This window comes from Triturus cristatus, chromosome 6 (assembly GCF_964204655.1).
Source record: "Triturus cristatus chromosome 6, aTriCri1.1, whole genome shotgun sequence".
Lineage (NCBI taxonomy): Eukaryota > Metazoa > Chordata > Amphibia > Caudata > Salamandridae > Triturus > Triturus cristatus.
The window spans coordinates 1868210350-1868354528 of record NC_140589.1 but is presented as its reverse complement, the minus strand read 5'-3'; the positions used below and the strand labels follow the sequence as shown (position 1 = coordinate 1868354528).

General features: G+C 45.5%; 1 protein-coding gene and 1 long non-coding RNA gene across 2 annotated transcripts; both read right to left on the bottom strand.

The window, feature by feature from the left end:
- Positions 1-23941: 23941 nt before the first annotated feature.
- LOC146822233 (uncharacterized) lies at positions 23942-107467 on the bottom strand. Its single transcript, XR_014963252.1, has 3 exons — positions 107191-107467; positions 83657-83806; positions 23942-24142 (listed from the first exon to the last, which is right to left on the bottom strand). It is a non-coding gene; the product is annotated as an uncharacterized LOC146822233 (long non-coding RNA).
- A 5550-nt stretch (positions 107468-113017) lies between these two features.
- LOC146822232 (uncharacterized) lies at positions 113018-114514 on the bottom strand. Its single transcript, XM_085609439.1, has 2 exons — positions 114307-114514; positions 113018-114005 (listed from the first exon to the last, which is right to left on the bottom strand). The coding sequence occupies exons 1-2, from the start codon at positions 114485-114487 to the stop codon at positions 113497-113499; spliced, it is 690 nt and encodes a 229-aa protein (XP_085465565.1). The 5' UTR covers positions 114488-114514; the 3' UTR covers positions 113018-113496.
- Positions 114515-144179: the final 29665 nt, after the last annotated feature.

Genomic DNA, 144179 nt, shown 5'->3' with positions numbered 1-144179 from the left:
ATACCCTTGTTGAGGGTTTTGATTTGGAATGGTTATTAGTGGTTGGATTGTGAAAGTCTGCATGACATATTGGACTAATTGTCTGTAAATTTTTAATAACTCTTGTAGTTGAATAAGTAATTCTTCATCTGACATTTCTTCGATATCAGGATGAGGTGTGTAGCCTGCTAGAATCGGCCATGTTGTTCCTGGTCTGCCTAGTGGACCAAGCATGGTAATGTTTTTGTGATATTTTAGGGCGCCAATAAACCAGAGATTATGCTCCTGGTATGTGAGTGGAATATTAATATCCTCGAAAGGAATATATTCCTCAGGTGTTTCATCTTCTTTAAAGAAGTGAAATACTATTGTTACTGGATTTTATTCTGGGAATACATTCCATGAATAGAATACCTCTGTCTGAAAGGATTCGTGTGCCTCTATCAAGAAAACTGCTCTACCACTTCTTGGTGTTAGGCCATGTTTTATAAGTTTTAGAGTGATGACTTTCCTTAAGTTTGGAGGGATGTTTATAACACCCTCATCGGTTTCATTTAAACCTGTAAAATAAAAGCTGTTACGACTGGGTCAGCCGTAGCTACACCGTTCTCGGTGTTAGTATCCCTGTTCAGGGACATTCTTTTTGAAAAATGTATAACAGGTTTCAAGAAAACAAAGATAAGGTGCACAATATTTTGGAACACTGTATCCTTCAACGTTGAACAAACCAAACAGCTAATATATAGGATTTGTGTCCTATTCAGCTTTTGCGGATACTTAACCCTACCCACTCCAGAGGTGAGGAGTAGGAGACTTAGTTGTGGCTGCGGGATGCATATGATTTATTGATCCTAAGTCGGTGTGATAAGACCATTGAAATGTATGTCGTAAGTATAGGTGTATAGGTGTATCACAACACATACATTTCAATGGTCTTATCACACCGACTTAGGATCAATAAATCATATGCATCCCGCAGCCACAACTAAGTCTCCTACTCCTCACCTCCATTGACCACTGTATCACTGTACGACTAATTAGTACCAATTATTTTGGTCAGGATACATCGACACTTTTTTGTCACCCTCCTTGTTTATCGTCTTTGTCCCAACGATCATGGTCGATAAGACGCTAACCACTGATCCCCCCGTTCAACACCTGGCCACATGCCTTTTACCACTTGGCCATATGGGACACCGATACTTACATTTTTCCCTAACCCCACTACTTACGATACTAGTCCCTGCCATACATCACTAGAAACGGGCCACCTCCACGATCAGGTTCGGACGTATAACCATTCCAAAATGGTCGCCACCTTTCCGGCCCGTAGCTTAGTCCTTCCTTAATTCCTACTCTGCCCTCCCAACCACTTATCTTTGAGCGTGTATATAAAACGCTACCCCGCCGTACAGCGTCACCGGCGACTCTGGAGGCACCCTAGGTTTCCGCAGCGAACTCCCGGGGCAGATGTAAGTACATTTTACGCTTTCTAGCGACCTTCCTTACAGTATTGGTGCCTTTTCCGTCCCTTTTTGATAGACTACGTGGCTACACTCACCAACCCCGTGTGCGAGCCCTTATACCCCCCTTGACTTATGCAGATTGTTTTTCGTCCGTAACCTTATCCTTCACAGCTGTAGCCCCCGCCCCAGATGGTCAAGACCCGGCACAGCGTGGACCCTGACTTTATGCGGGTAGTAAGTTTTAACCAACTCTTCTATTATGAGCATGTGTCTTTTCTAGCATTTTTTCACGTGTAACTCACACCCGTTATGTTTACTTTCTCTTACCCAGCATCTGACACTTATGGCACGATCCCATCACGCATACGCCATAGTCGTCAGTACTCACCTAACTATGCCTGGGTAATGGCATTAAAACACTGACAGGGAGTCATGTTACCATCCTCAGTACACACCCCCTCACCTGTAGACTAGTCAGCTAACGCTCACGTGTGAGCCAACTCCCGGCACCTCGCACACCGATTTCACTGAGTCTCACAAATTTCTCCATCATATTAAGTCTGATTTTCTCTGCAGGGGCTATATACTGGCAACACGAGACATCTTACTTGCAGTTTGTTACTGTCTTGTTCTGATCCCCATTTTTGGGCACTTCACTCGACTTCACACAGGGCACGAGCACCTATTCCTAGCACGACTACGGCTGGAATATTCTCCTCACTGGTGCATGATTTTCGAGCCCTCTTTCGTAGGAAGCCCCACATTATTATATTATGTTTTATTCTCTCCCTCTCCCCCACAGGTTCGACGTCAAGGACACGAATAATCCGTGATCCTTCTACAACTTTTGTGTTTGTGTCTCTGGGATTACAGAATACTCTCCCCTTTTGTCTGAATCCCTTTCCTTACTTTTTAACCACCACCTTGGTCCTGACGAAGCGCTAGGATCCATTAGGGACCGGCAACAGCGCGAAACATGTTGACCACCACTTGTACCCCCTCTCTCTCACTTTAAACCCTCACTCCTACGGGTCGAGAGCAGCGGGACGTATCTACATCTTTCTTCCCCCACTCAGAATGTTTATGTAACATCATTCCCCGTTACTTTTAGCAGACCTCTTGGACCCACCAATAAATAGTTAGGGCACCATTAGGTCTTTTTAGCTTCACCACCACACCCCCCTTCCCCACACACCCGCACGCACAACTACGGCGACTCCACCAAAAGATCTCCGATAGAGAGCCCTTCCGAGGGCCCGTGAGGGACTGCAGCGCCACCCCCACGAGGAGCACCGCCCGATGATGATGCTTTGCACCCGCAAGGGTGTGTGAGGGCACTTCTAGTACCATCCAGGAGTTTCTGGTCTCCATTACACTACCACTCTCGAACCTCGCCTGACACCCTTCACCATCCCTCTATTTCCTCTCTTCTTGCATAGTAGACCATACTGGCATATATTTTTTTAGGAACTGTTACCTTACTTTGTACGTGAACCGCATAAACATGACAACTTTGTTTCCCTTTAGAATCGGTACACTCTCAGAATCGTGGAAACAACAGATAACATGGTATGCTAAGTCTGGTATGCTATAGTCTGTTATGAGAGAGGTGGGAATCTCTTCCCGGGTCTCGAACTCTAACACCCCACGAAGGGAGTCAGAACACTGGAAGCTGGATTCTCTGCAAGCAGGGATAACAGCGTCTCTTGTCAGTGAGTCAGGCTAGGACACGAGCTCCTCTAAAGTCGAGGTCACCTCCTACTTGCTTGGGCAAGGGAAGGTATATTTATATCCGGTAGGTGCCTTGGAATGTTAGCATTGACGTAAAGTCATGCAGAGGAAGACGTCAGGAAGGAACCCTTAAGGAATAGTGGTTCATGCATAATAAATACGTTCTTGGAGAAATCAATAATCCTGTACTAGTGGAACTCCCAAGAGCTTAAGGGTCTGGTTTCTAAGAACTCGTTGTGATGTTGGGGTGGACGGATGTAGGTGACCATGCCTGTATTTGGATAGCATGGCTAATGCCTAAATAAGGACTGGGATCTTATGCCTATATAAGGGGCAATGCGAAGTGTGCATATATAAGGACATGTTTCTGGAAATCCTATATATGGACACCTAAAGCGGAATACAACACCCTGTCTGGGAAGTGGGTATAAAAGTGGAATCCAAATCACTCTATGTTATTCCAGTTCCATTTTACTCTTGACCAAGGAAAGTAGTGCTCCACAGACTACTCAAAGAGCTGTGCAACAGTTGTAATGAAATGAAGTCCCACCTTCCAGGGTGGCCGAATGATCAAGAGTAGAAATATACAGAGCCCCACCAGGAGCAGCCTTCCGTCTGCTCAGCCCATACACCAACTGACACTCTCACTCATCTAACATTCCACAGCATCACCTCACACCAGCATTCCACACCGCGCTCACATTGACTTAGCAGCAAGTATAACACATCTCCCTTCTTCACAGTGAACAAGAACACAATCCAATGAAATAATCATTGGTAAAGGATACATGCATTAAAATAACATGAGGACCAATTGCACAGAACTGAAGATGACTAAAGGGCATACAAGTGAAGAATAAAAGCAAAGAAAGCACATGTCTAGTGGGCATAAATGTTAACATCAAAATGCAAAGAAAGACCCGAAGAATGTAACAGTTTACTTGAATGTTAACATAGGAATATGATGAGATGGAAAATGACAATGCCCACATTTATGAAAACAACAAACTGGACAAGATAAATATGGTTTTTAAGAAAGCATAAAGACTCCACTTAACCACACCTTTCCCCTTTCAACACAAAACAAACAAACACGCATTCTACTAAACCACACACGACCAACCAAAAACCCCATATGCCACAAACATACCAGTTGGCCAGACTGAAAGGGAAAACACAGGGACCCAAACACCAAAGGTGCAATAGAGATCAACCCACAATAGGAACAATAACACTAACATCAGACTAACCCACCACCACACAAAAGAGGAAGGACTGCGCAAACAAGCACGCAAACAGCTCTGAATTATTACGCCAAAACAAGTGGCCGGTACCTAAAGTCAACCACCAACCACACATAGGTGGTAGATTCAAGCGCCCCCTAGCCAGTCAACTCAAACACCACGCCAATCGGCTGATTTCCCTAGATCAACCTACATCCACTAAAATAGTGGTAGACTAGAGAGCCTTAGCACCTAAAAGCCTTCTCACACACACACATCAACCATGAGGGAATCACACACATCCACCCACAACCACCCCATGGTGGTAACCCAGAGTGACTTAACACCAAAAGTCATCTCACACACTACACCAACAGGGTGACTTACCTAAATCAACTCATACCCACAAAAATAGTGGAAGAGCAGAGTGGCTTAGCACCTAAAAGCCATCTCGCACACACCACCAACCGAGAGGGATTCACATATATCCACCCACTACCACATCTTAGTGGTAACCCGTAGTGACTTAACACCAAAATTCAACTCACACAGTCATTCTCAAGAACAAGCATTCTGACAGCAAATTTCCCAAACACCACCACAAAGTGAGTAAACCAAAAAGTGACTTAATCCATGCACTCATCTGGAAACACACGATAAGAACCTAAAAAACGTCTTACAAGTATTACATGCGCATAAGCATACAGTAAAACACCCCTTCCATGAAGTTAACAAATCTAGTGAAGCACCCCAACGATTAACTTTTTTTTGTTGAAGCACACCATCCGTGAACTTTACAATTTATATTTGCCCAATAAATTAGAGAGCGAAAGTTGTACCAAATTTGGCTAACATAGTTATAGTCAGGGGGGTGCCAGAGTTCCCCGAGTGTGCTTTGACACCTGTAGGCTGCAGCGATTCTCCCCCCAAAAAAACGAGGATGGTGCTCCACCTATACACCACCATCGCAAGACAAATGCTTCAATAAACAATGAGGAAACAAGGAAAATTGAGCCCATCGGTATGACACATGGAAGTGCAGCCCTGACCAGATTTCCATGTGTACGTCGAAACAGCATGCCCGCCTAGTCACATAGTTTGTTCCTCTGCCACAAATGTATATTACTCTAAATCAGAGAAACAGAAATCTCCGTGCGGACCAAGCATCTGGACCATCACGGGTGGAAAGATGGAAACACGTATGCAGGAAGCGTGTCGGGTGGCTCCAGGCATGTACGTGCTGCACAGAGTAAGAGCTTCTCACCACTCCACGAGCTCCCGATGTCTGTGCTCATGCTAGTCCTTGAGAAGACACAGCGCACAAGCTAAATCGGTTGAGATCAGGTGAGTCTTCTAATTCGAAAATATTTCGAATGAGGCTGGCACAACAGTCGATCACGAAAACTGATAACAATTACCGCTGAAGATTGTAATACTAAAAATATCACCAAAGCAAGTGTCGACATTTCATTCCTTATCGGTATCCTCAACACCAACTCGGAGCATGTAACAGACCACAATGCGCATTTGGTCCCACACATTCCCTCAGGACTGCTGATCTGTTTGTTCTGTGCTGCGGACGCTGTCAGCATGTTGGTAGTGCTGGAAACGCGGCAGATCTCCTCACGGTGAATTACTCAGGGACACACAAAGCTGCCTAAGATATGTCGCGACCGATGCAAAGGTCACAGGTGGGACCGCAGGTTCACTCCAAAAGACCAGGCAGACACCTCAGTATCTGGCAATGTTGTAAATTGAAACAGAATGTGATTAAGCATTTACTGAAGACATTAATGCTTTCCCTTTAGATCATGTTTTCTTCGTTATGTTGACCGAAGTCCGGACTCCATTTTGTATTGACATGCTGCCAAGTGTTCACCACGAGGAGAGTCCGACCTCTGTGTTAGTTGCTCTTGTAATCTGCCTAGTAACAGTTTATAAATAGCTCTCTCTTGTCCATCTGGCGCATGCCCAGACTTAACCACATCTGTTATAATTAGCCTTGCTTGACCATGTGTTTTCGCGGGCTCAAGGAGTGTGTTGGCTCCGCCCATGTATTGATTCAGTATTGAGAATGACCATAAATGGTAATGTTCTTCGGCCTCATGTTGTATCCACCCACTTATGAGCCCCTCTGTTGTGTATAAAAGGGGACTGTGTACGAATGTTCTTTGTGCTACTCCATGCAATACTGAAGAGTGTTGTGTGGATTGTAGGACCACCCTTAAGGGTTAATAAATGCTGTGTTTGTACTTTGCAGTTTCCGTGCCAACTTCCTTATAGATTCCGTTACAGGAGAGCGAACCCTTGTGTCTTGCGGGCCTAGCTGGGGCCTATATTCATCAATTGGCGCCCGTCACGTGGGGCTCATCGGTGACTCGGATGCTCGAAGGACTGGTCGCGACGAAGGTGAGGAGTTTGGCCGGGGACGTGATCACTGCCAGCGGCGTCTTAGCCCTGGCATCCCGAGGTTTTTCTTCCTTCCCTTCCGAGCTGACCGTCTGGGTGGCGCCGGTCATCGACTGAGACCTCTTCTGTCGGTCCTGCCGTGAGAGCCGTTTGGGCGATTGTGGAGCTTGGCAGTTGGAACCTGGACTCTTGATTGGTAAGAACCGTTGTACGGTACTTGCTCCGAGTTTTTGAAGCCTGGTTTGGCTATTTGAGTTTGATTGATGATGACTAGTCATATTTTGAATTTGTCTTTGTGAAAATATATGCGTTGCAACACATATAGGCAGGTAATGTGGAGAGATTTCTCCGGAGCTGTGTAAACTTTGAACGGCGCAACAATTAAGTGCCATTTTTCCTTATAATATTGCATATTTTGCATTATTCCTAGCATGCCTGCTTTTAGCGCACTCCGTAAGTGGTGCTGCTGTTTTGGTAACCGGTTGAACCTCGAGGAATCTGCTCCAGCTCCCCCAGAGGGGACTCCTAATAGGGATATGTATGTGAAGCATGGTCTTTCTTCCATAATGTACAGCACACTATGGAGGAAATACACGAAGAAGGATCCTGAGTTGCGATGGCCTTTGTATGGATCGTTTGATATACGTAAGATTGAGTATGTGGAACAGTGTATGTGTAAGCGACGTGCTCGTCAGGATATGTTTGAGTGTGTTCGATTATGGGTGAAGGAAGTGCGTGAGCAAGAGAAACGTGAGAAAGCGCTGTTTGATAAAGAGCAACGGAAGAATGATCATGTGCGAGCGCAGGAAGCGAAGCGTCGGGAGGACAAAGAGCAAACGGACAGACAAGAGAAAGAGCGTAGGCTACAGGTCTCGGGTCAATATGTTGTTCGTCAGCCACTTTATCCTGTCCTTAATAATCCTGATGATGATTTTTATTTACTAGATCGCTCTCCGCCCCCTTATGTTGGCGCATCCGCTCCGCGGCCGCAAGATTCTGGCCCGGCTTCGGGTAAGGTAGACACACGGTCCATGTTATCGGCCGAGCATATGGCTGAGCTTCGGAAACTTTCCCTCCGTGCACTTAAGGGCAAGATGTCTAAGGAGGAGTTGTTCTATACTTGGGGGTCGTGGCAAGATAGAGAGAGGGTGTATTTTCTGTCTCATTTCGCGGATGAAGTAATTGCTGCTTTCCGAAAATATTCCAGTGTCCTTGAGCCTGACGAAGTGTCTTCGGATGCCGGAGCATTACGTAATGGTGTTTTTTCTCCCCCTAAGGCTCCTGAGGCGGCTCGGCGGCTGTTCGCTTTGCGGGACGAGGTGCTGGCCCTTAGAGAGAAAGCACGCCAACAAACGGAGGAGGAGAAGCAGTCGGATTCGTCTGCAGCAGGGGGCCACCCATCCACCTCCCAGTCAGATAAGGATGACATAGTGCATGCTAAACCAATGCGAGAGGCGGCGCCTTTGTATGTTCCTCCTAAGGGAGCGGGGACTAGCTCGGACATTAACTCCGCCGATGCAAGGGGATATTTTGTGTATAATTGGGTTTACACTCCATGGCATAGGGCCGATGTTATGGCATTAAAGAATGCGTTGCCTGACCCCCGCAAGAATCCAGCGGCCTTCTATGAAGAAGTCGAGGGGGCCTTGAATTCTTGCATTATGACCTTAGCGGATATAGACCTGTTCTTTGGCCTTATCCTACCGCCGGATACGTGGCGCTCTGTCCGAAAGGTAGATGATGCGGTTGCCTTCAAGGCCCGGTGGTCTGACCTTGAGGATGAGGATAGGGAACGGAAGCCCGCACAGAAACCACCCCAGAATATTTTAGATCTCCCTGCGGCTATTGTGGCTAAGTTGAAGACGATTATCCCCCCTAAAAAGATTGACTGGAATATGTTAGCTGCATGTAAACAGAAAGTTGACGAGTCAGTTGCGGACTTCTTTACGCGCTTTGAGGAGACGTTTCATGATTTTAGTGGCCAGTCGCTTACTGACGACACGGGCCGCCACCTCTTCGCGGACAAATATGTGGCTAATCTGCTACCGGCAGTTGCGGCCCGGTTAAAAGCGAGCGAGAGTTCCTGGTCCTCCGCGACGCCGACGGCCCTTCTGACTATCGCCCAGTATTATGAGCGTCAGGAGCACGAGGCGAAGGGCCAGGAAGAGAAGAAATCGAAAGACCTCAAGACTAAGGTGATGTTAGCACAAGTATATGGCCCGCCCCGACAGGGTAATAATAGAGGAAGGGGCGGATCTTATGGTCCCCCTTCGGGCCGATCTGATTTGAATAGGAACCAGTGTGCGTATTGTAAGCAATTGGGCCATTGGGCCAGGGATTGCCCAGTGTTGCGTGCTTCACGTCAGGGGCATACTCCGGGTGGCCCGAGAGGTAGAGGGGGTTCCTCGAACTTTAGAGGGAATTCTAATGATCATGCCCGTTTCGATACTGCTGGGCAGCACCGAGATAGCTCAAATGTTTTCGATCGCCAGCACCAGTATCATGTGTCGGACATCGATCGATCGGGATATCACGATTCGCAGCATGCATAGGAATGCGTTGGATGGGGGTCTGAATCAGTTGAGGTGCCGGTCGATCAGACGGGTCCTTATGTATCGGCTGAGGTTTTAGGTTCTACTGATCAGTTCCTAGTAGATACAGGAGCGACACGTAGTGCATTGTCTAGGTACTTGGTTCCGGGGGCTCCCCCATCCGGCTCAGTGGTTACATCGGTAGGGTTTGATGGTACACTCTCCCGAAGCCCTCTTTCACAGCCCCTTATATTTAAGGTTGATTCTTTTTCCGCGCCCTGTCCGTTTCTGCTTGCTCCGTATACACCGGATAACATTATGGGCCTTGATATGTTAAAGTACTTTAGGGCTACAATCCGCTGCTCCCCTGAGGGTGTGAGGGTGATCTTAAATGACAACTACCCCCGGTCTGGGCGGATGTGTACGATATCAGAGGATGCATTGTTGGCTACCCTCCCCCGAGCTTTATGGGCGACTTCGGACACAGATGTGGGACAAATGGTGATTCCTCCGGTCCACATTAGTGTCCAGGAGGGGGCGGTGTTACCACGCCTCCCGCAGTATCGTATTTCCCAGGAGGGCGAGGAGGCTCTCATACAGATTGTGCAAGACTTGATCGCAGTAGGGGTAGTGGAAGAAGTTCCCTATAATATCTGTAACAGTCCGATTCTCCCTATTCTGAAAAAGGACACGGATGCAAAGGTCTATCGGTTCATAATTGATTTGAGGGAGGTGAACAAGATCGTGATACCTCAGTACCCGGTGGTTTCCGATATCACGACGTTGCTTACCTTGGTCCCGCCTACGGCGACCATGTTTTCAGTGATTGATTTGAAGAATGCCTTCTTTTCCATTCCCATTCACCCTGATAGCCGATTTCTTTTTGGGTTCACATTAAACAATAGATCTTATCGTTTTTGTAGAATTCCCCAAGGCTACACAGAAAGCCCTAGTATTTACAGTCAGGCTTTGAAACGACAGTTGGATTCCTTTGTTTTACTCGAGGGGGTCGCCCTCATTCAATATGTCGATGACATCTTGTTGGCGGCTGACACCCTGGAGTTGTGTGAGAAGAGCACGTTATCCCTACTTTCCTTTTTAGCATCCCACAATCATAAAGTATCTAGGAAGAAATTGCAATTCTGTAGACCAAAGGTGACTTATTTAGGTCACCTTTTGTCTAAGGAGGGGCGTGCACTCACACCAGATCGTATCCAAGTAATCCAAGTAATTTTGGACACACCGAGACCATCCACGCAGAAGGATGTGCGTGCATTTTTGGGCCTTGTTTCTTTTTGTAGACAGTGGATATTGGGGTTTTCACACATAGCTAAGCCATTACTAGCTCTTTTGACAAAAGACACGCCTATCCCAATCCCTTGGTCAGATGAGTGTGATGCTGCTTTTCAGCAACTGCGACAGGCCCTTTGTTCAGCACCAGTGTTAGGGACCCCTGATTATGCAAAACCCTTTTCGTTGTATGTGCATGAGAAAGATGGATGTGCATTGTCAGTTTTAGTGCAGATGCACGGCGACAAGCAGCGCCCTTGTGCATACTTTTCGGCTGTGCTTGATCCTGTCGCCCGAGCATTACCAGGGTGTTTTCGCTCGGTTGCGGCGACAGCTGTGTCAATACGCCAAAGTGAAGGAATTGTGTTATCCCATAAGCTGTTGGTATTAGTCCCCCATGCTGTCGATGCCCTGCTTAATCAAACAAAGACGCAGCATTTGACCAGTGCCCGTTTAACGGGATATGAGCTGACGCTTTTGGCTCCTCATATTACGTTGAAAAGGTGCGTGACATTAAACCCGGCCACATTGTTGCCATACCCCGAGACCCAGCCTGAGGCGCAGAAAGCGCATGATTGTATTCTTGTGACTGAGGAACAAACAAAGGGTCGTATTGATCTCCAGGATACGCCCTTTTCAGATGTAGATGGAGAGTTGTGGGTAGACGGATCATGCCTGAAGCTACCAGATGGTACGACTTCAGCAGCGTATGCAATTACCACATTACACACGATTGTGGAGACAGCACGCATACCACAGAAATCAGCTCAAGCAGCGGAACTGATAGCATTAACACGAGCATGTGAGCTCAGTACAGGATTATGTGTGAATGTTTATACAGATAGCCGCTATGCCTTCGGAGTAGCGCATGACTTCGGCCTACTCTGGAAGGAGAGAGGGTTTTTAACGTCACATGGAGTACAGATAATGCATGGAGAGTTAGTTCATAATCTTTTAACTGCATTGACATACCCAAAGAAAATTGCCATTGTTAAGTGTAGCGCCCATAGGAAAGTAGTTGATAAAGTTGGGAAAGGGAATGCGTTAGCAGACCGAGTAGCACGAGAGACTGCGATGCAGCCCGGCGCTACTGCCATGTATGTAGTAAAATCACAGGTGGAGAGATGGCGTGATGCGAAGGAGGAAGTGCGAGAAATGCAAAGGACCGCTTCTGATAAAGAGCGGGAGAAATGGGCTAGCGAGGGAGAGTTGGATGATGAGGGTTGTTGGAGAAATAAACAGATGGATAGATGGAAGTTACCCACGGCTTTCGTACAACCTATGGTTCAGATGGCACATGGGCTAGCACATGTTGGAGCTTCCGCAATTGTGAAATTGCTTACCCAAGTCTGGGAGCATCCAGAGATTGCTAGCACGGCAAAGAGGGTGGTGCAGACCTGTATGATCTGTCTGAAGTATAACCCAGGGAAAGGCACTCGAACTCCAGCAGGAGGATTTGCGACACCCACTGCACCCTTTGAGGTTCTGCAGATGGATTACATCCAGCTTGAGCGCTGCAACAATTTGAAGTATGTTCTAGTAGTGGTTTGCGCTTTCAGTAAATGGGTTGAGGCGTACCCTACGAAAGACAATACTGCAATGACCACGGCGAAGCTACTGCTAAAAGAGTTTTTCCCTCGATACGGCGTCTGTAGACTTCTGTGGAGTGATAATGGCCCTCACTTTGTAGCGGATGTTATAAAGTATGTCTTGAAGGGCCTAGGCATCACTCAGAAGTTTCATGCCGTGTTTCACCCCCAGTCTGCCGGACTAGTCGAGAAGTATAATGGTACACTGAAGCTTAAGATCGCCAAAATCCAAGCTTCAACGTCTTTGACTTGGCCAGACGCCCTGCCACTGGCGTTATTGTCAATTAGGTCAGTGCCACACTCTCGAACCGGCCTTACGCCGTACGAAATAGTATTCGGACGCCCAATGAACATTTGGGGTCCACCAAGGCCTAAGGCTGTGTATGATGTACCTTGTGTAATGATGAGCGATTATCTGGCACAGTTAACGGATAACTTGGTTTCTATTCATCAACAGGTCCGAGAGGCGCTCCCTGATCGGTCTACCGGCGAAGGACATGGTCTCCGGCCTGGAGATCATGTTATGGTGAAAGTCTTCGACAGAACGAACAGTTTGGAGCCGAGATGGGTAGGACCTGAGCAAGTCCTCCTTGCAACGAGGACGGCTGTGCGAGTCTCGAACCGAAAGAATTGGATCCATTCCTTGCACTGTCGAAAGGTACCGCCCGGATTGGTGGAGTCTGCCGTGCTGACCGATCAACGAGAAATCCTGGCAGCAGAGACAGGTCGTGCTGCTGAGCCACGAGACACTGAGGAGCTCTTTCCGGACCACACGACTTCTGGAGGAAGGCGATATCATCTTCGACCAAGGAAGTAAGGTTTCCAGTGCCGGGACATACTGTCAGAACGGCCCTTGGGTTAGTGAAACGGAGAGCCGATGAGGCAAGGGGGGGGGATCAGCCCTGCATTAGTGTAGTGACACCCGTCTTGGCCCGCTGGTGAAGAAAATCAACCGCTGCCCAAGGGGAAGAGTTCTGACAGACCTTTTAGTTTCAGGAAGATACCAGGGTACTGTTTCTTTTGACATGGAGAAGAAGAAAATCCTTTGTGCGTTGGGGTTCATGCTAACAGTAGCTGTTGTTGGGATAACCACATGGTTTGTGGAGGAGGTAACTCCTGCTCGGAAAACACTTGTGTTGACAACTCCGGTGCCTGAGGAGCACTACTTTTATACATTACCGTATCAAGAGTTGAAGCATCGACAATCTTACTTGAACAACACTTTCATCCAGATGCTGCATCATACCCACGTTGCTACGAATGCTACGAACTGTTGGATATGTGGGATGATGCCAGCCCATCAGAAGAAAGGAGGAACGCCATTTATACCACTTCCTTTCTCTCATAATGGCTCTTGTAGAGCATGGTACACTTTGCTTTTTGCCACTCGGAAACCGACAGTGGGACGATTGCTTTTCAGACTTAATAGAGAATGCCATCAAGACAAGAATGGGTATCCACAAGCAAATGGGACAATTTGGGAATGGGAAGAGTACCGACCGGACAATGAATCCATTCCCTATATCTTCACGAACACCAGAGACACTGTGGGGAAGGACAAATTCGTGATCCAAGTGGCACAAGCTCAAGCGGACCTGTGTGTCCAGAGTGTGGGTTTTATCCCTGTCGGTGTCAGTGATTGCATAACTGTACTGAATATTGACGGGTTGAACAACAGTACCTTCCTAGCGTCCCATAATACTTACTTTGTATGTGGAAATAAAGGTTATTACCGTTTGCCGGCTGGGTGGTCTGGGGTATGCTATGTATCATTCCTATTACCTCCTGTATTTCTAGCACCCGCGTCATATCATAAGGATTTGAAATTGTTGAATAATGTGACTGTAAATAGGTATAAACGTACTCTATCAATTGATGATGTGGATCAAACTGATACCAGCTTGCAACAGTATATTGATTTTAACTTAGGACTGTTTTTCTTTGTTGGAGCCGCCTTGAATAGTAGGAAGATCCGAAGATTAACAAGAGTGGTAGAAGCTGTGACAAATCAGACTGCTGCTGCTCTTGGGAATCTTACGGAAGAGTTACAAATAACTAGGATTGTTGCATTACAGAATCGTATGGTATTAGATGTAATGCTAGCTGATCGAGGTGGAGCCTGTAAAATTATTGGAAGTAGCTGCTGTGTGTTCATCCCTGATCATACGCCATCCGTTTATAACGCCATTAACAAGCTGCATAAAATAGCAGCTGAAATCCACACAGAAAACGGCACTTGGTCCTTTTCTGGATGGTTTTGGGCGTTGGTTACTGCCTGGGGATGGAAGGTCTTAACTGGTCTCTGTATTATTATAGCAATTCTGTTCTTTTTCTGTATGTGTGTTCAATGTGGACCATTGTACTGTTCTGTATGCATTTCATTCTGCATCCCGGATAAAAAAGCTATTGCCGATGTTGCTCACCAGAAGCGTCTAGCTAAAGAGGTTAAAGGAATGATGATAATTGACATATATGATGATTTTTGGAAACCGGATGTCTTCAGTAAATGCTGAAAGGGTCGTCTGTTGTAAATTGAAACAGAATGTGATTAAGCATTTACTGAAGACATTAATGCTTTCCCTTTAGATCATGTTTTCTTCGTTATGTTGACCGAAGTCCGGACTCCATTTTGTATTGACATGCTGCCATGTGTTCACCACGAGGAGAGTCCGACCTCTGTGTTAGTTGCTCTTGTAATCTGCCTAGTAACAGTTTATAAATAGCTCTCTCTTGTCCATCTGGCGCATGCCCAGACTTAACCACATCTGTTATAATTAGCCTTGCTTGACCATGTGTTTTCGCGGGCTCAAGGAGTGTGTTGGCTCCGCCCATGTATTGATTCAGTATTGAGAATGACCATAAATGGTAATGTTCTTCGGCCTCATGTTGTATCCACCCACTTATGAGCCCCTCTGTTGTGTATAAAAGGGGACTGTGTACGAATGTTCTTTGTGCTACTCCATGCAATACTGAAGAGTGTTGTGTGGATTGTAGGACCACCCTTAAGGGTTAATAAATGCTGTGTTTGTACTTTGCAGTTTCCGTGCCAACTTCCTTATAGATTCCGTTACAGGAGAGCGAACCCTTGTGTCTTGCGGGCCTAGCTGGGGCCTATATTCATCAGCAAGCCCGCGTTGGGACCGACCAGTTTTGAGGTCACTGGTGGGGTTCAGGGCTGCCAGCTTGCTGTTCTCCATGTTACGCTTAGTTTCAAGAGGAGGTTCTTCAATAAGAAGTTACTTCAGGCTTCAAATTCTGGTAGGTTATGTTTCACCTAGACTTAGTTTCCATCCAGTTCTCACATGCAGGTTCTTTTAGAAATCATCGCCAAAATGTTGTAATGAAATTAGTACAGAGAGCCCCACCAGGAGCAGCCTTCATGCTGCTTAGCCCATACACCAACCTCACACCAACATTCCACACCACACTCACACTGGCTGTGCAGCAAGTAAAATAGCAACCAGGTCCAGTGCCTGCTGGACACCCTGTGTACCAGAGGTGAAGATGCATCATTTTAAGTCTGTTGGAGGATCTGAAGGTCTGCCTCAAGTGCCTAGAAGCCTGTCTGTCTGCTGAGAGAGAAGGAGTGTCTCTTGCCCTGCAGTAGGAGAGATTGTCTATGAGGAGAAGCCCAAAGGATCACCCAGAGCAAGATGACTTTCCCTGAAAATGAAGCCAGGAGTGGCCCATAACATGTAGGGGCCCCACAGTCTCCTACCTCAGTTTCAGTGTGAGCTGCCTTATGTCTTTACCAGATGAATTTCCTGTTTCACCCAGTAGAATAGAATGGGCTCAGTAGACTGTTACTGACACTGCTGATTTTGAGAGAAGAAGCAATGTTCTGGCTAAAGCACGTGGACACAATTTCCCCGGAGGCAGCACCTTGAAGGGCTCAGCTAGAGGCTGCAATTGCTATATCTGTGAACCTGTGTTCAATGTACCAGGAGGGTTGACAAACAGATCTGCCTCACTGAATCCACCCCATGGACATAGTACAGAGCGTGGCTGCTGCTCCAGTACCTGCATGAGAAGATCATCTGCCATACCGTGGGATTGCAAACGTAGGTGTTTGCTGCGCACTGTTAAGACTTTACTTTTAGTGGAAGGGGAAACAAGACATTGAACACCTATCCCTTTTTGATCACTGAATGTATTTAACATTATCTGAATCTGTGCCTAATTGTTGCCTAAACCTGTAATAGATTTGGGACTATACACATAGGATCTCAGTTCTAAGAGTAGAGAGAAAGGATACTGGGGATGGGTGGGTTGTAATGGTATATGCAACTTAGAATGTAACCTTGTTTGATGTGCATAATGAATTGTGCAGTATATAGTCCTTCTGCTTATAGATTGGAAACCACAGACATTGGCTTCGAACACAAACCCATTCAATGTAGATGCATGTGCTTTAGAGCATCTGGGTACCAGTCCTAATGTCTGCTGTGAAAACAGTGAGCGGCATAGCGACATCTCGGTCTCTTCACTCACAAGCAGCACACTGGCTATTATAGGTGTAGCTGGTACTTGATGGTTTCTCTTGTAATGTTCCCCTTTGATATGGATCCATTCTCTTGAACGTTTGCTAAGATGTTGGACTTGGAGGAGATTGAGAGGAGGGGGAGAGTTTTAAACAGGATGACCACTTTGAAGTGCTTGGAAAGGGACAGCTTCAACTAAAGTTTGTACTTTTTTCCAGAAAAAACTTGTGTCAACTGGTTTCAAGGTGTGATATGTGTATTTACTTATCATAGTTCCCTCATTTAGCGGCTCAACAAGTAAACATAAAGCACTTTGGTGTTAAATGGTGGAAAGGAAGAGATGTTCATGATGCAGCTGAACTGCACAGTGTGAAATTGAGAAACAAGAGCTCATTCTTGGCTTACCCCCTTGACCACATCATGTGCTCCTGGGCAAATTCTTTACTTCAGTGTGCCTCGTTGTCCTTTATAAACTTATTTGAAAGGATCGCCAAATAATTCAGGATGTACGATGTTCAAAAACCTGTATTACATTGTAAGAAATTGGGTTTTTAGCTACAAAAGATATGAGTCCTTCTCAAGAAATAAATCCACAATTGTCTGTAATATTTGTCTCACTCAGAGAAGTGAAGCGGAGCAGCCTAGTGCCTATTCAAGGAGTAGGTGACAGCTAGTAACCACTTCTTGCAGAAACGCAACAACACTCAATAACTGTTGTCCAGTCAGGGCTTTTTCTTTTAAAAAGGAAAACAAATGTTATTACACACACACTAATAAATACTATGCAACAAATTGCAAATGTGTACAAAGGTAGAAGGAAATATATTTGGGGGCACCCTCGTATCACTTTGCACCCCTAGTAAATCCTGAACTCCAGACTCACAATAACCCCCACTTATAACAGATGTAATATCACAAGGTAAGGGGGTATCATTAGACATAAGCCCGGCCTGCTGGCTTTGTCAGGATACCACCATGTTGCCAACTACAAACGCCTCTGGTAGCTTGGCACAAAACCAGTCAGGGTTAACTTAGAGGTACTGTCCTAAGTAATTATTTAGCACACAAACATGAATACCATAAAAACAAACACTAGAAAAGTCCCAAACCAATTTAGAAAAATAATGTATTAATAAACTACATGATACCAAAACAAACATAATACAATCAGTAGAACCAGAAATATTGAATTTTAAATATTTAAGTAAATGTAGCACCTACAAGCACAAAGCACTAATTGCAGTTGTATGGTCATATCTGACTTCGTCCAAGTCACAATTTCAGCCCGATCGCAAAGGAGTGTGGGCTTGGTAGAGCACTGAGTTCAGATGGATGTTGAGAGTACTTTGTGTTCTCGAAGTCGAGACCAGAAGTCTGTGTCCACCTGCGCCCTGCTGCATTGAGGAGCTGTTGAGCATGTGTAATGATGCATGGTCCTGCATTAATATGTGTTGCGCTGGGTCGGTGCTGTGGTAGCCGCCTATCAGGAGCTGCGATGCAGGCATAGAGATGCTTCACACTCCATCAGATAGATGAAGCCACCTATCTGGGGATGTGATGCAGAGATTTGTTTTGAGATGCGTCACGCTGCATCATTGCTGAGGAAGCCGCCAATCAGGAGCTGCGATGTGAGGTTTGGTGTTGAGGTGCGGTGTGCTGGATCGGTTCTGCTGAAGCCACTGGTCAGGAGCTGGGGATGCATGGACTTGCATCAAAATACATTGCGCTGCGTTGTTTCGATTAAGCCAACAGTCTGGAGTTGTTGTGTCCCCATAGCTCGGAACAGGAGGTCAACCAAATGACCCTTGGAGATACTCTGGTAGTCTTGGGTTCGAGCAGCTAGGCTGGCCTCAGGCAATTGGGCTGCTCTTTAGCAGAAGGGAAGCCCTCCAACATCAGGTCAATCCTTAAGCAGTTGGTCTTTGCTTCTTCTGTAAAGTACATAGGTCTAGGAGTTGGTTTGAGGATCCAGTATTTATATCTAGGGACAGCCTTTGAGGTGGGAGACACTTCTAGGCTTTTCTGGCCATCTGTCTTTGGAAGATTCCCCTTTCCCTTACCAGCTCCTGAAAGTTTAAGGTACATTTATACCACCATTAAACTCAACAGGACCAGTAACCATAGCCAAATGCATTCATTATAACGGTAAACCCAGTATAGTTCATCACCACCTTAGCAATAAAGCATTTCAAATTCAAAACATGTTTTAGAGTCTTTTGACTATTTTCAGTCGGATACAATTGTCATAGAACCATTCTCAAGAACTTCCTACCCTCCAGAACACAAGAGCAAAAGTGCCAACTCTGGGATCACGTTAATAAGTTGGACCGGATCCACAAAGGTTGTTGTAAGATTACACTTTTTCAGTATTCACAAAACTGCAATTTAATAGTAACTTTACAACGACAGAGACTCCGCAGTCGGGCCGGAGAACCCACACATTAAAAAGATTGCCCTGGCCTATATTCGTCCTTTTGTGCTGCTTCTGGCCTCTCATGTGGATTTTTTAAACACATAGTTGGAGATGCCTGCTGCACCTCTGTAATCTCCTAAATACTCTTTCATAATTGTTGGCGGTAATGCTGCCCCTTGTTGGGAGTACCACAATAGCACATATTTCAAAAGCAGTCCCCTCGCAAGGCATTATGGGGAACTTCAGGCCACAATCCATTCATAAGAAATGAACAGCAGCTCTCAGGACTTTTCCTTAACTGCAGCCTCATATCAAAGGTCTTTTCCTTTTGTTGCTTTATTCTTTTAGGGGTGTCCCAGTCCCAAGAAATGTACCCTCAGCTGCAGTGGTCATTGGGGCCTGCAACAGAACCATTACGGCTGGAACTCAAAACCCTGCTGACTCCCCGTGCACAGCCACCCTACTCGGGGTCCACGCAAGAGCTCATAAATCTCAATCTGTAATCCGGATGGGCAGGAGAAGTCTTCCTTGTCAGCTCCCACTCATGGTGGGAGTAAGGCACACTCCTTTGCCTGAAGGAGTGTGGGCAAAGGCGCATAAGGCAAGCCTGACCCACTCCACAGACATGGGGTGGCAGACAACATGACCAGCCCAGGAATCACTCGCAGACCCATGAGATGGGGTCTCAACGAACGGCAATTAATGCGCCATCAACCTGGTGATGGGGCCCGTAGGGGCATCAAATTAGCAAATGGAGTGTGTTAGACCCATGCCCCCTCCTTTGGGGAATAAAGTTGTTAATACTACACAGACCACTGAGCCCTGTCCCAGTCCAATTTTCAGGAATGCACTGGAGTGCTATTCACCCATTTTCTTTGCAGTTACTTTCTCCATGGGCAGATGTCTCAGGCCTGTTTCTGTGGCCTCGTTGGGCCAATTCTGAAAAACATGGGCAAATGTTTGCTCCTGGCTGCAAGCTATAGCCACCAACAGCATTCTTCTCAGGTCTTCAGGCCTCTAAAGGTACTTTTTGTGGGTAACTGGAATCATATTTCCCAGCACCAGACATGTCCTCTACTTGGGTCTTTGTCTTTTCCCTTGCTGGTGGGGTGATCTTGTGCAGTCCCTTCACAGCTAGCTAGCAAAACACTGCCCTGCCAGACCCCTCAGACCACAAAGCCATCTGCCTTTTTGAAGGGCACCTGTCGGTCAGTGGAGCCCAGGACGAGTCCATAAAAGTCACCAGGTGAATAAAGCAGGGTCCCTCAACAGTTCCATTTCCTCAGGTGTTCCTCAGGGGGCATAAGAGGGCCAGCACCACTGCCCCTGGAGGTCAATTGCAGTCCAAGTTCTTAAGTCTATTCTTGCAGGACATTAGGTACTTCTCCCTCCAGCTGGGATCACTTTGCTGTCTTTGGACCCTGGTCCAGTATCTTCTCCAGTGTTTCGCCCTTGTGCAGGGGCTTTTAAGTCAGAGTGGGAAGTTCCAGGAGCCAGAAATCCCTAGTCAAAACTAGGATGCCACATCAACACTCGACTCCTGCCCAAAACCTTTTGCACAGAATTCTGGTCCAAACCAATGTGGAGACTTCAAGTTGCTGTCGAAAGAGCTCCACTGACAGCCTCTGCTCTGCCTCTTAGAGACAGAGCTGCCTGATTCCTTCCCTCCAAAACTTTAAAGGAGAGCTCGTCCTATGAAGGGTCCCAGCCCAGGTGCAGTGTGACAAGCTAATTATTAGATGCAGAATTCCTCCCAAACTCAGAATGGTACCCCCCTGCACCGTGTAGGCCTGAGTGGAGCAAAACGTACACCTTTAGAGCAGACTTTGGTGTTAGCACCACTTTAAAAGCCTAATCTGGGTCAGCACCAATTCGTGAAGGACTCCTTTGATGACAGTCTACCTGTGCCCAGATACTGGCTATGCTCATTGTAGTATCCTGGTGTTGTAGATTGCCTCTCCCATGTTTCCCTGTCCCTGGCTGCTCAGCCTGTGTGAGTGTTCTGATTGGAATGTTTGGTGTGTGGGCTATGAGTGGAATGCTTGGCTGACTGGATGAGGAGTGACAGTTGGTGAATGGGGCTGAGAAGCTAGCAGGCTGCTCCCGGTGGGGTTGCTGTTGGACTTATTCTACCTGTGTACCTGCTTACCTGATACCTGAATAAACCTACGTTGACATCTTCACTCCAGTGCGGTCTCCTGATTACTACACTTATTTTTGGCGACGAATTGAGGACGTCCCCGCACTCTACAGTGGTCCAAGACGACAAGAAATACTTCAAGATGCTTCCTACATCAAGCTGGGAAGGAGCCACTGCATGGAGAAGCCGACTAACACAAGCGACAGGTACAAGACTGAAAAAACAAGAGTTACAAGAGGACACACAACAGTGTCACTCTAAAGACATTAAGCTACTAAGACAAAATGTGAAAAAGTACAGCAACAGCATGCAGTGCAGCCCCACCGGTGTCCATCACATCGGACAGCCCCCACACAAGCGTGCTGTTCCCCATCTCTTAGAGCCACTACAAGTCATTTCAAGGATTCTGCGCTAACTGAGCCTTCCAGAACAGTAAGCCTCCTATTTTTCTTCATGAAGGCTGCGCAGAGTGTGACATGTAACTTTACATGTGGCTGCCTGATTTCTGGGGAAGTGGTATGTAGTATCCTGGTGTTATAGATTGCCTCTCCCATGTTTCCCTGTCCCCGGCTGCTCAGCCTGTGTGAGTGTTCTGATTGGAATGTTTGGTGTGTGGGCTATGAGTGGAATGCTTGGGTGACTGGATGAGGAGTGACAGTTGGCGAAAGGAGCTGAGCAGCTAGCAGGCTGCTCCCGGTGGGTTTGCTGTTGGACTTATTCTACCTGTGTACCTGCTTACCTGATACCTGAATAAACCTACGTTGACATCTTCACTCCAGTGCGGTCTCCTTATTACTACACTCATGTGTTAGCTCACTCATGGATGACTCTTGACATCTCTATAAGGGCACATGGGCAGTTCATGAGTGTTTTTAAGTTCATAGTTAGAGACCATCACTTCTAATAAATGGCACTCAAAGAAGTGAAATAAATTAGCATTAAAAAATGAAACACTTACATAAGGAATACATTTTAAAGATTATTTATCACATTTGTACAGAAGGTTCATGTTTGATTTAAATGCAAATATTTTCATAGCTTGGCTTGTGGTCTGGCCCCTAGAGTCAAACCTAGAGTCATTAAGACCCTTGGCTTTGCTCTAGGAATTTGCTGTCTTGCCCACCTCTAGCTGAGAATGTGGATCTTGACAGCAATGATGCGTCTATTGATGCACCTGGTACAGCGTTACACGACTTCTGTAATAGAAAAAAAGGAAGGGAAAATGGATAGAGGAAGAATTGATGTGGATCAAGAAGGACGGATGAAATGATAACAAGAATGAAACAAGAGAAAGTAGGATGAAGAGAAGAAACAATGAATAGAAATAAAGAGTGGGGAGAATTATGGACTGGAAAATGAATATGGTTGACAATAAAAAAGATACAGAAAAAAAGGAAAGAAAAAATGACAAAAAACTGAAAGAAGGATGGCGGGAAGGGAGGAATTGTAAGAAATCCAAATTATGTTCGGAGAGCAATCTACCATACTACTGTCAGGTACTGTATCAAACGTCCTGAGCAAAACACTCCAATAATATTCAAATACAATAAAATAATTCAATTCTTCTTGATTTCAGGTTGATTTTATTATTTTGATCCTTGTTCTTCAGTAATCCCCCTTAGCGAACACGTGTTTCGGCAGATTGATGCGTAAACATCACTGACTTCATTAGGGCTCATCGAATATATCATCAAAATAACGTCAAAAAATGGTCATAATTGGTAGTGGCAATCTCAATATATGCAACATGTGGCTCTACTCAGACCACTGCTCGTAAGCTGTTGTGTTAACCTGTAAGTCAGAGAGTGCTCCGCCTTCTATCCATCCCATTGCGCAAGTGGCCCAGCCACACCATAATGCTATAATCACGAGGGAACTCCATAGTGTGTGGAGAAGGGAACAAGAGGCGTGGGGTTCTAGGAGCTAGCAGCCTCCACTACTAAATGTTTACCACAAAAAGATGCTCCTAGTGTGATGACTCTCGGGAGTAGCTATCTAGGACGCATGAGGGAAACTTTCCTGAGACAAATGAACAACAGGAGTTTTCCCTCCCCCTCCCCCCATGGGGCAAGTAGTTTTTGCTATTAGGGCTTGACGCTTGGAAGCCATTTAGGAAGTGTAGAGTGGCCTTTGCCACACCCCCATAGTGGTAGCTTCTTGCCACCAGTTGGTAAGAACGGAGCCCCTCTGTTTACACTTAGGTCCTGTTGAATGCCTTGGACCCACCTGGGCCGACGCGGCAGAAACATGTTGACCACTCACGAGACGGTTAGGGGACACTAAACATCCCACTCACCGTCCAATGTTTTTTAGTTTCATATAGTTATTAGCCACATTAAAATAGATTTCCTGATAACTATAATGATTTTTAACCTCACACACATTTTCACGGGCCCCCACTCAATAGCTTAGAAGTGCATCCCTGTCATTAGGTGTATGCCCGCCCTCTATCAAACGAAGGTTTTAGAGGGCGAGGACTGGCCGATGATGAAGCATGACACCAGGTGGTGTGTGAGACCAGTCCGTCACTTTTTGGGAAGGGAAACATAATTTACTATAACAGGCCCAAGGTTGATATGCATTACTGTGCATACAGTTCATATTAAAATAAGGTTTTACATCGTCAAAGGATGGTGAAATTTACTCTGAATCAAAGTGTAATGGATTTCATGAACTAAAGACAATGAAGTTGCAATCTTTAAAGAGCTTTATTTATGATGCTTTCCAATATTCATCCTTTTACATCGCAGGGAATATCCCAAGAGAGCCATTGCTACAAACTAAGGAAGGAGACTCTTGTTGCAGTGGTGGTGGAGCAGGAGGGAGGGCCCACAATCCTTCTGATGCCAGGAGAAGAGCAGGAGCTTCATGTGAGACTGGACTCAGGCTACTATGAGGAAATAGGGAAACAAACAAGAACACAGTGAGTGAGACACAAATTGCTATATGTGCACTGACAACACAAATCACAGTAGAATCGCAGTGTAAAACTCTTCATGCACAGACACTTGTTACATGTTGGAATGAACAAAACACAAGAGGCAGGCTTCATGAAAAGACACTCAATCTTTGTATAATAGGAACAGCATGCAATAGTTGGGTATTTGTAGGACATTATTTAGGGCTTTGACACAAACCATATAAACTCTTCACATAAGAAAATTAAAATGACATCCATTAAGTAATTTGTTTAATTAAGCAAAAAGAAATGAAGGGTGGCCTCCCAAGTCCTAGATACAAGTTTGGAAACGTCCACAAACATGAACATTTGTGGGCATTCCCAAACTATGATCTGACCTTTTTCCACCCTGAAAGTGGTCAAAAATGTATTCCAGTAAGGTCTACTTTAACTCCCCTTCTATGATGGGAAGGGGAATGGACCATCCTCAAATTTGGTGCAGGTGAAGGGGCAGGGATTTCTCCACAGGCAAAGACAAAGGGGCATATTTACAAAAGAAGTGACAGAGTGTGGAGTTATCCTTCTTGTCTTAATGCTGCGCTGCGCCTCATCTGAAATGCAGGGCTGCACCGTATTTAGAAGAATATGGTACAGCCTTAAGTTTCCCCATGAACTGGCGCAACATTTAGCAGTGTAGCCCCAACACAGGCATCCTTGCACCATAGTGCAAGGGTGCCTGCATGGGGGAGAGTTATTGTTTATGTGCAGGAAGGTGTCCCTTCCTGCACATAAACAATCTTAAATGGTGATTTGTAACTTCTATGGGCCTCATGTAGGTGGCATACACTTTACCGATTCTAAAATACCGAATCATACCGATTCGGTATTTTAGAATCGGTAAAGTGTATGTAGGTAAAAATTTGGTAAATGTTACCGAATCGGAGTGAGTCGGTAATTACCGAATCGGTATTTACCGATTCGGTAATGAGGCATACCTTCCCATTGATGGGAAGGTATGCCTCATTACCGAATCGGTAAATAACGATTCGGTAATGGGGGAGCACATGCAAGGGTGGCAGGGTGTCACATTGACACCCTGTCGCACCCCTGATTCGGACATGTGTGCACATGTGGCACACATACATGCCCTAAGGGCATGTATGTCTGCCACATTGCACACTTCTAAGCGCTATAACATGCGTTTACACATCCATACATTATTTACCACCAACTATTAGTTGGTGGTAAATACCGACTCCAAACAACCCCCACACACTCCCCCTACATATCATTTCTGTATTCGGAATTTAACGAATCGGTAAAATTACCGATTCGGTAATTTTACCGATTCGGTAAATTACCGAATACAGAAATGAGCCCCCTACATGTCACAAGCCTAAATACCGGTCGGTAACGGTAAAATTACCGAAAATCGGCCGTTACCGACCGGTATTCGGCTACGTACATGAGGCCCTATGTGTGGTGCTTTGTGCGCCTTCCTGCACATAACCATCATTCATGGCGTTTTGCTGTTTCTATGTGTGCTGCACATTGCAGCACACATAGAAGCAGCAAAAACGAGGAGAAATAAAGCATTTCCCCTCGTTTTGCCTGTTTAAGACCAGGTTTTCCCTGGTCTTAATTTTGGCCCTGTGCCGTATTTATGGCACACTTGTAAGTATGGGGCAGCTACGAAATCACCCATTTCCCCCCCTTTCAGGCTAAGTATAGTGTGAAAAGGTGCCTCACTTACAGAGCAGCGTTAAGCCACGTTAAGTGGCATAACGCTGCCTTTCAAATAAGGCAAAGCCCATATTGCCACAGGAACGCCACTAAAAGTGACGTTCCTGTGGCAATAGGGGCTTGTACATATGTCCCAAAGTGTGTGATGGCAGAGGGGATGTCTTTCCCCTCTGCAGAAAGCTAGGCTATATCAAATTCCCCACAGAGGATATAGGAGCTCCCAGACAATGTCACATGACATTCCTGGCACAGCTTTCCAGGTAGATTACTGGGAATGTTTGTCAATGGAAAAAGAAAAGTTCTAATATATTCACGCGGAGATGTAACTCTCCATCCATACTTTTACATTGACATTTTTTTCCCTACAGGGCACATTACATACATGTAGGTGTTTGCATAGGAGGGTTTGAGAAAAGCAAAGTAGGATTTTTGGGAACGTTTGCAAATAAAAAAATCTGTTGTGGGATAAGAGCACTGAGGGAAAAAGTAGTGAAAGCAGCAAGTAGCATGGGGTAATACACTGCACCTGGGAGAAGGTGTGAAGGACACTGTATGGGATACAAGGGACTCTAAAGAAAGGTGCTATATAGGATATCAGGCAAGAGGTCGTCCCCACAAGCAGAACTATATGGAGTTCCCGGATGTCTTATTTTGGTCTTGAGATGTGAATTAGAAGAGAGTTGTACCCGGGCACTCCTACGAAGGGTGAAGGTATGAAAGGGTATGGTTATGTAGAAATGGAGGCACATATACAATTAGGAAGATGGATGAAAAATGAAGATGAGAACAAACAAAAGTGAGGTCTGGTTGCTTCTTTGCATGGAAAGTGAGAAAGGAGTAAATGTGTGGATGTCATACATTAGACAGCAATAGCTTTGAGAGAACATTCAAACAGTAATCAATATATTATGCATAGTGGCTGAAGAACAGGAGGACAGTAGAGGAGGGAAGGTGAGTTGGGAGAAGAAACCTATGGAGGAATGTGGTAATGAAGTATATCTAAAAAATGTGAGTATGCAGCATTAGGAGAGTAAAATCAAAATGCATTATGAGACCCAGGTAAAGTCTGAACCATCAGCATAAAGCTGAATTTTATTTGAGAAATTTGAACAAGAACAATCTAGTAAATACATTAAATATAATGAGACAAACGTGGTAACACAGGCGTTGATGACAGTGACTTGTTTCTCTGATAATACATCAGAACGAGTTCTGATAAAGAGCATGCACAGAAAAAAAACTTCACTGACAAACATTTAGCAATATTTTCTTTTGCCTTAATATTTTATTGCATTTAACGTATTACTTAAAGCGGTCTCGAGGAATGTTTCTGACTTATGTTTCACAGTTCAGTTGCCTCATGACCCTACACTACCATCCAAGGGATATCTTCCTGACTCTAGTCACAGTTCAGAAGGACATAAGAAGCTGTAGAGCGTTCAAGGAGTTTTCCAACTTCCTAACAATCGTTGTATTTGAGTAAAGACCCTTCAAAGATGTTTGAGGATTCTTATAAGAAAATGCTGGTTATTGTAAATGTTCACCTCTCGCCCAACAAGAAGCAAGGACAAGATTTAATCAAGCTGATTCATTGAGTTGAGGCAATCATATTAAGATTTCAGCCGGCCCCCATTATACTTTTAGAGGATTGTAATACAAAATTCACGCCATCGGCAAACCGCTACGGGAAGAATCTTGATGTCGAAAGGGTTTTGGGTATCCCTTGTCAGGTATTTTGGAAAGGGAAGACAACCTTTCTGGGAAAGAAATTGGGCAGTGCCTTTAATAGACTTAATCTGTCAGTTATAAATGGGAGGAACTTTAGTGATTGCCCTGCTAAAAGCTTATTTGGCAATGGGACAACAACTTCACTGATAGATTATGTGGTGATATTTTCTGAATAATTTTAGATTATGTGGTGATATTTTCCGAATAATTTTCTATGGTAATAGACATGGTGGTGGGGAATTAGTGTGGCAGTGACCAAAAACCACTTCACTTGCTAATCCATTACAAACTTAGTAACCGGAAAACTTGGGTATACAGCAAAGAGATTCGGAGTAGGAACCGAAGAAGGATTATTTGATTGACTAAGCTGAAAAAAGAGATGGTGGGCAGGATATCTGGGCCTACTTACGAGAATGTCACACAGTGAATCAAGTCACCTTACTGTGCTGCACTGCGAGACAGGGAAAGGGCAGAAATGTGCCATATATGGGGCTGTATGGCACATTCCTGTCTTTTCCCCTGCACTGGAGCCCTTTTGGCAGCCTAGCGCCAATGCAGGCACCCTTGCACATGCACCCTTCCACAGAGAAAGAGGAAGTAACAAGGAGACATAAAGTTATTTCTTCTCGTTTCACCTCAATTGGGAAGGCATATCTTTTTGATGCATTTCCAGATCCACTAGTTCAGGTAAATTTGGGAATGTGTCAAAGACCATGGAAGTTGCATGGGAACTCCCACCCAAAGCCTATAGAATGCCTTGCCAGGGCTGAGTAAGGCAACACAGTAATTTGCGCTGCTTTGCTTTTCTCCAGATTTATTCAGAAAAGGACTCAAGACCTGGCAATTGAACTGATCCCAGCAAAAACCTAGCGCTTGGATATTCTCATGGGTGATTAGGTTCACTTTAAAGGTCCGAGTTGATCGATTGATAAAGCCACTTCGCACTGATAAGATGGGTTTCGCAGGGCCAACTCACAGATCACATCCCGGTCAGCAGGGGAGTCCACCAAGGTTGTGACTTGGCCCCCAAGCTTTTCTCCCTGTATATGAATGACATGGTGAGTGTTCTATCTCAGGAGCCTGCTGACACCCCTTGTCTAGGTGGGGAAAAGGTACTAACCCTTCTATTTGCTAACAATACCCTACTGGTGTCTAAAAGTCCGGTGATGCTTCAGCTACTACTTAACAGGTTCAAACTCTTTTGTGACACCAGCGGTTTGGTAATAAACACCTCAAAAACCAAATATATGGCTTTCAACCCCCACAGGTCCTATAACGGCAAGCAAACCTTAGGAGGGCCCTAGGAGTCAGACTTTCAGATAAAACGTCTTGGAAGCCCAACCTCACAAAGATGATACTGACCCACAAGCGCGCCACTGGGGTATTAGGGAAATAACACCACTCCTCCCACAGCACACCTGTGGCTGCTGCTCTGCAGGTCTATAACCTAAAATTAATTGATTGATTGAACCGCTGTTTGTTTTGATGGCCACATCAAACTATTATCAACAGCGATGCCCCAACCACCTCAACCAACGCCAACCTCTCAGCCAAACAACTCCACAGATGGATCACCAACTGCGCAGATGAGCTCTCACCCCTATGCAACTACGACAGACAGTGCCCCAGGAAGGCCGCCTGGTTCACTGTTGACCTCCAAGTATCCTGACGCACCTGCAGGCACCTCGAGAAGAACTGGAGAAACAGCAACACCTTGGAATACCACCAATGGATCAGATCCATCAAAATGACCTTCATCCAGAACAAGATCCTCGCTAACTGCAGCAACTCCAAGGAACTCTTCAGCATCTTCCAGGAATTCACCAAACTCCCCAGCGAAACGACGCACATCACCCCATCCCAGGACCTCTGCAACAAGTTTGTGCCTACTTCCACCTGAAAATCAAGGGCCTCTACGAAAACGTCAACGACCAGACTTCTGACTGCAAAACCACTGCCTCCTCCAGCAACGCCAGCCAGCCCACCATCTCCTCATGGATCCCAGTCCCCTCCAAAGATACTGCATCGACCATGAAAGGCATCCATTCAGGAGCCCCCACAGACCTCTGCCCCGCACATCTTCCACAGAGCCACCATCGCTCTGTAACTTCGAAGCACCATCAACGCCACCTTCGCAACTGTCATTTTTCCCCAATGACTGGAGACACACAGAAGTCAGACCCCTACTCAAGAAGCCAGCAGCAGATCCCACGGACCTCAAGAACTACCGACCCATCTCACTCTTCTCCTTCGCGGCCAAAGTCACAGAGAAGACCATTAACGTCCATTGAAGAGAACTTCATCCTCAACCCCTTGCAATTCAGATGTCGCAGCAACCACAGCACCGAGACCGCTCTACTCACTGCCACAGAAGACATCTGCACCCTCCTCGACCAAGGACACAACGCAGCCCTGAACCTACTCGACGGCTCTGCAGTGTTCGACAACATCTCCCACCGCACACTCACAGCCAGACTCCACGATGCCATCATACATGGAACCACCCTTAACTGGCTTAGCTCCTTCTTCACCGGCAGAACCCAAAGAATCAGACTGCCTCCCTTCCTCTCCAAACCAACGGAAATCAACTGCAGAGTACCTCAAGGATTGTCACTCAGCCCCATGCTCTTCAACATCTACGGGGCCCCTTCGCCGCCATCATCAGACAGCACAGACTCAGCATAGTATACTACACCAACGACATCCAGCTCATTCTCTCCTTCACCAAGGACCCCATCACCACCAAACTCAGCTTCCAGGAAGGAATGAAGGACGTCGCATCCTGGATGAGCAGCAGCTACCTAAAGCTCAACTCGGAGAAGACAGAGGTCCTTGTCCTCGGACCCTCCCTCTCTGCGTGGGACAAAATTTGGTGGCTCACCACCCTCAGCAGCCCCCCCCCCACAGACCACACCCAAAACCTCAGCATCGTACTCAACTCCTCCCTCTCTATGACCTAACAGGTCAACGCCGTCACCTCCACCCTCCGCATCATCTCAAAGACCTTCAAATGGATACCCCCAAATCAAGGAAGACCATCACCCACAGACTCATAACTAGCAGATTGGACTATGGAAACACCCTCTACACCGGGAACAACAAGTCTCTGCTCCGCAACTCCAGACAATACAGAACACCCCAGCCAGACTCGCCCTCGGCATCCCTCGACACAAACACATCACCCAACACCTGTGTGACCTCCACTGACTCCCCGTTGAGAAGAGTACATTTCAAGATACTCACCCACGCCTACAAATGCCTCCACAACACCAGACCCCAATATCTCAAAGATAGACTCTCCTTCCACGTACCCAAGAGGAACCTCCGATCCACTGACCTTGCTGAACCCCCACGCATCCGCAGAACAAGAGCAGGTGGAAGAACCTTCTCCTACATTGCGGCAAAGACCTGGAATGAGCTCCCGATTGACATCAGACACACCCCCACCCTACACAACTTCAGGAAGACCCTCAAGTCCTTGCTCTTCGACTGACTGGAGTTTCTCCACCAACCCCCAGTGCCTTGAGAACTTCACGGGTGAGTAGCATACTTCAACATACCCTGATTGATTGATTAGACAGTTAGCTCAGCCTTGTATGGGGCAGAACTATGGGGTTTTGATAATACATCCAAGCTCAGTAGATCAGAGCAAAAATTCCTAAGGAATTTAGTAATGCTGCCCCAAAGTACCACACGTTCCCCTCTCTTGCTAGATATGGGACACTGTCCCATAAGCGACATTGTCAAGCTCTGTCCCTTGCTGTTTTGGGCCAGAATTTGGAGGACCCTGTAGCTTTGGCCATATGCCGAAGCCCTGACAGAGGTAGTCCGTTTGGATACCTGTAATAAAGTGGGATGGAAAAAAAATGTAAGGAAACTTGCGTCAGATGTAGGGCTCCGAGATACAGTAAAGCGGTACTATTGGGGGTGGGTAACCCAACAACCACCATCAGCTCTGACCAGGGTAAATTCACCATAGAGTTCCGAATGCACAAACAGGTTAGACTTTTGGAATCATATTTGGACTTAATCTAGGTTCCATTGGATAGGAAGCTCTATATAAAATTTAGGCTGGGAACCCAACCCGTCAATGAAGTAACAGCTAGGTGGCATACAAATTGAATCTTAACAACTGCCCAGGATGCAAGGCACAAGTGGAGTCTGTTGCCCACATGCTGTTCACATGCCCAGCCTGTATGCGCCTAAGATCCATATGGATAAAACCCATTTGTTAGCAAATGGGCACACGGAACTATTAGGATGCCTTGTATATTCTTAAATCTTACACTAGACCTTTTTTGCCTACGCAGTAGACAAGTTCTTGGGGCCCATGTGGGTTATGAGAAAAAAGGCCAAGAGAGAGAACCATAGAATGTAGGGGGTCGGTCGCAAGTATATAACAGGCCCCGGATATCAAGCATTAGTCCCAACTGAAATATTCACAATTGTCGAGGTGATGCACTAGCACTTTACTGTCTTAGCAGTTGAGTCGTCCGATTATGTAGTTATACAATTTAGGGCCCTTAGGGCGGCATGCCTAAGATAAATGCCTGTAGGGTGCCCCATTCTTGCAGCATTTTCCCTTTTAACCATCATAATATCGTTATTCTTTTAATCATTTTGTATTTTGGTATAATCTTGATTTTTTTAATGAATTTAAATCGCATGATGAATTGCTGCTTTTAACTTACCAGGACAGGCGGGTTCCTCTAAGGTACAATTGCTGCTACTAATTTTGTTATTACTTTCTTTAACATGTGCATCGGTTGCTTTCTGTGGACACTGTATGAGGGACTGCTCTCTGACAAACGTCCAAGAGCCCCAAAACTGTGCAGATCAGCTTCCTCCCATCAGCGAACTTGTGTGGGCTCTGTGGCATATGTTGTGAACTGTTCTCTGAATTCAGCTTTATGTTTGAGCTCTCTTTTTACACCTGCATGAGGGGCTGCTGCTTAACAAACTCTAAACAGTCCCTAGGCTTAAAAGCCCATGTTTCTCTTCACAAGGGTATTTGCTGGAATCTTCTTTGGATGTGTTTTTATGTATTGTGCATTCTGTTTGTATATCTTTTATACCTTTTTAAAACCTTATTATATGCCTGTCTGTTGTTTAGCTTGATGGCATGAGTAGTCGAAATAAAGCTTTAACACATAAAGCCACTCGGGGCCATGTAAAGTGGCCTTGCTTGGCTTCATAAATCAAATGTAAACTTTGCGTCACTTGTTCACTACTTTGCGTGGTGCAAAAGCAATGCAACCCTGCTCATAAATAGGTCTCCTGGTTTACCAGTTGAATATGCACCCCACCTTCATTTGCTGGGGTACCCTTTACCAGCATTAGCTGGAAGCAAACAGGCAGACCTCCTTGCTCCATGGCCATTTTATAAGTGATCTGTTTGCTGCACTTAGGGATCATTCCAGCTGTCTCAACTATAATAAGTAGCCATACTGCTTTTCCAAGCATATTTGCTTTGAGATCATGCAAAGTCCAAAAAAGGAAATTCCAAAATATTTGTTGGAACACATATGTATGCACAGCCCTAGAGAGGTTTTCCAAGATTATAGTGGTTTGTTAAAAATACATAAAAAATAGTTCCAATTCAATTCAAGCTCTCAAAATGTTCTCAGCCAGGAAATCTGTGAGTCACAACTCAAAAGGTACCTTGAATAACAAGATATGGGAGGCCTGCATACTTGATCTATTGAAGAGAAAGGTAGCTTTAAAGATAGCCAGTAAGGCATAACGGAAGGAAGTGTGGCAAATAAGGTGGTCTGAAAGGGGAAAGAGACGGTTGGCGCTTATTGGAGCCCAAAGGGAGAAAAAGAATCAAACCTTCTGGAACCTGCTAGGAAAATCTGTAGGTACCACTAAAAACAAAGCAAAACCAAAGGAAATGATGGACGGAGTGTTGAACATTGCAAGCACTCACCGACAGTCAACTGATCTGGGTTTAATCCTTCATCATTCTTTAGCCCACTCTGCCACCCCAGTTCAGATAAAACACTAGAAACATCATCGCTAACCCCATCGAAGAAGAAACGTGGGTCAAATATATATTCACAGTGTATAAATCTAAGGAGCCTGCTATTTGGGTGTGGTTGGCTTGGTGCCCATAGGATCTAGAAAAAGGTCAGGTTTTCATCTCACAAGAAGATCTGATCCCATCCGCTAAGGAGGTTGAAATGTTAATATGAAGTATAAAACATCATGAGCTTGAGATCCTCATGGCCTTTCTACATGGATATTAAAGACAAACCCTACACTGTGGGCCCAGGTTTTTACCCCCTTATATGAGGCAGTCATAAAATAAAATAGAATCCCACAGTCCTGGCGTGGTAGTGGCAGAGTCGCAAACATAAGAAGGGCCCAGGAAATATTCCTCAGAACTATAGAATGAATACACTGCTTGATATTATCAGAAAAATCTATGCAACCTTGCTGTTTGATCACCTGTGCCACAGAAAAAAATATACTACCTGTAACGCAGATTGGTTTAAGGAAGGGGCACTCATCAACTGATGGATGATTTACATTAAAGCTTCTAATATACATTACAGAAGCACTAACTTACATTGATTTGTCATCTACCTTCAATATCATTAATTGGCCAAGGCTGTTGAAAAAAGTGGAAAGCTGGAGTACACCAGTGGGGTTATTGGCTCTGATAGTCCAATTAAAAGAGGGTTTGTGGACGCAAATAGAGTTGGGGAGTAACAGAGCACTGTCTAAAAAAAAAAGTAAAACCCCAAATGGCCTCTGGCCAGGCTTTATACCCGCCCCCTTTTGTTATCTATTTATATAGCAGCCATCACAAGTACTTTGATGAGAGTCAGGTCTTTCCCACCAAAGCTGGGGCAAGCTGAAATACTATTCCCATTCTACGCAGACGATATGATTAGTATTGGTCTTGCAGTCTTTGGCATGTAGAGATTTCTGGATGCTTTCGCAAACTATTGCGATGAGAACAACTTGATAATTATTGTGTCAAAAACTAAAGTCATCACCTTCTTGAGGAAACGGCCCCAAAAATACATAGGCATAAATTACAGTTAAACAGACAACGGATAGAGTTCGTAATGGATTACAAATATTTGGGTATGAGTTTTACGTAGAATCTTAGGGGCTTATTAACAAGGGGATATCGTCATGACAACTTCACTTTTATTGACGTCCTGGTGGTGCTGTCCCCTTCTCCTTATTTGCAAAGCGGCATCAAGCCACTTAACATGGCTTAACGCTGCCTTGTAAATAAGGCCCCTTTTCACACTTCACTTAGCGTGAAAGGGGCATGAAATGGATGTTGCAGTGGGCAAGCTGCACCAACACCCATTGCTTTTTGATGCTGCCCGATATTTACAACAATGGGGCAGCGCCAAAAACTAACGTCAGGTAAAACCTGGTCTTAGGATAGTGATACAAGGAGAAATCAATAATTTCTGCAGCACATATAGAAACAGCAAATCACCTTTAAAGATTGTTTATGTGTAGGAAGGGGTGCCTTTCAGCACATAAACAATCACCCCTGCAGTGCAGGCACCCTTGCAACATGGCGCAAGAGAAATGCAGAGGTACGTCGTATGTTTGTGTATATGGCGCAATCCTGTGTCTAAAAAATATCAGAGTGCTACATTACCAATTTGGGAGTTACACTGCACTCCAACATTTTGTTGTAAATATCCCGTTTAGCTTCAAAAGCCAATTCATTATGCAGGAATAGCAAAGCAACGGCAGGCGCACTGCCCAGACTGGATATTGAATGGAGACACAACCCTGATGGTTCTGCATGAGACATATAACTTGACATTAATAAATCTGCTGCTATATGGCGCCGGGAATTGGTAAGTAAGGACATCCAACATTTGAAAATAATTGAAATGATCATCTCGAAGGCTTGTTTGGGTCTGTCAGGGGGTCAGCTAACTCTGTACTGTGGACTAGACTTAGGTCTTGTAACTATTAAATCTAAAAATTTCATAAGACTCTTGAATTATTGGGAGAGAACCTTAGAAGCAATAAATGGAATGGTCAGGTGCTTTCTCAAATCTTACCTTCAGTCTAAGCCCTGACTGCCATGGATGGCATATCTGGACAAAATCACAGGTTTTGTGGACCTGATGGGGTCCTTAAACCAAGATCTGAATCAAAGAGCAATTCGGAAGAAAATCATTATTATTCTGGTTAAGGAATCATCCATTTTAGAGATTGTGCGGACTGTGGTTGCTGTCCTCGCCTTGCCCACATGCTGGACACCGAAGACCAGGTAAAAAGCAGCAATACCTAAAAGATGTAAAGGCAAGGGTTACTAGACACTGGATGCTGAAGTTCAGAGGGGGTAGGTGGCTCAATTTATATACTGGAGGTTGGTTGAAAGCTGGACTAATCGACCTATTACAAAACCCTAAAAAAGGCCCATTTTGAACCACCTGCCCATAGACATTGAGTCACCTGTTAGTTTTTTGCACAGCCTGTTTTTAAAAGAGAAACGGGGTCTTGTATTACCTGCCTCAAGACCTTTAGTATAAGGACAATTGCTATTTTGTCTCATATCGTTACGAAATGTGAAAATATGACCCATTGTTTGAGATTGGGCCAATTCTTTGATCGGATTAACCTGAGGTTTAAGGCTATTAAATTAGGCCGTTAATTGTGATCATTTGTGATCCTAATATGTACTTAATATAATTGTTGGATGCAGCTAAAACAATAAAGCATTGTTGTTTTTGGAGTTCTGCTAACAAGATGATGTCTGTATTTGAAAAAAAAATTCATGTTATTTATTTGCATGCAAAGGTTTTAAAACAATTGAGTGTTGCTTACTATCATGATGAAATGTGATAATGTATTTTGTTTCTTAAATAGGTCAACCTTCTGACATGTCTAATTTGCAGCAGGTGGCTATAAAGCTGGATATAGGCTGTAGAATAAGACTCTGATATGTACATTAAAGCATGTTGCTGCTAGTCAACAAAGGCATTTTCGCCCTTGGGGTAGTCCTATGATGCACTTACAAAAAAAATGTCATGCTGCTAAATTATAAACGGTAAACCACTATTTTTGGGCCTAATCAACATAGCTAACTTACAATTTTTAGTAATTTACACTTTTGAGTAAGTTTACTACCTTTTGGCCATTCCCAAAATGTGAGTGTAAATGTCCTTACATGGCTTCACCAAACTGAAGGGCCTGCAGGCTATTCACAAACTGAATTTTGCAGTATGTTTTGCAGTACAGCAATAGTACTACAAATGTACTACAAAATGCTATTTACAAACTGCATTTCTAAAGTACTACTGCAAAAAAAGTAGTATTTTAGAAGTGCTGTGTGTGAATAGCATTTATAGTAAATTTGTACTGCTATTGCAGTACAACAATGTACCTCAAAATGCAGTTAGTGAAGAACCCTATGCTCTTCATGTAAAACCTAAATTAGTCAGGTAGACCCGAAATGTAGCATAGATTCTTAATATAGATGAAACAACATTATAGTCTATTAAATCAATCATAAGATGTGTGTGCACATCCTGAACTCAAGTATTTAAAAGTTCTCTAGTATGTGATAATAAAGTAAAAGGAGGCTCTGCCGAGGATTACATAATTTGGCCAAGCATGGAATCCAGTATTTATTCCGGATTATCTGGTTTCACATTTTGAACTTCAGCCACAAGATATACCCCTCTGCCTCTAACTCTCTCTAACCTGCTTTCAAGCAAAGGTCTCAGTTTTTTCCTTTTTTTTTTTTGTTTAATATTTTTAATTGAAGAGTTGAAATCGCAAAAAATGCCAACAATAGAATAAAACTTCTATATTGGACAATACCGGTTTAATTACAAAATAATGAAATTGTTCAAATTGAGAAAAATAGCAGTATAAGACAATAAATACATAACAAATATGTTTTATATAAGGAATAGCAAAAGGAAGAAAGAAAAAGAAAGGAGAGAAAAAAGAAAGAAAAAGATGGTGTTTACGATATAGGTGAGTAAGAAGAAAGACATGTAGTAAAAGGTAACCAGAATAGATCAGATTTGATTATCTGAGATAGAGAGAATGTAGAAATAGTAGCTATTCTATGTTCATCACAAATAAAGTTCCACAAAGTTAATATGGACAATTTAGAAGTGCCTTTCCAACAAGAAAGTATTACCTTTAACAAAATAGCAATAACGAGATCAAATCCCAGAGGTTTAGGAGAAAGACAATTCAAATCTGGTAGAGCAGTTCTATGGAAAGCATTTTAAATTAATAATTGAATACTACAGTGAAAACCATTAGCACATTTTGACAAAAATTGTTTCCAAAAATTTAAACACAGTGGAGCAATAGTATGTATAGTAAATGAATTAAAGTCCCTGTGGAGGAACAACAAGACCAACATTATGAAGAGGAGGGGGGAGAGAATTTCAAAATACATTCAGAAGTAATGATAGCTGTGCTAAAAATAAAAAAATAAAGATTGCGCAAGACAAGCCTCTATAGATGTTTTAAATATTTTAATCCATAATGTATCCTGTTGCGGGGATTCTGCTCATATGCAGAACTATTCACAAGAAAACAGGACCTCAGTAAATAGGGGTGTACCTCCGACCACATAAGTACCCAAAATCCCAACCGAATAGCAATACTGTCTCATTCGGTCTCCTACAAATATCAAGAAGCTACAAATGTTTAGACAAGACAGAACCGGAGCACTCCCAACTCAGAGTAGCGGAACAAGACAATCTTTCGCTCTCTTGTACTTGTCCACAATAAGAATAATTAGACTCACTAAATAAGTTCAAAATGTTTGTTTTGACTATAGTGATTCATAAAACAGTATACGAACCACGACCAGCAGCAAAATGCACCAAAGAATTACCATGAGCATGCGTTCCGACACGCTGGTGGCCAAGAGTGTGAATAACGTGTGAGAGGCAGACATTGTTTAAGATCTGCCACCCGAACCCAAAGCGTTTTATGCTTAATTGTGCTGCCTTTAGAATCGCGGTAATCATTTTGAGACCACAAGAATAAGTTGTCATTGAACGACTGCACACAGTAGTAAGAATTGCACACAATAAGAGTATTCACAAGAGGATCAGGAAACTCGAGAGCAAGAACAAGAGCACGCAGCTCCACTAATTGTGCCGTACAGTCACCTAGTGCCTGAGTGTGCATAATGGAAGACTTAAACTCCCCATCTACATAGGGAGCCAGCTACAATGGCACAAGCCGCTGAATAAGCATGTTTGGAACCCGTGGCTGGTTGCGCCGAGCCATCGGTATAAATAATGCATTTGTATTCGCTCAGAGGAAGAAGCGACAAAGGAGGAGGATGAACAAATTCATACTGTAAAAACTCCTGAATCTGAAGTGATGGATCAAAGACAAACGTGACATCCGAAGATGTCAAGGAAGTAGCCCACTGAATCCAACATGGGGGTAGTGCTTTCGAGTTAGGTACACTTGCTTTATTCACCACTTCCAAAGCAGGGAAGGGGGTGACCATAAGAATGCGTTTGCCATGCGTCAGTGAGCGTTCCTTTAGAATCGCCATCTGCACTGCAGTCAAGATTTGTTCAACAGAGGAAAAACGCATTTCAGCCACAGTGTACTAGTGTGATTTGTATGCAATAGGTATTGTATCTCCTTCATTGAATGTACGTGAAACCCACTGCCCCTGAAACGATATGTATTACCAGATTGGTGGTGTTATCACAAGTCATTAAGAAGTGAGTCAAAAGCACAACCGCCTGCAAAGCCTGCAGAACGGAAGTACGTTCCGGAAGCCAGCTGGTAGATGTAAACTTAGGTTCTATGAACGCATAAAGCGGTTTGATCCGCTGGGCATAATCGGGAATGTATGTTCTTCTGAAATTAAAACAACCTAGCAGGGACTGTAAGTTTTTCAAAGAAGAATGAGGTTGCAAATGTGCACATTTCTCTAGGAAGTGAGGTGTTAAACCTTGTCCCTCGTTATTGAGCTCATAGCCCAAAAAGAGCACTGCCAAATGGGCAATGTGTGACTTTGCAAAATTGAACTTATAACCATAGTTGGCAAAAGACAATAATATGTGGTTGAATCGGTCAACATCCCAACCCACCTGATTGCGGTACACCGCTGGGGCCAATGCCGAAGCCCATTCCTCTGCGAAAGCCAGCACTTGGTCCTCAGGTACACAACATGAAAAACTCGGGAGTATCACATCTTCCCCTCGAGAAGAGGCTAACACAAAGGGTGGAGGCCTATCTCTCTTTGCTAACAAAATGTCATATGAATCGGTAAGCTTCTCCCAGAAAACTATGTTAATGGGACGCTGTATATCACCTTCAATTTGGAAAAGGACTTTGTAGAGTCTATCCAGGGGGGCAACCTGGGTATCTGCAGTCTCAATAGTAACAAAAGTGTCAGTTGCTGTCACATCCAGATGGGCACCCAGAGCCTCCCTGACTATGGAAACTTCTGCCGCGCTGTCGAGCAGAGTCACTGCCCATGTCCAATCCAGGAATTGCGTTCTCACCGTCTGTGGCATATCACTCTGTTAAAGCGGCAACCTTTTTCTTTCTGTTTATGAAGGTGTGACGCAGGTTGACTTCTACCCCGATCCTGACGATCACCTCCACCGGCTTGTGAGCCTGATGTTTCCTGTAAAGAATGAGGAGAACGCTGATCAGGAACCTGAAATCTATCACATGACTTAATTTTAGCGTGGTCGCGCAAGTCATAAGTACATTCAGCAGCATCAGGGGTCGGTGAACTAGCACGCAAACCCTGCTTTTGCTGTTGGGAACCCTGCTTCTTATTTCTTTGCCAATTCTTTTTAGGAAAGATAGGGTGCCCATCCTTATCAGGCTGGGCTTTCTGTTGGTTTAGAGACTGCGCTTGAGTTTGAGTCGTAGGCTTATTTCCCAGACTATTGCGGCCTATGGTTTTATAAGCCTTCACAATAATCGTAGGTAATTCTTGTGGTCTGACAGCCTCTGCAACCGCTTCTAAATGGTTTGCTACTTGAAAGCAAACTGCATCGCCCTTGACATTCGCAAGGATCATATCAGCAACCACGTTGAACATCTCCATCAGTCTCATCCCCAACTCGACAGCCGCTTCGGCTCGGTGTTCATCTTGAACGCGCTTAATCACAGAGGGGAGTACGGTCATGGAGGGAGTGCCGAAACACATAGACTATACCGCTGCAAACACCCTGCTCCAGGTGTTACAATCAGCCAATTCGGGAATTAAGCCTTTATGCAAACTAATAGTTAAGATCCTGTGTATGTCCACAGGAGTGGTATTAGGAAAGACAGCTTCTATCTGTCCAAATTTCTCGGCAAGTCAATTATGAAATTCATTCTTATTCTGTGGTCGCTTGCCTATGACAGAATTAACCACAAGGGGACTGATGGTCACACCACCATGACCCGCAGGTTGTACAGCAGCGCCAGGTGGTCCCACCTGGACGGTGCATGTTAAGTACTGAGTTACAGCTCTATATACACGTATTAATGCAGTGTGGAAGACGCAGAGCTCTGCCAGAGATGCAGATGTAAAAGCACGTGGGTGTGGGGTAAACCCAGCCAAAACGGGTCATGCGGCCCATCTATAGACAAGGGGCCTAAACGGACTGCCGTTATTGGGTGAGGAAGGGTGCCATTAAACCAAATACGGTGTTGCCAAGCTGTAAGCGGAATTTCAAGAGCTCTATAAGGCTGATACTGCTGAGGAACGCCAGCGGGAGTATGTGTATTAAACATATCATCAGTGCCATCCCCCGCCGGAAAGGTGACCCAATAATAAAAAACTTCAAACTGGTGAGCCAAATCGACTTCCACCATGAAAATAAGCACGGCCTCAGCATCAGGGACTGCGTAATAAGCCAAGTACGCTCTCAGCGCAGCTCTGCTATGAACCAGAATATAAACTACAGCCATTATAGAGAAGACAGTAGAACAACTTAAAGAGTGGCAGCGCAAATCGGGTTATAAGAAAAGAAATACCTTTTAAAACTTCAAGCTTGAATAAACATATAAAAACGTCAATATAGGAGGTTTCACCGTCACAGCTGTCTCTGGAAACAGATGTGAGGGGATTGTGGACCAGCAGGAGCACTACTCAAGCGTCTCGCAGATAAGAACCAGACCAAAATTGGCGGCGCCATGTTGCGGGGATTCTGCTCATACACAGAACTATGCACAAGAAAACAGGACCTCGGTAAATAGGGGTGTACCTCCTACCACATTAGGGGCATATCAACAAGGGCTTTATCTCTGCTTTTTTGGCTTTAAAAGCCCAAAAAGCAGAGATAAAACTAGCACCCTATCAACAACAGGGTGCTAACACGCAAATTTGCATGTTAGCACCCTTTTACTCTACGCTTCCCCTTGCATCTCTAATGAGATGCAAAAGGGGCGTTCCAGAGTAAAATAATAGGAGAAATGTCGCTAAGCGACATTTCTCCTATTATCAAGAATGTCGCTAACCCTGTTAGAGACAAAAAAAGCAGCGCTAACCGCGGTTAACGCTGCTTTTTTACGTCTGCTAATTTTCAGACTTAGCCATGATATCCTATGGAAGGAGAATATCATGGCTAAGTTTGCCTGTCCCTATCAACAAGGTAACGTGTGATTATCGCTGGGTTTCCAGCGATAATCTCACGTTAGCCTGTTAGCGTGTAGATTTTTATCGCTATTGAGATAAGCGTTGCTAATAGCACGCTATCTCAGCGATAAAAATTCACGCTAGCCGGCGATAATTATCCTCACGCTAAGAGCGCTGAGCGATAATTATCGCCGGTTGTTGTTGATATGCCCCCTAGTTCCCAAAATCCCAAACAACTAGCAATAGTGTATCATTCGGTCTCCTACAAATATCAAGAAGGTACGAATGTTTAGACAACCCAGAACACGAGCACTCCCGACTCACCTCAGATTCACGGGAACAAGACAATCTTTCGCTCTCCTGTACTTGTCCACAATAAGCATAATCAGTCACCAAATAAGTTCAAAATGTTTATTTTGACTATAGTGATTCATAAAACAGTATGCGAACCACAAGCAGCAGCAAAGTGCACAAAGCTAGCATCATTAGCTTTGTTACAATACCATAGAATACAAAAGGAGTCGTCATTTTATAAACACTGTGAAAAAGGCAAAATAACCAGGCCTAATCCCCTTCCCCTTGGCAGTAAGAAGTTATTTTATATAACAGAAGATCTCTAGGCGTTGTTTGCAGACTCCCTACCTGAAAGCCTAAGTGCAAAGGTTTACATCATAGGGAACAGCAGAGCCCAGCTCCATGGAACGGCTTTCTTCGAGTGCAACAACGCTATATCAAAGCATGATTCTTCCATATTGCAGCTGTTGGTAACATGTTTTGTCTAGGTAATAGGGACTGACCAGAACAGAATAACAAGAGACATTGTTGATCGACCTTGCACATTATGTTGAGACAGAATTGAAGGGAAAGCTAAGAACGTGAAAAACAATCTGTTATCATATACAGGGCTGAGGCAAAGCGTCACGAAAACAAACTCTAGCAGAGGCGTGCGCAAAAGCAGCAGCACGGGCAAGCAAAACTCATGCTAACTTAGGCTGCTCGGGTGGGAACCCGATGATGAAGCATGTCACCAACTAGGATGGTGAGTGAGGGTTCTTTTTCGAAATCTTTTTTCTGTTTTCATTTTTGCCATTCGTATTCCTTGCTGAACTTTATTTGGATAACTCCCTCTTGTGATTATTTGTAGTACTTTCAGAGGACTGAGAGTATTCCCCTAAAAAACACCTTTCTCTCTTTTGTGTTGATTAATTACCAAATAGTCAAATATTTGTGTTTTTCATGTACACACATGTAGTTCATATACAAAATTCCAATAAATTAATTTAAACAAATCCCCAGGTTTGACAAATCTGGTATTCTAAACAATATTCATGTAAATAAAAAAAAAACATAATTTATTACATCATTACACTACAATACTAGCCTATATCACGTGACACTTCCATACCTCATAACAGGGATTCCACAGCATGCTTCTATATCCCATTTCATTTCTAAGGCACATACATGTCCCACTACGTTGTATTTAACTTCTTGTTTTAATAAAGTTCCTAATTGTGGACCACACTCAGACTATTCCCTCAAAGAGAGAGTGTAAACCATACATACCAACATATATACAAGATATAGGCCATTGGGATACCATCAACACATATATAAAGATACATTTGAAGACCATACAGGCACAGTAGATTAGAGATATCAATCCTGTGGCTGTATTGATTGTTTACACAAATTAGCTGATGAATTTATGACAAAGTGTATTGTCTTGTGTGTTCTCTTTCCCCCACCCCCATTTTTTCAAGGCGGAATTGTTTTTATTGTGGTGTATCAATGTTTATATTAGTTATTGTTAACTGTTTTTGTGTATTCTCAAAATACTGACATTGGTACTTTTTATAAAATCATGCCTGCTTTTATTAAAAATATTTTTGTATATGATTTATGATCTTGTAGCACTATATACTCCTGTTGGTGGGGCCATATGTATGTATATGTGAGCAAGTAGGGACCAGTGAAGTGTGCGGCGAATGTGATATGTGAGTGCTTGTGGTTGAGGAAAAAACAGTAGCTAAAGAGAAGATTTTCAGATTTGTCCAGAGTTATACCTAATGATCTTGTGGATTTACCAACATGTGGAGAGCAGTTGAGTGATGTTAGTTGTGTGAGCCATTCTTCTATGGGGCAGAATGGTTTGGGGGAGATCAAGAGAAATTCTGTCTTGAGCTTGTTTAGCATAAGGTGATTGCTTGTTAGCCAGTGTTGAGTTTCCAGCAGGGCAAGGTTAAGAGTTTTGATGTCTTTGGGTGAGGAAACTTTCATGTAAAATTGATTATCATCAACGTACATGTGATATTGTATGTTTGAGTCATACAGATTACGATGAGAGCTTCCATGAACAGGTTGAAAAGCGTGGGTGAGAGTGCGGTTCCTTGAGGCACTCCAATAGATACTGGCGCACTAGGAAGGGATTGGTTGACTTTGATTCTTTGCGTTCTGTTTTGAAGAAAAGAGACAAACCAGCTTATGACTGGGCCAAATAACACCTCCTTTTCTCAAGAAGATCTATCACGTTGTCATGTTTAACAGTATCAAACGCTGAGGAGAGATCAAGAAGTAGAAGCAGTCAAGGTTTGTTTTGGTCAAGTAGTCTCTGTGACCTGATCTGAAGCCTGATTGATATTGCTCAAGGATTTTAAACTGCTCAATGTGATTACAGAGATGAGTGTGTCTGCATTTCTCAAGTACTTTGGCTAGAGTCATGATGTTCATAATTGGACAGAAGTTGTTGAGGGCCGACAATTCTACATTTTTTTTTTTAGGATGGGGTGACCTGACCTATTTTTAGGCAGTCTGGAATCAAGCCCTGTGAGGGCGCTTCATTGACTATCTTAGACCAGAGCAGGAGAATGGATGATCTAAGCTCTTTGAAGGATTTGGCTGGTAATGGGTCATTGAAGTGGTTAGAGGGTTTACTTAATGTTATTGTTTTGAGTATTTTGGCATCATCTGGCAGTTTAAAGGTATTCCATGACACATTATTTTTTTTAGTATAATCAGCAGAGTCAGAAAGAGGGAAATTCAAAAAGGGAACCCATGGGGCGGGACTGGGCTGGACCTGACAATGAGGATGTGGGGAGGTGACTTTCAATTCTGAATCAATCTTCCTTGTCTTATCAGTGAAGTGAGTGGAAAACCAATCACCACTAGGGAGTGAATCCTTAAATGCAGAGAGTTGGTTAGTTGAGTGGCTAGCTTGTTGATTAATGATTTAAAATAATTTTTGAGTCTGTTTTAGGCATTGTTCAGTTGCGACCTAAAGTGCTATGGATTAGTTTGCTTTGCAAGCTTATTGTTATCCTTAACCGCTTAAGGTGCGCTATGGAAGGAGAGTTTCTCCATGACCTCTCAGCAAGCCTTATCTTATGTCTTTCCTCATTAAAGCGGCCATTGAACCATGTTTTGGAATGTTTGCTGGGAATTCTTTTGAGTTGCTTCAGAGCAATTGAATCAAATATGTCCATCAGGGAAAGGATTTATTGTTCGGTAAGATCATTCAGATTCATCATGTTAGAGTGTGGAGGAAGGGGATTGTTGGTAATGGAAGTTAGATCAGTTATGTTGATATTTCTCAGAACTCTAGACCATTATTTGGTCTTACGAGGGTCACTTATCTAAACAGGACCTTTCATGAGAAAAGAGATGAGGTAGTGATCTGACCAACCGCAGGGTGATATGACTTCTAGTTGTATGACATTATACTCAGTGATGATTAGATCGAGGGTGGAACCTTTATTATAGGTAGGGTCGTTGCATGATTGGGTGAGGTTTATGTCCGAAAGGAAGGCCTTGAAACTGTTCAGTATGGGATCATTTACATTGTTCCAGTGTAGGAATTTTTGGTTAGGGTTTTGGTCAGAGTTAGCGGATATGGTCTCCATAATTTGTTTGATGAAAGGAAGGTTATTTCCCGGGGGTGGTAGATCATGTGAGTTTACACAACATCTTGTTGTTGTTCCAAATTTCGATTCTAGGGTGTTCACAGGAGGACATAGGAACAGTTTGTGCATGTCTCAGAGTGAGCATGGACCGACCGATGTAAGCTATGCCACCTCCAACCTTATCAGGTCTATCCAATCTGATGATGTCATAGTTAGGAGGTACTAGGATGTCCACAATGGTTGAGGAGGTGTCGTTGAGCCAAATTTCAGTTAAGATTAGGAGGTAAGGTTCATGCCTAACTATGAGGTAGGCAATGTGTCTCACCGCTGATCTACAGTTAAGAAGCATACATTTGATATGCAATTTGATGACTACTGTGTCTTGATGTGATGTTGCAACAGGTAATAGATTTTTTTTGTTCACCGATCCAAGATTGAGACTGGGTTCTCTAAAAGAGTTGGACGAAATAGTTTAGATATTGATCGGTGAGGGAGATGGTTCATTATGAGTGGAGCTATTTGATAACATAAGGGAATGAATGTCAGCATCAGATAGATGGCCAGTGATCCTTTAGACTGAGGATTGTGGTGGGGTCACGATCCCCAATTTAGGATCGGTGGGTTCTTGTTCTTCATGGTCAAAGTGTCACAACAGTATTGATTAACCATTGTGGGCATGTTGATCAGTTTTGTCTCAGGGGCTCTTTTGGTCTCAGACATCAGGTTGCGATTCCAAAGCTTCTCCATCTTCATAGTGAAGTGAAGCAGGATCTGTAGGTTGGCTTTGAGTGATTGAAGATCATGCTTTAGAACAGCAAGGTTATCCTCAATGGAGGGAGGGTCTAAAGTATGGCTGGATGGTCTAGGGGTAGATAGCCAATGAGACACCTCAGAGGAGTAAGGGGTGATCAGGTGGGTGGATTGCTCGTATGATGTGAAGGAAGTAGTTAGTTAAGGGACCGGAAGATGTAAGATTGTAGATGATGCACTAGAAGTGGAGAATGGAAGAGAGGTAGAAACAAGTATCAAATTTGCTTCATCGACAGGTCTATAGAGTTGTTGGGCAGTTGCAACCAGTGGCTGGAGGACAGCGGTGGATGAGTAGGGTACCGATTGATGCACAGCTGTTGTCGAAAAAGGGAAATAATTCGACCTGTACCAGGTGTCAGCTTTGACGTAGAAGAAACTTCTGGTGATTTCCTCCCATAGATGGTTCTGGAATTTCCTTCCTCCCTGCCGAGGCATCTGAGAGTCTCGGGTCACAAAAGGCTGGTGTCAATTTATTTGTGTGTATGCTGAGCCAGCCCCTTTGAAATGTACGTGGGGCAGGGAACAGCTCTGCCCCACCCATCCTGGGAGGATGGCCCATCCTACCAATATTTAATCCCCTTTGTTATACTGTCTGGGAGGAATACACAAAGGCCAACTGCCAGCCCCGCACAGTCATGTGACTCAAGGCACAGGATGCAGGCACAAAATCTTTAGGACAAGAAAATGCCAACTTTCTTAAAGTGGAATTTTCGGAATTGTGATTAAAATCCTACTCTATAATTAAGGAGGATTTTAAATTGCATTTCTACCTGTTCCCATTCAAATATTAGCACTTTAAATGTAACATGGCCATAGCTGCCAAGTTTCCAGCTTGCTTATGTGTGACATTTACATAGTTTTAGTTGCGTACGAGTGATACTCTACTATCTAATGCATGACACTTTGAGCGACACTTTCTCACAAGTAAATCAAAGCAATGACAAATATTTGGGACCCTCTCTGTGAGTGCTCTGTTGCAAGTTTTGACTTTTTCCACCTGTGATATTTTCATGCTTCAATTGTGCTTGCAATGGCTTACAGGTGACGATCTGAGAGGCACTTTATCGTGAGTGGAGCAAGGCAGCTATGTCTGTCAGAAATTACAAATTTCTGAAAGGTAATTGTGTATAAAGGGTCTTAAAATAACCCTGACATGAAGTGCTGGAACAAAGTACATAATTATGAAAGATGAGATGGAACACATCCCTTCAGTGCAGCTCACAGCCTTAACTCACAACTGAGTGTGAAGACTTGGAGACTGTGGGCCACAGTCAGGAAGACTTTGCTTAAGCTTTCCACACTCGCTCACACTCCAGCGCACTCTCCGCCCTTCACTGCCTCTCACTCCCATTATTAATCTACCCCTAAACTGCATCTCCATCACTGTCATCCATCTTCTTCCTCTTGTCTTTTACTCACTCCTTCATCTTGCCCTTATATTCTCACCTTGCATCTCCCTCTCCACCAATCTCCCACCTTTCTTTTTGTATCCCTCCTCCCTTTTCACCTCTCACCCTATTCTATTTAGCTCTCCCTCACCCTTTAACTCATCCTGTCCTTCTTGAGTCTTTACTCCTTTTCTCCCTTCATCATTTCCTCTCTTTCCCACTTATCCCCAGGGTCGAACTGGCCTATAGGGAAATCAGACAGTGCCCGATGGGTTAGTTTGACTGGTCGGTGTGTGGGCCATTTTATTTGGTTGTTTATGGGGCTGTTTTATCATGCTCATAGCCTGATTTTACTGTGAAAGTGTCCTTATATTAAAACAAGCATTGTGTGCAGCAAGTTGACATTCACGTAATCTTCATTTCATCCTCCTTTGTTTTCTCTCTCTGTTCTGCTCAAAGTTACTCCAATTCATATTTTGACAGAGCATTAGTTGGAGTGGCACTGACCAGAGGGCATTTTGTGAGCCAAAGTTAAAGCAAGTTTACAAACCCAAGGTGTGGGAAGTGTGAGCAAGTAAACATGCTTGCAGGATCTCAAACAGAAAACCCCAGGGATGGAAGTAACAAAATATTATCACGTTATGACTTTTTTAAAGCTATGAGATTTTAAGAGTGCGGTGTGGGGACTCCAGATAGACGTCAAACAGGCACAGGCGCAGAGACAGCTGTCATGACCAAGCCACATGATACGGGAAAGCCATGTCGTGGACCTCAGCACAATGCTAGTGTAAAGAATGCAGGGGCAAATCATCAAGGAGGCGCTAAGAAATTATCGCCGCTTTTGCGTCCGTTTTCGGGTGAAAAGCGGCGATAATTTCATCGCCTTATCAGCAAAGGCACGCTATAGCATGTTTTGCTGACTTAGCGCCCCTCACAACAACGCCCCGCTTTGCATCTCTAATGAGATGCAAAGTGGGCGTTCACTCCCAAAATAACTGAAGAAATATCGCTAACCGACATTTCTCCAATTATCAATGGGCATGCTAACAAGCATAGCGATAAGAAAAGTAGCGCTAACCGCGGTTATCGCTACTTTCCTAATGCCTGCTTTTAGTTTGACTTAGCCATGATGTCCAATGGAAGGTGGATATCATGGTTAAGTCTGCCCTGCCCTATCAGCAAGATATTGCCAAACAGTGTGCGATTATCGCTGTATTTCCAGTGATAATCGCACATACGGCAGTTTGCGCCAGGAATTTTATCGCTTTTGAGATAAGCGTTGCTGATAGCACGCTATCTCAGTCATAAAATTCAGCAATAGCCGGCGATAATTATCCTAGCGCTAAGTGCGCCTAGCGATAATTATCTCCTGTTGTTGATGATATGCCCCGCAAGAAGCTAAAATAGCTGTGCAATACATCCGACAGCACTAATCAAACTGCATTGTCAGGTAGAGCGAGGCAACTTGACATGCAACCAGGACTTTAGGCGCACCCAGGGTGGGGTGGGGCCAGTCACGCCTGTGGCTTTGAACAGTCACTCAATTGGCTACCTCTGGCATGGAGAGACAGGAATAAAGAAAAACAGCAAGAGGCCAGTGACGACTGGTGCAGGTAAGAGTGATGGGGTAGAGTGGAAGTCGACAGACGACGACAAAGGAAAATCACAATTTTAAAAACCACTTACCTTGCACTCGCCACATCGCCGACTCAGCCCCACCGCTTTTACCTGCACAGGCTGTCACTGCAAGAGACTGCAGCCAGAGAGACTGAAACACCCATTCAACTGAAACAGGTGATTTGCGTGAGCATTCTGGGTCCTCGCAGCAATGCAATGAAATTCACTGAATGCGTTAGTCTTGACAGGCCCGTATGGCAACCCAATGTTTTCGTATGGAAGAAGTAGGCCTCACGGTAATGAAAAACGACTGGGAGTTTTTCACTACCCGGACATGTAAAGCTTAAAGGGATATGCGCAGCTTTTTAAATACACTACAACCTGCCCTATGAGCTGTTTAGGGCTTACCCAAGAAGTGACATATCTATTCAAAGAGAAGTTTTATGTTTAACAAAAGGTTTATTTTGCCAAGTCGAATTGACAGTTTAAAACTGCACACAGGCTGCAATGGCAGACCTGAGGCATGTTTTAAATGGTTCCTTAAGTGTGTGGCACTATAAGTGCTGGAGGCCCACTGGTAGCATTTAATTTAATGGGCCTGGGTACATGGTATACCACTTTATTAGGGACCTATAAGTACATTAGATATACCAATCTGGCGTAATTCTGCCATGCTTTAGGGAGTGCACACAAGCACTTTAGCGCTGGTTAGCAGTGGTAAAAGGGACAGACTCTACAAGGCCAACAAAAACGCGTTGCAGCAAAACAGGAGGAGAGAGGTAAAAAGGTTAGAAGCCAACTCTGAGACTGACAGGTCAAATTGGTGGCACATCCCGCCGTCCATGCATGCCCTCTCAGTGAGAATGCCTTCGGCGGGTCGCAGTGTCTCACAGCAGTGTCTGGGCGGCACTGCTTGGCGCGTGGAGGTTGAGGGTGTGTTGTAGGCAACACCAGCCATGTCAGGCCTGTGAAAATAGCAAAACCGCAAGGTCTGTGGGCAACTACGCTCTCTTCTCATAGCAACCGCTATCAACGCAGCCTTAATCCGCCGCAGCGTGCACCTTCCCCGCATCCAAACGGTAACAAAAATTCAATGTTTATTAAAGTCCGCTATCGACCCTGTGTATGTGTCGGCCGTGTAGTAGGTAACGGGGCATCCTCTGCTCGTGGGTGTTTCAGTAGCACCGTGGCATTCATGTGCCTCCCTGTCGGGCCTACATTGAAGTCATTTTGTTATCCCGCACTCGGGTGTCTCAAATAATTAGTAATTATGGCTGTCATGTAGCTTTCTACAATTAAAATCTCGGGGGCAGATTTATGTTGCACTTGCGCCACTTTTGCGCCGCCGTTGCGTCACTTTTGTGACGCAGCAGCGGCGCAAATCCTGCGCCATGGTGCGGGGTATTTACAACGTGACGCATCTGGGAGATGCGTCACGTTGTAAAGCCCTGCGCCACATGTAGGCGTTCCAGGGCAGGTGGGGGCGTTCCAGCGCAGGAACGCCTCCTAAAAGTGGCTGAGTGAAATCTACAAGATTTCACTCAGTCACTTTTGAGCCCATGCTGCGTCAAAACCCTGCGCCTGCTTGAAGCAGGCGTAAGGATTGACGCAGCATTGTGCAGATAGGGCCCCCCAGAGCATTGCTGGAGCTGCGTCGCGCTTGCGACGCAACTCCAGCAATGCGCCACTTTTACGGCACAGATGCGTGACGCATCTGTGCCGTTTTTGCCCCATGGTGCGCCGCATTATAAATGCAGCGCATTCATGATAGCGTAGCTGGGGCGCAAAATAACTGGCGCATCCCTGCTGATATGCAGAGATGCGTCAGTTATTATAAATCTGCCCCTAGGTTGGGAATGGATGGCGAGTGACGCAGAAGCAGCAGCAGGACGAGCCGCCATCAATCGCCAGTGCCATTCCACACGAGGACGTGAGTGGGGCACATGTTTATCGCTCACAGAGGAGGAAATTATGAACTTATGCTGTGAAGACTAAAGTCCGTGACAGCTCGGTTAGACTTAGCCACAGGCACCCGACTCACCGACCCGTCATAGCGGCCTGTCAGTTAACAATTCTCGTGCGGACATGCGTAAAAATATGTCAGATTGGGGAAAGAAGCATTAGTTTTGAATTGCTGTCTTAATTAAATAAAAGAGGAGGCGCGGCTCCGTGAAAAGGAACTCAAGGGACACATCATATCCCATTTACGCCCAAAGGATGAAACCATTCTTTTTATTTATAAGGTAGATTATGCGTCTGCAATACCAGTTTGGTGAAACTGAGACTGGCTGTAACGAGAGAAGCTAGACCAGTGTGGGTAGTGGACATTGTGTATGTTTACATACCTGGAAACACTTTAGCAGCATATTTCTGTTGTTAGTATGCCATAGTTAGCGAGTACTTGTATTTAGGAGCTGCAGGGAATAGTTACGTACAAGTGTTAGACTCGGCCTCCTCCTCATTGGTGTTTTTGTCCCTTGGCCATTGTATCCACCTTTATTTCGTTGCTAGTCGAGCTTTGAACAGTGGCCCCTCCCCCAAGTATCTCTACACAACCCGTGGTTTCATTGTATATGAACACTAGCCCTTCTGCCTCAGGCTATACCGGTTGTTAAAGTCCCTCTCGCTCGTTATAGGCTCGAGCCGGGGTTCAGGGCCTTTAACAACTGGTTTAGCCCTCGGCAGCAGGCTATAATATATGGTCACACAGCGGGGTTGCGTGAACCAAAAGTAATTGCTAATCATTGAAATCTTTGAAGGGCTAGCACATTGCAGTAGATTTGCCCTCTTGCAAACCTTGGGGGCAGATTTATAATAACTGGCGCATCCCTGCATATCAGCAGGGATGCGCCAGTTATTATGCGCCACAGCTGCGCCACCATGGATGCGCCGCATTTATAATGCGGCGCACCATGGGGCAAAAACGGCACAGATGCGTGACGCATCTGTGCCGTGAAAGTGGCGCATTGCTGGAGCTGCGTCGCAAGCACGACGCAGCTCCAGCAATGCTCTGGGGGGCCCCATCTTTACAATGCTGCGTCAATCCTTACGCCTGCTTCAAGCAGGCGCAGGGTTTTGACGCAGCATGGGCCTAAAAGTGACTGAGTGAAATCTTGTAGATTTCACTCAGCCACTTTTAGGAGGCGTTCCTGCGACGGAACGCCCCCACCTGCCCTGGAACGCCTACATGTGGCGCAGGGCTTTACAACGTGACGCATCTCCCAGATGCGTCATGTTGTAAATACCCCGCACCATGGCGCAGGATTTGCGCCGCTGCTGCGTCACAAAAGTGACGCAACGGCTGCGCAAAAGTGGCGCAAGTGCAACATAAATCTGCCCCCTTGTGTTTCTACACATTGTAAGGGCACTTCTGTTTTGTGTGGATAACCACTTACAGAGCGTTAATAGCAACCTTCCTCAAAACGTTTTTCACACTAGCATTTTTAGCAATGCTTGTTGTTACGTTCCGTGTGATTAATGTACTTTAATGTACAAGCAGGGGTAGAGACTGATTTATAGGAGTGAAGTTTGACCCCTGTAAGAGTGCTTGCCAAATGTTAGGATAGGTTGTACTCGGATATTAACACATGCCAAGTTAACCACCCTGTGTACTAATGATCATGCTAGCCGTATAGTAGGTAACGGTGTGTCCACGGGGTTCGTGGGTGGGTCTGTAATATTGTGGCATGCAGATGCGCTCATGGGGGTCTACAGTGATGTCATTTTGCTTCCCCTCACTCGGGGTCTCTTTTATTTTCCGTAGCGGCCTGCAGCTTTCTACAACTGAAATTTCGGATGGAAGTGAATGGGGGGGAAGGGGGGAGGGGGGGTGACAAGGACGCACCTTCCATGCACTGTCACATGGTCACGTCTTGTGACATTATCACTCGATAACAACCAGTCTGCTGACGACCTGAGTGAGGAAATGAAAGCCAGAGCACACTAATCCATTTGAATGGGCAGTACATCACAAAATTGGCTTCTAATGTGAAAACAGCACATGTTGTTCGACAGCCCCTGGGGCGCATGAGCAAAACGGGCACTTTCACTTCTGCAGGGTGTAGTTGGCACTTTCCTCTTCAAACAAGCATTTGCAATGCAATAGGTCTCACATTTGCTACGGTTTAAGCTATTGGCATTCTAAATGACAATGTCTTTTATTTATTAGTTTTGAAAACCAACACATAAATAAAAGGCATTGTCATTACACTACCAACAGCTCAAAGTCTCGCAAATGCGACACCTATTGCATTGCAAATGCTTGTTCTTGTTGTGCTGGGACCATAGCAGGAAGTGACTCAAGAGGTTTGTTTTGGGACGGAGGAGTGATGGCGAGCAGTGGTTATGCCCCGGTTACTTACCGGTAATCTTCATTACTCCGAGTCCTTGTCTTCCTCGCCACAGTAATCACCAATGAGCCTTCGGCTCCCACAGAAACTCCAAGTATAATTTTTACAGTCTAGTCTCCCTCTCCCTCCAATATGGCCCCCGACCACACAGCCAATCCCATAAAGGGACACATAATGCTCCAGAACGACCTGAGAACCAAGCCGCAGACATGAAGCCAACAAGAGGGCCGGGAGGGAAAGGGAAACTTTACTGTGGCGAGGAAGACAAGGACTCGGAGTAATGAAGATTACCGGTAAGTAACCGGGGCATTACCTCCTCGTCCGTCTTCCTCGCCACAGTAATCACCAATGAGCCGATACCAAAGCATATCAGCTTCATGCTAGAACAGAGTCCACCAACAAAGTTAGCAGCAATGCAAAACTTTATTACAAAAAACAGGAAAGACCCACAAGGAACTTCCAACTCATGGTACCCCGGAACTCAGCACAGAAGAGGCAAAGGCAACCGACGCATCCCCCTCAATATGAAGACGGTAGTGCGACATGAAGGTATGAGGAGAAGACCAAGTGGCAGCACGGCAAATATCCTCCATGGACACCCCCTTGAAAGCGGCCCAGGAGACAGTAACCGAACGAGTGGAACGTCCCTGAACAGGAAGAGAAGGAGCCAAGGAAGAAGAACCGTAAGCCAACAAAATAACGTCCTTAATCCAACGACTGAGGGTGGACAGGGAAGGACGCAAACCCCTACGGGACAAACCAAAATTCACAAATAAATTGTTCACCTTGCAAAAAGAAGAAGTCCTATCCAGATAAATCAGCAAGGCGCGCCGAACATCCAGAAGATGAAGCAAAGACTCATCCACAGACGAAGGATCAGGACAAAGAACCGGAAGGATAACCTCCGCGGAACGATGAAAGAACGAATTCACCTTAGGAACAAAAGTGGGGTGAGGACGCAACACAACACGATCCTCCAGAACACATAAAAAAGGAGCAGACCGGAGGAAAGCCCCCAACTCCCCAATCCGCCTGGCAGAAGCAATAGCCACAAGAAAGACCACCTTAACAGTCAAGAACTTGAGGTCAACCGACTCCAAAGGCTCAAAAGGACCCAACTGCAGCACATGCAGAACCAGGGGAAGATCCCAAAGAGGAGAAGACAGAACAGGGCGGGGACGCTGAAAGGCCAGAGACTTCAACAGCCTGGACACCAACGGTGCCACAGAAAGCAACGGAAGAGCATGAAATGCCCGAATAGCAGCCCACTGCGCACGAAGAGTAGAAATGGCCAACCCCAAATCGAAACCCTCATGCAGAAAGTCAAGAACGCGTGCAGGATCCAAATCAGAAAGAGGTAGATCGTGCCGCACACACCAGGCAGCAAAATGGTCCCAGTGCTTAGCGTAGGAACGCAAAGTAGACGGACGCCGGGATCGCTGAATAACATCAGCAACCACCGCCGAACACCCACCCTGAATCAGGGATTCCCTCTCAAGAGCCAGGCCCGCAGACCCAAGGACCGGAACACCGGAAGAGGAAGAGGCAGCCCCATCAGAGGAAAGGGATCGAATGGCAACAGCCACCAGAGCCCACCGCCAACTCTAACAAGAGAGGAAACCACAGGCGGCGACGCCAACCGGGCACAATCAGAAGAACAAGGGACCCCTCCCTCTTGATCTCCTGCAACACAACTGGGATCAGGGGAACAGGAGGGAATGCATACAATAGGCCCCTCGGCCACAGGAAGGATAGAGCATCCACCCTCCACGCTTCCGGACACGGCATAATTGTGCAAAAGCAACGGATCTTCGCATTGAATTTGGAAGGAAACAGGTCCACAATCGGAGACCCAAACCTCCTCCGCAAAACCCTGAACATCTGGGGTGTCAGGGACAAGGAACCCATGGACGGAAAGACCCTGCTCAGGCAGTCCGCAACCACATTTTCCTGACCCGGAAGATAAACAGCCGACAGAGAGGCCAGGTGCAACTCCCCCCAAGAACAAATCAGGAAACTGAGGGAAGGAACCCGGCAGCCCCCTTGATGGTTGAGATATGCCATGACCACCTGATTGTCCGTCCGGACCTGAACATGATGACCCAAGAGAAGGTCCAAAAAGGCCAACAGACCCAACTGGACAGCCTTCAGCTCTCTGTAATTGGACGAACAAGACTGCACAATCGGATCCCAAAGACCCTGAGCCGAAGAGTCCCCCAGAGTAGCACCCCAACCCAAAAGGCTGGCATCTGTAGTGAGGACCTGAGAAGGAGTCACAAGGAAAGGACAACCCCGGGAGAGATGCACCACGTCCAACCACCACTCCAGGGCTACCCGAACCCCCACCGACACAGGAATCAGGAGATCGAGATCCTGAGAACAGGGGTCCCAATGCCGCAAAATGTGGGAAACCACTGGGTACATGTGAAGGCGAGCCCAAAGAACCACAGACAGGGAAGCTGACATGAGACCCTGAACGCTCAACCAAAGTCTCTCAGGCTGGAAAGGACGTGACATTAGAGATTGAACAGCAGACATTAGGGTTTCCATGCGAGCAGGAGGCAGGAACACAGAGCCCAACAGAGTCATGAAACAAGCCCCTATGAACGTAAGATCCTGCGCAGGAACCAGGGATGACTTCCCCACATTCACCAGGAAGCCGTGCTGCTACAGGACCTGGCAAACCCTCTGGACATGGACCACCGCCTTAGAAAGAGAAGAAGCAGGAATCAATAAATCCTCCAGGTAGGGAAACACCTGAATTCCTTCCCCATGCAAATGACCAATGACAGGGGCCAAAACCTTCGTAAACACCCTGGGAGCAGAGCAGAGACCAAAAGGCAATACCTGAAATTGGAAGTGTCGACCCAGGACACAGAACCGCAGGAAACGCTGACTGGCGGGGTGCACCGGGACATGGAGATAGGCGTCCTGGAGATCGATAGACGCATGAAAGTCCCCACGAGAAATCAGAGGGAGGATCAACTTCAGAGACACCATTTTGAAAGTCTGAGGAGGAACGAGCCCATTCAGCCATTTGAGGTCCAGGACAGGCCGCAGATCCCCCGTGCGCTTGGACACAAGGAACAGGATGGAGTACACCCCTAACCCCAGCTGAGCCTCTGGAACCGGAATCACAGCACCTTTTGCCAGAAGAGCCTCGATACCGTCCAAAAGCGCCGCATTCTTGTGAACCAACCTGGGGCAGGGAGTGGACCTGAAATAGTCTGGAGGAACCTGGCTGAACCCAAGGCGAAAACCCTCGGAAACCACCTGAAGGACCCACCGATCTGACACAGTCATTCTCCAGTAATCTAGGAAGAACCGCAGCCGTCCCCCAACCGGACCCTTCCCCAGGGACACAGAGTCATGACTTCGAGGGAGCAGAAGCGGAGGAGTGAACATTGGTGAACCGGGACTTATCAGTGGAAGGGGCACCCCGGCCACGCCCCCTACCACGAAAGGGCTGGTGAACACGGCCCCTACGAGAAGGCCCAAATGCACGGGTAGCACCAAAAGAACGGAAACGACCAGCCCGATCCGGAACCAGCAGTTTCCTATCCTCCGCAGTCTTTTTGACCATATCCTCCAAAGGAGGACCAAAAAGCTTGACACCAGTAAAAGGAATCTTCATAAGTAAAGACTTCTGGGCAGCATCAGCCTTCCACAAGCGTTACCACAACTGGCGCCTAGCCGCCACTGAAGAACCAGCCGCATGAGCAGCCGCACCCAAGGCATCATAGGAGATGTCCGAAAGGAGACAAACCTGTTGCTCCATCATGGCCAACGTAGAGGAGACATCCTCGCCCTGGTCCAACAGTTCAGCCAAGGACTGAAAATCCTTAAGCAAGGACTGAATGGTATAAGTGGAATAAGTGGCAGCCCTGATGGAAAAATTGGCAGCAGAAAAAGTGCGCTTTACCGCCCCATCCACCTTCCGATCCACAGGATCCGCCGGGGAAGAATCCTCAGATACCACAGACCCTTGAGAGGACATCGCCGCCATCAATGCATCAACCTTCATCGAAGAAGGATATTCGGAAGAAAAGTCCAGCAAATGGTAACGTTTCGCCAAGTAGAGCGGGAAAGCCCCTTTATCAACATCCTTCCACTCATTTTCCAACACCTTCACCACAGAAGAATGCATCGGAAGAGCATCAGGATCCGGACGCTGATACTGCGCAAAAAAATCATCCTCCATCGGGGCCACCGAATCAGGAAACATCAAGTTGGTGCGAATGTGCCCCAGGACGTCTTTAAGATCAGCACCCTGCACAAAGCGACCACGAACCTCCACATCCTCCTCAGTGTCAGAGCCAACACGGGAGTCAGGATCCGACCTGGGCTTTTTCGAAGGAGGCGCAGTCAACTTGCCACGCAATGCAGCAGCCACAGCAGAATCAATCATCTGCTGGAGTACAGATAATGAAGGCAAAGCCTCCTGAGACCCAGAAGCGACAGCCCCAAGGTCAGGAGCAACAGAATCATCAGCAACTTCCATCCCAAAACCAAAACGGAAAGCAGCAAGGCTAGAAGCAACCAGCAGCAAATTTCAGCCTGCCAACAGCCCTTTAAATGTCAACCAGGTGTAACGAATCAAAATGCAATACAGGACACGTCCCCAGGACCGAAAGAAAAGAAAGCCGGAAGCCCGCGCCCTCTAATGCAGGAGTAAAAAAAAAAGAAGAACTCCACCGAGAAAGCCCCAGAACGCCGAGGAAACGCACAAATTAGTGCAAGTAAGGGAAGCAGAAAGTGCGATCTCGAAGAGAGCGCCGACCGCAGAAGTCCACTAAAGCAGAACGCGCGGTCGGCAGACACTCAAAAACGCGCCTCTGAAGTCCGCTAAAGCAGGACATAGAGGCACATCAATATCAGGAGGCGGGACACAAAACGACCCAACCGCCGCCACTCCGGGTCCACTAAAGCTGAAACCGGAGAGGCACGCTGCACAGGGGGACAATCACACATCACAAAAAAGAACAAAGTCCCTCCAGCCAAGCGAACACGGGGCCCCAGAGTCCGCTAAAGCAGGACCGCTGCCCCACACATACCTGATCATCAGGAACACAGCACTCGGAGTAGTGCAGAAACGAAAAAACAGGTAGTTCTGGAGCATTATGTGTCCCTTTATGGGATTGGCTGTGTGGTCGGGGGCCATATTGGAGGGAGAGGGAGACTAGACTGTAAAAATTATACTTGGAGTTTCTGTTGGAGCCGAAGGCTCATTGGTGATTACTGTGGCGAGGAAGACGGACGAGGAGGTTATGTCCTCCCTGACTATATCTCTCTTGCGCTCTGCTTTTTCCCACCAGCTTTAGGGATGGCCATGGTGTAGTGACCACGGTGGCTTGAGGGGAGGTGTAATGACAAGAGAGGACTCATTGGGTCACCTCTAAGGGCGAGCAGAAGAGGAGTAGCTATATCCTGTCGGGGGCCAGCCATTAAGTTAAGAATTGGTAAGACATGGCAGAGATATTTCCAAGCAGTTCATATTATCTGCACAAACAACACATGATTCTGCACGATACATGCCAATGTATCTACAAACTTAATAACTGAACACTTGAATGCTGTAGAATATACTGTGGAGGAATACTGCCATTTCCCACATTTGAGTGCCAGCACCCACCTATGGTACACACAGTAAATTAGTGAATCAGTATTGATTAGAACACAGAACCCAAATGTGAGTTCAAAGGTTTGTTGTTTCTTGTTAATTCACAAACAGTAGTTTATTCACTCGATAGAAAGCAAGTTCTCAGCTATGGCCTGCTAATTGATTCTGATGAATGCCAGTAATCTACACTGCTGGAAAATAGATGTTCTTATCAGCCACTGTGTCCCCAAAGCACTGAAAGCCTGCTCTGATGAACCCATGGAAGGTGGCCAGTTTAAACTCTCCAAAGCTACATGAGGGAGTATGGGATATGATTTACTTTACAGGTTCTATTAAACTTTTGCTGTGTTTAAGTTATAAACCAGCTGCGTCGGAAGTACTGCTCGCACTGTTCTGTCACGCAGTAGTGGTATTTTCACATGTACTAATTCAATTTCACATAGCCACATTCCCAGCATTATCATAACTATAACTGTGTGGCAGACAGAGTAGTGTCTGTCAAGATCGCGGGGGACTTTACCTACCAAATTTAGAGGCAACTGCGGGCACTGCAGTCATTTCTATTCATTGAAAAAAAGTTTGGTATATTGCTGTTGTTGGCTTTCATTGCCATACACCATCCTATTAACATTTTATGTTTTTCCCAAATTAACTCCAAAAGTGGGAGTTTGTTTTTATAAACAAAAATAAATAAAAACTAATGGCCATGGGAGTTTTCTCTCAGGGTGTTGCTGTTATCAATGTTTTCTTCCTGTCCTCCACTGTCAAGTTTTTCCTTGTGGTGTTGTATAGAAAAAAAGGTGTTACACCATCTACCTTAACTAGGGTAGGCTGTGTAATGTCCTTCATTCAGCAGACCCTACTCTGTTGGATTGTTACAGGAAGTATTCCATCAACTGAATACTTACGGTTTTACCATCTGTGGATGAGGTGGGCTCACGGAGGCGTTGGTGGACATTGTACTCTGTCTCCATTGCGAACCTGAGTGTAATCTTTTATAAATGTGTGCGTTGAATTTGCATGTCCAGACAAATTGACCGTCCTTGTGAGCAGACATTCTTCACGTTTATCCAAACGCGAAGAGTGTCTGTCAGGCTGAATAAAGGTCTGCCTGACAGACACTCTTCGCTATATTCTTGGCTGCCTGAGCTGAACTTTGACTGGCTGAAGATGCCATAGCCATTAGGGCGTGAACTCACAAGCCTGGCAAGGCACTTTGTGGTCTTCCCCTCGTGAGGAGGGGGCCTGTCACTTATAGCCTCATACCTTGGCTCTTCAGTTTTAAGTCATCATAGAGTGGAATGGGGTCTGCAACTTTCACAGACCCCATCCCACCCTGTGATAAGTAAAGGAAAGTCACCTTCTCTTACTGACCAAGAATGATTCAATGAGACAAGAAGGCAGTCCTTACCTTCCAGGAACCGCTGAGGCTGTATTTAATTTATATCCCTTTTAGAGTGGTATACCATTTACCCAGGGCCTGTAAATTAAATGCTACCAGTGGGCCTGCAGCATTTATTGTGCCACCCACTTAAGTAGCAATCTAAATCATGTCCCACTCCTGAAATTGGAGTCTGAAAACAAGCAGTGTTATACTACCCTGCCAACTTGGCATTTAAACCCCATTGCCAAGTCTTGAACTTCCCCTTGTATTAGATATAAGTAACCCCTAAGGTAGACTGTAGGTAGCCGATAGGGCAGGTTGCTGTGTAATTAAATGGTTGGACCTGTACTTTTAAGTTTTAAATGTCCTGGTAGTGAAAAACTCCAAAATTAGTTTTTCAACACTGTTAGGCTTACCCCTCTCATAGGATAACATTAAAATTGGTATTCCTTATTGCACTTAATAAGCTGTAATTCCTAATTGGAAGCAGGTAGATAACTCTTTGATACCCATGACATTTTAATGATAAACCCTCTTTAATGGTAAAAACAGATTTTTGATTACAAGTTTAAAATAAAATTTTTAGACATTTGGCATTTTCCTGCCTTTAGCCCTTTGAGCCTGAATCCTGTCTTGGGTCACATGACTGGGTGTAGCTGACAGCTAGACTTTGTGAATTCCTCCCAGTCACACTATATAGGGACGAGGTGTGCCTCAAAGGGCCATCTTCTGACAGGATGGGGAAGAGGAACTAAGCACAGCCCCACTTATACCTAAATAACCTGTGCCCTTCCTTCACATAAAGGGCCCAACGACCCTGTCTTGTCACTGCTGCCAGCTTGGAACCAGGGCAGAGGAGTCAGGAAATTCCATTCACTTCAAGGGACCTTTCCAGAACCTTCTCCCGCCTTCCAGAAGAAGGACATCAGGGTATAAAAACAAGACCTTCAGACCTACTCTTAAGTTTACTATTGGACCTGCGGATGAACTGCCTGCTGCTGAGACCTGCTGTGCACTATGCCAGACTACTGCAGTACCTGGAACGACTGCTTTGCTACCTGTAGCTTGTCTTGAACACACAGAGACCAGCCCTGTTGAGCCCTGAATTTTCATCTCCACCTGCACCCGACACTACCAGAAGTTACTCTAAGGGCTAGTTTGCTGACCTCCTGTTCAGAGCCACAGGGACATAATAGGCTCCAACCATCTTGAACCCAAACCTGAACCCAGCCTGAGTGAGTCCTGAATCCCCAAGAGGAGTACCACCAGTCCTGGACCCTTTGTTGTGATGCTGAAGGTGTGCAGATGGCCAATTTCCAAACATGAGAACTTGGACAAAATTCGGCCAAAAAGTGCTCTATGAACCAGGAGGAGACCAGGAACAACCTGCTCTCTTATCCACCCAAGGTGCATAGCTGATCGGATTGACTGCAGCAGCAAATCCTTTTCAGCGGTCCTTCACCAAAGGGGTGTCTGACCTCCTGGAACTGACTTTGGCTACAGCCCTCTGCTTCGACTCATTAGAGTTTTTCGACTCCAATTTCAGCGACTAAGCCCGAACCTGAAAATCTGTACTGTGATATTACAGACGCGGACGAAGATGCAAAAAAAGCTCTCAGGATAGTGAGCCAAATAAAAGGTGTGCACTGTCAGTGCGCTCCTTGATTGCAGCCCTCAGGTAGAATGGAACAGGGTCCCTTGGACCCCCCCAGAAATCCCTTTAAAAGTACAGGCAGGTTGCCGGCGGCACTGTGAAAACACGGGCGGCTTTAAAGCAGCCGCTCTGTTTTGTACATGAATGCACTGCCACCAGGACCGCGCAAGTTTGCGGCTGCCACGGGGGGGAGGCATTCACCATAATGCGGCACATTGGCCTGGATTGCGCTGGGCACACCTTCCGAAAGGTGCGTTCAGTGCTATCCAGGAAAATGTGCTGCATGTATAATGAATCTACAGATAGGCTGCTTCATCTGCTTTTATCCACCCCATGCCCAAGGCCTTTTATCTATAGATCTCCCCGGTTGTGCGATCTGGATTCGAGGTTGCCATTATCAAAGTCTGTGGCCACTTTGGGCCTTCAATTCCTAGCAAGCTCTGATGTATCAGCACAGGTAGCAGCGTCATCAAGCACGCCATCACCACAGCATTCACACACACACACAAAACAGATTCTCTGGTGACACACATCAGCATTGGGAGGAGAACAGAGATGCGGAACTAGGTGTTGCCATAGGGAGAGACCTTTAATGCAGTAAGTCACTTGCCCAACTATCCATTTGGAGGCAGCTCTAAGTCCCCATTGCTAACTACAACTTCTGATGTATTTTCCCTCCTCTCTAAAAAATGTGTAACTACAAGGCTCCCATCATCTCACCCCTCCAAGAGGTGTGAATTTCTCGTAGTTAGTTAGGCGACAGATTAGGTAGCCTTGCATGCGTGCGAATTCCACAAGGTCACCCTATTTACTAGGGTTCAACACATGTTTTGAGAATGAGATTACACATGCATGCTACTGTGTTGTCTCAAGAGTGGCACAACATGATTCCATAAGGCTAGCAGTCACTGGTTGGTCGTGTGTTTTAATATACATGTCCCAGTCACTATTTTCTATTTACTGTTCTGTCAATTGTAACAGCGTCAGTATGTTTTAATTCTACATACATGCTTTCTGTTTCTTTAGGACCCTATCATTGAAATATGAGTGTTGGACTTGGCCCTTTTTGCAGGGTCATCCCTAAACTTTTTGCCTTCCTCCTGAATTTTTATGACCTGTTGTTGGTGGTTTTATGACTATGGGCACTTTACCACTGCTGATCAGTGCTAAAGTGCATATGATCTCTATTGTAAATTGATGTATGGATTAGTGACTCCATTATTGGCTTATTTGATTTACCTGTCAGACCCTACTACAGTGCACTGTGTGTGCCCGGGGCGTGTAAATCAAATACTGCTGGTGGGTTTGCAGCACTGATTGTGCCACCCACCGGAGCAGCTTGTAAAGTGTGTCTCAGGCCTGCCATTGCAGAGCCTGTGTGCAGTCTGGTAGTGCCATGTTGACTTGGCAAGTGCACCCACTTACCAGTCCCTAAACCGTCCCTTTTCTACATGTTGGCCACCCCTAAGGTAGTCCCAAAGGCAGGGTGCGTTGCATGTAAAAGGTAGGACATGCCCTAATATGTGTGGCATGTCCTGATAGTGAATTACAACCATTTTTTGTTTTTTACTATTGCAAGGCTACCTGCTCCTATAGGCCAGAATAGGCAGTTTGATTATAACACCTTATAATCCTAAATGACCCAGGGAACATGGTAGAAATTCGAGTTTAGTATGCCTGAACACAGAATGATAAAATACATCTTTTAGTGAAGTTGGTTTTAACATTCTGTGTTTGAAAATACCACTTTTAGAAAGTAGGTATTTTCTTACCTAGCCATCCAGTCTGTCTCTGCTAGCTTGTGTATTGTGTGTCTGGTTTTATGAGTGACAGGGGCTGGGGGGATTCCAGGAGGCAGGGTGAGTCAGCACAGGGCTGAATAGACCTATCTGCATGTCCAGTGGTGGAAGGTGTAGCACCTGGGTCTGAATAGGGCTGTGCCTACCTTCCACAATGCTGGCTCCACCTCCTGTGGTGCGTCTGATGACCCTGGCCCACACTGTGAAAGGAAAGAAGGAGTCCTGTAAACAAAGTGATCCAGGACTGCACAGAGCTGGTTTGGACTAGGTACAGACACTCTCTTCCTTCAGAGACAAAGGATTTTGCTGTATAAAAGGGGGGACCCAGACCCCAGAACTTTAGATCACTTCTGGGAATCAAGACGACCCTTTGCTGAGGAGAAGAACCAGGACGCTGAAGGAGGAGACTACTCCTGTGCTGTGTGTTTGAAGGGTTGGCCTGCAGTGGTTGCTTCATTGCCAAAGAAAGGAGAAGAGAACTGAGTGTGCTTTTCATCAACTTGAAGAAGAATCTCCAAGGGCTTGAACTTGAGCTTGCCTCCTGCCTGAAGTCTCAGGGATACAAGACTTCACCAACCAGCTACCCCTGAATTCCCTTGCTGGGAACTGAAGTGCCTGCTGTTGTGCTGGGCCTTCTGAGAGACTGTGTGTCGCTGGGAGCTGGAAGCGCGACTCAACGACGAGAAGCGTGTCGCCGCAGCAGCAGTTGCCTTCGCATCGCCAAGAAAGCGTGCCGCCTCTGTGCCATTGCATCACCGGAGAAGCCCGTTGGAGGGCCTGTCATGGCTCCAAAGATCATTGAGTTGCCGCACGGCCGTCGGACGTGCACGCATCGCCTCAACGTTGTTGCATCGTGAGCAAGACGCCATTTTGTCGATCGCACCGAAGAAGAGTATCGCATCGAGGCGCCATCTTGTCGCATAGTATCGGAGAGCAGTAAGAAACCGACTCATCACCTCCCCACACAGTAAGGAAGCGAGCATCAACTCCCCTGCGCAGCAGTAAGGAACCGACGCATCCACTCCCCTGAGCGTAAGGAACCGACATATCACCTTCCTTGCGACCCTTTTGTTTGCTTTGTGTTATTCATCCGAGGTACTTTGAGAGTAAAGTGTTGCATTTACAATCTTAAAATAACTGAGCTATTTCCTCCCATTTTAAAGTCTATTTTCGAGAACAGTAGTGTGGATTTTTGTCGTTTGGTCTTGTGATAAGTCTATATAAAGAATACTTATTTTCATAATACAACCTGTGTGCAGTCCATCTGTAGTGTTGTCACTGTATTACTGTATGTGTTCACAAATGCTTTACACACTGCCTCTGAGATAAGCCTGCCTGCTCGTGCCAAGGTACCAAGGGGGTGAGCAGGGGTTATTTTAGAAGTGTAGCTACTTACCCTGTCTAGACACAAGGGTCCCTATTTGGTCAAAAGTACCTACCTCTGCCAACTAGAGACCCCCAAATCTGACAATGAGCAACACCATTGTGCCATAAACAGCGATTTGAAACTGGTATTGTAGGTATGCATGTACACTGAGTGTGTGTATAAACGCATAGCCAGGGATTTATATAGGGAAAAATAGGATTCCGGCCATGAGGATACACCCCGGACCCCATTTGGGGCCTTTTCATGGCTGAAGCATGTTGACCAATGTGTACATGAGGTGCATAAAGAAGCCTCATGTGTCCTATTGTTTGTTTTAATCATCCCTTCACCACCCTCTTAATAAAAGCAGAATCTCATTTCGGGTAGGTGTCCAGGATTTTTAATCTGTCTGGATCCCCCAATCCTCTGATCATCCATGAACATCCCCACAGCCTATGACGAGGGCCCGCACGACACTAGAGAATTCTCTGGCAAGCGCTGGATGGCCAATGATGAGATGAAGTATGACACCCAGGGGGTGTATGTGGGCATTTTGTTCTTTTATGCAAAGGTCCAATTTATAGTATCTGAGACAAAGAATCCATCCTGAACTGAGTAATCACTCACTAGTGAGGATGACTGGCTCCCATATTTGAGAGCTGATAACAGGGGCTCATTTGCTTATTGTGTGTTTGGTATGCCATATATCCCGGGATTGTAAATTCTATGCTAACAGTGGGCCTGCAGCACCTATTGTGCTACCCAAGTAAATAGCAATTAAAAACATGTCCCAGGCCTGTCATTGCAACTTGAATACCGTGTTATGCTATGTTGACTTGGCATTTAAACCCCCTTCCCAATCCTCAAACTTCCCTTTTATCACATATGTCACCCCTAAGGTAGGCCCTATGGAGCTCATAGGTCATGGTTCTGTGTAATTACAAGGTTGGACATGTACTTTTTAAGTTAGTTTTTCATCTCTTTGAGGCCTACCCCTCCCATAGGATAACACTGGGGATTCCTTATTACATTTTATAAGCTGTAATTCCTAATTGAGAGCATGTAGATATCTCATGTTTGTTACCTATAAAATTGTAATGATAAACCCTCGTTAATGGTAAAATCGGATTTTTCATTACAGTTTTATAACTGAAAATTCTAGAAAGTTGGTATTTTCCTGTCCTTTGTGATTGCAGTCTGTCATGGTTCACATGAGTGGGTGTCACTGACTGTTAGACTTTGTGAAATGCTTCCAGACAGTCACACAATAGAGGGGTTAGCTGTACCTCAATGGGTCATCTGCTGGCAAGATGGGGAGGTGGAGCTAAGCACAGCTTCACTTACACCTGAATAGCAGGTGCTTTGCCTCTATGCAAAGGGCCTAACAACCCTGTGATGTCACTGTGTTGTCACTGAAGCAAGTTTGAAGCCAGTTTGCAGCCAGGGTAGGCGAGTTCAGAAATTCCATGCACTTGATAAACCTTTCCAAACGCTTCTCCCACCTTCCAGGGAAAGGGCAAAAGGGCATAACAATAGGACCATCAGACCCACTCTTCAATTCACTACTGGAACTGTTGAAGGTCTCTGAGAGGACTGCCTGCTGTGCACTCTGCCAGACTGCTGCTGTACCTGGAATGACTGCTTTGCTGCCTGGAGCATGCCTTGAATACTCGGAGGCTAGCACTGCTGTTGAGCCCTGCATCTTCACCTGCACCCAGCACTAACAGAAATTACTCCAGTGGATAGTTTCTCCTGTTCAGAGCCACAGGTACATAAAAGACTCCCACCATCTTGGCCAGAACCTGGACCCAGTCTGATTGAGTCCTGAAACCCCAAAGAGGTGTCCCACCAGTCCTAGACTCATTGCTGTGGTGCTAAAGGTGCCTAGATGGCCAATTTCCAAAACTGAGGACTTGGCCAAAAAGTGCTCTGAGAATCAGGTGGAGCCCAGGACCAACCTGCTCACCTATCTGCCCGAAGTGCATCACAAATTGCAATGCCTTTGCAGCTTATCCTGCTACATCCTTCCCCACAGATGCAAATCTCTTTTAGCAGTCCTTTGCCAAAGGGGTATCCGACCTTGTGGAACTGTCTTCGGCTATAGCCCTCAGCCGCGTCCCTCCAGAGCTTTTTGACTTTCATTTCGACGGCTAAGTCAGAACATAGAAATTCTAAGGCCATCCGACAACGACGCTCCATCCTCAGACACCTCCTTCAGTCGTGCACCACTGAAGTTAACATTCTCAAAGATTTCTCCTATAGACTTTTTCTAAGTCTGAAGGTAAGCGCTGACTGGGCCCAACCCCTTTATTGTATCTGTACCGCGCTCCATCGTGGTTAGTCTTAATTTTCAACTTTGAACCAGTCTAGTGCGACTAGAGCTACACAGTTGGTGCTTTGATCTTTTATGTGCTAGATTTCACTTTAAAAAAAATGTATAACTCCAGTTCTTCTGATTGGATTTTTGTTATTTTAGTGCTGGATGATTTATAAAGATTACTCTATTTCTCTAAATTTAGATTTTACTTGGGTTATGTTTTCATTTTATTATTGTTTGTGCCCGGGATAAATACATTACAAATTGTCTCTAAGTTAAGCCCAAATACTTTTTGTGCCAAGCTACGCAAGGTTAATTGCAGGTTAATTTAGTGACTTTTGTGGTTCTCCCTGCAAGGGATTGTGGCTGTTGCTTGACCAGGTCTCACATCCCACTACACCAACTACCCAAAATTTCTCACAGTGGCCTTCCTGACACTTATCTGCTCAAATTACCAGCCACCTGTGCTATTCGAGAATGCTCCGGTCCACTTGCTGGGGGACACTATTGCTGACTGAATATGTTATACCTGAATTATTAATTTTGCTTTCACTAATAAACACTTTCAGACTTTACTTGGCATGCAGGTTAATTTTCTTTACCACTTCTATGATGTGGTGAATGTGCTGTCAATTTTTTATCACAACCAACAAACTAGGTGAGCTGCTTCTCTCTTAAACTAAACTTAGCACATTAGAATCCCTCCTCCTCTGCTTGAGAGAACCTCTGCCACCATTTCACATGTCTTGAGCAAGTCTTGTCTTTAAGTATTTACCTACACCCACATTTGCCCCTGCATTGAAATCACTTGGGACCGTCATTGATTAGAAAAAATGTCTTCGACCCCACATATCCAAACTCACTAAAAGCTTATCAACTCTCAGAAAAAACAAGTCTTCTAGCCCACCCTTTGACATCAGAGAACTGATAACAGCCCTAGTTTCATCATTCATGGGCATTACCAATGCGTTTTTTAGAATATGTAAGGAGGTGTGTGAGATATAGTAATTTGAAGGTTGTGCGCAATTATAAATGTAAGCTATAAGTAGTGTTGCGTACATTAAAAATTTAAGTTATAACTGTAACTTTATAATTTCTCAAGTTTGTATAGTTTAAGTTGGGTTTGTATAGAAATAAGAAATAATAAAGTTTTTCTAGCTAAAACAGTTTATAACTTTTAATAAAAATATGTTTTTATTCGTAGTTTTGAGTGTCATTTAATTGAGTAATGATAAGTGAAATGTTGCATGGTATAGTTAAGTATAGTGTTGTATAGAGTAGTGTCATGGTATTTTGTGTTGTAGAGGGGAACAGAGTGGAATGGAGTACAGTGGAGTGGTGTTGGGCATAGTGCAGTAGCACATTATACAGTGCAGTGGTATGATGTGGAGTGCAGTATCGTGGAATGGCATGTTGTACAGCAGAGTGGCGTGTTGTACTGTGCAGTTGAGTGTTGTACAGTGAAGTATCTGTGACTGTACTGTCATGGAGTGGAGTGTTGTGGCGTGAGGAATTGTTGCGTGGTGTAGAGTTGAGTAGAGCATCATAGAATGAAATAGAGTGGAGTAAAGGGTTGTACACTGGATTGTAAGGTCATACAGTGTAGAATGGTGCTATATGGTAGCATAGGGTGTCATACAGTGTTGTAGATTGCACTTTTTTTACACCATAGTGTTGAAGAGTGCAGCGGCGTAGCTTGAGTATTGTACAGTGGCATTGAGTGGGCTAAACTGACGTACAGTGTAGTAGAGTGTATTGGCATAGCATAGCATGGACTAAAGTGTGGCATAGCGTGGTAGCATCTCTTATAGTACGGTTCCATAGAGTACAGCGTAGTGCCATAGCATAGAGTAGAGGAAAGAGCTGTGGCATAGAGTGGAGTAGAGTGTTGTACAGTGGAGTGAGGTAGAGTAGGGTAGAGAGTGTTACAGTGTGTTACAGTGGAGTGGCATATTGTGTTGTGGTGTTTTGTGGCATATAGTGGAATGGAATAGCGTGCAGTAGGGTGGCTTACACTGGAGTAGCGTAGAGTGGAGTAGTGTATAGTGAAGTGCCATATAAAGGAATAGCATAGAGTTGAGTCGAGTTCAGTGTGGTGCCATAGAGGGAAATATCATAGAGTGGAGTAGCGTACAGTGGAGTGGCATGTAGTGTAGTGTTATACACTGGAGTGATGTATAGTACAGTAGGGTAGAGTGAAGTAGCATAGAGTGGAGTGGCATACAGTGGAATAGTGTACAGTGGAGTGGCATAGAGTGGAGTGGCATGCACTGAAATAGCATAGAGTGGAGTGTTGTACGGTGAAGTGGCATAGAGTGGAATATTGTAGAGTGGAGTGGAGTAGCCTAAGGTGGAGTGGCTTGGACTGTTGTGGCATACACAGGAGTGGCGCACAGTGGAGTATGGTACAATGCAATAGTATATAGTGAAGTGGCGCAAAGTGAAGACTGGTATCGCACATAGTGGAATCTCGTAGAGTAGAATAGCACAGAGTGGAGTAGCATACAGTCACGGGCCAATGCAGTAGCTTATAGTGGAGTGATCAATACAGGGGTGGCATAGAGTCGAGAGCCGTACAGTGGAATACCATACACTGGAGTGTCATAGAGTGGAATAGCATACAGTGGATTGGCATACAGTGGAATAGCATAGACTGGAGAACCTTATAGTAGAGTCATATCCATTGGAGTGGCGTACAATGTAGTGGGGTAGAGTGAAATAGCATGGAGTGAAATGGTGTAGAGTTGAGTTTCATACAGTGGAATAGCATAGAGTGGATAGGTGTAAAGTGTATTAGTGTAGAGTGGAGTGATATATAGTGGGGTGGCATACAGTGGAGTGATGTGCACTGAATTGGCATACATTGGAATAGCATAAACTAAAGTGGGGTAAAGTGGAGTGAAGTAGAGTGGAACAGTATACAGTAGAGTGGTGTATAGTATAGTTGCGTACTGTGGAATAGTATAAAATGGAGTGGCATAGAGTGGAGAGGCGTACAGTGCAGTATCGTGTAATGGAGTGGCATAGAGTGGAGTAACATACAGTGGAGCAGTGTAGAGTGGAATGGTGTAGAGTGGAGTGGCTTACAGTGGGATAGGATAGAGTGGAGTGGCGTAGAGTGGAATAGTGTACAGTGGATGGCGTACAGTGGAGTAGTGTAGAGTGGAGCAGCATACACTGGAGTGCCGTACAATGGAATAGTTTAGAGTGTAGAGTGGCATTCAATGGGATAGCCTAGAGTAGAATGGCGTACAGAGGAGTGACGAGAAGGGGACTAATGTAGAGTGGAGTAATGTACAGTGAAGTGGCAGCGTATTGGTATGTGGTAGAGTAGCGTAGTCTGGAGTGGCATACAATGGCATGGGGTAGAGTAAAATAGCATATGGTGGAGTGTCGTAGAGTGGAGTAGCATACAGTGGAGTGTAATACACTGTAGTAGTGTGCATTGGAGTGGGGTAGAATGTAATACCATAGAGTGGAGGTGCATACAGCAGAATAGCATAGAGTAGATTACTGTATACTGGAATAGAGTAGAGTGTAGTGGTGTGCGGTGCAGTGGTGTATAGTGGAAAAGAATAGAGTGGAGTAATGCACTGTGGTGTGGAATACACTGTAGTGGTGTATATTGGAGTGGGTAGAATGTAATACCATAGAGTGGAGTGGCGTAGAGTGGTGTTGCATATAGTTGATTAGCATAGAGTAGAATAGTGTATAGTGGAGTGTGGTAGAGTGGAATAGTATATATTGGAGTACCGTATAGTGTGGTTGCATATCGTTGAATAGCGCAGCGTGGAATGACATTTAATGGAGTGGGATATAGTGGCTTGTTGTAGAGTGGTGTGGTGTGGTGTGAAGTGAAGTGGCGTACAATGAAGTGGCATAGAGTGGAGTGCCATACAGAGGAGTGTCATAAAATGGAATAGCATACACTGGAGTGGCACACAATGGAATAGCATATAGTGAATTGGGTTAGAGTGAGTGTCATACAGTAGAACAGCATAGAGTGGAGTAGTGTGCAATGTAGTGGCGTATAGGTGAGTGCCATGGACTGGAGTGGCATACAGTGTAGTGGCATTGAGTGACATGGTGTAGTGTGGAGTGCCATACAGATGAAGATTAGATTTATCAAGAATGTAGGATACAGTGTGCAGGTTAACGTAAGACAACGATTTCCGCTGGTTTACTTTTCTTCAGACTCACCAAGCAACACAGTGCCCAGCAGAGTGGCTTTCTGTTGCTTTGTAGATGTGACTTAAGGTTGCCCATGTGAGATCGGGAGTGACACAAGGGTCACGCAATACAATAATACGTGTCCCTTAGTTATATATTGTGGCAAGGTATACTGTGGTAAGTTCACAGTGTACTGCCATGAATGCTGATGACATGGTGGTATATAATTGGCTAATGACTGCCTTCTCAAAATTAAAAGGCAGGCTTTAAAAAAAAAAGTTACCTTTGTTCTTGGTAAGGAGCTTAATTATAGGTAACCAATATGTTTTAATTATAAATCCCTACCTATTAACCCTTTATTAAAGTGTAAATAGGTAGATAATTTATATTGTTTTATATATCTTTTTAAAGCATTACCAAGTGCCACAGTAGTACCTGGAAAGTACTCTGTCCATTTTTTTAATATAAAGAATTAAGTATGTCAACAGTTTTAAAAAAACCTTTGTAGATTAGATTTGTGAAATACAGTTTATTACAGTGATTTTAACAATTTAAATTTTCTAAGTATTTTTTTAAGTACTACTCTACCTCATTGGAAGCACCACAGTACTCTGTGACATCTTTAAAAAATATATACAAACTAGATATAATTTTCCCTACCTGGAACAACTTTAATGAAGTGGTAATAGGAAGGGAATAGGTATAAAACCTAATACCTATATATAACCCTCTAATCCAGAACACAGGTAAAGTGGACTTAAAAACAATGTGATTGCCTTTTACTTTTGTAATGGCAGTCATTAGTGAATCATGAATGTAAAGCGACACTCTACCATGCACAGTTTATACCCTTTCATATAACATCACTTACAACGTCTGGAATCATACCATTTATAGCAATACTTATGACAGACCAAATTCCTTCTTTTTTGAGAACATAGTGCATGGTAGAGTGGCGAGTTATAGATAGTTATTGCTGTTTGGTTAATAAGCTGAAAACAGTGTATATCGAGGAGCAACAGTTCTAATAATGTGAATATGGTGCATAAATTATACATTTATGGTAAAACTGTAAATTAAAAAAAAATTGTTTTTGCATGTTAAGTTTGGTTTGTATAGAAAGAAGAAATAAAGTTATAGTCCTTTTAATGTGGTGTGTGCATGAGAAAATTAAGGTATAACTATAGCTTTGGAATTTCTAATGTTTTTGTTGTTTACCTTTGAATTGTATAGAAAAAATAAATAAAGTTTTCCTAACCATCAGTAAGTTCTAACCTTCGGTTCTTGCATTGCAGTTAAATAGTTTTTTGACATAAATTGAATAGTCCGGTGTCATTGAGTGGAGTGCTGTTATATGGAGTGCTGCACAGTACAGTGGAAAACAGTGTTGTAGAGTGTAGTTCCATACAGTGTATTGTCATAGAGTGGAATAGAGTGGAGTGGAGTGGATTTGAGTGGTAGTTAGTATAGTGGAGTAAAGTGTCATACAGTGGAGTTGGGTCTCCTATAGCACAGTAGCATGGAGTGCAGTAGAGTGGAGGGGCATATTGTAGAGTCAAATAATATGTCATAAATTAGTGTGGGGTCTTGTAGAGTACAGTGGAGTGCTGTCATAACTTGTTAGAGTAGAGTGTTCTACAGTGGAGTGTCCCAGAATAGAGGGGAGTAGAGTCTCATAAAAAGAGTAAAGTCTCATAAAGAGGCTGAGTGTAGTACAATTTTGTAGCGTGGAGTTGCATAGACTGGTGGAGTGTCGAACAGTGGCATAGAGTGGGATAAAGTGTTTTAGAGTGCAGTGAAGTCTAGTGGATGTTCATAGGCTAGAGTGATGTTAATTGTAATGGTTGGAATGCTACATTGCAGAGTAGAGTGGCGTGGAGTGGAGTACAGTGGCTTTGCCTAGTATAGAGTAGATTAAAGTGTCACAGAGTGACGTGGTGTGTCATAGAGTGGAGTGGTCTGGTGTGTCATACATTCTTGTAAAGTGTTGCAGAGTAGAGTACAGTGGAGTGCCACAGAGTGGAGTACCGTGTTATAGAGTGGAGAAGTATGGAGTAGAGTAGAGTACGGTACAGTGTGGGAGATTGGTTTGGCACAGGTTGGAGTTAAGTGGCATAGAGTAGTGTAGAGTGGAGGACTAGTCAGTGGAGTAGTGCAGTACAACAGCGTGGAGTAGTGTGTGACAGAGACAAGTGCAGTAAAGTGGGGTGAAGTGGCATAGAGGAAATTACGTAAAGTTTTATACAGTGCCATACACTAAACTAGAGTGCTCTAGACTGACATTGACAGGAGTACATTACTGTACAATGGAGTGCTATAGAGTGGAGTATGGTGTGGCAGAGTGGAGGGGCATAGACAGTCGTTCAGTGGAGTATAGTGTTGTTGAGAGGAATACAGTGGAGTGGTGGGCAGTAGAATTGGGTTGAGTGGAGTGGTGTACACTGTAATAGCATAGAACGGAGTAACATACAGTAGAGTGGGTACACTGGAGTGGTGCAGAGTGGAATGACAAAGAGTGGAGTGAGCTAGAGTATAGTGGAGGGGAATAGAGGGCAGTGGCATAGAGTGGAGTATCGTACAGGGGAATAGCTTACACTGGAGTGGCATAGAGTGGAGTTGGTGTCCATTTTACCCCTTATGGAAACCATATATTCCTTTCAAACCTTAAATATTGGCTTATCCAACATATCTAAGTTTATTTCCTTTGACAAACTACCAAAGACTCTCGTAAGAGCCACCCTATATTATGTTAAAAGAATGTATTTTGAGAAATAATTTTATTTTAACTTTCCTGTACTGCAGTACGTCCTAGGAACTACCACAGTAGTCCATGATATGTTTTAAAAAAATATGCACATACTAGATGGCATATCCTTCCCACTACTACATTGTGTGGGCTTTCTGAAGCCTACTCACCGTATATTTATAACCTCCCCTGTCTGTTTGCTATAAATATACAGCACACAGTCAAACATATCTTGCTAGTCTAACATTTCCACTGTGGACTGTAAGCAGCCAACCATATTTTGTGATGTAATTGATATATGTCACTCTAGTACTGTGGCATTATTGCGACAACAGATATCACAAAGTTGTTTTGTCTTATAACTTAACAACCACTAAGCCAAATTATTTGCTATGTAAAACAGAATAATATACATGGTATTCTGTATATTCATGTGAAATTTCATTAAAATCCGTACTGTTCTCTTAGCGATACGTCCAATACAAAAGGTCTCTTTAAGAACTATTGGGGTCCAAATCTGTTTTGGGACCCCCTTTTTTCTTTGCACCCATTTGGCCAAACATCGCAAAACTTTATATCATCTGCAAATGTACAAGGAAAAGTTCCGGAAAGTTATGAGGGAATTCGTCAAACGTGTGCAAAGTTAATAATGGGCAAAAATCAAAGGAATTCCTATCTCTGGCAACCCTCACTATAACTACAAAGTAGCTTCCGCCACTCTGTAATATATATGTACACAAAGTGGGGCTTTGGGTGGGTAATCTCATTTAATTGACTTGCCTGTTTAGCTATCATTCACATTTTGCGTCCACTTGCACCATATTGTATGGGGCAATGTGTCAACTCACTTCAGGTCATGCTTGGGGAAGTTTGTATAAGGAATTCTGAGATCTTTCTATAGGCACAACACTGGATGTAGAATTTTGTTGGCTGAGCCTTGTTTTATGTGTCCTTGCTGCTGCCCAAACTGGAGTTGGTGCTTTTTCATGTGTGATTGTTCCACTTGCTTTTACAGGTAGCTGCCAATGCATATGGTCCCAGGGTATTGTGGCACTGATCTGTGATGATGCTTCTCCACAAGTCAATATGCTTGGGATGGTGGTAGCACTACAGAAGGGTGCCACATGACTCAGGCCTTTAGTTGGGATTGCACGTGTGATCCTAAAATGACAGTTAATCTCTTCTGACTGAGAGGAATTGCTCCATGTTGCAGCCTGGATTAGAGCTATCCCTTTTCCCCTGGCTCTGTGAGACCATAGAAGGTAAGATCTGTGGGCAGCTGCATGATTATAAGAAGGGATCATTGCTTTAACCATGGGAAAGAGTGTCATGTGACTCATGTTGTGATATGGGATTGGGCATCTTCTTTTAAGATGGTAGGTCATCTCCTAATTTGGGTAGTAGAGTTGTGAATGACATGAGGATTTCACAAATGATGTGTTTGCAAGTTTCTCTTTACTGGGGGCCAAGTACCCTATTGCAGCAATTGACTATCTTAGGGTAACAAAGCAGAGCAGTCCAAGGTTAACTGACGGGAGGTGGTGTGGGCAGGTATCCCCAACCCATTGGTACGCAACAACAATATTCAATAATCATTGTCGGGTCAGTGATTTTTCTTACATAAAGGAAAAGTACTTATACTACACACACACACTACTAAATAATACTAATTAAATTACAAATCTGTACAATGCGGGAGATAGAAATAACTTTGGTGACATACTGAAAATATGTTACACACACCTAGTGACCCCTGAATCCTAATATTGTAATACTCCCTACCTATAATAGACCAGATGTCATAATATTAGCTGGGTGTCAGTTTCAATAAGGCAGTTTTATTAGCTTTGTCGGGGTATCACCGCAATAGTAATAGCAGGAAACATATTATACTTCACCATTGTAAAATTATTGAGTTGAATACGTAACATTGCCAACATTCAATACTTCCAATGGTAATATACAACTTTACATTGTTAATCATTAATATTGTCAACAAAACTGTGACAAAATTTGATTATTTTATGGTGGTTTTCACGACCTCACTGTAAAATAATGGTACAATTCTGTATCAGGTCCAGTCAAGTTCATTTCAAAATCATAAGCCAAATCCTGGGAAGCTGTGATTTAAGCTTCATCAAAGGAACAACAGTAAAGCGTTTAAGAAGTACCAAAACAGTTGAACAAGAAGAAAATTCAACATAATAAAAATTGGAAAACAATTTATAAAAATAAGTTGTCTTTTTTTTATATAGGCACCTCAACAAAAACGCCCACCAGAGTATCCTGAGATACAAATTTTGAAAGAGACAATAGCTTAGAACTTTTCAATAAATGCAATAAATCTTTGCAATCTACTGCGATTGCCGTTTATGGTTAGCGCAAACAAGCAAGTTGAAAACAGCTATATGGGCACTCTTGGAGCTATCAACTGAGATACTGGGCCAGTAACAGGGACCAGTCTAGTTCATTAGGCCAGTTACCTGTTGGTTTGAGCAGTTTACAGTCCAGATTCTGAATCATATGGACAAACTGCCACTGAAGTCAATGGAGTGGTCCTGATGCAAGGGATATAGGATGCTGAAGATGCTCAAGGACGTTAAGGATGCTGAGCCTGTGTCAGGTTCTTCCTGTGGCCACCCCTTGGTCCTCAAGCTTGGAGGGTGCCAACTTTGGCCTCAGGGGTTTATGCCCCATTAAGTCTGGGTGGAGTCCAGAACAAGACCAATTGTACTGATCTACTGGTCTCTGGTTATAGAAAAAAACAGATGCTTCCTTTGTTTTAGAACTGCTTCTGGGCTGGGAGGCCAAATGGCATTCTGATGACTCTCCTGGGTGCAGGAGACTCAGGTGAGAGTTTTGTGGGTTAGGATTCGGTCTACAAGGGGGCACTGCTCTGTCCAGCAGCGGTCAGGCATCTTGACACTTGGGACTCAAGGGTGTAGGCTTCTCAGCTTTTATGACCCTGTGGTTGTAAGAGGGAGTCAGCCAGCTGACTCTTAATTACACCTCTATGTCTGACACTCGTGGACAACTTTTCAATTGTTTGGGACCTGCAGGCACTGTCCTCGCTTTCTAGTCCACAGGTGTGGCAGGTGCATTCCAATCTTTGGTGCCTACTCCCTTTGAGGGTCCATGGAGCAGCAAGGCATTCCCTCTTCATTTCTTTCTCCAATAAAGATGGGATCTGTGATCTGGGTCTCAGTGTGCCACTGGTATGCCCTCTACAAGCCTAGGAGGATGCGGTGACTAACTAGCCAATGGACTACCAGGTCCTCTCATGCCTGACAATGACTTCATGTAAGTGTGGTATCTATGTAGTGCAGACTCCCAACATGGCAAGACCCTTCTCTCAGTGTGTGGAGCTTCTGAGCTCAACCCAGAGATGTGACTGCCTGGAGGCTACCCTCCACTTGCATAACCACTTTGCTTCTCCCTCTCTGTCCAAGATGCCAGTCTGGCCTTTCTTCCTAAACAATGGAGTAACCCTATCTCAGTGTGACTACCACTTGCCCTTCAAAGTTGGTTTCCCCTTTGAAGCGCACCTTTTAGGCGCACACCCATTCCGGCCATCCTGCCAGGTGGAGTCACAGCTCTTCCTCCAACAGGTCCTTTGTTCCTCTTGCAGAGAGTCTTTCTCACCTCTCCCCAGGAGGACAGAAGACTGTCTCAAGGACAGCAGCTGTGTGCAGCCATAAACGTCAACTGGAAATGTTGGGCAACAAAGTTTTAATGTTCCAAAGTTGCTAATTGTAAAATAGTTACATTAAATTCAACTTACGCATCAAGTTGGGTTTAATGCAACAATGCTTTTGATAACTCATTGTGCTGTATTTAGTATTCATATTTTAAAGATAGCACTGCTGTGTTGTCAGTGTTTAACTCCATACTCGTCAATGGGACTACAAACCTTGCTACAGTAAACACATCAATAAGGGGTTAAATATGTGTCCTTATTTGTAATATAATGCACTCTGCTTTTAGGGCTCAGTAGGCCTGCCTTTAGGGGTGACATAAACATTAAAAGGTGATTTGGGCTATGCTATTGGTTTAAATGGCAAGGTCAAAATAGCAGTTTTGAAACCATTCTATCAGCCTGAAGTGGTAGGCTGGGAATCATGCTTTGCTTTGTCACACTCTTAGTGGCACAATAAGTTCTGCAGTCCAAGAGGGACACTGAAATTACATACTCTGGGTACACCTGGTAGTCCATACTAGGCACTTATAAGGAAGGTAACTTATGGAAATTGTGGGTAAACCAATTAGGCATATACCTTTTAAGGGTGACGGTACTGGCACTAAGGCAAGACTTAGTGCATTTTCAGAGTTGAGAAACCTGCAGCATCAGTTCAAAAGGTTGAGGATTATCATGCAAAAAGAGACATTTCCTTACAAAAACATAATATTAACAAAATATGTGTCATGGAGTCTCTCTTTAGTGTCATTGAACTGTTTCAGCAGCTCTAGGACCCTCCCATAGAAGTTCCCACACTCTAGGGACTATGGCCCAAGCTCCCGCAGAGCTTTGAAAAGTAGCAAAACCTCTCTCTCAGAGTTCAGGTGACTTTTTTATGGGACTCTTCTGGAGGGCTGCTGTACTCCATGCAGTCCTACATAATACCTTTCCAAAATGTGGGTGGTACCCCTGCACTCCATGTGCCTCTACAAGGAAGCACATTTTCTATTGAAAGTGCCCTTGCAAGGGCTTATGGGTGCTCCCAGCACCAATCATCGAATATTTAATGAGCTGCTTCTGTGTCGCTTAGCTTTACATTTTGTGGCCTTGAGCAGTAGTGTTATAGTATTCGCTTTTATCTTGGGGAACCTGTCCTCACCTGGGGTACCCGCAGCTGCTTTTTCCAGTTGCTGGCTATTGGATGCACCCTTCATGCATTGCGAGCCACAACCCTTCCACAGCTCCAGTGGACAGATGGTACAAATTTACTCTCCCTTGTCCAGCTGGTTGCAGTCATGAAAGAAGAAAGCTGGTGCAGCCCATCTCCCCCGACATGGGCATCGGGGAGAGGGGTGGGCTTGTGCAATGCACTTTGCCCTTTCGTTTGCATCCCCAGATATGGGTCCCTGAGATGCTTTCTTGATGAGCAGCTCCCCAGGGAGATGGTGGCACCCAAGGGCATGAATAGGGAGCCCTGTGCATATGTTTCTTCCCCATTTACTTAATGTAAAAGAAAGCGGTGGTGACCTCTTGGGGCCTGACCCTCCCTTGGGTTTTTTATGGTTTTGTAGTAAAGTGTTACATGCTGCATTGCTTGCTTGGTGCTCCAGGGACACTGAGCTTGAACGGTATATATTTCCCATCCATGCGTGATTTTGATTATTTTTTAATCTCCTTTTGATCCTGGTGGCCAGCTCTATCCATCAGTAGCATGTTCTTCAGGCCTTCTGGCCTACAAAGGAGGATTTTCTTTGGGATCTGTATTTCAGTACTCCCTGCCCTAGATCTTTTAAGTGACCTACTCTTGGCACTCTCTCAGGCTTGTGGAAGCATTTTGCATTTCCTGTTCACAGCCAAGAAATATAATACCCTTTCTTTGTTTGTGCCATTGACGGAGACCTGCTACGTGGAGCAGAGGAGGTGATACGTAGTTCTCAATCTTTTGAATGTAGGCGATGCATTGGTTCCGAGCCGTGCAGTTAGGAATGTGTCAGAAAAGTTGGTGATGCGCCGTGGCAATGGAGAAGAGTGTACTCAATCCTGGCAGCTGCTGCTATGCATCATTATCAAAGCAGATGCGCTGGTTTTGAGTGGGAAACAATGGCGATGTGTTAATTGTGGCAATTGCAACACTTTATACCCACTTCCAGGGGCCCAGGACTGGATTGGCCCCACTTGGCAGGGCAAGACTCTAAGATGGCAGAGTCGAGGTGCTGAAGGCAGATGGGTTAGAAATGTTTGATGTCCCTGAGAATTCAGAATAGGAGGCAAGCCGACAAGCCCTTTAAGTCACTTTGGGTCTGGGTTGGAGAGATGCAGGTCCAGTCCTTTTCACTCTCAGGCAAAGGGGCAGCAGGTCGGCACAGCAGAGTAGGGGTCCAGCAGAGTGGAAGCCTTTTCAGCAGCACAGCAGTCGTTCGTCCTGGCAGAGTATCTACAGATTCAGAAGTGTACTGAGTTAGCGGTGCCAGAGTTCCAGTACTTATACCCAGTTGTGGCTTTGAAGTGGAAGAGACCTTTGAAGGGCACACAGTCCCTGCCCTTCCTGCATGGCTCCAGATTCAAAACAGGGGGGTGTGCATCCCTTTGTGTGTGTGCAGGACACAGCTTATTGAGGTATAACTGAGGCGGTGCTCAGTTCTGCCCCCCATCAAGCCAGTTAATGGCCCACTAAAGCCCATCAAGTCACACCTAAGCCCCTATTGTGTGTGGCTGTCTAGAGGCAATGCACAAAGCCTAGGTGTCACCCACCACAGACGTGTATTCAGCGACAGGCAGCAGGCACCAAATGGCTAAAGTAAGAATATGTCAACTTTCTAAAACTGCCATTTTCAAAATTACAATTTAAAATCCGACTTTACCATAAGTTGTGTTTTAAATTGAGATTACAAAGACACCAAACTTAAGATGTAATAAGGTAATACCAATGTTATCCTATGGGAGAGATAGGCCTTGAAGTAGTGAAAATGAATTTAGGAGTTTTTCATTACCAGGACATGTAAAACCTATAAGTAAATGTCCTACGTTTTGAATAAACTACATCCTGCCCTTGGGCTATCCAGGACCTACGGTAGTGGTAACTTATATGTAATCAAAAGGAAGGTTTGGGCCTGGTAAGAGGGTTAACTATGCAACACAAAAAGATGACGGACTGAATGCTGAACATTGTCAAACATTTACCCCCAGTCACAGGCCAAGGCCAAACTGGGGTGGCATAGTGAACAAAAGAACAATAGATTTAACCCAGATCTCTTGACTGGGGTGAGTGTTTGAAACGTTTCAGCACTCCATCCATCATGTGGTTGTGTTTTCTATGTTCACCCTAAGTGACCATGGGTATGGCCAGACGTGGGTCCCTTGCTCACTGTGCCATTAGATTCGAGCTAGCTTGGCTGTTGAGAGGAGATACACTGAAACTGGCCCCAATATGCTTGTTTCAGGTTCAGCGAGGACCTGACCTGGAAGTTCGAGCTGGACTGTTCCCATGAGGAGCGGGGTCAAGAATGATTTGAATATGGCGGGGTCCCATCTGGGGTGGCATGGTGAGCAAAAGAACAATGGATCTGTGACTGGGGTGAGTGTTTGAAAAGATTCAGCACGCCATCAATCATCTTATTATGTTTGCAGAGGGTTAATTTGTCAGGTTAACATGGACGTTTAAAACAGCACACACTGGCCCGGCAATGGCAGACCTGAGACATGTTGAAAGGCTATTTAAGTGGGAGGCACAATCAGTGTTACAGGCCCACTAATAGCATTTCATTTACAGGCCCTGGGCACATATAGTGCACACTACTAGGGACTTATAAGTAAATTAAATATGCCAGTGGTGTATAAGCCAATGTTACCATCTTTTAGCAGTGAGCACATGCACTTTAGCACTGGTTAGCAGTGGTAAAGTGCCCAGACTCCTAAGGCCCACAAAAAACAAGTTAATCAAAAAAAGGGGAGTAGGAAGGAAAAATATTTGGGTGCGACCCTGCAGAAAGGACCATTTCCAACACATACAATAATTGAAATTGCTAACATAGTAACTAAAGAGATTTGTACATCAGAAAAGCAACTCATCGTAGTCCCAGTTAGACACACCCCTGTCTTATGTTGAACAGTACACTAAAATATTTATTCATGGAATGCCCTATGCTTCAACACTTTTTGTTGTCAATGTAATAAATACAATGCTTTATGAGCATTGAAGAGTGTAAAGTTACACATGCTGTGGTGTAGGAATGGGTATCTTCTCTTATGATGGTAGCTTATCTCTTCTTTCTTCCATGGTGCAGCTCTGTGCTCTGGTTCAGATCTTTTCATAGCTAACAGAAAAATCCCACGCAGGATGCAACTCTACCAGGTACACCAAGAAACAACTTGTATTCCATACAACAAGAGCCTCACACCTGAGCTTCTACTGATAACTAATTTGGAATTGCAAAGTCTGCATTTAAGAATGAGCAATACTCTAAGTACAATGTCTAGGTGCTTTATAAAACGTGCATCAGAGACACAATTAGGAATACACTTGGGAATTGTGTTACAACTTTTGTAAATCTAAAGGTTTTAATGCGAACCCCTGGGATTCATTGTATTGCATGGTCTCACAAGCCTTATTGGGGTCTGAGCAATGGATCTGTGCCCTGTTTGTAGACAGGTTTGCACTGGTACTGTACCTGTGCCCACAGGGTCTTGACACTCATAGCTACAGGGCAGCTCGCAGCACTTCTTGATCCCCTTGCACTCTCCGTCAGCGTTGCAAAATCTAGGCTTAGACATCCCGATCAGGCAGGAGATGAGTGCTACAGGGCACACACCAGGCTTCTCTGTAAGCAAACATATCAGATGAGTCAATGATGGCGATGCACAATTATCACCAACAAGATCACCAACTGTGAACTGCACAATGTCCCAGCAAAAGCATCCTTGAAGTCTCAGAAACCCTTAGAAAAGGAGAACAACTGCCTCATTGCCTACCCTGATCCAAATGACTAACAGAGCATTTAAAGAGATGTTTCCCACACTCACCACAGTCTCAGCTGGACACACCCCTGTGGCACGTTCAAACAGTACAATACAATATATATAACACTTTTGTGTTTGTCCTTTTTTTTGTTAATGTAACGAGTACAGTGTAATCAACATTTCACTTCTCACTTCATCTTTACAGTCATGAGAATAGTCACCACTCCTCATTTTTCCATTGTCCTGAGCGATATCGAATGTCTTGTGCAAATATTATCAATATAAAATCAATTAATGTTCTCCGATCTCATCTTATCCTTCCCACCCCTTCTCTTATCTCAATCCTACTTATTGTGATTTCCATGGAGTCCTTTCTCTTTCATCTTTGTGCATGCCGTAGGTGTCAATCAGGCGAAAAAGCCTGAAGCCTGGGTGGGCCTGTTACTTCTCCCCAGTCTTGTCCCATGGTATCGAGTAGTTTCCGTCTCCTTCCTTCACTGCTTCCCTTGTCTTAGGCATAATTCCCAATACAGGCAGCTGTGTCTCTTGGAATGGAGAATCTTATGGCAGCCAGGTCTTATTTTCCCTACATTTGCACATTGGTTCAATTCCACCAGTTGTGTTGTGTATGTGGCTTCACATCCTCTCCAACATGCACTTGGGTTTCCCATGAACATACTGTGTATTTTATGTGCTGCCATGTACTACTCAATCATGATACTGTGTGTGCCGCTGATTCATTGTGTGTTGTTACTTCCCTCCACTTATGTGCCCATGTCTCATTGCGTATTACGGGGAATCCATTGATGAAATTGTAACTACGCTGGCACGGAAATTATTCATTCAATACCGTTTAAAAACGTTACCAACCAGAGTGTTTTGTAAAAAGTGATGTAGCGATTCCTCCACAGATGATGAGTGTCCTGCATGTAATGCTTGCCCAGAGCCAATTGTGCACCTGCTATTCTTCTGCTCCTATTATAAAAATCTGCGGGCAAAGTGGATTGTGCCACTCTGTAGATTGGTAGGACCTGGGCATTACTTGGAGGTCATGGGAATCTTAGCCACTGACACGAGTAGGCTGGTGGTATTTGGTCTGGCCAGGTTCTGGCAAGCATTATGGATCAAACCTTCCAAATGTATTACATAGTTTTCTAAATCCTTGTATAGGGCTATTTTTATTGATTTTAACTCTGCATTGCTTTTATTTATGCTGTATTCTGTTTTTCGTATACTGTTTTTATTGTTCATTTTACATTGTAACGCACTTTGCACTTTATAAGATCCTTGCAATCGAAAATAAAGTATTTTGATGATGATGATGGTATGGAGAACCCAGAGTAAATGAAAAGAAAGAAACAGAGATTCAAATGCAGTATAAACATCATTCATAATATATATATATATATATATATATATATATATATATATATATATATTCACTGAAAAAACCATAGGTTTCACACATGTTATAGTTAGCGGAAATTTTACTGATAAAAAACCAATGAAATTCCCCCGTTATAGTTAGTGCAGGCAACTATAACTCACGCGACCGCAATCCTCTGCTGATGCTAATACTGTATTTAGACACTTATTTGCCCATGTCTTCTTCCATACATTTTTAGCTATACATATATTACAAATATTTTTTTTTCATAAAGACACATATGTCATCAGCAGAAGATTGCGGTCGCATATTTCCGGTGCACAGCGCCCTCTAGTGTAGCACCAGTTCGGTGAACCTGTGTTCAGCAATTTTCCTGACATCCTGTGTCACAGCGCACATGGAGGCGCTGTGCTTTAATGGCTCGACTCTGACTTGTGAGCACAGCTCGTCTTGTAGCATGCGTGACTGCTGCTGGTACCAGCGGCTGAGCCCGAAGGTTTATGCTGCGGGTTGCTGAGAAGGAACTGCAGACAGGATGCCACAGGTCGGCACATTGACTGTCACTGCGGTCGGCAGCAGGTTCAGGCAGAAGGGCGCGGCTCAGAGAAACAGCATTTGATTGCAGATGCAGGTCAGCCGGGCCTCGTCGCCAATCTAGTGACATGTGACGACACATAAGGTCTACTGAAGAGGGGAAGTAAACACACCGGCACAATGGCTATGGTAACGATGGCTCTGAAATGCGTTAAGGCACTGGCTCGGCATTTTGATTCAAAGTGCGATGTCTTCACAAGCTAAATCAAATGTCATGGCCAACTGGAAGGAGGATGAAACCATCTTTTAATGCCACTCATGCGCGACACTAGACCCTTCTTCCCTACCTTTTCTTCTAATTGATTTGTTTTCTCCCGGGTTCTCTTCTTTTGCTCTCCCTTCCCCTTCTTGTCTTCGGTCAGCTTCCATTCTACCAGGCTCTCCACTTCTGTTTTGCAGCTCACCACTTTTTCACTCCTCCCTCCCTCTATGAATTTCTTTTGCGCTTCTCTCAGCAATCCCTCCCTATACTCTTTCTATCTTTTTGTTTTTCAATCTCTAATCTATTTACTTCTCTACTCTCTGAGTTTTTCCACTCAAACTCGCTTCAGTTTTCATCTTTGAAATCTGTCCAAGTTCTTCTCCATTTGGCTTTTCTTGCTGCCTCTATACTGACAGGCACATGTATGTTTTTCTTTCTTTTTAATGTCTATCCTCTTTCTGCCTCTTTTATTTCCTTGTCTATCCTTCCTGGTGTATGTTCTTGTCCCCGTACCTTTCCATTTGCTTTTCCTTCTGTTTGCCTTTAAAATTCTGTCTCTCCTCTCTGCCTTGCTTTTCTTGTACTTTATTCTTTCTCTCCCTTTTCTACCTCTCTCCAGCTTTACTATGTCGCACCGTTTTACCTCTTACCCCCCCGCCCCATTTCCTTCTGCCTCTGTTGGTATTACTCTTCTATCTAGATCCCTTCCCTCTGCCTCCATTTTCTTTTCCTTCCTTCCCTCTTTTTACTAAACCTCTACTAGCCCTCCTCGGTCTCCACAGAGACACAGCAAGGGATCAAACAAAGGGCCAGATGTACAACTTTTCAGTTTAGCGAGTAGCAAATTGTGCAGAATTGCGACTTGCAATTTGTGACTCACTAAACTGAATGTACAACAGTGTCTCAGACACTGTTTGCAATTCCAAATAGGGTCGCAAATTGCATGCCACATCCATATTCATGAGGCAAGCACAATTTGCGACCCCATTGGGAATGGATAGCACTCCCAGGGATGGTGGCCAGCTAGGGTCAGCAGACCATCATGTCTGTAACTGCTTTTTCAACAAAGTAATTTTTAGGTCGAGCCTAGCGCTGCACGCATGCGCTACACTATGGGGAGGCTTCTTGTAAGGACACCAAACTTCCTAGAGACTTCTCCATGTGGGTCGGGCAACTCCCACACATTCCATTGGCCTTTGCGTGTGGCTTTCAATAATGAAAGCACGCAAATGGCCAAGGATGGGTGCATGTCCCGCCTTTTCTTTAAACGTTCACTCCCACGGCGTTTGGGTCTAGGGAGCGAGAAGCAGCACACAGGGTGCTAGCTGCATTCCTGGATCATGTTCCTAATTAACACAGCGCGATCGCCTTTCACTTTCATGGCCACGCTTATTTTCCTTCAGCTCGGTTTCACTTCTATTTCTTCGGTGGGCCATGCGCTTCTGGTTTACTTAGCGGTACAAAAGGGGGTGGTGATGGACGGAGCATCAGAACCGGACCGGAAACAAGCTTCCTAGGACCGGTTTCTGGCATTGATTGGTTCTGATGCTCCGTCCATCACCACCCCCTTTTGTACCACTTTGTTCGCAATAAGTTGGCAGGGTATGCTCAGACGTGAGTCCCTTGCTCACTTTGCCACTGGATTCAAGCAAGCCTGGCTTTTAATTTTAATTCGACCACTAAGCTTGGCGATAGATGCCGCGCGCAAATGTCTTGAGCATTTTGCGCAAAAGGTAATATTTGCATTTCTGGGGTAAAAAACAGGTGGATTCAGTGACTTGGGAAAGTAGTGTCTGCAACGACAAACAAATATCAGGGCTACATCTATAGACTCCCCAACATAGGCAAACAAGCATTGGCATAGCCAATAGGTCTCACCATTGGGACCTTATAAGTGTTTAGCCGTGCAACAGTTAATGTTGTTGCACCAAGGATATTGTGCTGCAAAACTAAATACTTATAAGGTCCCAAAAGCTAGGCCTTTTGGCTATGCCAATTCTTGTTTTTCTGAAAAGGAAAACGGGATGCGTTTAAAAAACAAAAATGAAACTTTAAGGCGGGCAGTGGTCCATAGGACCCTTCATGCTCTCAAAAAATAGTTGCGCACCCGTTCACAAAGGGGAAATGGCCCCTTGGTGACCCCTTCCCGTTTGCAAATGGTTTACCACCTACTTGAAGTAGGTGGTAAACTTCATGTGTTTTGCGACTGCAAATGCGGTGGCAAAACAATAGAACATTTCAGTCAGACTCGCTATTAGGAAGGAACGCCCTTGGCACGCCCCTTCCTAATAGGGAGCCGCAAACCATATTTTACGAGTAGCTAATATGTTAGCGATTTGATGGTTTGTATATGGGGCTGACCAATTTTGCGGTTGCAAACGGACCAAATTCCCGTTTGTGACAGCAAAAAACGGTCGTACATCTGCCCCAAAGCTATTTGTAGCGAGGATCAAAGATATTTTTGGGCACCTTTCGTTCAATGGAAAATTTTGACAAGTTCCTGGTTTCAGGTTGTTCGTCATTGGCGTACATATTTTGAGTTTGTCAATCTACGTTTCATTTATCCTTATTTCACACCAACCAAAGGTTTCTGCATTGCATTTATTTCACATAAAACAGGTTCAACTCCTTTACAATGCTATTATATGCAGAAGCTAAGCAAACTTCCTGAGAATTGAGAACTTTGCACCCAACATATAGTGTTTTCCAGGGGTGCAGGGAGGGTTCTGAGCATGTGCTGGTGTGGGGAGCCTTCAGCACTTTTGGGGCATCTTGTGTGCCAACTAGCCTCTTCTTTGTTAGTGTAGTGCATTTTAGGTATATTAACTAAGTTTTAGAATCTTTAGTGGACATGGAACAAATGTTTGTGAGTTTTTCTAAACATTTAAAAGACATGCCTGTTTAACCTGGGCACTAATAAGTCATCCAATTTACACCCAATAATCTGAGAGGAGAAGGGTTGTTTTTTAAGCTGTATCTCCACTCAGGGTACCATCAGATACTCCTCCACCCAGACTCATGATACATAACTACGTTCTCCACACATCTGGGACTCCGACAATACAAGTGCCTGATATTCAGGATATCAAGTGCGGCTAAGGTTTTTCAGAACATGATGAGGTGCTATCAGGGCTGACAGGAGTGCTCAAAGTCAGTGACGCTAATCCTGTGGACGAATGTCACATGAGGCAGCAGGCCATCCTGTGTAGGTTGCAAGAAAATGCTCTCACCCTGCATAAAGCGAAATGTGAGTTCATGAGGAACTCAATATGCTTCTTTGGGTATCAATTCTCAGTTTTAGGGGCATTATTGGATTCAGCAAAAGTATGTGACGTGAAGAATAGCCCAGAACCACCCTGCATCTCAGAAGTACTCAGCTTTCTAAGCACGGTGAACTACTGTGAGCGTTTTATTGATAACCTCATGGCCCTCACCCAGCCAATGTGGAAGCCAAACCAACCTGGGTGAGGGGGACAAAGCATTTTAGAACACCAAAGTCACACTCTCCGAGAACATGATCCCTGTCTACTTTGTCTTCAAAAAAGTCGAATGGGCCCGTGACCGATGAGCCCTCACTCCCATGGACCAGAGGTACTCCCAGATTGAGAGAGAGGGCATTGCAATACACTGTGGATGTAGTCACTTCCATTAGTATGTATATGGACACCTCTTCATAGTCCGAACTGATCACAAGCCACTCATCCTGCTTTTTCAAGGCGAGGCTTCAAAACTTCCATTGAGAATTGAGAAATGGGGCTTTCAGTTGCAAGGAGGCATTTCTGTCATCAAGAACCAACCAGCATCTCAGAACCCTGACGACTATCTCTCCAGGCACTACGGAGCAGCGTCCCGGCAAGAGGAGAGAAGAAGCCCAAGAGACTGAAGAATATGTGAGGTACGTAGTGAACGGGGCGAGACCTCAACCTCTGTTCCTTGATGATATTGTGATGTTGGCAAGGGATGTTTACTGAGAAACCATCCTCTAGTGATGCATAGCTGCCTAGTATCTCCAATTCTACATGCTGGACACAAAGGCATTGTGAAGACCGAGAAACACCCATGAAGCAAAAGTGGGCTATATGGCCCCACTCACCATATTCAAAACATCGTGGACTGTGTGTGGTTTGAGGTTCAGGTTTGTACGGATGGTTTCTTTTTGTCACATATGAGATTTTTAGAGGTTTCCTTTCACTATGACAGATCCCTTGCGTGGCTGCAGTCTTATGACTCTTTTCAGCTTCTGCTGGTATTACCATGGTTCAACCCATGATAAGGTGGCTGCCATCTCCACAGACTGATCAATGGTAAGTCCTGGGTGCTGGCGTAACCATTTCTGAGTACGTTGTCGTAATGTTTTTAAGAATTGTTTCAGACACATTTTGGCCATAATTGCCTCTTTACTTTTTCTTGTGGGTTTAACCAATTTTCTGCAGCTGTGTTTTGCGTGAAGTAGAGAATTTAAGGCATATCTCCAGGCTTTCTCCTTTCTGTTGAAATGTTAAGCTATATGCCTCTTTATCAAGTCTAGCCCTATCTATCAATTTTTAAATGTCTTTATTTGTGTATTCTCATCTGGGATTTGCCGTCTGGTAGGTGGCCTCGGCTTCACCTGTCAGTAAAGGAGCCAAAGAGAAAGGTCTAAATAAAATGAGCTCTGGTCATTTGTTCAAACTTTATTAAAAACAAATCAAGATCTTGGCCTGGTAATAATTTCTGTAGGATTATCATAGGACCGGTTGTTATGGGTCACCTGCTGTTCACCAGGCTTGTCATGACTTGTAACTTGTTCTTGGGCAAGTTTATTGAGATGTTCAGTTTGGGTCTTTAATGCATCTTGAAATATTTCTCTATCAGCCTTTGCTGAAGGCTGAAGACATTTGGCATTCTAGGGCCTGTTCCAATTTTCGCTGTCTTTGCACTAAGTGTTGAATTAAGGCATCCATTTTGTATCAATGGAAGACAATTGCCCGCATCTTCCACCAATTGTTGCTTGGCAATGGAATAGAGAATCTGAATCAAGTTCCTAATCTGAAATATATTTTATTAGTGTAATATAATTTGCCTCAGTTTTTGTTAAACGTCTTTTTATTGAATTTCTTCCCCAGGACTTGCAACACAGGTCCCAGGATGCTTGTTTCTGGTCCAGGGATGACATGGCTTGGCAGTTTGGGCTGGACTGTCCCATGAGGCACAGGACCAAGACTGATTTGCATATAGCTGTGTCTGAACTGGGTGACGAAGTGAGCTAAAGAATGATGATAGATTCAACCCAGATCTGTGACTGGGGGTGAGTATCTGAAAAGTTTCGGCGCTCCGTCCATCATCTCCTTGTATTTGCTATGTTTGCCTAAGATGGCAGGGTATGCCCAGACGTGGGTCCCTTGCTCACTTTGCCACTGGATTCAAACTAGCCTGGCTGAAGAGGGGTGTTACCCCCAAAAAAGCAGTTCAAGTAGCGGAAGCTAAAACCTCATATGCAGGGGCACTAGCAGACTTCCGCAGGTACATTTTGGGGCGCACACAGCTAGGGCACACAAAGATGGAGACAGAGCAGGTGCACTACTGGCATGGCTACTGAAACAGAACACAACCCTTCCACCGATCAGAGCGATATGAAGCACAGTGGGCACCCTAGTTCATTCACAAACCTCCATCCTAGACATTTTCATGCAACACTATATGCTGCTCTATGCAGCCTCTATCTCAGTAGATGCGGAGCGACTCAATAGATTCTTGGATGCACATTCCTTACCCTGCATAGCGCGAAGCGACCGACACGCCCTAGATGAACCAATTACCGCAACAGATGTCATATAGGCACTATAGGCTTTGGCCACTTGTAAGGCTTCCGGGCTAGACAGCCTCCCACTAGAATTTTTCTGCACCTTCTCCGCGCAGTTGGTCCCCCAACTGGTGAAGCTGTTCCAAGCATCCCTAGATAAGGGCGAGCTACTGCAGTCCATGTGTAGTCTTCTTCATTAAACCGGACAGGGACCCCCATCACGTTGGATCATATCGACCCATAGCCCTGTTACCATCAGACTACAAAAAAATACGGGAAAATACTGGCAGACAGATACTCCACAATCCTTCCAACACTGATACACCCGGATCAGTGCGGCTTTGTGCCGGGGAGAAACCCCTCCTATAACATAAGGCGCCTGTTTCATGTCCAGGATCAGATTCAGAATCACTTCACCCACGTGGCGTGCCTGGTCCTGGACCAGGAAAAAGCCTTTGACACCCTCCTATGGCCTTACCGCCTGCAGGTCATACAGCGGATGGGAGTGGGACCACGCCTGCTCGCATACACCAAACTCATATACTCCAAGCTGCTTCCTTGTGGCCCAACTACAATGGGTGTCATGGTGGACAGCGGTCCCAGCGTTAGGGGAAAATCTCACAAATGCTGGGCCAATTCCAATCCCTACCAAACACTGCATGCTATTGCCCAGAGCTGGACCAATACAGGAGTGCCCACTCCAGGTGACAATGGCATGCACATACCTGAAACGGGTACACAAAATGAAACGGGAGGCCCCCATGTACTCCCCCATCCAACCACTGGTAGGATTCCCCAAAGGCCGCGCTCACTACACAGAGCGAGCGCTGCGTGCGTGGACGGAACACTCAATCACGGAGGAGGGCTCCCTTTATGTGAATGGGCAACTACAGACATTTGTAGAAGCTGCAACGGACACAGACCTCCCAAGGGGACAATTCCTTTTACACAGGCAGCTACTCGAAGACTGACGCCGTGTGTGGCTCACAATTGATACGGAGCACCCAGTTATACACGCATTCTTGCAGATGGGTCCCAGACAACACCTGGTGACATGGCTATATAATGCGGTGCGAGCACTGAACTCAATCTCTCTCACTCCACCCCAGGAGAAATGGGAGACTGATATCCAGAGACCACTCCACGACAAAGAATTGGAGTGGGCACTAGAGTTCCTCAAAAAAGTGTCCCACTACTACCGCTTCAAAAACATACAATTCCACATACAACACCGTGCCTACCTGACACCCGAAAAGCTTCAACATTTCTACCCAAATACGCCCTTCATTTGCCCTAGATGCCCAGAACCCAACGCTTCCTTTCTCCACATGTTCTCGGACTGCCCAACACTCTGAGCTTATTGGACCAAAATATACGCCACCCTTCTAGCAGTCACAGGGCTTACAGACATTATTACGTAGCAGGCCAGCACTCTAGGCATAACTAAACGTCAAAAACATCAAAAAGTAGAGACATGCTTCGCATCCCTAGCAATCCTTTTAGCCAAGAGAAGCACAGCAATGCATTGGAGTGTGCCTGGAGGGCCACTACTAGCGGTCTGGAGAGGGGCGGTAAGCAAATTGGGGGATTCGGAGGAGGAGGTGCTTAGGACAGAAGAAATAAAAGGCACCCTCAAACACCACATATCCATGCAATGGGCGACATAATTTCAATCCTTTTAGCAGGAAGCAGCAGGTGAGCTACCATCGCAAGGCACCCTGTCCTATACAGTAGAGACACGTAGAAACAACCCAGTGCAACCCCCTCTTAGTGTTGAAAGGCAGAAGGGCACGGCCCTGAGTCGAGCATGTACGGTAACCAGCAGACCCCATTTCGACATTCCCAACTCCCACTAAGATCCACATAGCCCGAAGACCAAGTGTGACGAATGAGCCTACCAGCCCCTATCATAACTCGGTATCTTATACACAGTGTACCCCAGTTACAGTTACCCCTGTTGAAGAGGTCAATGCCTCATTTAAAACGTAATACTAACACCAGCACAGCAGACAAATGCAGAGCCTGTGATACATTATACAGGCAATGCCCTAAGTCCTCATGCATTGAATTAGCATGTCCCCCCATAACAGCAGAAACATTTGGATAAATAAACTCGATGTTGCTATGGACTGCTAAAGTAACTAACTACCTGATGATATGATGTAAACTCGTTATGTGTTTATTCTTTGATCATATAAAATATATGTACTTTGCGAAGTACATAATGCCAATAAAATATATTTTAAAAAAAAAAGAATCTATATAGTATATTTCCCTGTCAAAGTTTGTGAGTGAAGTGACCGGTCTGAATTGTTGGCGGCGCGCGAATGTCATTGGCGCAATGTCTGGAAACGGGGTACAGGTGGCCCCTTGGAAAACAACCTTGTCAGCTTTCCTTGCGGCTAGAAGGATGGACTCTTTCATTTTAAAGGAGTGTAGTTTGGCCAAGATGTCTCTTGGCCCCTGTTTATCTCCCAATTGCGGCTTCCCCACTCTATGCACTAGTTCTATTTTGATTTTGACTGGGTTCGAGCCCAGCGACTCAGTGAATAGGCCCAGAACAATTGCTTCTAGGTCCGGTCCCTCTGCATCTGTTTCTAGATTTCTGATTTGAATGTTGTCTCTTCGAGACCTGTTTTCCATGTCTTCAGTTTTGAGCAGGACCTTTTGAAGTTGCATCTGAAGAGCTTGCGTGAAGATCTTAATCTGGTACCGGCATTGCTCCTGTTGATATATGTGGGGTCCACCGCCGCAGACAGGCTGGCCTCCTCCCAAGGGCACCGGCCACCCAGACCCATGCTGCTTCCCTCACCACTGCTCTGAGGGCTCCTGTCACCATCTTAGGCAGGAATTTGGAACAACCGGGAGCATCCCATTTTGAGCCTGGAGCTGCACCTCTCTGGCATAAATCCTCCATTTTGCTGTGGCTACTAGTGCGATGGGTGCCTGCAGGCATGGCTCTCTGGGATTGTTATCCCTGCTGCGGCACTCCCTTGGTCGGTGGTGTTTGACCAGCAACGTCCATGTGAGCGAGTCCCGCCATAGGTGACCCTAAATGGTCAGTCCCGGGTTCTGCCATGTTTTTTTTCTGCAGATATTTCTCTTCTGCTGTGTTGATGAGCCACTGATACAGGCCCTCTGGTCTCCTGGCTCTTTATCCAGCCGGTCGGGGGTTCCCACGCATCTCCATCTTAGTGGGCCTTGGCTCCATCTGACTGCATGTTGGTGTGCCTGGGTCCTGGGGTCTCCAGGATTTGTTTAAGTTACTACTGGGAGTTGGTCCCGCTCAGTGTGCAGATGAAAGGCTGGCGTTTGTGGCTCTTTCGCTGCAAATTTCTTCAGTGGTAGCAAAGCCATTGTGTATTGCGTCCGTTTTATTTTCTCTGGTAACATTCTGTATTCTTCTCCTTCTCTTTAGGGTTCATGGAGCTCCTCTCTACCAGCACCCTTGAGCGAAACGCGAGTTCAGGTAAGTCACTATTTTTTTCCTTATTTTGATCACCTCTTTCTTTTTTTTTTTTTCCTCATTCGCCTCAGATCCCAACAAACTAGTAGTCCGCAGGTCGCCACTGCTTCTCACTTGAGAGAGGTAGGTTTTATGGGGTGCTGCCCCATTCCTATATTGCCCACCTACCAGTGGTTCATCTGCTTCGTACCCGTTGTTGACCTCTCGTTGATTAGTGAGAGGGTGAATCATGCTCTTCAAGGAATTTGAAAGACTGAGGACTACGACTCAGTCTGAGAGCTTCCCAAGAGTCTTAACCATAGGAAAGAGACAAATTAGGCTGAAGACCAATTTAACAGGCTCTCTTCTTACTATTTTTTAATCTGATCAAATCTATTTTAGATGTTTTATACACAGATGAGAGCCATTCTGAATGTGTAGGAGGCAGGGCTGCAGCCCATTTCTTGCAAATTTCTCGCCTGGCCAGCAAAATGGCAAAAAAGAGAAAACCTCTAGTGTGGCCAGTAATTTCAGAATGAATGCCAAAAATTATTAAACTGAGAGTTATGTGTACTGGGTAGCCTAGAATAGATTTTAAAGTAGAGCTCACTTTTTGCCAGAATTCAGAAATAGCAGGGCAAGTCCAAAACATGTGTGTGTCGGGGGCCCTTTCCATGCTGCATTTTTTGCATCTGGCAGGTGGACGTTGGACATCTTTGTAAGCCTAGCCGGGGACAAATAGGCCTTATGTGTGGTGAAATAATGATTTCTTCTTAGCCAGGCTGGTTTCACAACTGAGAACAATGTACTATAAGAGACCCGCCATAATTCCACCCAATCCTCCTCCGGAATCAATTCTTCCCATAGTTCGCCTGCTAATCTAAAGTCCCCGTCTATAGACTCCTCAATTGCCCAATAGAAAAAGGCTACCTCCTTCTTGCCTGGTGGCTTTTTAACAAGATGTTCTTCGAGATCACTCCCACACCCTATCGGTGTTTTATAATTGTTTAACTGTATATATTTAAATCTAGACATGCTTCCTTCCAATTTATCATCAAAGGTCGCCCAAGAAAGGAGAGAACCATCCTCCGGTAAGTCTCCCCATGTTGATAAGCCTGCAGTTTTTAATGATATGGCCAGCATGTCTTTAAGACAACTTTGGGTCCCCGGGCTATCCCTTAATGGAGCTAATGTTGAGTACTACTCCAGACCAGTTAGGATTTTAATTCTAGCCCATATTTGAACTGCGCCCCAAAGAACCTTCAGCCTAACTTTTTAAAATAATTTTTTGTCTCCATATTTAAAAAGAAAACCTTCATAGGGAAGCCCTGCCTGAAATAACATTGCTGTAAACATCTTTCCTCTATCTGATGAATCTGGGGATTTCAACAGCATTCTTGAGTGGGTTAATTGAAAAGCCCACGCATATTTTGGTAAAATATAAAATATAAAAGTTAGATAATGCCGCCGCGTGGGCTCAAGCAATGAAGAGTCAAAGCAAAAGGTGGTACATATTCATTATATGGGGCTCAAAGTGCCTCAGGTCGATTGTTTGTAGGCATCCAGAGATCGTCGGTGCAGATTCAGTAAGCGTCGATGTCCGCGTAGTACTGAATCTGCACCGACGATCTCTGGATGCCTACAAACAATCGACCTGATGCACTTTGAGCCCCATATAACGAATATGTACCACCTTTTGCTTTGACTCTTCATGGCTTGAGCCCACGCGGCGGCATTATCTAACTTTTATATGTTATCTTTTACCAAAATATGCATGTTTTTGAGATTCGATCTCACTGAGCATATTCCTAAACCTTTGGGACCTAACTCCTCTATAGCATCTGATTTACTTTCCATGAGGGCCTCTCTAAATTATAAGCCATCTATTGGTTACGCCTTCCCTTTATTGGGTACGCCCTTCATCGTTGGACCCTTTAGAATACCAACAGTGAGTAATATTGAGTCAAGCCCGGCACTGTGAAGTATATCCTACTTGAAATGATTTCATGAACCCATTTTTGTAAAAAAGTAAAAAAGAATCCTATTATGTGCCCTGATGAAGGAGCCTCGTTGAGTTTCATGGGATCTCCGAAACGCGCGTTGGCGCTTTTGTCTTTGTTCATTATTTATTGTATTTATATGTTACACTGTGTTTTGTTATTCATTGTTGTATTGTTTTTCTTGTCTTTGCATCTTTAGATTTTGGTCTTTCCATGCTCTCTCATGTGTTGATTGTCATCATTTTTTGTGCTGGGTCAAAATGTGTTGCTTCTTTTTTATTTGTGATATGTCTTTCTCACTGTATATAAATTGATGCTATAACAAAAATGACAAAAAAGATACATTTTGATATATCGACACATAATAAATGGACTAATTAATTTTTTTACTCTTGGTCTGTGGGTATATTCTTATTGTTGGACATATTGCCACTTAGTGAAATATATATGCAATTTCTTTTTACTCAGGGTCCCTCTTCCGTAGCTTTGCTGTAGCAGATCTCTTGCCCCTGCTCCTAAGCTATCAGTCAAGATCCTAGTACAAATCTTATAATCAGAGTTGAGGAGTGAAATGGGTCTGTATGACTCGCAGTTAGTGGAGAGTTTACCTGATTTTAAAATCAAAGTGATATTTGCCTCTCCCCACGATGTTGGTGGTTTTACCACATCCACTAGAATATTATTAAAGAGTATGGTCGAAAATGGAATTATCTCTTCGCCCAGGGATTTATAAACTTCGGTCTGGCCGCCTTCCCTGCTTTACAGGCGAAGAGTGCCTTCCTCACCTCCTTTTGTGAGACTTCCACCTCTAGGCTATCCCGTTGAGTAGATTTCAGGGCTGGGAGGTGGACCGAATTTAACCAGTCTCTAGCAGTGATATTATCTATGTTATTATCTTCATCATACAATTCCTTAAAGAAGGTGTGGAAGGCATCCTCTATCCTGTCCTCATTGCTTGTTGGTATGTTGGAATCTGCGACATTTATTTATTTAATGTAATTTCGCGCCCTATCTGATTTGGCCTTCCAGGCCAATAATTTGCCTGCTCCTTCGCCATACTCGAAGTGGGAAAGCCTGCTCACCTCCCACCTGTTCGAAATTCTAACCTGAACTATACTGTCCAGAAGCGCTTTCAGGGATTCCAATTTAGCTATTAGTATTTGATTAGTCTCCTGATCTACCTCTTCCCTGATGCCTTTTTCTACCTCCTTTATTTGAGACTTTAATGTGACTTCTTAACTCATGGCTAATCAGAATGTAGTCTATCCTGGGTTTCATGACTATATTTTTTGTTATAAAAGGATACCCCCAGTTGGGTGCCCGACCTCTCCCTCCAGACATCTATTAACGCATTTTGTTTCATCATTATTTTTAAAAAGGCTCTGGATTTAGACAGGACAATAGCTCTGCTGTTTGGGGATTTATCCAATGACGGATTCAGTACTATATTAAAGTCCCAGGCAAAAATTATCTTATCCGGGAGCCCCAATAGATTTGAAAAAATTGTTTTTAAAGTTGAAGGATCATCCTGATTAGGACCGTAATAACCAACTATAAAATAGGGGTACCTTCCACCAGGATCGTTACTATAACCCATCTGCCACTAGAATCTGTCTTAACATCTAAGGGGCTAACGTGGGCTTGTCTTTTAATTAATATAGCAACCCCTCTAACATTGGCCGATTACTCAGAACAGAAACAGTGTTCTACCCACCTAGGTTTTTGACACAAATCGGTAATTTCTTTTTTTGTGAGATGGGTCTCTTGTAAAACAATTATTTGTGCAGGTGAATCTCTCAGGTATTGCAAACATGTTTCTCTCCTATTCTTAACTCGGAGGTCATTCACATTCCATGATAACATTTGAAGCATTTTCATGGAGGATTGGGGAGACCATTATACAACTCTACGCCCACCTGCAAGAAATTAATGCCTGACCTAAAACGGAAACGATAATATGATAAGCCTAAAAGACAAATCAGGATTATTTTTTCTTTTTTAGTACCCCTCTGCTCCCTACCCCGTGCTACCTCCCCCCCTATCCCTATCCCTCCCCCCTTGGAGAACCCAAACCCCATTTACCTGGAACCCAGGTTCTACCTGCCGGTGGACCCCGGCTCTGCCTAAATTTTTACTTTTATTTTATGAAAATGCTAGTGCTAAATAAACAAATATATCCAAAAAGGGAAATTAATATAACTAAATTGTGTATACCCAGTGGTGGTTAAGCATAAGCCCAATCTTAATTTTTGCTGTACTCGTATCATACCTATAGTGCCTCCATCATGAAGAAACCGGCAGATGTAGAGCAAAACTACATTCTTTATCATGTAGGGAATTTATTTTAAGCATTCTAAAAGATCATCCGCCTCCTGCACCGTTCGAGCGTTGTGCATCTCGTTATTAAGCATAATCCTTAATTGAGCTGGGAATTTGAGTTGGACAACAGCCCCCAACTTCTTGAAGTCTTCCATTCTCTTTCTCAACTCCCATTGGCGAAAGGTCTGATCTAATCTCAAAAATAAAATCTCTAGATTTCAATTTAAGGGCAGCAAATAATATTTTTTCTTTTAATTCAAAGGTGAGTAAGTTTATAAGGATTTTTCTTGGCTTCGTCCGTTGAGGATTTCTCCTAAAAGGATCCTATGTACTCTCTGTATATCCCACCTCAGCTCTTCTTCTGATGCGTCAATCTGTACAACTTCCTTGATAAGGGACACAATAAAAGATTTTAAATCATCCCCCTCTTTTCCTTCCGGCACCTTCAAAAGGCATAAATTATTGCGCCTGGAGTAGTTCTCTAAAGACTCAATTCGGTTGCGAAGTGCCGCCTCCTCTTTTTTAAGTGAGGAGATATCCTCTTTGGCCGCTCCCAGGTCAGTTTTAAGTTCTTCCACCGAGTTTTCTAATACCCCCGTCCTGGAGCCACTACTCCCCCAAAAGTGGCATCAGTAACTACAACCTCATCTACTGGGAGTTTAAATGAGACCATAATCTCATTGATTTCAGAGGTTGCTAGTATGTCTGGTGCAACTGATTCATTCGGCTGAGGGAGTTGACCCCCCTGCAGTTTATCTTTCAGCTCAATATGTGCCACCGATAGATTTGGAGGCAGACCAGGGGTGGACAAAAGATCTGTGCCCTCATTTAACAGATGGTGAAGGCCAGTCGAGGGCTGAGAAGTCTCTGCTGCCATTTTAGAATGGAGGTGAGGCTGAGACTGTATCTCCGAGTCTGACGGGGCGCTGTCTGCCCTAAGAGCTCCCCCCTGCTTTGCCACGTCTAAGACTTGAGGCAAAACCTTAAAGTATGACTTCAGCGAGGGGGTCACTTTGATTTTAGCGTCTGAGAAAGGACCTTTTTTCCTTATATTTTTTGGGCCCTTTCCCTTATATACCCGATAGGGAGAAGAACGTTCCTCAATGTTCTCCGCTGACTTCCCAACAGGGTACTCCTTGTTACCAGGGGGTGTTTTAATGTTATCTCTTAATACCCCTCCCTCCTTAGCCGCTTGTAGGTCCAGCTCAGATGGAGTCCCACGTTTGTTGAATAGTTCCGATTTGGCCCTCAATTTTATTTTTTGTGGTCTGCTTGTTTTATCGAACTTGCTCACCTCAATGCCACTGTCAAGCTTTGCTTCTATCTGCCTTGGCTCCTTCCCCTTATTTCCTTTATTACTATTTTTTGTATAGGAAGGAGCCAGAACAGGGGGGGGGGGGGTTGGGGGAAGACCCTTTTGTCTCAAGCAATATGGAACAGAGAGGGAGCCATCAAGTTTTTCCAGACGTAGACTCAACCCCGTTTTTACTGTTTTTGCTGCCTTTACTCCCCTCGCCCTCACACACTCCCCGCCATTTCAGTTGTGGGTGCCCTCGTCTTGCCACCCCCTACCACTCTTCCTCCAGGCCTTCAGGGGCGCACCAGCACATTTTGATGTCCCCGTAGTTAGCCACCGCCTCTGCCTCCAGTTTGAGTGCTCCCGTTGCCTTCCAGGTGCCACTCCTACCCCCGGATACGCCTCGGAGGAAACAGCCGCAGAGCAGCTGACGCACTGCCGATCTCCAGCCCCTCCCTAGATCCGAGGCAGTAGCAAGGCAACGAGGGAAGGCGGTCGCGGCACCAACGCACATCCCTCGACGATTTACCAGGTAGAAAAAATATGCGGATTCACTTTAGAGCACTTCCATACCCTTGCAGGCACATTTAGCACCGTGCAACAGCAAAAGCGGGAGAAACCACTGACGCGGCAGCGACCGCTTAACTCACGGCCGCCATGTTCTCCTCCAGTGGACTGCACAGGGTTGTTGATGATCACCTCTTTCTTGTGAGGTTAGTTCTGTGAAGCCTTTTTATTAGGAATAATGTCCAATTAGTAGCACTCAGCAAAATATAAAGTGTATAATTCTAGCCCCACCAAAAAAACAATATTTCAAGTTGTCAGACTTCTGTCTTTTAGTTCAATGATACTCATTTTAGGGTATTATAATCTTCACTTGCCCCCCCACACCCCCCTCCATTTGTTTTGAATAGCCCTTTTTGTTTCCCTCTTCGGTTGAGTAAACAATTAGACACCTGGCGTAGCTACGCTTCTCCTGACGCTTGGCATGTAGCGAGGTTCGTCCGGTTTATCAGATGGGTCTCCGGTTCCGTGCTTGCTGTAGACTCTCTCTCCGTCCACAGAGTTGCAACACTGGGCATTGTCCTTTCGGATGTCAATGCACCACTGGCCTTCTCTGGGGGACTCTTCTCTGCTCTCTGTCCTACCGGATTAGACCAGTGTGAACATGTCTCTCCCTCTAGAAGGGTGGAATGCTACCCCCGCCACCAGAACTGGCGGGGGGTAGTATTCCAAAGCGTTTGACACCAAACACGACATGTTTCCATGCAGCCATCCCAGTTAGCATTTACTGCGAGGTCATAATGCACTTAAGAGTATTTGGTCAGGCTGCACCACAAACAGTATCAGAGGAGATACTCCGAACGCTGCAGAGGGGCTCTGCTCATGCAGGGGCACCTCTCACATAAAAACCAAGCACTCTGCCTTCAGGATTGTTAAGGCCTGCCATAGGAGTGACTTATAGGTTTTATATGTGTGTGCAATGGTAGTGATATAGGTAGCCTATACCACTGTAAGGGGTGCAAGCACACCCTTACCCAGGCTGCAGTAGCGGACCTGTGGTGCCATTTTGGAGTGCTTCCCAGGGGAGGCCTCTGCGGTACCTATACCCTAGGTACATAGTATACCATATACTAGGGGCTTATAAGGCACACCAGAATCCAATTAGATATGTACCTAATGTACATGGAAACCATTTTAGAGAGGAAGCAGCTAGGCTGGGGTCCTGATTAGCAGGGCCACAGCCAGACTAAGGTCGAAAAACAGTGAAACACCAGCAAAAAGTGGGGGTACCCATGTGAAGCAGATCCTACTCTCCTACACTACTTGTTGCAGCAATAGGGGTTATTGCCCCTCAATGAGCCTCAGCAGTCAAGGGACCCCATCCCCCAACCAGTAGTGTGCCAGGACCCCCCTTTGCCGTTGAGAAAGGGAGTGGGACCTCCGACAAGGTCTCAGCAATCCCACTGTGCAGGACTTGCTTGTGGTAAAAATAGGGATTCTTGGCCCCCAACGATTCTCAGCAGCCAAGGGGACCACATCCCCCAACCAGTAGTACACCAGAAGGTGTGTTTGACGAGTGATTGAGAAAGGTGGGGAGGCTTCTGATGAGGTCTCAGCAATCCTGCTGTGGGGTATTTACTTGTGGCAACATGGGGGTTCTTGGCACCAACGACTCTCAGCAGCCAAGGGAAATTCACACATTCACATACAAACTCAGACATGTACACACAGTCACAAACACAGTCAGACACTTATGTACCCACTTACATAATCATGCATACTCTCTCTCACCCACTCACACATCAACTAAGGAACTAACACACTGACTCACAGACCCTCTCAGAGACTCACACACCCACTCACAGACCAACTTAGACACTCATATACCCACTTACAGCCCCACTCATACCCTTTCATACCCACTTACAAACCTATTCAAACAGTTGAACACCCAGGGCTTTAAGTGGGCCAGGTCTCTCCGGATCTGAGAACCAGTCGTTTTTTAAAGGAGGCCTTGAAACGGGTCTCTATCGGGCTCTGTTTTGTGCCCTGGCACAAGCGGTCTGTTTGTTCCCGGACTGCAGTGACTGCAGTCTGCTGTCACTGCAGTCCGGCAAAACTTGCCAGGGCACAAAACAGAGCCCGATAGAGACCCGTTTCGAGACAGCAGGCACATCAGTGTGCGCATGCTCACACTGCTCACTTCTCCTTCTCACTAGTGGAGAAGTTATGGCACAACGTCATGCCAGGTGAGCATTGAAGGGGAAGGGAAATCTTTTAAAGAGAGTAATTTTCTCTCTGGATTTCCCTTCTCTTTTTGAAACTCAGGAGCAGCAACATTGTCGTAGTGTCTGTCACCAGGGCTTTAAGTGGAAGCTTTTTCAATATTGTTTACAAGCCATAGTTGCTGCCTATTTATTGTATGCAACTGACAACCATTGACAAAGCCAATAGTCCTGACTTGTTATAGGTATGATGTTTCTTGTATCATATATGTGGATGCAATGATAGAAACAGCAAAATACAAGTCTGGCAACACACTATGTGAAGCACAGATTTTTACGTGTTTTAAGCCACGCCCTTAATAGAGAGACCCACCAGTTTTTTCATCCCACTTAAAGCCCTGCGTAAACCCACTGAGACACTTATGTACTCAGTGGAACACTCAGTGTCAAAGGTTATTGGTTATAGTTAGGAAATGAAATTAAAAACTCTTAGAAATTTCATTAAAAAACTAAAGGTTACAGGGACGTTATAGTTAGGAAACAGAATTTTCAATAAAAATTAGAAATTCACTGAAAAAAACAAAGGTTACAGGAGTGTTAAAGTTAAGCTCAGATTTCATTCATTCAAAACCATAGAAATTCAGCAGTTATAGTTACGTGAGCTAACTATAACTTACACCCCCATAATGCACTGCTTATGACCTCACATATTATATCAGTCATGACATTGTCAGTGACATCACTGATGAGATTCCAAATGAGGCATTTGATTTTTTTGAGCAATTGACAAAGGTCATGTTTGTCTCCGGTTCACGTAGATCACCACCTACATCATCCACATTGCACGTTTTAGAAGGAACTACTCTCAGGTTAGGAGTGTAGGGCACAAATAGCTATTTTACCTAATCCCACCGGATTTTCCCAGGTATGGATGTGTCTGTTCATGGAGACTTTGTACCCAATTTCACGCTATCAAATGGCAATATCTTTTAGAACTTTTTTGTTTTGATTCTTCATGTGAAGTACAATTTATTTGTCTTCAAATTCTGAAACTATTTTACAATGTAGCCATTGTATTCTCAATTCTAGCTTCAGTAACATTCTTTCATGTTTTTCATTATTTGCTGGACTTTCATACCACAATCTGATCTTCCTAGTCTTCGCACCCATTTATTTTTGTTCACTTTGGGGACCCTTAGACTGGTTTATTGCTGGAACACCCGAGGGTTTAAATGGCTTAAATACATTTTTCTATTAGAATTTCGTAACACTGCATTGGATAAACCTTCATTTTATTATATTTCCTGACCTCACCACTTCCATTATGTATTGCACCTTAACATTCACCTTCACGGGTCCCTCCTTTCTTTCCATTCCCAGATAAGCATCTGCAAAAATGCTTCCCTTTAATTTCTGGGGTTTCCAGTCTGCCCAGTAAAGGTGAAACAATCCCATATTATGCTCTGTATGTGCTGCCTCAGAACGGCAGATAAGGTCTTCATCACTGTTCTAACACCCTATGTCAGTGTTGTGTCCTGCAGAAGTATCAAACGTCAGCTGTGAACAAATCTGGACACTCTAGTACCTGTCCTCCACACTTAGCAATGCATCATAGGGAACAGTGAATGGACATGAAACAATAAGTGCAGGGTCACAGTCAGAGATAACACCTTCCTCCACACCTAGCAGTGCATCAGAGGCGACAGTGAATGGACATGAAACAATAAGTGCAGGGTCCCACTAAGAGATATCACCTTCCTCCACACCTTGCTGTGAGTCAGTGACAGTGAATGGGCATGGAACAATAAATATAGTATAAAACTTAGAGATAGCACCTTTCCTCCCCACCTAGCAGTGCATCAGAGGCAGCACTGAAGGGGTAACAATAACTATAGATTCAATGTCAGGGATTAAACATGTGAGTTCAATCTCTGGCTGCCTCATATTCTGAAAGTGCAATTTGTTTAACTTGCAAAATGTACATCTAAGCATGTTAGACAGAGCACATTGCATGCAGCAAAGCACATGTGTGCAACAGTTGGCTATCACAGTATTCACAATATCATGTCATGCCATTATAGTTCATGCCCTAGCATCGAGAAGGGTACACTGGGTGTTAACACCTACTACAGTATCCAACAGCACACACCACCAGGAAACATCACTCGCCCCCAAGAAACCCTGTCAAACTAGAAGACCCGTAACTCTTAAACAGACATTATACACACATAGGGAGATGCATTAGACATGCCACAAAACGTAGGACACATTCTCTGTGGAGAAATAATGCTCCTGGGTACTGAGTCAGACCCGGAATTATTAGACAATTATGGGACGTTCTTTTCAGAACAGCCCACCAAAACGAATGGCTTTCAGACCAAATAATTTCACAATGCAGTGTTTTACATGCACCATATAGCCCCATTGGTTAACTCAATATTCATGAAGGAATTTGTCACACTTGCCAGGTCTGTTTGAAGCAGAGAGAGACCATCTTGTAGCCCTGACGTCCCAAAACCTGTGTCTTGCAGTCTTTTGAGAGTTATAGATGAACTACTCATTTCAAGCTCATCAGGTATTTCCTGAACATTGATACTGTACACATGGCACTATCAGATGCCCCATATCCATGTCTTGGGTTTGTGTTTACCAACCTAATGCAGTCTGGGAGTGGTACTCTTGGAATACTTCAGTGTGACTAACCATCTGAAAACACTGATTTCTAATAGGAAATCCAGGATTGGTTTACTTGGACTCCTTTGATGTAGAACAAGTGATAACCCTACTTATGCAGGGGGTGTAACTTCCTTCTACACACCTGCCAATTTCACCAAGTCAATAAACTATGGGACTTATAGTCTTGCCTATTCCTTTATAAAACTAAGACTACAACTCCCAGAATGCAATGGGACATGGTTGAGTGGAAGAGCTAGTCATGAAGGACCCCTCAATCTCTGCTGGTATTTTTCAGTAGAATCTATTGCATTTCCTGCAGCAGTGATGTGAGTTCTTGAAAGCCACGAGACCCTGCCAGAGACACCGAATATGTATTGCTCCACCATTTTAATGCTATAAGTAGTAATACACATGTCAGTGGCATAAATGAAAGCATTAGCTACTTTTCCCCCACTACAAAATGTGTAGGGGCCGCCCTCTGAGATCTGGCAACTAGTCAACATACAAAGACCTTAGGGTGAGAGACTTCTCCCCCAGTACAACAGGGACTTTACACCCCTGAGCCAAAACACTTTAATGGATGTAGTTTACACCCACTTGCAGTTTACACCCACTCTCTCACCTCAAACCCTTCTCAACAATTGAAAACAACACACAATTTTATACAGAGTGGACGGTCACTGTGGTGTGTCTCTTATATAATAAAAGACTATTAAGGTATTTCTGTAGTGATTCTCCAGAAAGAGACACAACCTCAACCCCCTCAAAGGACTTGTGCAGTCAGATGCTAAGGGCCTGATCCCGGTGTACTCACCGCCAGAAGAGCCCTCCCTATCCACTGGAAGTGCCTCGCAGAGCCCAAGGAGGGCGACAAGGAGCAAGATGGCACCTAGAGTCTTCATTATGGCGTGGGCAGTGATTTCTGAATCCCTTCTGCACCGATGGATGGGATTTATAGCAAAGCACAGGATGAGAAGGAGGTAAAGCTGACGCTGGCAAAGACTGTCTGGACACAGGCCAAGGATGATTCAAAATGACCCCTGTCACATGCTGCAGCATTATACACACTCCCAGCCAAACTGCTTTTCCTCACTCTTCCTCCCATGGTTAGAGAGAAAATAGATTTTTGACTACAGTATGTAACTTTGGAACTGCCTCAAGGGATTTGACTGCTAAATAAATACCTGTGCTTCTACAATAATTATTTAAGGTTACTGACAATAAGATCTAGTTGCTGTAAGAGGCAGTCAGAACTGTTGAAATGGTGATCAGGACAGCATAGGGCTATTGTACCACGACCTCCAACCACAAAGCATTGACTTGCCCCTTTCAACCCCTGGCACTGCTTTTGCAACTCCTGACAAAATCATCTATCAAGAAGGTAAACAGTATGTAAATGAAAACTGTTTACTTTCTATAGCTTCCAATGGAACCAGGACTGGAACTGTAAGTTCAGTAAAAAGTAATAATTCCAGCAGTGTAATACCCACATGCACATTTTCAAAGACGCTGTCATAGTTCATTAGCAGTGTATGGGGGGCTAATGCACAACAGAAATAGTGAAACTACATTCAGATTTTTTAATCTATGTTTGATCGCTGTTTTACAACTTTTTGGAATTTGCACATTCTAATTAGACTCTGTATGCCAATTTACAACTGGCAAAGGTTTCAATGCAGCTGTCTTGGAAAATCACATGATTTTAGTGTCTGGAATCCAGTTCCACTGTATGCAGCTCTCTGCAGCAGATAATCCCACTCAGTGGAAATTGATTCCAGTGGGCTACTGGGTCTCCTTGTATTGTATATTGTATCCACCAGGAGCTTGCCTTAGATTACGTGGAAGACCAGATCAATCTGTCCGAATTGCTGCTATGGAACTCAATTTGGTGGAACACCCATACTTCATTCAATAGAGAGGTGATTGAGGACTACTTGGCCTGTGAGATGGGGCATCCTATACAATGGGTGGATTACATAACGCGCATGTGTTACATTTTTGGCAAACCATCCATTTGTTCCAAGCCATGTGAGCTCTCAAAAATGGATAAATCTTGGATTAAGAAATCGTATCTGAACTGGAGGTAGCTGGAAAGAGAGCTTGTAGAGCTGGCTGCGGTTCTGAATTAGGAATATGTCTTAATGCAAACCACCTTAGGCTTGGAACCATACATGGATGATGTGGCCAGTATATGGGACAGGATATAACTAATCAAATTTAGGGTTGGGGTGTATTAGTTGTTTTTATATGGTATCTTTGGGGCTTATTTACAAGCCCCTTGCTCCAATGGTGCGTCACTTTTAACATGGGAAAAAGTGAGGTAGCGACTGTGCCAGGCGCTTGCAAAATAAGCCCCTTTTGTACCCAATTTACACGCTATCAAATGGCAATACAGAATACATATGTGAACTTTTTTGTTTCGATACTTCATGTGAAGTGCAATTTGGTTTTTTCAAGTTCTGAAATGATGTTACAAACAATGTATGCACTGTTTTTTCAATCCCAGCATCAATAAGATTCTTTGACTTTACACCTTAGATGCTGGACTTTCATCCCACAATCTGATCTTATTCAGCTGGGTTGTTGCACGCATTCATTGTTGTTAAATTGGGGACCCTTAGACTAGCTTCCTGATGGCCACCACATGGTTTAAATGACTTACTTTTGTTTGTTGGAATTTTGTAACACTACCTAGGATTACATGTAATTTTGTTTCTTTTTCAAGACCCCACCCCTTGTAGAAAATGGCACCTTTGCTTTCACCTTCACAGATCCCATCTTTCTTTCCCATCTTTCTTTCCCTTTCCAGCTCTGCACCCTCAAAAGATGCTTCCATTTGAATTCGGGGTTTTCCAGCCTGCTCAAGCACAGGAGAAATACTTCCATGTTATGCTCTACTTGTACTGTCTCAGAATGGCAGCCAGGGTCTTCTTTGGCTCTGAGCTGATGCCTTATATTCATAGTTGTGTTCTGCAGGGGTATCAAAAGTCAGATGTGAGCAAAGCTGGACACAGCAGCACCTTTCCTCCACACCACAGGAGACAGGGAATGGGCAATGATAACTACAGAGTGAACCTCTGAGACTAAACATGTATGTGTGATTGGTGTTTTACATGCCTACTGGAATTGAGGTGAACAATCTCCAATCTCTGGCTACCTCATATTCTAAAGGTGCAATTTGTTTCACTTGCACAATTTTGATCACAACACAATATACAGAACACCTTGGAAGAAGGCAGCACAGCACAGGTGTGCAAGAGTTGGCCATCACCGTATCCACAAAATCATGTCCCACGATGATAGTTTGTGCACTAGCATCTGGTGGAGTACATTGGACATATACAGCTACTACATTAATAGCAGCATGCAGCACTTGTAAATACCACATGCTCCCAAGAAATGCTAGATGAACAACACCAGAGGACATGTCGTTCAACCTAGAAGTCCAGCAACCCTAAAACACGAAAATTATACACACAATGAATTAGACATGCTAACATAACAGAGACAATGGTTAGAATGCTGGCGCAGTTTACCTGGGGCCGCACTGAGGCCTGAGCTTGCTGTTTTCTCTGTCGTGCTGGGGTGGAACTCGGACCCCCAGCCAACACCACTGCTGCACCGGGAGGAGGAGCCTCATGGACACACAACAGAGCCAGCAGACTCCCACAGTGCAGGACGCACGCGGGCGCGCCCGGCCGAGCCCGAGTCCAGGCAAAGTCCAGGCAAAGCCTCCCTTTAGTCCTCTTTTTCCTTGGGATTATCTTGGACCCTGGACTCGGTCAATCTTGAAGATAAAAGACCGGAAGGTCGGCATTTCTTCTTTTAACCCTTTTTAGCACCTGGAACATAAAAGCATAGAGTATGGGCAAGTGTAAAGTAGCCCACACATCTGGGTAGGGGTCCTAAAGCCAGTAGCCTCCACCAAAGCAATTCCTAGCTATTTAACCAAGGCTATGGGCATACTGAACAATGAGATGACCCACGCAGAGGCGAGACTGGCTGCAACCAAATATGCCCTACATAATACAATGGACAAAGCCATTGTGTAAGACGCCTTATTAGATCCAGTGATCCCATCCCAAAAAGTATATGCTTGCCGTGCCATGTGCCTCTAACGATCCCCTCCTGATTAGCAGAGATTCTCCTTTAAGCCCCATTCTTCCCCGCTGCAAAGAAATTCTGTCAGTCAGCGGACTCATCAGCCTCAAACCTAAACAAGCATTTGCAATGCAATCGCCTTTGGGACCTCATATGTATTTAGCTATGCAGTACATTAGCCTGGGTGCTGAAACATCTACTGTTCTTTAACATGGAGCGAAAGCAAGCATAAAACTGCGTGACATGCCATGACATGGAGAGAAATATTGCCTTTTAGCAGGAAATAGTTCAAAGCTCTGTTTTTAATATAAAATCAGGGCCTTCCATGGTCATTTAACTGAAAATATAAGATTTGAAAAAAATATTGTCTACGGTGCTCGTGGAAGACAATTTCCTTGGACCGGAATCTAGAGAATGCTTAAGTTATTCTGGTATTTTACTGACCTCTGCTGGTCATTTTCTATCAAGAAAGTCAAATAGTGGCAGTTGAACAGAAAAAAGTCCCTAAGTGGAAGCAGACAAGTCCTAGGGCTGATCTCCAACGCCCACAAAGTACATACACATATAAGTATATACTAAAGTATATACAAGAGGTCTCGAATGCTCGACCTTAAAAGGGGAGGACAACTACAGGGGGTACGGAAATTCCACCAGCACCAAGGTACCCAGGGCCATCAATAAAGAAAAGCTGCTAAACTCCACCAAATCAACAGAATTGACTTTAAAGAAGCTACACAGCAGATTGATAACACTGGAGGACTCGCTAAAGAAGGAACTAGAGGTTATTAAACTTGGAATATGCAAACTTGAGACACCTGTAAGAAATGTGCCTGCTCTTATCAAGATGCAAACTGGAGACATTGCTCCGGAGAAAGTGGAACAACCTAACCTACCGGTAGCCATGACATCCCATGTTGATCCTACATATTCACTCACGAATGCCACAGTTAGTAACCCCTCCACGAATATTGGGGCATATGTATGAAACTATTTCACGATCGCAAACACTGCGAATCGCAAAAAAACTGTGTTTGCAGTCGCAAAATAGACAAACGCGATGTATGGCACATTTTCGCATCGCAAAATAAAAAATCGCAATTATTGCAATTTCTTATTTTGCGAGGCCCTGAGTCTGCGAATTTCTCTGCGAATTCGCAGTCTGTGATATGCAGGCTGCGAAAATCACAAATAGAGAAATCGCTGTTTGAGAATTCGCAAAGCAATGTATGAAAAGTTCACAAATTGCGAATTCTGAAAAATCCCAAATTTGCACATCAATTTTACCCACAAGTCACTGCAAGTGGTAACCAGGTGCAAGCTATATAAACAGGCCCACAATGCAACAGGGACTTCCACAACGGCAGCACTATATGTGATAGCCAGGAGGCTGCGAATTCGGGCAGCAGCACAGAGGAGGAGGCGACAGGAACGGATCTTCAGAGTGTGCATCACTCTGTTACAGCCCACTGCGGAGGAGATCCATGAAAAGTACAGGCTAGACTCCAAGACCATTTCAGACAGGATAGAGGAGCTGAAACCCCATGTGGAACACCCAACACGCAGGACCCAAACCATTTCTACCTATGTGCAGGTCCTGTGCTCACTGCACCTACTGGCCTGGGAGTTTTCAAGGGGTGATAGCAGTGGCAGGTGGAGTCTCCCAAAGTGGCCTGTCGCGCTTCTTCCATGCATTCCTAGATGCAATGGTACAGAGGCTACAACATCACATACAATTCCCGAGCTTACAACAGGCATTACAACTAACAAAACTGGTCTTCCACCAGATTGCACAATTCCCCCACGTAATTGGTTGCCTAGATGGGACCCATGTGGCCCTCACACCCCCATTAACCAATGAATACGTGTTCAGAAACCATAAATCATACCATTCCCTGAACATACAGGTCATCTGCAATGCCAAACATATCATCAATGACATTGTAGCTAAATACCCAGGCAGTACTCACTACTCTTTCATCTTTAGACACAGTGGGATATACAGATATCTCAATGCTGGCGAGTTTGGTGAGGGATACCTGCTAGGTAAATGCATGTCAAACATCGCAACATACAGTACATCTTTGTGGTGTGGAACATTGACTCACCTCTCGTTTCCATTCCTGCAGGTGACAGTGCATATGCAGTGCGGGACTTCATCCAGACACAATACCTAAATCCAGCCAATGCAAGGGAGAGGAGATACAACCGTGCACACAAATCTGTGCAATACGTAATAGAGCGGACTTTTGGGATCCTGAAGAGCCGGTTCCGCTGCCTGCATAAAAGTGGAGGAGCACTCCAATACAGTTCTGGGACCTCCTGCAACATTGTGGCTACCTGTGCAATGCTCCACAACATAGCTATAAAAAAAGGCATCCCAATCGAACTGACTGATACTGATACTTCTGGCGATGAGGGCCCAGGTCCCCACGGCAGACCAGCAGTTGGAGTTGGGGCAGCTGCCGGATGACAGAGACGGGATGAGATTACACAGAACTACTTCTAGGTGAGTAATAATGACATGATGCAAAAGATATTTTGTAGCAGGTCTGTGTTTATTCAAACCCTTATCTGCAGGATAATATTTCGTCACACAGCCTGACTGACTCAATGAGTGTCGCTGTATGTAGCACATGTTAGTTCCACAGTGCAGTAGGAATGGGTTGCCTCACCCATTTGCGTGATCCAGGGTTGCCAGTTCATCTCCTTCTGGGACGGACTGCTGCTGCCCGTTCTGGGTGCTGACTGCCCTCCCTTGAGTCCACAGGTGTTGCACCCTGTCTCCCACTGCGCCTTTTTGGATTGGGCACTGGTGTGGTGATGCTGCTCCTGCTGGATACCTCCTTACTCTCCCCTGAGCCCAGGAGTGCTGTGCCACCTGTGTTTGCTGTCTGCAGTTGTTCCACAGCAGTGGTGACCTGCTTCAGGCCTTTCGCCACATCCTGGCAGCAGTGGGACATCTCCACTTGCATGCTGACGGTGAGACGTGTCATCTGGCTAGTGGCAGTGCACAGGCGGTTCACCGACTTGGTGTAGCTGCCTGGTCCCTCTTTAATGTTGCCCACAGTTCATGAATGGCACCTGCCATGTCCATGATGCCTTCCCCCATGTAGCGTAGGCTTTTGTTGACTGTGAACAGCTTCCGGTTGATGGATTTAATTGATTTCTGTTGCAGGTGCTGTATCTGCAGCATGCTGTCCTCTAGTCCAGCAAACACTGTGGCCTCTTCATCTGTGGCAAAGCTGGTGCTTGCCCTTGCCCTGTGTCTCACTGCTCCTTGCTCCCTATGCTGGGATGTGGGCTGTTCCGGCACCTGTGTCACACGCTGTCCTGACTCTGCCTGAGCATCATCCTCCCCTGTGGACTGTGTGTCAACCTCCAGTGGTGGCAGTGGTGCCACAATGGTGCGTTTTCTCGGTGGGACAGGTGTGGTCTCTGTGGTATCGTCGGAGTCCCCCTGCCCTGCCTGCTCATCCATATGTTCAACCTCCTCGGCTCCTGCGCTGTCATCCTGTGTCCTAGGTTGTGCTGTGGATGGAAAGGGAAATTTTGAGACATTGTCTGCATTTCTCACTCAATAAAGATTTCTCAATTTGTATTGGCTAACTGCTATCTATCGCTTTTTCCCTTCACAGGAATTCACGTACTGCTTCAACATTGCTGTGTCTCATTGCTCCACTGTTATGCATCTGACTACGTCTCCCATGATGCATTGCTGTGTGTGCTGGAAAAAGTGGACCGGAGTGCAATGTGTAGTTTGTGTTTGGTGCATTCCTGACTGTGTGAATGGGATGGTGAAGTGTGCGGCTGCATTTGGCATGCATCTTACCTTGGCTGGTGGTTGCAGGGTCGGAGCTGTCTATGTCAGCCACACCACTGACGCTCTCGGGCAGGAGGGTGGACTCCAACTCCTCATGGGGTGTTGAGTCGGTTGCAGTTGATATTCCACCCCCGGTCTTCTTGGCCTCTACCAGCCTGGCTGCCACCTTTTCCTTGGACCTTTGGCGCATGTCATATCATCTCTTCCTTAGCTCCTCAACCATGCGCTGGGTCACACCAACAGCATTGACCTTCTCCTGTATATCCAGCCAGATCTTCCTCTTTCTGGACTCAGGTACACGGAATGCCTTTTTGCCAAATAGGAGTTCCTGGCTGCACACCATCTCCTCAATCAGCACCTCCTGCTACCTCTCGCTGAACTTGTGCTTCCTCTTTCTCCCCGCCCCCTCCTTGTCCTTCTGTTTGTCCTGTGACTCCATTGTAGCTGTTTGGTAATGCTATGCTCACTCCTCTGCCCCTTCTCACAGCCTCTGACTCTGCCTCAGGCAATCAGGTGCAGCATCACACTCCCACTTCCTGGGTGTGATGTCATCAATCTGCACCTGAATTGCAGATTCCCTAAATTAGCGATTTTTTATTTGCAAATTTCGCAAATAAGGAATCACAAAAACAGGATTCACTTTATATTCTGCGATTTTTTATTAGAAATCGCAAAATGTTTGCGTCTTTTTATTTACATTGCGATTCTCAAAATGTAATTCTCTAAAAATCGCATTTTGGGAATCGCAAATCGTTTTTTTGATACATATGCCCCTTAGAGACATATATAAATACAACTCTGCGCCTTCCACCGGTTGCAACTTCATATGTAATTAAACTGAGAAATGTCCCTAAATGAATTCCCTGTGTAACAGAAACATGTATTGAACTTAAAAAGAAGGCGATTCACTGGCTGGCCAAACAGTTTTGGAGTACAAACTCCCTTTTCCAAAAAGTAATAAAGGTCGGAAGAGTCGTTCGGCTAGGCCCCTCTGGGAATATTGGTCAAGGCGATTGTATCGTTGTGAGTTTTCAATCACCTAAGTTGACAAAAACTTAACTCTTTGGTTTGAGTTGAAAGGTTACGTCCTGAGAATGCTAGACAGAAATTTTTTGCTGAACCCCTTGGCTTTTTTTATAGACCAGGAAAGTTTTCTGATAGGGGTAGTACTCCCCCCCCCCCCAAAATAGGGATATCAACAAACCAGAACACTTCCCAAAAGCAAATAAAATCGAACCACAGACCATTAATAACAGTCACAACTACAAATAGGTTCTCCACCCTCTCCAATTACGATAAATAGGATTGACAACCGGGTGGGGAGGGAAGGAAGGGTCATAATCCATCTGATACACACAATGTAGATTGTGAATCACAGAAGATAGATAGGGGTATACTGACCTGTACAAAAAAATGCAAGCATTAACTTCGTAATTAAGACTTGGAATGTTGTGGGAGTAAACAATAAACTAGTGGCTGGAGACAATCAGTAAAACTTAGTCTGCCTACAAGAGACGTGGGCAACTGACAACTTTCATGTGGAGGGCTTTACTTCACTTCTAACCCCAGCAAACCCATCAGAGGGAAAGCGGTGTACGTGGGGCATCGCCTTTTTAATATCTAAAACAATACCTCTGAAATTGAGTTCCTATACGTCTTCCCCCTACTTTCAATTATTCCATCTGCAAATGAAGGAAAAGTGAAATCTGGCTTTAATTAACTTTTATAACAATGTTTTCGACAAAACCAAAGTTAATGTTATTATGGATTTAAGTAGGGAGACTGGATCTTTCCTTAATCGTATTAAGGAAGAATATCTACTAATATGGTTAGGGGATTTTAATATAAGCTAATGCAATCGGATGGGATCTAAAAACTGTGGCTATATACAGTGGCGGCTCCTTGAGGGTGTGCTGCAGATTGGTGAGACAGGGCGGGGGAGGGGCAGTGTGGGGGGTGTAGTAAATTCCGGCATACGGCCGACTGTAGTTAAGTAAATAAATAAATAAAACTAATTACATTGCACGCGCTGCAATGTAATTCGTTTTATTTATTTATTTACTTAACTCCGTTCGGCTGTATGCCGGAGTTTACTACCCCCATCCTGCCCCTCCACCTCCCCGCAGCACCGCCCCGCAGCACTCCCTCGAAGAGCCACCACTGGCTATATAAAAACCAATGGGGAAAAAATGCCTCACTTTTCGCACAATCCACATGGAGAGGCAATAAATTAAATTATTTCTAAATATAACATAGAAATACTGCAACACCCTAAAGGGCCACGACTATCACAAGTACCTTCGTACCATGGGAATGGCTGAAGCTCCTTTACTGAACATATTCTTGTCACTGAAATCTAATTCCTAACTATAAGATACCTCAAACCTATGGTTTTTCTTCATTTTGTTCTTTTTTTACATGTTTTTAATGAAATTTAAAAAAAAAATATTTGTAAAAATTTTGTAACGATTTTTTTTTTATGGCAGTCGTGCACCCAATGCGTACCATTCCCGAACAATACGCGGAACCTAGCTGCCAATTTACCAGTATTGTTCAGGATCCGAGTAGGGTGTGCGATGAATACGTATTTACCTGCGCGATTGCTATGCGATCCATACGCGACTTCAAGCGCATACACGATGCATACGTTGTACGTTGCCCGACGCTCGTGCGCTTCCACGTGATGTCATATACGTATTTGACACGGTGGGTGCACGATTCCCGCAAAATATTTTCAATGTCAAAAAAGATATATATATGTATTTCATATAAATATTAAGGCAAGACATAATCTAAGCTACACATAAAATTAATATATTTTTACTTTTAATAAATCTATATTACTTTTAAATGCAATTTCGCTTGATTTGATTGGTTCATTAGACTTCCAGGAGGAGGTCCACGCAGCCTCCCTCCCTCAATACATAAAGCCCCGGGGGTGGTAGTCTGTTAAAACCCCACCCATTTATTTTGTAGCCCCGGGGGTTAGTGGCCCCCTTGGGCCCCCCAATAAATGTTACTTGCTCCTGCATCCCTGCGATATGTAGCCCGGCGCAAACCATCAGCACCTTGGTTCTCGGACCATCTTAGAGGACTACGACAGGGCTGTAGAAGCAGCGAGAGAAGGTGGAGGAAATCTTGGGATCCCATGGACAGGGAAGCCCATAAGTCTGCTCTTCGGGAGTACAAGCAGATAGTGATCATGGAGAAGCAGAAATACTTCTCCAGCCTTACCAGCTCACTCACTTCCTCTAGGGAGCTCTTTAAAATTGCCGACTCGTTGTGCTCCCTCCAACTTCCTGACCCCGTAGTCAGTTCTCAGCGTCTTTGTGACGATATTGCAGACTTCTTCCACACTAAGATCTTAGATATTCATATCTCTTTGGAAGCACAACGTCTTGCCCTGCCGGAAAACTTTCTATCAGTCCCTTTCAGTCCTCCTTTAGTACCCCCTAGCCTTCTTCCTGCATTTCCTTTAATGTCCTTGGAGGGTCTGAACGGCCTCTTGGATAAGATCAAATCCTCCTCTCCTCTTGATCCTCTGCCGCTCAAAAAATTAAAAGAGTGTAGGAACAGTCTTCTCCCTTCCTTACTTGAGGTGATGAATAAGGCAATTGTTCAAGGCATCTTTCCATCGATATGGAAGAAGGCCATTGTGAAGCCGCTCTTAAAGAAGCCTTCACTTGATCCAAGCCTCCTGAAAAATTTCAGGCCGATTTCACTGCTCCCTGCACCCGCAAAAATTCTGGAAGTCCACCTGAATCGCCACCTATCCTCCTTTCTTGAAGTCTCTGAGTACCTTGACACTACCCAGCATGGTTTCCGAAAACATCACAGCACAGAATCCGCTCTCACTTTTGTAGTCGATAGCATCCGACGCAAGGTGGACGCTGGACAAACAACTGTTCTTGTGCTATTGGACCTCACAGCCGCTTTTGACACTCTGTCCCCGGCCATTTTAACATCTCGGCTTAGAGAAGCAGGTGTCACTGGTTCGGCATTGAGTCTCCTCAATTCCTTTCTCCTTGATAGGGAACAAAGAGTAATGCTCGGCAACCACCTCTCCCCTGCAAAGTCTCTGCAATGTGGGGTGCCACAGGGGTCGGCATTAAGTCCCACCCTGTTTAATATCTACGTGGCCCCCCTTGCTAGACTAGTGAGATCGCAGGGGATGGAGGTGGTATCATATGCCGACGACACCCAGATCATGGTTTCGCTGACTCAATCCTCTGTCAAAACATCTGCCTTTAGCTTCCGGTCTTGCATGCAACATGTTGCAGACTGGATGGTTGCAAACTCCCTGAAGCTAAATGGCGACAAGACTGAGGTTTTGATCTTCGGGAAGAACCAAGAGATTTGGTCAAGTGACTGGTGGCCTTCCTCTCTGGGTATCTGCCCGACTCCATCTCAATCTGCCAGAAATCTGGGTGTAATGTTCGACACCTCACTCTCAATGTCCCTACAGGTGAATCGGACTGTCTCGACCTGCTGGGGCGTGATCAGGACGCTCAATAGAATTCGCAGCTATCTGTCACTTCAAGCTCGTAAACAGATTGCAGTCGCCCTTGTTGGCTCCAGGTTGGATTATTGCAACTCTCTTTACATGGAAGCCAACAAGGGCCTTATACATCGACTGCAAATCGTGCAGAATGCCGCTGCACGTTTTGTCCTGGATCTCTCCAGGTCCTCCTCTGCTACTGCTGCGAGGAGAGACCTTCACTGGCTGCCTATTCAGCACAGAATTAATTTTAAAATTCTGTGTCTGACATACAGAGCAATGGAGGATGAATCCAAAGGCGCCATCAGCTGTTTGCTTACTCGTTACTGCCCTTCGAGAAGTTTGCGTTCTTCAGGGCTGCTTCAACTTGTTGTCCCTCGTGTTAAGCTCGTTAGATGGGGAGCCAGGGCTTTCTCAGTTGTTGCCCCACAACTTTGGAACAGCCTGCCGATAGAGCTGAAGACTTTGCCCTCCTTAGCTCTGTTTAAAAAGGCCCTTAAAACCTGGTGCTTCTCTAGAGCGTACACAGGTTGAGCTGCTGGAGCTTTTGTAATTAGCTGGATTTGGATTTAGGCGCCTTGACGCCCATTGGGCTATGTTTGCGCATGACAAGATCCCTTTTATTATTACTGTTTTTTCCCCCGGGATTTGGCTCTCTCGTCGGTTGGCACTGCAGAACGGACTGCAAACTGCAGCTGGGCTCACCTCGGGGCTCAGGCAAAAGCCGCTAAACATCCAAACCCGTGAGTTTGCCTGGAGTGAGGGAGCCTACACAGGAAGGTAAGGTATTGCCGCTTTATTAAGTGGAGATTGCAGTGAAACAACAGCATACCGCCTCACGCTATTTAGTCCAGCCCTGACGCGTTTCATGTTTAAGCAGCACTTCTTCAAAGGGTTAAGGACATGCGAAGAAATGAAACAGGCATTTTATTTTCTCCAAGCACACCTTTTATGTGATTAATTCCCGCCTCAGTGGGCGTGGCCATTCATGTGGCCTGATGGTCCATGTAGTGCTAGAATCATCTACAGTGCGTCGCCGGTTCAATCCTCGATACCTTCATTAAAACCCCAAGTGGGTCATGAAGCCAGTTCCTCTGCTAAAACACCTCCTTTAATTTCACAACAGGCACATCCTGCTCCTAACTGCATCGTCGGTTGGTGCTGCAGAACGGACTGCAAACTGCAGCTGGGCTCACCTCGCGGCTCAGGCAAAAGCCGCTAAACATCCAAACCCACGAGTTTGCCTGGAGGGACGGAGCCAACACAGGAAGGTAAAGTATTGCCGCTTTATTAAGTGGAGATTGCAGTGAAACAACAGCATACCGCCTCACACGATTTAGTCCAGCCCTGACACGTTACGTGCTTAAGCAGCACTTCTTCAGAGGGTTAAGGACATGCGAAGAAATGAAACAGGCATTTTATTTTCTCCAAGCACACCTTTTATGTGATTAATTCCCGCCTCAGTGGGCGTGGTCATTCATGTGGCCCGATGGTCCATGTAGTGACCTGAAAAAAAGTGATTTGATTGGTTCATTAGACTTCCAGGAGGGGTCCACGCAGCCCCCCTCCCTCAATACATAATGCCCCGGGGGTGGTGGTCCCCGGGGCTTGGGGGGCCGTTGAGCCCCCCACCCATTTATTTTGTAGCCCCGGGGATAGCGGTCCCCGGGGCTGGGGGGCCCCCCTAGGCCCCCCATTAAATTTTACGACAACTAGCCCACCAGGTATCTCCAGTAAGCCCTACACAGCTGGATTGCTGAGAGTTGTCCGAGATTATGTCCCCTTTTTACACCACTCCGCAAACGTGCCTCTTGGTGCACTTCTGGTAAGGCGATGAGGTCCTCTTGTGTCCTGAGGACCTAAGGATTGAAGTGGATTTTACCCCCCAAGCAGCAGTGTGCCAGGTGACTCATTTGCAGAGTGGTGTAAAAAGGGGGCGCGGCCTCAGACAACTCTTTGCAATCCAGCTGTGTGGGGCTTACTGGAGGTAACAGGAAGGATAGTTGGCCCCCAGGGACACCCAGGCGACAAGGGAACTATATCCCTCAACCAAGAGCACACCAGGAAGCGTGTTTGCAGAGTGGTGCAGAAAGGGGGAGTGTCTGTGTCCTCCTCTCCACAATCCCAATACATGGAGCTTACTGGAGTTATCAGGTAGGCTAGTTGGCTCCAATGGACCCCCTGCAGCAAAGGAGACTTCACTCCCTATCCAAGAGTGCACTGGGGACCATGTTTGCAGACTGGTAGGCAAAGGGGGCACGGCCTGCTTTGAGAACTTACTAATGCTGCTGTGTATGACTTACAGGAGGTAAAAGGAGGGGTAGTTGCCCCCCAACATTGTCCTTGGGTGCCAACTACCCCTCCTGTTACCTCCAGCAAGTCCCATACAGTGGTATTGGTAAGATGCCTTCAGAGGCCAAGCCCCCCTTTCTCCACAACTCTGCAAACGAGCCTCCTGGCACACAACAGGTTGGGGAATGAAGTTCACTTCACTCCTGAGTGACTTTTGGGGCCAAGAAGCCCTTCGTGTACCTCCTATAAATCCTACGCAGTAGAATTCCTGAGCATTGGTCGGAAGCCCAACCCCCTTTCTCCACCTCTCTGTGTTGTGGAGTTGTGACCTCAGGTTTAGTCTTCCTCGTTTCTATAGAAAATAACAATAAACTCAATGAGACAAAAAAAGAAGGAACCACTGAGGAGCATTTCTGGACCTAGTAGGAGGTATGAGCAGGGCCACTGAAATTATGTGACTGTTTGGCTGCACCAACTTTCGTACATTTTCCACATTTGCCACATAATCCATCATCTACTGCACAATCAGCAGATTTAAACAAAACAAAACTTGTTTCTAGCTCAAACTGCTCAAATGCTACCAAAAATGCAGATACAAGTGTTAGAGCATACTGGAAGGCCCTTTGCAAACCTAGAATGGTCACTGGTTACTTATTGCTAAATGTGGGTATAAAATTGGTACTAATTGTGTGCAAACCACTCTCGCTTCTTTCTGCACCTCTCTTGCCTCTTTCTGCACACCGGTTCCCTCTTTCTGCACCTCTCCTGTCTGTTTCTATTCCTCTCTTGCCTCTTTCTACACTTCTCCAGCTTTTTTCTGCACCTCCGTTGCTTCTTTCTGCACTTCTTTCTGCATCCCTCTTGCCTCTTTCTGCACCTGTTACTTCTTTCTGTACTTCTCCTGCTTCTTTATGCACCTCTGTTGCTTCTTTTTGCACCCTCTTGCCTCTTTCTGCACCTCTCTTGCCTCAGTCTGCCCACCTGTTCCCTCTTTCTGCACCCCTTTTGCCTGTTTCTGCAACTCTCTTGCCTCTGTCTGCAGTTCTCTTGCCTCCTTCTGCACCTCACTTGCCTCTTTCTACAACTCTCTTGCCTATTTCTGTAATTCGCTTTCTTCCTTCAGCACTACTCTTGCCTCTTTCTGCACCTCACTTGCTTCTTTCTACACCTCTTTTGCGTGTTTCTGCACCCCTCTTCCCTCTTTGTGCAACTCTCTTGCCTCTTTCTACACCTCTCTTCCCTCTTTATACACCACTCTTGCCTCTTTCTGTACCTTCTTTTTGCACTTTAATTGTCTCTTTATGCATCCTTTGTGCCTCTCTCAGCACCTCTGTTGCTTCTTTCTGAAGTTCTCTTCCTTCTTTCTGTACCCCTCCTGCCTTTTTCTGTAGCTCTCTTGCCTCTTTGTGGGCCTCTTACCCCTTTCTGCACACCTAGTGCCTCTTTTTACACCTCTGTTGGTTCTTTCTGCACCTCAGTTGCTTTCTTCTGCACTTCACTTGCCTCTTTCTACACCCCCTTGTCTCTTTCTGCACCTCTGTTGGTTCTTTCTGCAATAGTCTTGCTTCTTTCTGTACCTCTGTTCCAAATTTCGCATCCCTCTTGCCTCTTTCTGCATCCCTCTTCCCTCTTCGTGTACCTCTCTTGCCTCAGTCTGCCCACCTGTTCCCTCTTTTTACACCCCTTTTGCCTGTTTCTGCAACTCTTGCTTCTTTCTGCAGTTCTCTTGCCTCCTTCTGCACCTCACTTGCCTCTTTCTACAACTCTCTTGCCTATTTCTGTAATTCGCTTGCCTCCTTCTGCATTACTCTTGCCTCTTTCTGCACCTCACTTGCTTCTTTCTACACCCCTTTTGCCTGTTTCTGCACCCCTCTTTGTGCAACTTTCTTGCTTTTTTCTACACCTCTCTTCCCTCTTTCCACACCACTCTTGCCTCTTCCTGTACCTCTGTTGCTTCTTTCTGCACTTCTCTTGCCTCTTTCTGCGCCCTTCGTGCCTCTTTCAGCACCTCTGTTGCTTCTTTCTGCAGTTCTCTTCCTTCTTTCTGCACCCCTCCTGCCTTTTTCTGTATCCCTCTTACATGGGTGGGACCACACTGGAAATAGTAGAGAAGTACAGGTACCTGGGGGTAATTCTTGACAGAAAGGGCTCACTCAACCAGCAAAAGGAAGCAATAAAACGGAGGGGCATCAGCGTAGGGATTGCACTAAGGAACCTCAAAACCAAAGCAGTCGGCCGAAGCTTCACACCCCTGCTTCAAGTGCTGCAGGCAAAACTAACATCGGCCCTGACCTACGGAAGCGAATGCTTCCGAGGAAGGGAAGCCAAGCAACTGAATAGCAAAATAGCGAAGGCCATGAGAATAATCTTCAGTCTGCCAAACCACACCTCCCAGGCTCAAATCAGGCTGGAATTCGGCCTGCGAAATCAAACCCTATAGCAAATGGGTGCCTATGCTAAAAGATGGCACAAGATACAGAGAGGGGAACCCACAAGCCTAAATTGCCACCTATGGAAAGAGACGGAAAGTAAGATTAAGAGTGCGGCTGCGTTATACCTCAACCACTCTTTAAATTCCCTGAGCCAACAAGAAGCATGGACGAGCAGTGGATCTCACAATATCTTTAAACAATCAGTTAATAAATCAGTTAGATCCATGTCGTTAACCGAGGACAAAGAAAGCCTAGCAACCCGGGCCCATGGCTGGACAGTTATCCAAAGCTACACAACCAGCCTCAGCCAAAGCTACTTAGGAGTCGGGTTTACTAGGCGCACAAAGGAGAAGTTCCTACGTCTACGGCTGGGCCAACTTCCAGTTCAAAATCATCTCCCCCCATGGACAAGGCCCAAAGAAACAATCAACTGCCGAATTTGTGGGACCTCAAAGGAAGACATCCTGCATTTACTATGCACCTGCAAAGGCATGGACGCAGAGCGCAGATCCCTTCTAAAAAAGCACTTCAACAGGCTGGGCATAAGAACACGCCGGCAGGCGGTAAAGGCTTGCTTGGACGGAACGAACATTCAACTAGCAAGCCACGTCGTCAAATTCCTGGAGATAGCAGAAAAGAAGCAAGAATGACAGAGGGCCAAAATAGGCCGACGCCAACCAACGAAGTGAAATCCAAAACCGAAAAGGAATCATCTTATTCGGTATGGGTAATGGCCCGACACCCGCATGGTAAAATAGGAGACAATATCACTGCAGGGGACTGTTATGATCCAACAGACCCAGCAACAAAAACCATAGTTCGGCCTAACACCCAGGCGCAAAACAACAGACAGTCCATCTTTTTAAATTCTATGCTCAGTCCGAAATAAGCACAAATTTTTGTATTCATTATAATTATTCTCTTTTTATCACCTGATGCTAATCTCGTTATACATATATATTTGTCATTGTCTTTTTTTAAACACCAATTGTATTTAATTAATGGTTTTTATATGCTAATAATTGCAATGGTTTTAATTAACTGAGCAATAAAGACTTACTTACGTATCCCTCTTACCTCTTTGTGGACTTCTCTTAACCCTTTCTTCACACCTCGTGCCTCTTTTTACATCTCTGTAGGTTCTTTGCTTCAGGGTTCGAGACCTCCCTGGGCTGCTGCTTGTCGCTTGGTATTTCTGGACTGTGATGCTGTCGTGTTTATACTTATATTTTTTTGTTACTTTGCCTGTTTTGTTCTTTACTCTGTGACTGCCCGTTTCACCGCTCTCGCCATCCCCCTCCCGCCGCCGCCATCGCCCCCTGCATCCCCGCCCCCTTATCTTACTTCCCTTCGCCTTTCCCGCCACTGCGTCCCCACCCCCCTCTCCCATTGGCTGTTTCCCACACTCCTCCCAGCTGATCCTCCCTCCCACCTCCCTACTTATGGAGGCCGCTGCACGGCCGCGCACAGCTGGAGTGCCAAAGGCGTGCCGGAGGCGCGCCAGAGGCAAACCCGTCTGTGCCCATCCGCGCCTGGACCGTGCCCAGCACCAGAACCCCTGGACCCCGCAAACGCCACAACACCAGACTCCGCTACAACGCCAGCACCCTCCACGCACTCAACACTGGCCAAAACCACACCTGCTTCCAGGCTGCCCCGAAACGGACCCACGGACCCTTTTCCTGCCACACCTGCAGCCTCACCTGCGACAGAGCCACCAAACCTCCTAAGACTGAACCCAACCACCTTCGCTGCATACTCCTCAACACCCGCTCTGCATGCAAACACGCCGTCGAACTCTGGGATCTGCTCGACTCCTCCGCCCCAGACGTGGCCTTCCTGACCGAGACCTGGTGGAACGAATCCTCGGCACCTGACATCGCCATAGCCATCCCGGACGGCTACATAATCACCCGTAGGGATCGCACCAACGGAACTGGAGGAGGCATGGCCATCGTCCACAAGTCCACTGTCAAGGTTGCCACCCACGCAGATGACACCCGCTACACCACCGAACACCTGCACTTCCGGATCCACACCGACCCCAACACCACCCTCAGAGGAACACTTATCTACAGACCCCCCAGACCCCGAACTCAGTTCAGCGACTCCATCGCCGACCTCGCCAGTACCCACGCACTCGCCTCCATGGATTACATCCTCCTCCGGGACCTGAACTTCCACCTCAAGAACAACAACGACGCCAACTCCACAACCCTGATCGACAACCTCGCCAACCTCGGCCTCAGACAGCTTATCACCGCACCCACCCATGCCGCTGGCCACACGCTGGACCCCGTCTTCTCCACAGGCAACCACGTCACCTTCAGCCACACCACCGAGCTCCACTGGACCGACCGCCACTGCGTCCATTTCACCTTCAACAAACCAACCACGCACCACCGCACCCAACCGATACCTCACCGCTGCTGGAGCAAAGTCACCGAAGACCAGCTGATCACCACCCTCGCCCAGAACCCACCCACCGACTCCACCAACCCAGACACCGCAGCCCGTAATCTCAGACAGTGGATCGACAACTGCGCCGACACCCTCGCCCCGCTCAAGAAACCCTCCAACAGCCACGTCAACAGGAGAGCCACCTGGTTCACTGATGAGCTCCAGACCTCAAAACACGTATGCCGGAAACTGGAGAAGGTATGGCGGCACAAACGCACATCGGTCAACCACACAGCCCACAAGGAAGCCACCCGCAGACATCCCCACCTCATCAGATTAGCCAAGAGATCCTCCTTCAAAACCCGCCTGGATAACAACGCACACAACAGCAAAGAATTCTTCAGCATCGTAAAGGAACTCTCCAACCCCAGCGCCAACGCCAACGACATCCCGCCCTCACAAGAACTGTGTGACTCACCAGCCGTCTTCTTCCACCGCAAGATCGCTGGCATCCACGACAGCTTCAACACCACGACCGCCCACCTACGCCAGATCCCACCTCCTCTGGGAACACCACCCACACCACCTGCACCAACCACCTGACCTCCTGGTCCAACGTCAACGACGACGAGACACGCAAGGTCATGAACTCCATCCACTCAGGATCTCTGTTAGACCCGTGCCCACACCACATATTCAACAAAGCAGACACAGCCATCGCACCCCAACTACGGAAGGTCATCAACATCTCCCTCGAAACAGCTACATTCCCGGAAAGCTGGTAGCACGCCGAAATCAACGCCCGCCTCAAAAAACCCAAGGCGGACCCCAAGGACCTCAAGAACTTCCGGCCCATCTCCCTGCTCCCTTTCCCGGCGAAAGTCATCGAGAAAATCGTCAACATACAGCTGACCCGCCACCTGGAGGACAACAACATCCTGAACCCAACCGAGTCCGGATTCAGGCGAAACCACAGCACCGAGACTGCACTCATCGCCGTCAGAGACGACATCAGGCACCAACTAGACAATGGCGAGACAACAGCCCTCATCCTCCTGGACCTGTCAGCCGCCTTCGACACGGTCTGTCATCGCACTCTAAAGACACGCCTCCTATAAGCCGGAATCCAAGAAAAGGCCCTTGACTGGACCACGTCCTTCCTCTTCGGCAGAACCCAGAGCGTCCGCCTTCCACCCTTCCGATCCAAAGCCACCGACATCATCTGCGGCGTCCCCCAGGGCTCATCCCTCATCCTGACGCTGTTCAACATCTACATGGCCCCCCTCGCACAAGTGGCTCGCCATCATGACCTCAACATCATCTCCTATGCCGATGACACCCAGCTCATCCTCTCCCTCACAAAGGACCCACACACCACCAAAACCAACCTGGATGAGGAAAAGCCTTCTGAATCTGATCTCGGACAAGACAGAGGTCCTCATCCTCGGACCCACACCCTCAGCCTGGGATGACTCCTGGTGGCCGACCACACTGGGAATAGCACCGACACCCACCGACCATGCACGCAACCTAGGATTCATCCTCGACTCCTCCCTCTCCATGTCCAAGCAGGTCAACGCCATCTCCTCCTCCTGCTACAACACCCTCCGCATGCTTCGCAGGATCTACAAGTGGATCCCGACCAAAACAAAAAGGATGGTGACGCAGGCCCTCGTCAGCAGCAGACTGGACTACGGCAACGCACTCTACGCAGGGATCCCAGTCAAACACCTACGACGACTACAACGCATCCAAAACACCTCCGCCCGGCTAATCGTCAATGTCCCCCACCGCAGCCACATCACCCACCACCTGAGAGACCTACACTGGCTCCCTGTAGACAAGAGGATCACCTTCAAGCACCTCACCCATGCACACAAAGCACTCCACAACGCCGGACCAGCCTACCTGAACAGCAGACTCAGCTTCTACACCCCCACCCGCCAGCTCCGCTCCGCCAACCTCGCCCTCGCCTCTGTCCCCCGCATCCAACGAACAACCTCCGGCAGCAGATCCTTCTCCTACCTCGCCACCAAAACCTGGAACACCCTCCCCACCCACCTACGGCAGACCCAAGACCACCTCACTTTCAGAAGACTCCTCAAGACCTGGCTCTTCGGACAGTAGCGGCACCCCCCCTCCCCTCAGCGCCTTGAGACCCTCACTGGTATGTAGCGCGCTCTACAAATTCTCTGATTGATTGATTGATTCTTTCTGCCTCTTATTTGCTTCATTCTACACTTCACTTGCCTCTTTCTGTACCCCTCTTGTCTCTCTCTGCACCTCTGTTGGTTCTTTCCGCAATGTTCTTGCTTCATTCTGCACCTCTGTTCCAAATTTCGCATCCCTCTTACCTCTTTCTGCACACCTCTTCCCACTTTGTGCACCCTCTTGCCTTAGTCTGCCTACCTGTTCCCTTTTTCTGCACCCCTTTTGCCTCCTTCTGCAACCGTCTTGCTTTTTTCTGCAGTTCTCTTGCATCCTTCTGCACCTCACTTGCGTCTTTCTGCACCTCTGTTGGTTCTTTTACACTGCTCTTGCTCATTTCTGCACCTCTCTTGCCAATTTCTATACCCCTCTTGCCTCTTTCTGCACTCCTCTTAACTCTATCTGCACCTCTCTTGCCGGTCTGCACCCCTAGTCCCTAATTATGTACCTCTTTTGCCTGTTTCTGCAACTCTCTTGCCTCATTCTGCAGTTCTCATGCCTCCTTCTGCTCCTCTGTTGGTTCTTTCTGCACTTCTCTTGCCTCTTTCTGCACTTGTCTTTCCTCTTTCTGCACCCTTGTTGTCTCTTTCTGCACCCGTCTTTCCTCTTTCTGCACCTCTCTTGCCTCTTTCTGCACCTCTGTTGCATCTTTCTGTACCCTTCTTCCCTCTGTCTATACCCTTCTTGCCTCTTTCTCCACCACTGTTCTTTTTCTGCACCTCTCTTACATGTTTCTGCAACTCTTGCTTCTTTCTGAACTTATTTTGCCTCTTTCTGTTCTCAAATGGGAAGTGCAAGCTGTCAAGTTTAAAGGTCTGCATGCTCTCGTGACTGAGGTGTATGTCTACTTGTATATGTATTCTTACATGTGTTATGCACCGGGAGATGGTAGCTTAAAAAGTAGGGAACTTCTCCTATAGGTTGTCAAATTTTCTCAGTTCTGCTCTGTCATTCGGTTGCACAGGCAGACATGTCTTATGTATATATGTGTTATAGAGCCCCTCAAATATACTATTGAAAACCCATGTGCTGTGTATTGTGAGCAGAAAGCTACGCATACACCTTTTTGTACACAAATTTACAGAGTATGCTGTTTGAAACACAGGTATTCAAGCATTTTTATGTTTATTTTTATGTAACATGTCACTCGGTAAATACAGAAACACGCATGCATACCTTCACAAACTTGGTCAGACTTACAACAGTGATATGCTTAGGAGTGTATTAGATTTGGTCGGCCTAACATTCTGAGCAGTCGAATAATAGTGAACCTTCCAGAGAAACGTGAGGTGTAAGACATCTTCGGAGAAGCATTAGTGGTTAGGGTACTTTGTATGAGTCTGTTGTAAGGTACAGTCAAAGTCGGCCTCTTTCTGCACCTCTGTCTTCTTTCTGTAACTTTCTTCCTCTTTCTGGACTTCTGTTGCATCTGTCTGTATTTCTCTTGATTCTTTCTGCACCTTTCTTCCTCTTTCAGCACTTCTCTTGCCTCTTTTTGCACTTCTCTTGCTTCTTTCTGCACCCTTCTTCCTCTTTCTGCACATGTCCTACCTATGTACGCATAGTTAGAAATAAGCATTTGAAAAAATCTTAGAAATTCACTGAAAAAATTTGAGGTTTCAGAGACATTATAGTTAGGGATTAGCATTAAAAAACATAGAAATTCACTGAAAAAAAACACTGTTTTCATAGACGTTGTAGTTAGAGATTAGCATTTTAAAAACCTTAGAGATTCACTTAAAAAACCACAGGTTAAAGGGACATTATAGTTAGATATTTCACTCGTATAAAACCAGAGAAATTCGGCCATTATAGTTAGTAGAGCTGCCTATAACTCACGCCCCCGCAATGCACTGCTGATGACGTCACATATTCTATCACTCATGACATGGTCAGTGATATCACCGATGACATCACTGATGACATCATCCACGTGATCATGTGATGCACCTCCAAACACCCTAATAAAACCTTTGATATACCCACTCTAAAATACAGACTACCAATGTCGAAAACATAAACAGACCAATAGCTGTTAGTACATACCTGCTCAGTGATTCATACGTCTACACACACACATCCACTCATACAGTCATTCATACATGCAGTCATTCAACAATACAGCCACTGGATTGTGGTGGGAAAACATGGCGGCCGGTAGTGAGTGCACCGGAGGCATGTGGTGTGTAAATCAGAGTAGAATGTAGCGTTGGAGAGAGACAAGTAGGGAAATTGTTTGTGGAAGAAAAAGGGGAAACTAGAGTAAGCCAAGTATTATTTAAACAAACAAATTCACCTTTAAAATGGAGCAGTGCGACGCAGCAGCAGGGAGTCCTGAAGCCGCTCTCAGAGATCCGAAGCTGGAAGGGGGTGTGGTAGCGGAGCGGCCGTGGGACAGAGCGGCGCTGGAGCTACGTCAAGGGCACCGAGCGGCAGCTAGGTTACCATTCAGAGGAAATGGACGAGGGAGTGAATGCGAAGCAGGTAGGGTGAGTGAGGATGTGGAGCAAGAAGCTGTCAGGAGCCCGGAAGACCAGAAGGGGGGTTTGGAAGTAACGAGGAAGTCTCCTCGGTCTGTTTTACTATTGGAAAGAGCAGGGAAAAGACCCAAAGAGGAGGGGGAAAAAGGGAGAAACGGTTGAAAGAAAAAAACGCTAGTGTTTCCAAAAGTACTAAGGGAAGACCCAGTGGGATTTCAAGATACACACTTAGGAGCGAGGTGAGAGAGGGAGTGGAACTCTCCATCAACAGGTGAAAAAACACGAGGGCTTAAAAAGAAGGTGTTAAAAGTGAAGAGTAGTTTGCCCAATAAAGATTATACAGGGTATAACAAGTTGGCAAAGGGGATGACTCCGGGGGGGGAAGGTGAAGGTAACCCTCTCTCTTAAAACGTATTTTAAGGCGGTACGAAAAACTCTAATATTAAGGGATAGTGTTGCAACAGGGGAAGTAGAACCCCAAAGGATGACCCAAGGTGAGAGTGTGCCAGCTGGAGGATTGGTCAGCACATCTAAGTCCTAATCAAGTATTATCTGCGGACATGGGAGAGGTTGGGGTAAGCACGCCGGAGGAGATACCTTTAGATAAGCAAGAAGGTAATCAAAAGAACCAAGTGAATAATGGAAGGGGAGTATATCAAGAGGAGGGAGAAAATTCTTTGAATACAGAGCAGTGGCAGACTGAGCCACAAGTTGAGGTACAGAGAAATATAAGGGTAAATATGGAGAATGAGACCCCCTCTATAGGTCTGCTGCTTATGGCCCTTACCACTTTGACTCGAGAAATGCAAGATAAGTTTGAGATGTCTGAATTAAATCAGAAGGATATACGATCCGCATGTGAAGTGGTTGAGAAAAAGATTGATGACTTGAATGGGTGAACACTTGCTCTGGAGGCAGAGGTTAGAAATCTTAGAGATGAAGTACAGGAGAATAGGAAAGAGATTGAGGGGTTAAGGGGTAGAGAGAGAGAGCAAGAAGAAAGGGTGGAAAGATTAGAGAACATATCAAAGGAGAAATAACTTGAAAATCTTAAAACTCCATGAGGGTAAAGAGGGAGGAGATATTAAAGTATTTGTGATTCACCTATTAAAAAATTAGCTTCAGCTGGAAGAGACTGAGGAGGAAATAGCCAGGGATATCCAGAGGATACATAGACCCCTTTAGGATAAATACGAATAGAACCAAACCCAGGAGAATTTTAATAAACTTCCTCACCTATGCCCTGAAATAAAAAATCTTGGCCAAAGCTCTGAAGAAAAAAGTTTTTGTGATAGATGGTGTGAAAGTGGAAGTAAGGTCTGACCTGTCAGTGGCTACATCGAACAGACAATGGGAGTTAGGCAAGTGAATAGAGTCGCTAAGGAACCTAGGTGCATCAGTTCAATTAAAGTTCCCAGCTCTTCTTAAAGTTATGTTGAATAACAAGATGCACTCCTTTTGTTTTGTGGAGGAAGTGGATAAGTTCATAGAGCAGGTAGAGGCAGGAAAGGAGCATGCAAATGAATAATTGGACGCACAGGATGTATAGATACTTTTTTTTCAATTTTGTTTCTCGTTGATTAAACCACACACCAAGGGAGGCGCTCATATGGCTTTTGCCATGGGAGTTTGGAATGGGTTTTCCAGGGGTGGGGAGTGGGGTGGTCTGGGACAGGGTATGGGAAAAAAACATAAAATAATACCTCACATGTTTTCTTTTCATAGTTTTAGAACACAGGGTGAGGATGATGAGTGTTGGAGTTTAGAGGATACACATACAAATGGGTAACTGTTCCTAAGAAAAAGACAGTGCCGGTATGGTCTACTGCATAAAAGAGAAGAAAAGGAAAAGAAGGCAGAAAATGAGGGTAAGGTTCGAAAGTGCGGGTGTAATGAAGACCAGATACTCCTGGGTGGGTGCTCAAAGTGCCCTCACACACCCTTGCAGGTGCAAAGCATCATCATAGGGAAAAGCTCCTCATGGGGGTGGCGCTGCAGTCCCTCACGGGCCCTCCAAGAGGGCTCTCTGTCGGAGATCTTTTGTTGGAGTAGCCGTAGTTGTGCATGCGGGTGTGTGGGGAAGATAGGTGAGGTGGTGAGGCTAAAAAGACCCTATGGTACCCCAAAAAGTTTTATTAGTGAGTCCGTAGGGTCTGAGTAAAATCTAACGGGGGATAGTGTGTTAATAACGCTGTGGTGAGTAGGGGAGAAAGATAAAATAATAAACAATCCCACTGCTCTCAACCCGTATGTGAGGATTTAAGGTGAGAGAAAAAGTGTAAAGAGGGTGGTCAACATGTTTCGCGCTGCCCGTGGTCCCTAGTGGATCCTTAGCGCTTCGTCAGGACCTTAGTAAAAAATAAGAAAATGCGGAAATCAGGAGGAAGAGACATCCTATAATCCCATCTCAAAAGGAGGGAAGTCACGTATTATTCGTGTCCCAAGCGTCAAACCTAAAGGAAAAAGGAGACCAAAGAGGCAAGTGATAAAAATCATCACTGTCCGGGGCCACAGTGATTGTTACCTGGGTGGAGAGCGGACCAGCTGGAATCATGCTGTGGGAGGTGGTTGTACCTGGTGCCAGTGGGGGGGGAAGGGGAGATGTACAACCAGGCCATCGTAGGCAAATGGAGTGGGAACAAGACACATGAAGGCTCGGTAGAGTCTACAGGTGCGCAGGTCATGCACGACTGCCGGAGTGGAAAACATGGCACACAAGTGTTAGGGGGTGCATGAAAATCGGGTGCTAGGTAGGCCGCGGTGGTTGATGGCACAAAAGCCACAGGGTCGGGCAAACAGGATGATGCAACGAGAAATGGTCCCAAATAAACTAAGCTAAACAGTTTCAGAAGTAGTGTGGCCACAAAGGCGGGAAGGGGCCCCACCGGTAAATTAAAAGGGCCAGCGAATGGTGTAAACGCCGGGAAAGTGCTAGGGTAGGCACATCATACCTATGTGGCGGGATGGTAAGCCAAAATTAGATGTGACACGTGCGAGGTATGCCGTGTCTGCGTGTGAATGTATATATATCATAACAATCGCCGAGAGTGCGTGGGCGTGGCTGAAGATACAGAAGTGAAAAAGCAGTCCTACCCACATTGATATGGGTCCAAGCCGTAACGGGAAAAGACCGTCTGGGGCGGAAGCTACAGCTGGAAGGTACCAGTTCATAGCAGAACAGCACAAATTGCGGGCAAGGCAACAAAAGGGGGACACAAACACACGGTTGTCAGGCAATTGTCATTGAAAGCAAATAAAGGTTAGCTCGAGGTAACCGCGTGGTGCGGCAGCGTGGTCCTAGTACTCACATATGCCCTGAAAGTTCAGATCCATAAACCTAGGGTGCCTCCAGGGTCGCCAGTGGCCTGTCTAGTGAGTCAGGTCAATTTATGTAGGGGGATAATCGGCTGGCGGAAGTCCCGGAAGAGGGTTGGAGTAGTGGGAGGCAGGAAAGTAAGAGCGGACTATCGCTACGCTCATATCGTGGGGGCCATGATGGAATGGGTGTGAGAGACAATCGGGAATGGGGAGAGGGAAACTAGCAGATGTCAGAGATAGCTACTGACACGAAGGTCTCAAGTCTGGGTAAAGAGAGCTATCGTAGGGGGTAGAGGGTAACGAGGAATCCTTTTTAATGCACCGGACTAGTCTTGGAGCACAAATGGGAAAAAGTCATGACCCGGAGGGCAGTGTCCACAATACCGGAGTTAAATAAAGGATAAAATAACATAAAATGAACTGAAGGGCTGTGTGTGAAAAGGCGCTCGTATACCAGCAAAAATAGCTATTCAATATGTGTGTGTATAAGAGCGGCACACATGATGGGGTCAGTGTGCTGGAACCATCCAGGAAAGCAAAGTGAAAAATGGTTCAAAACAGGAAACTCTCTCCTGGTCAGAGTCATGCTAAAACAAAAATGTGAATGTGCATATTGATAACGGCCGCAAGGCAAACTGTGTGCATCAGGCATGTACGTATATGTGGCCAGTGTGTGAGTTTAGAGGATGACAGGGAATAACAGTAGAGAGTTAAAATGTTTGTCATGGAATGTGAACGGATTGAGGGTAAAGGGCAGGAGGGATAGAATAATGCAATATCTGAAGGACTGCCCGGCTAAAATTATCGTTTTACAAGAGACACACCTGACGGAAAAGGAGAGTATGGATTTTTTCAAGACACAGAGGTGGGTTGCATATGCGATGTTTACGAGGCACACAGCAGTTACTAAGGGTGTGGCGGTATTAGTAAAGTATTCTGCATATATATTGATAGAAGGGAATGTTTCTAGTGTTTCAGGTAGATGGTTAATTGGGCAGAACTTTAGACTGGTAGGTTATTATGGCCCTAATCAGGACGATACTGGTTATTTGGAGGAATTAGAGAATGAGTTGTTGGGTTGTACTGGTCAGATTATTATGGCAGGGGATTTCAATACAGTTTTAGACCGTAATCTAGATAGAACCATGATTAGTAGAGCTGCTGTCAATTCTAAGATGTCAGATAGGGTACGTTTAATGATGCATCACTGGGGTTTATGCAACATATGGAGATGAAAGACAGGCTCAAAAAAGTATTATAATAAAAAATATAAACATAAGTCCCGAAAAGATTATTTTTTAGTGGATCGTGCGATAAAGGATGATGTGGCAAAAGTGGAACATGTTGGGGTACATCTTTCAGATCATTCAGCCATTCAACTATGTTTGAGGGTAGGGCAGGAAAAGACTACTTCAGGATGGAGGTTGGATCGTACGATACTGTGTTGAACCTGAGACGATCGGAATCTTAAGGGACGAAATGAAGGAATTTTTTTAGAAAAATCTGGGTTCGGTCAAAATTGGTATTGTTTGGGATGCATATAAGGCATTTTTGAGGGGAAGGCTTGGTACTTTAGCTGCAGAGAAAAGAAGAATATATTTTTTTTAAAAAGTGGCCGATTTAGAAGAACAAATTCGGAAATTGGAAGAAGCTATAGTAAGATCTGGACACCAGGATACAGGCGAAAAGGAGAGAGATGAAATATTAAACGTAAAAGTGCGTCTGGCGGAAGTATTAAGGGTAAGGGTTAAGGAGAAGTGGGATGCTAGTCAGCTAGCGCATTTTGAATATGGTGAAGGCTGTAGCAAACTATTAGCCTGGAAGGCAAAAAGTGACAAGGTGAGAAATTTTATTAAAGAAATTAAGAGGGTAGACTCAGAGGCGATCATTAGTGAAGATAGGGGAATAGCTTGAGTTTTTCATGATTATTTTGGAAAGGAATATAAGGAAAACCTGGTTGTTATGGAGAGTGGAGTTCTAACCTGGTTAGATGACATGGCACCATTATCAGATGAGGATATGGGTACTTTGAATAAGGACATTTCCATAGGGGAACTGGAAGAGGCTATAAGGGGAGGGAAGAAGGGAAAGGCTCCTGGCCCGGATGGCTTCCCAGTAGAGGTATACAAAGTACTAGCCAGTGAGCTAATGCCTATGTTGAGGCAGCTTTTCAATGCAGCTTTCTGTTTCAATTGAGAGTTACCGAACTCTTGGAAAGAGGCAAATATAACACTAATTTTAAAGCCTGGCAAGTCATCAAAAAATGTAGCTCTTTGCAAAAGTGATAGCAGAAAGGCTAAATGGGGTAATCCCTAAATTGATACATGAAGATCAGAAGGGATTTATTAAAGGTAGAACCCTGAAGGAGCTAACAGACTCTTTGATAGGATCTATAGATATGGCCATGGCATATGATCTTCCCCTGGCAATAATAGCTTTAGACGCAGCTAAAGCTTTTGACCGAGTAAATTGGCTTTATTTGCAGACACTGGTGAAACATCTAAATCTAGGTGCACATTTTTGTAAAATACTAAATGCTATTTATAACGCTCCGAATGCTAGGGTGTTAGTTAATGGAGTGTTGTCACAACCGGTGCAGATTGAGAGGGTAACTAGGCATGGGTGTCCTCTGTCTGCACTCTTGTTTGATCTCTCGATTGAACCCCTGGCCCGAAAAAATAGGAGCTGTCAGGGTATAGTGCCCTTTAAATTTCATGGCTGGAATAAAAAGATGGGGCTTTATGCGATGATATTTTAATTTTCACAACTAATTTACAACAATCGATGGGGTATCTGCTGGAAATAACAAATGATTTTGGAAATATTTCAGGATATAGTATCAATCAACAGAAAACAGAAATAATGACTTGGAATATGGAGACAGAGGGGATGGAATATAAAAAAGAAAAAAGATATCTGGGGATCAGGGTCACTCAAAATCTTGTAGACCTGCCTAAGAAAATTGTTTATAAAGTTAAGAAAGAGATTATGGCGAATTTAAAGGGGTGGATGCATCTCCCTCTCTCACTATGTGGGCGAGTAAACTTAGTTCCAATGATTGTTCTGCCTAAAAATAACTTTCTTGTTCGAAACAATTCCCTTCAATTTCCAGAAAGAATTGTTTATAAAATTGCAAGGCAAGATTAGCTCTTTTATTTGGGCATCTAAAGGTCCCCGGCGGTCATGGAAAAAACTGCGACAAAGACTGATAAAGGGAGGTTTAGAGTTACCGGACTTGTTACTCTACTCTTGGGCTTTCCTTTTGAAGAACGGAAGGATCCTATTTAATTCCCCAACAAATACAGAGATAGGGAGGATGTATAAGGAAATACTGAGAGAAGAAGAGGGAGCAGAACTGGGGTTTCTGTTCAAATTTGCTGATCCAGGTTATTTAAAGAAAGTCAGATTAAAGGTGTTAAAATCCATGGCTGAAACTTGGTACAGAATTAGGAGAGCTTTAAAAATCTCTTATTTCTCTGGGTCAGCCCCGATCTGGGAGGCGCCAGGCTCTACAATGTGGATTAAGGATCACCTAGCTCGACCACTCAAAGAGGCAGGCATTTTAAGGTGGATGAGGTTGTTTCCAGATGGGCATTTAGTTCCTTGGAACAGATGGGAGCAGAAGTTTGGTGTTAGATGTTCAAGATTTAAGGTTCTTCAGATCCAAAGTTGGCACACGGCCTTGGGGGAGGATATTGGTGTCTCAAATGAACTGGAGGATGAGATTCTCTCTGGTGCTATTTTTAAAAAAGAAACTGCACTTTGGTACTGGCTGCTGTTGGAGACAGAAGATGGTGTATTCACGCTACCTGAAGATCTGTGGGGAGGATGCTTGCCTGAGACGGCGCTGGAAAATCAATGGCAAGTATCTATGTCTATGCTTTATAAAATAGTGAAACCTGCATATCTCGGGAGGAACCATTCTTTTACATGCACAGGGCCTACTGGTCCTCACTAAGATTATCAAAATTTGGGTCAAGAGGAGCAGTGGCGTGCCCTAAGTGCAGCTGTCTAAATGAAGATGATATCCATATGTTCGTACATTGTCTGAAGATTCACTCCTTTTGGGAGGCCGTGAGTAACTCTCTATACAATAACCTAAAAGTGCAGATCAAGGTAAGCGTAGAGTTGATAATATTTGGAGGATTAGACATCCAAGGTGGTATTACTAAGGATGGTGCAAAGTTGATATTTTATGCTATACTCTTGGCAGGTAGAGAGATATGTAAACTTTGGGTTTCTTCTGCTTCTCCAATGGAAGGTGGCTGGCTGTAATCAATGAAGTATATTGCTAAGTTGGATATCTCGATCAGACGAGAAAGCAACATGAGTTCTGGACCCCCTTTCTGGCTTGGTGTGGCTGATGTTTATTTTTCTTCTTAAAATGGTCCAATAATTAAGCCTTCCATTCGCCTCGGCTGGTTTGTAGTCTCTCCTGCTTAATGCAGAGGGTCATGGGGATTGGCTGGCGGTTAAGCAGAAGATGGGGCCTCCCTGAAGGATTACAAGGGTGTTTTTGTGGGAGGCCTCATTTTGGTGTTATTCTTGCCTTCCCTGTCTAGCATAAATGAGGTATAAATCCCTTGGGCGGATACGTCAGAAGAGAAGTGGAACGAAGGCAAATGAGGACAAAAAAAACAAAACAATACAGCCACTGATAAATCCACTCATACACCCATATAGACACTCACACACTGCCACTCACCCAAAGAGTTACTCAAACACTTAGGGGTATATTCTCAAGAACGTGTGATAATCATCGCAAAAGTAACTTAACGCAACCTATTGCGGGAAATTTACGCCGTGTTAACCAAGTTTTCACAACACAGCGGTACCATGCGATAGTCACCAGATAATGTGTCAAATGGGCGCATTAAAATCAATGCCACGCCGCAAAAATGTGAAACACGAATGCAAAAAAAGCTGCGATAATGCCAAGCACGATACAAAAAGCTGCGAAAACCAGCCACAGGCCTGCAAATCCCACGCATCTGGCGGGAAAATGCACTATAAAAGCAAAACAAGATAAACACACCAGGAACACTCGAAAGTGCGCAGCACCATGGATTCACCCTGACCGAGCCCAGAGGCCAACGCGAACCCCACAAGCCCCACAGACCACCAGCAAGGTACAACGGGTTGGGGAAGGCCAGGGAGAAGAGGGAGAGGAAGACAGTGTGCAGTCCGCAGCAAAACAAAACCAGCGTCACGGAGGTGACAGAACACTACCAGCAACTGTCCCACAATCAGACTACCTGGAATACAGCCGGAGTGTCGAGGAGGACAATGGATGAGACCAAGAGGTGCTGGCATGACCTAAAAAACCTAAACCAGGCACAAACCTGCTGCCAACAGGAAGGCAGCAATGGTGACAGGAGGTGGGAGTCTTGCGCCACAGGAGGAGCAGGAGGAAATGGAGGCCAGTCATCAGTGTGGAGACGGTGCAAGGAGGTGGGAGTGCGGACACAGCTCGAGAGGACTTAACACAACAACAACAGGGTGAGTAACGAACAGGGACTGGGGGGATGGGAGGAGATGGGCACAATGGTATACATGCACAATCAAGTATATCACACTGCACACCCACAATGACCCAGGATCATGTTCCTCATCCCCGTGGCACACTGCAGCACACACACATAGCAATCACAGCACATCCCATGACAATGTGGCACAAAGTGCGCAGAAACAGGCCAATCACATTGGACAGAGCAGGGAACTGTGAGATGCATATGCACGGGTACAACCTCACATCCGTCATGTAGTCCCAATGTCCACCCTCCCCCCCAAATTGCCAGCACCGCCCAAACAGTCACAATGTACATTGTCACACAGTCTGCATGTAAACAAGAATAATGTGCAAACATAATTGTCAATACAATGTCAACATGCATCTCTCCTTAACATTGAGCGGGACAAAAAAACACCTCCAGCAGGTCAGACCAGACAACTCATCATTGATGCCGGAGACAACCACTACACCTCTGACACCCTACAACAGCTCATGAACTTTTCAGGCAACACACCCCCAGGAGCAGGGCAGCCAAGGTACATAGAGAAGACCCCAGCCCCTGAACAGACACACAGCAGGAACCACCCACCACCATGGATGGCTCCCAACACTTCACCGAGGCACACATCGCATTCCAATGCCAGGAGTCAGAATGCCAAAAGGAGGTGGCCGAACAGGTGCCGGTGGGCTCAGAGCTCATGGAAGCCAAAGTAGATCACATACATGCGTGTTCAAGTCCCATCAGGGACCACCTACACCCCACAAAGGAGACCCACACTGCAACAGATACACATGCATGTGCACATGTCCTGCAATGAACCATGCCCAGAGCCACTGAATCATCATTCACACCCCAACGCTGGTCCTCCGTACGGCGGCTCAGTCCACTCCTCTAACGTATTAAGTGGCTGACGACAAAGCTAAATGTCCAAGGTCTTACCCGCTGCCTGCAGTGACATGTCTGTGTCCGCTGTACAGAGCACAATGTAATGTCGTAGGGCCCATGGCCCTCATGCATACAACAAGACCACTGGGACTCACGCATATATCATGTTTAAATGGCTACGGGCATGTGCACCCGGCCCCTTTATTGGCAGGGCAACATGTACAGGGACGCCTGTACTGGATGTGTGTGGGGTGAGTATAAGCCAGCCCAACCGAAGTGCTGGCAACAACTTGAACAGTGGACACCAGTGTAATGGAAACAGAAAACACCTGCGTAACAGAGTCACTGCTGAGCAACATGGAGGGAGCAAGAGCAAGGACAGCGGTCACCCAACATTCAAACAGAAGTGTCCGTGAGTTGCAGTGCACTGAGGTTGGGGCACTAGAGATGAGCGTGTTCATGTGAAGAAAGTGCTAGGATTATGTCCCTTCGGGGTAGTCCTGATGCAGATGCAGTGGGGTGTGTTACACCTGCATCAACTTCCTCATCAACGTCCCAGGTCTCCCACTCTGCCTGAGGTGACATTGATGCGCAACCTCTCCACTGCACAAAACTCAATCAGTAACGGTTCATGGGTTGCGGTGCACTGAGTCACTGGAGTGCTGAGCAGGGGATCAGACAGATGATGGCATCCACGACAGGTTTGAGCAACTCCGTTAGTCTGCCAGTACCACCGTTTCGACTCTGGCAGATGGTGGATGGAGTTGGCCCTTGCGATGGTGGCATGTGCCTCCTGCGGTGATGCGACGTCCGGTCTGGTCAGGACTCAATTTGATGTGTGGGCCCTGGTGGTCTGCAGTTGAGGCTGGAGCCAGCGGAAAGCGCAGGGTTACATGCACATGGCATCGATGACCCCAGGAACACTGTCACAGAGGTCATCCAATAATCATTCAGACAGTTAGTGGCCCCGGATACATAGCGGTCGGCACAGGCACACCGCCACGGGACGGTGACTTGCGGTGCACTGAGGTAGGGCCATGCGGACTGGGCGGGTCCTCATCGATGTCCGAGGTGAATGTGGCGGAGGGTTGCGGGGGACAGTGGAAGGTGTCCTCCAGGGCATGATGCAGAGGTCTGATGTTATCCGGAAGCAGCAAATGGAGGAGTGGAAAGCGACAGCCTCTTTGCCACCACCAATTCGGTGACAGCCACATAAGGATGAAAACTACGCCCTAGTCCATAGACTCAGACTGCACCAATGAACGACCCGAGAGTGTCCATGAATGTTGAGAAACAGACTTAGTGGCACCGGTGCTGGGAGAGGGTGCAGTCTGCGATGATGCCGGTACACTGATATGAACTGCGCCATTGCTAAATCAAGACTCTGTGTCCTACTAGACTGCAGTGTAGGCCGGAGGCAGCAGTCAGCAGTGGCCCACAGCCACATGTTGTTGGCTCGCGATGCACAGAGTTAGCGGCACCAGGGCAGTTGTCAGTAGTGTTTGATCACCTGCGTAACGATAAGCCTATTCCCACCGGACTACAAGGCGTTATCCTCTTATGCCTCTCTTTGCGTGCAATGATATGTATTCTGCCTTTGAATAATCGATGTTCAGTTCCAAATCTGTGACCTACTCGTGCGCAGCTGAGGGCAGTAGTACACGTAGGCCCAAGGACACGTGTGGTTGTAATGCTATGCACAGACTTGGTGGCACCACATCAAAGGGAGTATAGTGACATAAACTCTGCCTTAAATAATGTTCACTGCCATCGTGTAATCAAGACTCAGTTCCAAATGTGTGACCTACTTGTCCGTAGTGTCGGCCGAAGGCAGTAGTCAGCAGTAGGCAACAGACATGTGTCGTAAGAATGCCATGCACAGAGTTGGTGGCACCACATCGAAGGGAGTACACTGATATAAAATCTGCAATGAACATATGTACTCTGCCATCATGTAATCAAGACTCAGATCCAAATGTGTGACCTACTTGACCGTAGTGTAGGCCGGATGCAGCAGTAGAGTACGTCAACGAGAAAAGCGTAAAGCGGGCCTGTGTCGTGGAGGCCTTGATGATCTGAGGAGGCTGCCAAGGTCGCTGGCCTCGGGCTTGGAGCTTGCACCGGCATGTGGTGGGCCCTCAGTGACACATGCCGGTGTCAGCAGGTGATCAGTGTGGCCTGGCTGCGCAGGGGCAGGCCTGGCGGGTTCAGGGTCCAGCAGGCCGGCACAGAGGATCGCAGGCAACTCCGCTCATGAGGACGGCGTCGGCCTCGTGGCGGGGTGAGAGGCGCCGCCCTGGCAGAGACATTGGGCATTACGGAAGAGGACTACGCCCAGGGCTATGTGCTTTTTATCCACACCCCTACACTGGCCTGGTGTACGCCGGGCCATCCCACTCCGCTCGCGCTTATGGGGGGGACGTCACAGGCAATATTTCTGCGAACTCCCCCACTGGCTCGGGTGACATGGTTGTGTCGACTGTCCACTACACTCCATACACCAGCGGTGTATGTCGCCATGGATATGGGTGTGTTATGCATACTGCGGTCTGTCCAGCACATCGCCGCCATTCTTGTCATTGTATACTTCCCCAATAATGGTTCTCCTGCTTCCTTCACACATGCCTGGTTTCTACCTCTCCCCACATTCCACTATTGTGTGGCTGAGGTGCATGCCGTTGATGGCTCATGTTCACGGCTTACCCAGGTTACCATTGTAAGTTTTTCTGTCGTGTCTTTTTATTATTATTAAGGGAATTTTGTAAAGTGCTTGGTTACGCTCGGAAGCGTGTCCCCGCTGGGTGGGCATCTTGTTTTCCATGTCGTATGTGATTTTGTGACGTGTGCATTACCAGAGCTGTGAGTTGCATGGTTGTGGAGTTGATGTGTGTGGGGTGTTCATTTGGTACTTGACAACGGGCAGTGCATTCCCATTAGTGCCATCCTGGAAGCGCTGGTTGAACTGTCAGAGGATGAAGGAATCATGCACACTGGCTGGGTATTTGGCAAGGACGTTGGTGGAGATTCAACGGTGTTCTTATGTTGCCTGCACATTGATGTGAGACGTGTGCTTTCTGTTGCGGTGATAGTGTGCTGTGTCTCCAGGGGGCACAAGTAGGACATGTGTGCTGTGGATTGCCCCAACACGTGCGTGCATCCAGCTATGGCCTATGGTCCTTGCTGAGTGTCCAGCGGATCCTGTGCATTGTGGTGGATGTATAGATACTGGGGTACCAGGCTGATGATGGCATCCAGGACAGGTGTGAGGGACTTAGATGCGGCTGTCTGTGAGACTCCGGCTCTTGTGGGTGTTGATTGGGGGGCACCAGAGGCCAACAGGTGCAGCACAGCCAGCAGCTTTGTGTGCGGTGGGATATTGGTTGTCTGCTGTGTTGGTACCGTCAGCCTGTTGGGAGATGTTGGTTCTGGATGTGGAGGATGGTTGTCCTTTTGAGCCTGTGGTTGGTACTGACATCCTCTGGTATTAAGTCTGTGAGGCTGGTGTGTTTCCTGTGGGTACACTGTCTTTGTCCGTGTTGGCAGGGGGAGTTGTGATCCTGGATGTGGTGGTGGTGGGTGTTGTTGCCCTCTTGGGTGTCCGGCATGCATGTTCATTGACTCCATGGCATCTGTTCTTCAGGTGTGGCTCTGGACTGGGCTCCCTTTTCTGTTGCAGGCTGCCGTCAGAGCAGGTGTTAATTTTCTGCTGCTAACATGCCTTATCGCATGTTTCGTGGTCTTTTCGCCGATGTGGCTGGTCGTTGAGAATGTTGGGGAGTGGTGTGGTCATGGCTTTTTACACAAAAACTACTCTGCATCTCATTAACGATAGTTGCCAGGGTCATCTGTGGTGATT

What these genes read in the sequence shown, in the direction of transcription:
- LOC146822232 (XM_085609439.1), bottom strand. Translation starts at nt 114,487, where the DNA reads ATGCGCCAAAGGTCCAAGGAAAAGGTGGCAGCCAGGCTGGTAGAGGCC. An exon ending in CCCTGCAACCACCAGCCAAG is followed by an intron (nt 114,006 to 114,306) that starts GTAAGATGCATG and finishes TTCCATCCACAG; the next exon opens with CACAACCTAGGACACAGGAT.